The sequence below is a fragment of the Rhinatrema bivittatum genome, chromosome 4, assembly GCF_901001135.1.
Source record: "Rhinatrema bivittatum chromosome 4, aRhiBiv1.1, whole genome shotgun sequence".
Lineage (NCBI taxonomy): Eukaryota > Metazoa > Chordata > Amphibia > Gymnophiona > Rhinatrematidae > Rhinatrema > Rhinatrema bivittatum.
In genome coordinates this window covers 433,701,304-433,823,199 of record NC_042618.1, presented here as the reverse complement: position 1 = coordinate 433,823,199, position 121,896 = coordinate 433,701,304, and the positions used below count along the sequence as shown (strand labels likewise).

General features: G+C 43.5%; 1 protein-coding gene across 2 annotated transcripts; it reads left to right on the top strand.

The window, feature by feature from the left end:
* The first annotated feature begins 17,499 nt into the window (after window positions 1–17,499).
* NT5DC3 (5'-nucleotidase domain containing 3) lies at window positions 17,500–117,250 on the top strand. Of its 2 annotated transcripts, none has more exons than XM_029601499.1 (14): window positions 17,500–17,521; window positions 37,067–37,251; window positions 43,002–43,076; window positions 45,467–45,522; window positions 57,747–57,837; window positions 60,563–60,700; window positions 63,362–63,422; window positions 68,811–68,913; window positions 78,789–78,890; window positions 85,146–85,227; window positions 85,662–85,748; window positions 93,446–93,586; window positions 103,252–103,316; window positions 115,834–117,250. In XM_029601499.1, exons 1-14 carry the CDS (start codon window positions 17,515–17,517, stop codon window positions 116,093–116,095), a joined length of 1,455 nt encoding a protein of 484 aa, XP_029457359.1. In that variant the 5' UTR covers window positions 17,500–17,514; the 3' UTR covers window positions 116,096–117,250. The 2 variants fall into 2 exon arrangements, with proteins under 2 accessions (XP_029457359.1, XP_029457358.1); XM_029601498.1 differs by lacking the exon at window positions 17,500–17,521 and adding an exon at window positions 20,204–20,991.
* The last annotated feature ends 4,646 nt before the right edge of the window (window positions 117,251–121,896 follow it).

Genomic DNA, 121,896 nt, shown 5'->3' with positions numbered 1-121,896 from the left:
TGATTTGAAATGCCTTATGTGCCTATCTGGAAACAAGGCTTGGACCAGAGGCAAGGGTAAGGCCTAGGAAAGCATACAGGAGACTGGACAGGATAAGGCAATACAAGGACAGGACTAGACAAGGAATGGACAAGGCCAGGACTAGACAGGCAACAAGAAACAAGAAAGCCAAACAGCACAAGGCTAGCTAGGCGAACCTAGGAGGCCCAAAGGCTGCAAGGTAGGACAGGAAAGCCCAAGAGGGCACTGAGATTGGCAGGTGCACCTGAAAGGCCACAGAGCAAGGCCTGAAAGAGCCCAAAGCAAAGCTGGAAGGCCTGGAAGATCCCAGATCAAGGCAGATAGGTCTGGAATGCCACAAAGCAAGGCAGGAGACTAAGGTAGACCTCTGCTGGCAGGGAAGCTGCTTTGTTCTGGCCTAGAACCTCTGGGATTCCATGGACCCCTGCTTAGTCATAGAACTGCAGTACAGTTGAAGATCTTATTGGAATCAGCAAATTCTAAGTTTTCCCTTGTGCTGAGTATGAGGTAGTGAAGGGGAAAGTGCGTGCGCATGTGTGTGTGTGTGTGTTTGTGTTTGAGAGTCTGTATGTGGTCAGTGTGTTCTGGGTGTGGGAGTGGGAGTGTATGTGGGATGAGTTTGTCTTAGATGGTAGTGCTGTGGATAGGAAGGGGGAAGGGGGCTCTGTTCTGGAAAGGCAGGTAATAGATGCTTCCCAGAAAGGCCTCAGCCGTTTCTGGGAAGCAGTGAGCTGTTCCTAGTTTTGACGTGGTTTGGAAGTGGTTGTTAATTGATCAGAAGAGGCAGTAGATGATACTGCTGAAAAAGCTGGGATTGATGCATGTGAAAGTATGATCGTTTATAAATGAAAAAACTCAGGGACACTGAAAAGGGTTGGACCACTACAATCCTTTTCTTAATTTGTCACCGTTCCAGGTTAGTCTGGTAAATTCTAGTGGACATCATTTTGGAAGCTACTCAGCCTGATCCATGTCATATGCCGAGCTACAATTGAAGCTGAGGAGCATGTGAAGATCATACAAGAGACTAAATGCTCAGTATTTATTTATTTATTTAAGAGCTTTTATATACCGATGTTCATGTACTGGTACATATCACGTCTGTTTACATAAAACCAAAGTTGGAAATTACATCGAACAATCGAACATTATATCAAACAAGAGGATACAAATAACAGGTCTAACATCATGAGAACTTATAGATAACGCTGAGAACTTAGAGTTAGAGCTGAAGACGATTTAGGATTAAAATAAAAATTATTATTACAAATAATAAATAAATAAATAAATAAATAACAATCAACAAAGTCGGAAATACAACCGACTTAATAAACATGGGTGTAGATTGAAGTAAAGTGGAGCTAAACAGGAGAATTAAGGGCTACGGCGTCATAGTTCTAACGTGATGGGGTATGAAATGAGTGAATCAAAACCCTAGGGAGAGACCTTTAAGTGAAGGCTTTTGTAAAACGCCAAGTTTTTAGCTTCTTTCTGAATGTTCAACTACAGGTTTCTAGACGAAGGTCCGTGGGGAGGGCGTTCCATAGAGTAGGGCTAGCAGTTGAGAAAGCTCGTTTCTTAAGAAGTGACTTGGCTGGAGGTGCATATAAAGTGCCTAAGTAGCTGGATCTGATAGGTCTTAGTGATGCGTGGGGACAAAGTGGGTCGCTTAGATCTAGCGAAGTTTGGGAATGAATGGTCTTGTGGGTTATGGTTAGTACTTTAAAAATGATTCTATGTTTAATAGGGAGCCAGTGAAGGTTTTTTAGAATAGGTGTGATGTGTTCACCTCTCCTAGAGTTAGTTAGAATCCTGGCAGCCGAGTTCTGCAACATTTGTAGTGGTTTAGTTGTGATAGCTGGTAGGCCAATTAGTAGAGAGTTGCAATAATTGATTTTTGAGAATAGAATTGTTTGGAGGACTGTTCTAAAGTCCTGAAAATGGAGGAGAGGTTTCAGCTTTTTCAATACGTGTAGTTTGTGAAAGCATTCTTTCGTTGTGTTTTTGACAAATTGTTTGAGATTCAGCTTATTGTCGATGGTGATGCCAAGGTCTCTGAGATGTGTGGGTGGGATCCAAGATGGTGTGATTAGATTGCTGGCGGCCTGAAAGTTGTCATCGAAATTGATCAGCATAAGTTCTGTTTTTGAAGTATTGAGAACTAAGTTGAGGCTAGTGAGAAGGGAGTTTATGGACTGTAGACACTTGTTCCAGAAGTTGATGGTGTTGGATAAAGATTCAGTGATTGGCAGCAGAATCTGGACGTCATCGGCATATATAAAATGAGTGATCTTTAGGCTTGAGAGCAGATGACAAAGGGGGAGAAGGTAGATGTTAAACAGGGTTGGGGAGAGGGAGGATCCTTGAGGGACTCCGAGAGTGGACTTCACTGGGTGAGAATCCTTGTTGCTTATTCTAACCTTGTATGTCCTGTTGGTAAGGAATGATATGAACCATTCGAGGGCTGATCCAGAGATGCCAATGTCTGAGAGCCGGGTGATGAGGATCGAGTGCTTTACGGTGTCAAATGCTGCAGATATATCTAGAAGAGCCAGGAGGTAGGGGGTCTTTTTCTACAGTCTGGAGAGGACTCTGTCTGTCAGTGAGATTAAGAGTGATTCCGTACTGAGGGATTTGTGGAATCCGAATTGGGTTGTTGTGAGAATCTTGTGGTCTTCAAGGAATTCTGACAACTGCTTATTAACTATTCTCTCCATGATTTTGGCAATAAACGGTAAGTTAGCGATGGGGCGAAAATTGGCTGGGTCTGCTGGGTTCAAGTTGGGTTTTTTGAGGAGAGGTTTGAGGGTGGCTATTTTTAGCGTGTCTGGTACTTCTCCTTGGGTTAACGAACGGTTGATGATCTCTGCTAAGGGCTTCGCAATGATGTTTGGGATGGCGAGTAGAAATTTGGATGGAATGGCATCTATCGGATGATTAGATGGTTTCATCTTTTTGAGAATAGATTCAATTTCGAGTGAGGAAGTGAGTTCAAAGGATTCTAGGTTAGCTTTCTGGCTGGAGGAGGGAGTGAAGAATCTATATAGTAGAATCTATATAGGTAGAAATCCCATGTGTGTTGGATAAGAGTATAGTGATAGGAGTATACTACCATCCACCTGGACAAAATGATCAGACAGATGATGAAATGCTAAGAGAAATCAGGGAAACTAACCAATTTGGCAGTGCAATAATAATAATGAGAGATTTCAATTACCCCAATATTCACTGGGTAAATGTAACATCAGGACTTGCTAGAGACATAAAGTCCCTGGATGAAATAAATGACTGCTTCATGGAGCAATTGGTTCGGCCCCAGGAATGACTTCAGTGCCACAATCATAGAGATGGTGTGGAGACAAAATCTTAGCCTTTTTCTTAGAAAAGATGTCTTGATAGTCCATTTAGTGCATGGGCAGACCAGGAAGTAGAGTAGCCACAGTTGTGGGACAAGGAGATTCTAGAAGTTATTGCACTCATGGCTCCATCAGGCGAACTGAAGGGTGGCCCAGTCGAATTGCAGTTGATGCCGCTGGAGCCATGGTAGTACCAAGATAATGGGATGGATGACCCTGGAGTCATATGCAGACTCCAGATGTAGAAGACAGGTGCATAAGGTCATGGGTAGCGTGGTCAGAGAAATGTGACCTGGAAGAGGGTGTCCATAGAGAAGATTATTAATGGTGTGGTCATCCTGACTGGGGGAATTAAGAGTTGCTTGATCAGTTCCTTCAAAAAAAAGTTTTCTCCAGAGCCAAAGTCCACAAAAACCTCCTTAGTGAAATGTGTGGAACCCAGTTCCAGGGTAACAGGAATCAGGAGTTGGTGATCTGGAATGGTGAGGCCTAGGGTCATCTCACCCTTGAGAAAGTGTTGGAACAGGCGAATACCTTCCATCAGGCTCTGTTGATGCTAGAATTAGTGCAAAAGCTAGAAAGACAACCCACCAAGGCTCCCTGGCATAGCAGTGAGAATGCAGGGCCCCAATAATGGTACTTAGAGCAGGACATCTCTAGTTCTGTACTCTGTTTCAATTGTGGAAGGAGATGTCATTTGGCCACAGATTGTCGATACCAAGGATGCGAAGCCATTGATGTCAAGCAGATAACACAACCTTCATTAGAGACTAAAATGCACTAACAAGGGAGAACCTTCAAAGTAGGGATGATCATGGAATCAGAAGAGGAATCTATCCACCTTAATAGTAACAGTCCAGACACTTTTTCCTTTTGCTCACTTTGTGCCAAGAATGGATATGAGGAAGAGTGTTGCTCCCATGATAAAGAAAAATACAAAGAACCCTTTATTAGGGATGTGCAGAGGGACGCCATAAGTTGCATTTGGGATTCGTATTCGTCGGGGGGCAGATACGTTGCATTCGGTAAGGGGGACCCCCGATACGTTCATGCGTTAATTCTTATTCGTTTCCCGGCTAAAATTGAACTAACTTCAACCCCCCACCCTCCTGACCTCCCAAGACTTACCAAAACTCCCTGGTGGTCCAGCGGGGGAGCCATCTCCTGCACTCACACCCTCAGCTGCCGGTATTCAAAATGGCGCTGATAGCCTTTGACCTTACAGTGTCATAGGGGCTACCGGTGCCATTGGTCGGCCCCTGTCACATGGTAGGAGCAATGGATGGCCGGTGCCATCTTGTGGTGCCGGCCACGTGACCCTTGGGCTGAGGTGGGGTTGACGCAATCCATAGGAGAGGGCCTACGAGTCCCTACTGTCAGCAGGTGGAGTGGGCTGAAGCTAGAGGCCGCTGGAGCTTCAACTATACCAGCCCTTGTTCTTGGGTTGAGCCTTTGGGTGCTGGGGCTGGCAGGAATTAGGTGGGCCTCGAGGTTAGCAAGAGATGAGTAGCTGTACAGCCCAGAGAAAGCAGTCAGTAGATGGCATAGTTCTGTCCTGGACTGGATTTGGTATGAGGGCTCAGGTGCCAAAGGAACAATAGGGAACTGAAGGCACCCGAGGAAAGGAAGGCCTATGCCTTGAGAGTCCGCTTCCAGAGGATAGGCGAGGAGAGGCGTCACTGACAGGCTGGATTCTGAGCCAGCTGTGAATGGTAGTTGTGGCAAGCAATGAAGAACTCTGGACGAAGAAGAGTCTGTAGCGTAGTTGTGCAAAGCGAGGGTCAGGGTACTGAGAAGGCAGGTATAGACAGTCCAAGCAATAGTCACGATATGGAGCAGGCAAACGTGGTCAGGCAAGGCAGTGGTCAGGGCGTAGAGAAGGCAGGCGTGGTCAGGCAATGCAGAGGTCCGGGGCTGGAGAGAAGTGGAAGAGTAGTCAGGCATAGCGGAGGTCCGGGGCTGGAGAGAAGCTGAAGAGTAGTCAGGCGTAGCGAAGGTCAAGTCCAGGGAATCAGTCCAACACATAGATGAACAGGAACTAGGAGAACAGGAACCGGGAACCACAGGAAGACAGGAACACACAATGAGACAATCCAAGGAATAGCAATGAGTATGAGGAGTACGAGGAGACCTGTTGCAAAGGCAACGCTATGGAGCGAGGCCTGAGCTTTTATACGCTGAAGAGACTGACGTCAGCATCCAGATCTGCGGCCAGGTTCCCACCGCAGGCCCTTTAAAAGAATCACTGTTGCACACGCGCCTAGGAAGGGGTGTGGCGCTGGTGGCGGCGTCTCTCTGTGGACCATGTGGAGAGGCCCGACGAGCAGGGACATCCTGGTCGGCAACACTGGGCAACATGGCAGGACCGGAGGCACTGGAAGGAACCCGAGGTCGGAGCTGGCGGCCCACTGCCGCCAGCGAAGAGGAGCCAGCCGCTGGAGTCCATCTGAAGAGGTGAGAGGGCCTCTGGGCTGCCGCGGATGGCATGCGTAACACTGAGAGCATGCTCCTACTGTGTGGCAGAAGACCATGCTGTTGAAAATTGCCTGTGGCTTGAGTATCTAGAATGGAAGCACAAGTTGCTATTAATGAAGCTTTGCAAGGGGAAGTGCAGTTGAACAAAGGAAGGGAACGATGAATCCTTTGTAGGAACTGTTGAAATAAAAGCGGAGCAAGTCCTGCAGGCGTGCTCCCATTGAGGTGTGAGAGAGAACATTGTCAAGGACTGCCCTAACTTGAGAATGAAGAGTGAAAGCAAGTGGGTGCATACTTTTTTGAAGATGCAAAACTGTAATTTGGTGACTATTCCATGTGGGGGACTTTCAGACTTTGTGATCTCAATTGAGTTGAATGAGATTCCCACCCAAGCCCTGGTGGATTCAGGATGCGGAAATACTCTCATCTGTAAAGACCTAGCTTAGAGTGGGTATATCGATTATAGGAAGAAGGCAACACTCACCTGCATACATGGCGACGAACAACAGAACCCAATCAGTCAGGACTTACTGATGACCTTGGCGGAGTAAGCCTATATAGAAGTGGGTATACTTCCTAAGCTTCTTACTGTGTGGTTCTGAAATGAGATTATCCAAGTTTTCAGACTCTATGGGGCCAGCTCATGGTTAGCTGGGCCAGCCCACATTGAATAGAAACATCTTCTCTGAAAGCCTCTATATGGGATGCTGCGAAGGTATGCAGCATAGAGTCATCGACATCCAGACAGCACCTGAGAAGAAAATCTGTGAGGTCTCAGTATCTAAAGATTGCCAGAAAATTTACTGTTTTAACTATGCATGGTGACATGTATCAGAGGGAATTGGGGTGTTTCAAGAACCCTTAGCTAAATCCCCAAAAAGAATCAGAGAGGGTAACCCTAGAAAATTTCAACAAGCCCCACTTGAAGTTACTTCCCTTGAGATGGGCAGGAGGCATATACAGATGGGGAAAGGAAAAGTACCCTCTGGCTTAGAGGACTCCATACCGATCCTAATCTCTGTAGTGAAGAGAAATGGTCAGTCCCAGTTTAGGATAGGAAAAGAATATAGGACATATACTTTAATTTTTCAGGAGTTAATCTGGGTATTGGCAGACGATTGACTTGTCTGAGGGGGAGAGTATGTGAAGGAGTGTATGTTACACCCTCCTTAAAAGCCTGGGATGAAGAATTTAGCCTGGTCCACCTTAAGCCATAGACAGGAAAGGAGTTCCACTCTGAGGGCATACTCCTTAGAAAGGGCTAAGAAGCTAGGCCCAGGGAGAACAAGGAGCCTAGGGAAGGCCAGTACCTCTGTATTTTGTTTGAGAACTGCAAGCTAAGGTAAACAGTTACTTGTGTTACATTTTTTTAGTGATTAATAAAAACACTAATGAGAAAATAGCCAGAGTCCTGCCTTCGTCTGTTCTCTGGCCTGCTATCGACCACTCACGGTACCACAGCCTCTTTCTACTGATTCTGCCAGGTTGACAATGATCTTCTCTTGCTGAGAGAACCACAAAGATAAAACTACTGTTTTTCAAATGGAGGGGAAGGAAGGTGGAAAAACATCCTTTCTAAAGAAAGCTCAAAACAGAACAATCTTCTCTCTCAAAAAAAAAGGTTCTCTCTTGTCCCAAAAAAACTAGGGTCTAGGAGTTTCTAGAGGAAAACAGCAACATAACAAAAACACTCTTCCCTCTGACTTCCAGCAAAAAAACCCCCAAACTCTACAAATCCACTAAGAGTCTGTCTGATCTACACATAGGAGGCAACCATTGCAGCAACCTCACTTGGGGATGCTGAGGCAGAGATCAGTGTTTGCCAGCAACCAGTGTGCCATCAGACCTGAGGAGGGGTGCCACAGAAAAGTCACCACTGCCTAATGCTCAGATCCAGGCCAGCACCTGGGCTCTCATGACCTCACAACGACAAGGTGTTGCGATCCTGCCCGCGAGGAGCGCGGGCAGGCTCTTACCTCACGCGGCCAGTCGGGCCGCTGTCCCTGTTTTCTTCGCGGCAGGCCTGTTGCTGCCGCCGGGTTCCTTCCTGGCTGCTTCCAGCCCTGCGCGGCAGGGTCGGGCCACCGGGAGCTCCTTCGGGCGGCTGGGCCAGCTGCCACCGCTCCGGTGTTCGACGCGCTGCAGGCTTCCCGGGGTCCTCTGCCGGCAGGGAGGGCGTCCCTGCTGGTGCCTGCTTCAGCCCGGGTCCTTGGTCGGCAGGGAGGCCGTCCCTGCCGGTGCCTGCACTCTCTTCGGTTCCCTGCAGCCAGCCTCTGACTCCGCTTCAGCTCACAGCCTGCCTCCGACTCCGGTTAGCTTCTGACTCCGCTTCAGCCTGCAGCCAGCCTCAGTCTCCGGTCTGCTTCCAACTCCGCTTCAGCTCGCTGCCTGCCTCAGTCTCCGGTTTGCTTCTTACTCCGCTTCAACCTGCAGCCAGCTTACCTTCTGCCTTTCTGCTTCAGTCTTCCCGGCTGGGAGCCGCTAGCAGCCTGCCACCTTTCCACCTTCAGAGCAGCCCTGCTCCGCGCCCTGCCTGACTCCCTTGGATTGTCCACGTGGTCGGGAGGACGTCGTCAGCTTCCAGCCTGTCTCTTCAGCTTCTTAGGGCGCGGGCGCACGCCCCTCTACTCCTCTTCAAGGGCCAGCTAGGTGTGGCCCCCTGCTGGCTCCTCCCAGGGCGTTGTCTTCATCAGCCCTTCTAAAGGGCCCAGCTTCCAGTCTAACGCCTTCGCAAGGAGTTGGTCACTCCTGGGAGCCTCGTCCCAGGAGCTGCCTTGAGTTCCAGCCTTCTGCAAGGTCCAGTGTTCCTTGTTCTCTGTTGGACCTCCTCGTCTCGTCTGATGTTTACTCACTGTTCCAGTCCTGATGTCTGCTTGATTTTCCAGCCCTGATGATTGCCTGTTCCTGTTTCTGCCCTTGGCTTGTCTTCCAATCCAATCCTGTGTTCCAATCCAGTTGATGCCTCTGTCTTGCTTCAGGCTGCCGGTGAGCAGCATACTTCGCTTCAGGCTGCCGGTGCGCAGCAATCCTTGCTTCAGGCTGCCGGTGTGCAGCAATCCCTGCTATAGACTGTCTGGTATACAGCAACCCTTGCTTCAAGCTGCCGGTGAGCAGCATACTTCGCTTCAGGCTGCCGGTGTGCAGCATACTCTGCTTCAGGCTGCCGGTGCGCAGCAAACCCTGCTATAGACTGCCTGTACTGCAGCTACCTGCCTTACCCTGTTCCTGAACCTCCTGAAAGCTAGCACCTTGTTCCTGTCTCTCAAGATGTCCTGGTGCCTCGCGGCAAGCCATGTCGTGGTCCGTGACCAGCCCCGTGGGCGGGCTGTGTAGGGCGCTTCGTGATGCAAGCCATGCATCTCGTTCCTGAATCTGTGAGAAAGCCTTACCCTATTACTGAAGGCAACCTCTGTAGTGGTCCGTGACCAGCCCCGCGGGCGGGCTGTGTAGGGCGCTCCCTGTTGCCAGTCTCGTACCTCGCCCTTGAGTCTCTTGTATGCATCATACCTCGTTCCTGACTCCACGTCTACATATCCAGTACCCTGCTTCTGAGTCTACGTCAGCTCGTCCAGTACCTTGTCTCTGAGTCCACGTCTACACGTCCAGCACCTTGCTTCTGAGTCTACGTCAGCTCGTCCAGTACCTTGTCTCTGAGTCCACGTCTACACGTCCAGCACCTTGCTCCTGAGTCTACGTCAGCTCGTCCAGTACCTTGTCTCTGAGTCCACGTCTACACGCCCAGTACCTTGCTCCTGAGTCTACGTCAGCTCGTCCAGCACCTTGTCTTTGAGTCCACGTCTCCACTTCCAGTACCTGTGCCTGTGTCTTGTCTGCATCCATGTTCCAGTCCTCGCTGTCCTGGCCTCCATCCGGCCTGCCGCTTCATGCCGTACCCTGCGGCAGGTCCAAAAGGGCTGGGAACGGTCGGAGGACTGTTCACAAGACCAACATAGCGTTGTTGGGTCTTCTGAAGCGTGCAGGTCCGGAGGAGGGCCTGTCTTCCAGTCTTCACTCCAGGTTGCTTCCGTCCAGCCCATGCTTGGGCATGCCACGCCTCCCGCGGCACCTCTTCAGACTCTCTGGCGTTGAGCCGCGGCCCAAGGGCACACACCTCTCCCAGGAGTGGGATCACTCTCCGAGCGGTCCGTAACACAAGGGTCACCTGCGGTGGCTCTTAAGCATGTAGGAACTGCTTTATGAGAATATGCGCATGGCTCCTCTTCTTCCTAGCTACGCCATTAGCCCTGGAATGTGGTAATTAATGAGCAGCATGCAAGGTATGGATAGCCCAGCCCTGTTTTGTGCAGCATACACAGTGCAAACAGTACCTCCTAATCTTCCCCTCCTGAGCTGCATTTCAGCCTCTCTCTTATCCCCAGGCTGAGTGAAATAGGGAGAGAATGCACTGAGCACTGGATGTGACTCATTCTGAGCATTGGCAGCAGCAGCAGATATGGAGCAGCACTAGCAGCCATATGTGGCAACTAATGTAAACGACCAATCTGGCTGCCCACATCACACCAACTTCTTCCTTCCCCTGTACTTTTATATAGTAAAGAGGGAATTAGCCCATTTTGATGAATTCATATGCGTCTCCATCCCTTTTCTTCTTTTGTTTTAAAATTTAAAAGAGAGACTGGAGGGACTTTCAATACTTCCCTAGCTCTTCTTTTGACTAGATGAGTCCTCTCCATGCCCACATTGCCTATGCCATGGAAGATGGTGTGCTGGGAAAGCAAGCAGAGAATAAAATCCACACTCAATATGGAATAATGACTGAGAAGAATATATCTGTAAGAATGTATAAACCACAAATTTGCTGTCCCGGTGCAGCCTTTGGGGCGAAACACGGTGTCCGTGTCAGGGGACATTTTTAAACTACATTACATCATTTTGAAGGGAGTTTATCCCAGGACAAGCAGGATGCTAGTCCTCACATATGGGTGACGTCACTGAACGGAGCCCAGGCGGGAAAACTTTCTGTCAAAGTTTCTAGAAACTTTTGACTGGCCCAGTGAGGCCACTGAGCATGCCCAGCATGCTATGATATTCTCTGCCACAGGTGTCTCTCTTCAGTCTTCGTTTTTCCGCGCTGCAGTTAGCAACGCGGGTCCGGAGCCGTTGAGTGTTTTTCTCAACTATTTACTCGACTTAATAGTCTTGAGTTTGATATTATCTGTCACAGAAAATCTCTCGGGGTTTATTCTTGCCGGCCGGTAAGTAACCCAGTTAAAAATTTTCTGATTCGGGGACTAAAAGATTCTCCTCAGTCGAATCGACAGCCGTCGATTTCACAATGTCCACAGGGTTCAAAAAATGCCCTGTTTGTACAAGAAAAATGTCTCTTACAGACCCACACACCGAATGTGTGATGTGTCTGGGAGATAAACATGATGTTCATAACTGTTCACAATGCGCGGAGATGACGCCAAAAACCCGAAAAACCAGGCTCGAAAAAATGGAGCATTTATTCAGCCTGCAACTTATACCTTCTCCATCACAGTCATCGAAGTCGTCTCTGGCTGGAGCGACTAAGCGCATAGTCCTTAAAAAACCTTGCCCGGGACCGTCGGGGGATCATTCATCCCCTTCTTCGTCCTCGACGTCGACAAAATCGACAGAAAAATCGAAGTCGAAACATCGACACCGGCATCGAAGCCCCTCGTTGTCCGACCCGGCTTCCCAGGAACCCTCGACAGCGAAGCGGCCTAGACATCAGGAAACGTCGGAGTTTTCAACGCCTCGGCCTACCTCGACTCCATTGCCGGCACCAGATCCAACACAAGGTACATCTCAGGAACTTGTGATTCAGCCTACGCCACCGCCCTCAACCGCTCTGAGCTCAACGGTTGCGCGGCCGGAATTGTCAGATTTAATCCGACAAGCGATTTCACAGGCTTTGAAGGAACAACTTGCAGTACCGACTTCATTGTCGATGCCGATGATTTCTACATCGATGCTGGCAAACTTGCCGATGCCGGTGGTAACACCGATGCCGGGGTCATTCTTGACTCCGATGGTACAGAGGGATTCGACGTCGACACCAAAGATCATTACGTCATCGACGTCGATATATGCTCAAATCCCATCTTTTTCATCGATACCGATGACATCGATGGTACCGCCGTCGACAGTATCGACGCCGGGAGGACCACCCTCGACAACGACATCGAGACCACCTATCATTTCCTCGATGACAACAGTCCCAGATGATAGTGACCCGCAGGAGTTAGCATTTTTTCAACGCCTTTTACAAAAATATCAAAAAGTCATCGACATAACTCCTCAGAAAACCATAGAAAACATTCCTCCAATAATTTCCATCGATGATCCTTTACCTGGACCATCAGGTGTTTCCACTAATTTAAGAAAAACCCCAAGAAGTCCCTATCAGGAACCGGATGAAGAAGATTCTTGGGACGATCAAAGATCAAACACCTCTTCTGAGGAGTTCATGTCCGAACCCTCACCTCCTGAAGTAAGGAAAAGATCCCCACCAGAGGACTTATCCTTTTCCAGTTTTGTCCAAGATATGGCAGATACAATACCATTCAAGCTTTCATCAGAAGAGGATTCAAGGCAACATACCCTAGAGGTGCTACAGTTTGTGGACCCACCAAAACAGGTTCTGGCAATCCCTATCCACGAAGTTCTGTTGGACCTACAACAACGAGTATGGGAACACCCATGCACGGTTCCAGCAGTTAACAAACGTGTAGACACTATCTACCTAGTGCAGCAAGCACCAGGCTTTCAAAAGGCACAGTTACCACATCAATCTGTGGTAGTAGAATCTGCCCAGAAAAAATCTAAAAGGGTATGTCCACATTCTTCAGCTCCTCCAGGGAAGGATCATCACTTTCTAGACTCCCTGGGCAGAAAAGTGTACCAAGGTGCACTTCTATCCTCCAGAATCTCTGCCTATCAACTGTATATGACACAGTATCAAAGGGATCTCTGGAAGCAAATGGAACACTTTACAAATTCTCTCCCAGAACAATTCCAAGAATCTGCACAAACCATCATTGCCAAGGGCCTGGAGGCTGGGAAACATGAGGTAAGGGCTGCTTATGACAATTTTGACACAGCCTCAAGAACAGCAGCAGCTGGCATTACAGCACGAAGATGGGCCTGGTTGAAAGCATCAGATCTCAGACCTGAAGTGCAAGACAAGCTTGTAGATCTGCCATGCCGTGGAGATAATTTGTTTGGGGAAAAAGTACAGGATGCTGTCCAACAACTTAAGGATCACACGGAGACCTTAAGACAGCTGTCACAATTACCACAAGAACCAACAACTCAGGCCCCTAGACATTTTCCTCGTCGAGAACCTAGACGACCATACTACAGACCAAGAAGGTACTACAATCAACCTACCAGGGCTAGACCTTCTAGGCCTACCCAGCGCTCTCAGGCCAGGCAACCAAGAACAATTCGTACCCAGCCTCCTCCACAGACTGGTCCAGCTACGGGTTTTTGAACAACAATCCAGAGAACAGGCCCTCCCTCCTAAACCCCAAACAACACATACCAGTGGGAGGAAGAATTTCCTATTTCCACTCAAATTGGGAAAAGATAACAACAGACCAATGGGTACTTTCCATTGTAGCTCAAGGTTACAAACTAAATTTTCTCTCAATTCCTCCAGAATTCCCACCAACTTCCTACCCACAACAAAATTCCCAAATAATTCAATTACAAATAGAATTATCCACCCTCCTGACAGCCAGGGCCATTCAACCAGTGCCCAGGTCTCAGCAGGGCAGAGGATTCTACTCCAGATATTTCCTCATTCCAAAGAAAACTGGATGCCTACGTCCCATCCTCGACCTCAGAAATCTCAACAAATTTCTAAAGAAAGAAAAGTTCAGGATGGTTTCCCTAGGCACAATGCTCCCACTTCTTCAAGCAGGAGATTGGCTCTGTTCTCTGGATCTTCAAGATGCGTACGCCCATATACCAATATACCCTCCTCATCGCAAGTATCTGCGCTTCATGGTGGGCCTTCAACATTACCAATACAGAGTACTGCCATTCGGACTAGCTTCTGCTCCCAGAGTCTTCACCAAATGTCTGGCAGTAATAACAGCACACCTACACAAAGAAGGTGTACATGTTTTCCCATATCTGGACGATTGGCTCATCAGAAGCCAATCTCAAAAAGGAGCAATACAGTCTCTCAACCAAACTATTGCTCTACTGCACTCCATGGGATTTCTCATCAACTATCCAAAATCACATCTAACTTCAAACCATCTCCTACAATTCATAGGAGCGGATTTGAACACCAACCTCTCAAAGGCATTTCTACCAGAAGATCGAGCAAACACACTGTCTCTACTGGCAAGCTCGATTCACTCCAAGAAACAAACAACAGCTCATCAGTTTCTAACTTTGCTAGGCCACATGGCCTCTACAGTTCACGTCACACCCATGGCACGTCTAGCCATGAGGGTAACTCAATGGACTTTAAGGTCACAATGGATCCAAGCCATTCAACCGCTTTATTCTCCAATTCAAGTAACCCACCAACTATGTTCTTCTCTACTGTGGTGGGTGAACAAGGACAATTTGTGCAAGGGCCTACCCTTTCAACAACCAGTTCCACAAATAACTCTGACTACAGATGCATCCACCTTGGGTTGGGGAGCTCACATAGGGAATCTCCAAACACAAGGAACATGGACAAAGCTCGAAGCAACATTTCAAATCAATTTCCTGGAACTTCGAGCTATACGTTATGCTCTGCATGCCTTCAAAGGACTGCCTTACAAACAAGACTGTGCTGATCCAAACAGACAACACAGTAGCCATGTGGTACATCAACAAACAAGGAGGGACAGGCTCGTACCTCCTTTGTCAAGAGGCAGCTCAGATATGGGGTTGGGCCTTGAACAACTCCATGTTTCTCAAGGCCACTTACCTAGCAGGCATTCACAATGTAGTGGCGGACAGACTCAGTCGTCAATTCCAACCACACGAATGGTCCCTGGATCCCACAATAGTGACCAGAATATTTCAACGTTGGGGACAACCAACAGTAGACCTCTTTGCATCACATCTGAATCACAAAGTGGACCATTACTGTTACCTATACAACCTGAACAAGGGGCCATCCAAGGACGCATTTGCTCGCCCTTGGAACTCAGGCCTGTTATATGCGTATCCTCCGATACCACTCATAACCAAAACTCTAGTGAAGCTTCAACAGGACAAGGGGACCATGATTCTCATAGCCCCATATTGGCCTCGACAAGTATGGTTTCCCACACTTCTAGACCTCTCAGTCAAGGATCCCATTCGCCTGGGAGTAGCTCCCACTCTCATAACTCAGGATCAGGGTCGGTTGCGACATCCCAACCTTCAATCCCTATCACTGACAGCTTGGATGTTGAAAGCTTGATTTTACAACCACTCAATCTTTCATCTAACATATCCCAAATTCTTATAGCTTCACGTAAACCTTCCACAAGAAAGAACTATTCTTCCAAATGGAAGAGATACACTTTGTGGTGCAAGCAAAACGACATCAATCCTTTCACTTGCCCTACAAAATCTTTACTAAACTACTTGTACCACCTTTCAGAATCAGGTCTACAAACTTCTTCTGAAAGAGTACATTTAAGTGCAATTTCAGCTTACCATAATCAGGTAGCAGATGCACCTATCTCTACACAACCTCTTGTCAGCAGGTTTATGAGAGGTCTAATTCACCTAAAACCACCAATTAGACACCCAGTCACACAATGGGATCTAAATTTGGTTTTAACTAGACTCATGCGTTCTCCTTTTGAACCCATTGATTCCAGTGACCTGAAATTTCTTACATGGAAAACTATCTTCCTCATAGCCATTACATCAGCTAGAAGAGTCAGTGAGTTACAAGCACTTGTCACATATGAACCCTACACTAAGTTCTTACATGACAGAGTGGTTCGCCGTACTCATCCTAAATTCCTCCCTAAGGTAGTTACGGAATTCCACTTAAACCAATCTATAGTTTTACCCACATTCTTTCCAAGGCCTCACTCTCACCAAGGAGAAAGAGCCTTACACACCTTAGATTGCAAGCGTACTCTGTCTTTCTACTTAAACCGCACTGCAGTCCACAGGAAATCCAATCAACTCTTTGTTTCCTATGACCCCAACAAACCAGGTAAAGCAGTGGGTAAACATACTCTATCCAATTGGCTAGCAGATTGTATACAGTTTTGTTACGAACAAGCAGGCCTTCCTCTCCAAGGGCGAGTAAAAGCACATGCAGTAAGAGCAATGTCAACTTCAGTTGCACACTATCGTTCAGTGCCAATACTTGACATATGTAAAGCAGCAACATGGAGTTCACTTCACACTTTTGCAGCTCATTACTGTTTGGACAAGCAAGGAAGACAAGATTCAGCTTATGGACAATCTGTCTTAAAGAACTTGTTTCCAGTTTAAACCCAACTCCTTCTACAACCAAACTGCTGTGATCTTCGGCTGACTCATTCAACAACAACATTCCACTACACAATGACTCAGCCTCTAGCTTGCTAATCACCCATATGTGAGGACTAGCATCCTGCTTGTCCTGGGATAAAGCAAAATTTCTTACCTTGTAATAGGTGTTATCCTAGGGACAGCAGGATGTAGTCCTCACAGAACCCACCCGCCACCCCGCGGAGTTGGGCCTTCTAATTTTATTATTCTTTTTTGCTAATGCTTTTGCTACATACTAGACTGAAGAGAGACACCTGTGGCAGAGAATATCATAGCATGCTGGGCATGCTCAGTGGCCTCACTGGGCCAGTCAAACGTTTCTAGAAACTTTGACAGAAAGTTTTCCCGCCTGGGCTCCGTTCAGTGACGTCACCCATATGTGAGGACTACATCCTGCTGTCCTGGGATAACACCTATTACAAGGTAAGCAATTTTGCTGTGCCTTAAATAAAGATGCCAAACAATATGAACTTTTAAGGACGATTATTTTTTTACACTATTTTTTCATCTATGGAAGATGGTGTGCCACACATTTTTGTTAATGTAGGTGTGCCTTGGACTTGAAAAGGTTGGGAAATAGTGGTACAACTGGAATGTTCTTTTCTCTTTCCCTGTATGCAGGGCCTTTCTTACAAGGCCACACCTTAATAGGAATACTAATGGGGCCTAAACTTGGAAGATGGAAATGGGAAAGATGGAAAACTATTGGAACCGATGGTGTTGGCAGTAACAGCAGAAGCCTGTTTGTGAGCCAATGCATGCTGACAGAACATATAATGGCATGGCCCTGCCTCCCATTTGTACAGGCTTCCTGTTTGTGAAGGTAACCTGTGTGGAAGGGAAGGCTATTGTGTAGTCTGTTTCTCACAGGACAAGCAGGATGGTATTCCTCACATATGGGTGACATCACAGGATGGAGCCCTGTACGGAAAACTTTTCTGTCAAAGTTTCTACAAAGCTTTGACTGATACTGGCACACTGAGTGCACTGAGCATGCCCAGCCTGCAATTATCCCTGTGAGCCACAGGTGTCTCCCTCAGTCTTCTTTTTTCCGCTCTGCAGTAAGCATAGCGGTTAGGAGATGTGTGAGAAATTCTAACACTTTTTCCGTACTGAAAGTCTTAAACTTTTACTTCACAAACACTTTTCCCTTCACAGGTCTCCCTTCACGTACATTTATTTGATGCTCGGTGAGTACTATGCTCTGTTTTTTCGGTCGGTTCCTGTCACCTCCCTGGCCTTCCAACTGACTGCGGCCTTCCCTCTCCCTATGTTTTCAGTTAGCCACACATAGCCTGTGAGTGTCCCTCTGTGACACTCTGCCTGGTTATTAGTGCTAGTGGGACAGGGACTTCCACAGTTTCCGTTGCCACCAGGGCCACATCGGGAGAGCAGTGAAGGTGAGGAGCCTGCTCGCGGGGAACACCCGCGGGCAGGATTCATAACAGTGTGCTACTGACCTGTAGGGAAAAGCAGGAGGAGAGTTGCTGGAGATGGTAAGTTTAAGGTGGCTTTTAAAGTTAATTTTTCTTGATTGTCATTTTAATTATTGGATATTATATGATAACTGCTGTTTTAAATACTTTATTGGTGTTTGGAGAATTTTAAATAATTTTTATGAGTTTTTAATTAGTATAGTTTTACAATTATGAGTTTTTAATTAGTATAGTTTTTCAAATATTTTTTTTTATTTCTTGAGGAATGTATAAATAGAAATGGCCAAAGAAAAAGTGGACCAGAAACAGCAAGAAACCACACTGTATGTGGTGCAACAATGGAAAACCAAAAACATTAGTTTTATTTATTTATTTATTTAAAATTTTTATATACTGGCATTCATGTTACAAACACATCATGCCGGTTTACATATAACAGGGGTGTACAATGAACAATTGAGTAACCTATTGGTGTGGAAGGAAGCAGTTACAAATAACAAGGTAATAGAACTGGGAGAAGAGAAGAAATGGAGCGTATAACATTAGATGAAGGTATTTACATTAGCATTTACATTAGCATTAGCATTTATGGTTTCTTTATTCTGTATTTGGTCAGGGCCTGTCTGTGTTCTGCATGTATGATCCAGGTAAGGGTGTTCTGCAAGCTTGTCGTTTCTATGTAGGGATCTATAGCAGCTTGGCTTGTTCTTTTTTCCCAATAGGAGATGTATTGGTGTTTAGGGCCTGGTTTAATATTTGTACTGTTGCCATTTCAAATTTTTGTTGTTACTGTTTGAGTGTGTTCCATAATACAGGTGCAACTTTTACAGATTAGTTTGTATGCATTATTGTAGATTCTGGGAGTATGTTAGGTGCTATATTTCTCTTTCCATTTCTCCAGGTTCACACTGCATGCAGAGTGGCTTTTTTTGTTTTCTATTCCAGTTTCTGTCTCTGTATTTGTAATATGTGGTTTTTCTGCATTTGGTGAAGGTTGGTTTTGAGTTTGTGACCAAGGTGAAGAATTTTACTAGCATGTAGGCATTTGTATCAGACTTATTTGTTGTGTTTTCTCTATAGGATGTGCATTGGTAGTGAACTGCTGTCTTTTTGTAAGTAGGGCTATTGCGCCTGGTAGTAGAGGGAGTTTGTGTTGCTGTTACTGAGATGACACTAGAATATCTTTTTTGTATGGCAAGTTGTTCAGGGACTGTCCTAGTTCTGCTCTGTTGGGGGTCGGGGGGGAGGTTCCTATTGATGTAGAGTGTAAGTTTAAATTTATCCCCATGACAGTAATGTTTTCAGTGTGTCACGCTTATGAGAACCATTTGTCAGGTGTGTTCCAACAGAAAAAATGTTGAGTTCACTTGCTGACTTCTAGCTGTGTTTAGGAGTGGGTACTGGCAGGAATAGTCGGATACCAATGGCCCTACCTGGGTACAACTGCCCTTCCTAGTCCTGTTATTGGCTGGGACTCCCAGCTTCTTCATTGGGGTGTTTTCCCCCACCCCCAGCATGGGTTTCCCTCTCCAGGTGCAGGGACTTCTCCTCTAAAGAGTCGCAGCCACCCTCTTACAGAGCTTCAGGCTCTCCTATCCCTAACAAACATTGACAGTTCCTATTTCTAAATACACAATAAACTAACAATACACGTTTATAACTTTTCTGATTACATTCACAGTTTCTTGTCTTTTGGAGATCCAAATTAAAAAGCATTTAGCTGGCTAACTCAGAAGTAATCTAGCTAAATGAAGATTTGAGCATTTATCTGGCTAAATTCAGCCAGATAAGTTAGGGACATTCCAGGGGTGCAAGATGTAACTGTGAGGAGTTGAGTTAGTCAGTTAAGTTATCCATCTAATTCTGAGTTAGCTGGATAAGTCTGGTTAGGCCAAAGAAATGTCCTAAAGTTAATTGGATAAAGTTACCTGGCTACATTTAAGATATCTGGCTATATTCAATAGTGCGGCTGTAGTATTGATTATACTTCTAAAGTTAGCAGAATAAGTTCATCCCGCTTCCTTTGCTATCCAGAGACTGAATGTGGACTTCTTAGTTTCTCTCTGTCTTAGTGAGGTATTGGCCACACCCCTCCCAGCAGACCCTCCTCTCTTCCCATTGGCTGTATCCCCTGTCATGTATCTACATTCACCCATGGGGAGGTATAGGAGTTGTGCTTTGTGTTTACAGCGTGGGAAGTAACCGGAAGTAGGGTAGGATGGAACCGCACAGCTGCAGCGTGGCTGCAAAGTCGCAGGGGCATGTATGTTCCTGCCTGGAATTACAGTAAAATAGATGCAATAAACCCTCTGTGTTGTGGGGCAAGAATGAACTTCGGTGCGAGTGGGGGAGAAGGAGTGATGTCCATATGGGATGGGGCCGGGGAAAGAAGAAGACTAGAGAGAGGGAGGTCCATGTGGGGGTGGGAGAAAGAATTGAGCTCTGAGCGGAGGTTCATATGGTGGGAGGGATGAACAAGGTCCCAAATTACATGCTTTATTACGTTAGTAAAATATAAATTATTTTCCTGACTCCTTAGTTATAAAACACCGTGGAGCTGCTCAGTTCTATTATCAAGGGAGTTCCCGGCCTTGCTTTTTAAATGCTGACGTAACGCCTACGGCATCAGGAAGTGATTTCAACCACTGGAGTTCTGGCAAAAAGCAATGCATTCGTCCACACTTGGAAGAGAGAAGCTTTACTCTGAGCCTTTCTCAGTAGCGAGCTCCAGTAGCCGGAGACTCGACAGGCTCAAGCGCGACCTATCCCGGGTGCAAGATTCCAGGCTCACGCGCCAATCCAGAGCCAGCTAGCTCGAGGTGCCAAGCTCAGGCGCGCGCGCCTCCAGTGCCCGCCGCGAGGTGCCTGGCTCGCGTCCGCGCTCGCTGACGGTCAGGCAGGCAGGGACTTTACCGCTACTATGTCGCTGCCTGTGCCTCCCATTTCTAACAGCTTCGTGAAACTGAAGGCTGCAGCAACGGTAGTTTGGGGAAAATCGCTGCTCGCTTGCCGCCGGGCGCACGGAGTGGACAGGGGCAAGAGGGGATGTCTCGCCCTCCATCCGGGGGTATTCCAGCATTGCCGGTGGCCGCGTGGAGTTGCTGCCGGTCCTGCTCCCTGCTGGTGCAATGTCAATGCAGTGGCTTATTCTACGTCGTCAGACTCGAAAAATATGAAAGATTATCTATGGACACATTATAAAGAGGCGAAGAGAGTGACTAATGGTGAGAGATTTGTTTAAGACTGATGTACTCCGCAGTAGTATATTGCTCTGAGGCTGACACTGAGCACATTGAGACTTACTATTGTGTACACTTTTAGTAGGGCCTCAATTCTGTCGAGTTCCCCAGACAAAGCTGAATGAATACATAGAGACGGCCTCCCTGTTGGGTTTTTTTTTTTTCAAGTTGCAAAAAATTATCTTCAGGCTAGCTGGGAGATAGTTGGTTCTGTTCTTGGAGATTTACCGTTGTACATACATTTTTAGTTCACTTAAAATTTCTAGACTAAAAATCCACTACTTCAGTGTACAAGGATAAAAGATCTGGATTGGTAAAGCTATTTCGTTTTAATATTGCGTTTTGGAATAGAAGTTTTACTATCTGCCTCCACTAAGTACTCGGCTGAAATTGTCAATATATAGCTGACCAGTTCACCTACTAGGATTCAAATGCTGTTTGCTTGTCAGTATTGCTGACATGGGGTTACAGATATGTCTGGAGTCTCTTTTCTCAGTGTCAGTCAGACTGTTGCCATAGTGTTACTTTGACGTCCATCTATTGGCACTGACCTAATAAAACATGAGTAAAAATGTACTAAATTGTAGCACACGTTTTCTTTACTCATTTACTGAAAAATAAGTTAACTCCTAATGCTGTAAGCTAATGGTATGTAAATGCATCAGGAATTGTGTGCTAATGCAATAATGTGTGCACACATGCATAAAAATATGCACTCAGTCTTATTAAATTGGCCCAATATGAGTAACTCACATAAAACATGATTTGGAGCCATAAAACTGAAAAAGTGCACTAGACATGTAAAATAATTTCAGCTGGGAGATGTTAGAGAATGGGTGAGGGGGTTATTGGGTGACTGGGTGGATGAGTCCTAGGTTAGAGTCCTCCTGGCTCAGGGGTCCCAGACTTGGGTACCTCAGTGCTTAGCTCACTTTTCAGGCTTGGACTCCAGGATCAGAGATGGAATAAAAGTTAACTCCTGTTTCTGGGGCTAGTGTTGGTCTATGGTGGTGTGCCAGCATGGCCCTGAACTTGGGATTCCCAGGTGCAGTGGTCTTCCTAGGAGTTCTGAGTTCAGAACCCCTGCACATAGGAACTTCATCTGAGACCGTGCTGGCACAGCATCATAGACTAAGTAGCCACTATAAATGTGAGTTAACTTTACTCCATCTCTGACCCAGGAGTTAAATTTCTGTTTTGTTTCTTTTTTTTAAAGATGACTTGAGGGCTTTAAGGCATGTGTTGGGGCTAATACCTTCATTAATCTGGAATTTACTTACAGGTGTGCTAAACTGTGCTAAAATCCTTATTAAATCATGAGTAAAACCTTTTTGTTTTTTTATGTGCACAAAAATGAGAGAAAATGTGTGCTAGGCCTAATATACCTTATTGCATTGGCCTCTGTATCAGACCAATACAGTAAAAATCGCGGGAGAGCGGGCACTCCGTGTTGAGCGACTGCTGTCCTGACGCGCACCCAGCCATCGCTCCTGGGCATGCGATTTTTTTTTTTTTTTAATTTAAATGAGGGGTCGCGCTAATGAGGCGCTAGGGACAATAACACATCCCTAGTGCATTCCTATACCGTGAATGCCGGTATAGAAAAAAATACAAATACAAATAAATAAATAAAATAAATAAATAAATAGTGCCTACTTATTAGCGAAGAGGTGGTTGTCAGCGGGTCCCGACAACCGACGCTCTATTTTACCAGAGTCAGTTTCCAAACCTAAGGGTTAGGAAAACAGACACCGGTAAAATTCATCATCCGTTTTTCTAACCTGCTGACTCGTAGGCAGATTTAAAAATTGTTTTTTTATTATTATTTATTTAAATTTTTGGTTCCTCCAGTTTAATATCGCTAGTATATTAAGTTGGAGGGTGTACAAAAAAAGCAGCATTTTGCATATGATGAGCTCTATTAGTTTTTGGGGGGTTGGTGGTGCGTTTTCGATACGCTATTACCCCTTACAGTATAAGGAGTAATAGACGTGCGTCAAAACATGCAGCCAATCACATGGTAAATGGTGTGCTCAGGCGAGTGCACTGTACTGTATCGGCCTGTATGTCTTAGTGAATGAGAAGTAAAGACATAATCAGGCCGATACAGTACAGTGTGCTCTGGTGGAGGGCACTGTTAACCCGCATTTGGACGCGTGTTTTCCCCTTATTCAGTAAGGGGTAATAGCGCATCAAAAACGTGCGTCCAACCCCCCCCCCCCCCCCCCCCCCGAGACTAATAGCGCCCGCAACATGCAAATGCATGTTGATGGCCCTATTAGTCATTCCCGCACGATACAGTAAGTAAAATGTGCAGCCAAGCCGCACATAAGAACATAAGAAAATGCCATACTGGGTCAGACCAAGGATCCATCAAGCCCAGCATCCTGGTTCCAACAGTGGCCAATCCAGGCCATAAGAACCTGGCAAGTACCCAAAAACTAAGTCTATTCCATGTAACCCTTGCTAATGGCAGTGGCTATTCTCTAAGGGGTAGATTTTCAAATAGCGCGAATTGGCCTACTTTTGCTGGCGCATCAGGCTCAAGCAAAAGTAAGCTGGATTTTAGTAGATACGCGTGGAGCCGCGCGTATCTGCTAAAAACCTGGATCGGCGCGCACAAGGCTATTGATTTTGTATAGCCGGCGCGCGCCGAGCCGCGCAGCCTACCCCCATTCCCTCCGAGGCCGCTCCGAAATCGGAGCGGCCCTCGGAGGGAACTTCCTTTTGCCCTCCCCTCACCTTCCCCTACCTAACCCCACCCACCCGGCCCTGTCTAAGCCCCCTCCTTACCTTTGTCGGGGGATTTACGCCTCCCAGAGGGAGGCGTAAATCCCCGCGCACCAGCGGGCCTCTTGCGTGCCGGGACGCGACCTGGGGGCGGGTACGGAGGGCGTGGCCATGCCCCCAGACCCGCCCCCAAAACGCTGCCGACACGCCCCCTAAACGCCGCGACGACCGGGCCCACCCCCGACACGCCCCCCTCGGAGAACCCCGGGACTTACGCGAGTCCCGGGGCTCTGCGCGCGCCGGTAGGCCTATGTAAAATAGGCTCACCGGCGCGCAGGGCCCTGCTCACCTAAATCTGCCCGGATTTGGGCGGATTTAGGCGAGCAGGGCTCTGAAAATCCGCCCCTAAGTGAACTTAATAGCAGGTAATGGACTTCTCCTCCAAGAACTTATCCAATCCTTTTTTAAACACAGCTATACTAACTGCACTAACCACATTCTCTGGCAACAAATTCCAGAGTTTAATTGTGCGTTGAGTAAAAAAGAACTTTCTCCGATTAGTTTTAAATGTGCCCCATGCTAACTTCATGGAGTGCCCCCTAGTCTTTCTATTATCCGAAAGAGTAAATAACCGATTCACATTAACCGTTCTAGACCTCTCATGATTTTAAACACCTCTATCATATCCCCCCTCAGTCGTCTCTTCTCCAAGCTGAAAAGTCCTAACCTCTTTAGTCTTTCCTCATAGGGGAGTTGTTCCATTCCCCTTATCATTTTGGTAGCCCTTCTCTGTACCTTCTTGCGCCTACCCAAAAGCGTTAATTTCTGCTGGCGTCTGAGAAGTACACAGAAAAGCAGTAAAAACTGCTTTTCTGTGCACCCTCCGACTTACAGCAAAGCACTCTGTGCTTTGCTGTAAAAAAAATTTGTATTAGTTCCTTCAGTCGGCTGAGTCCAATGAGTATATTGTTTTGAAAAAGCCTGCTTATGCCCCATACTCCCCCTCTCAAACTTACAGCACACTGGCAACTTCTGAAAGGCTTTGAAACTCTCTGTTTATAAGCACATAGGCAATTTGAGACTTAGCTGGTGAAATGGAGTGCTAGCCAGTCCTGTTCTTTAACATGATTAATATCCTTAACATTTGGTTTCAGGTTTCTGAGATGCTGTCAGCTTTATATAATTTAATGAAGGTGATGATAATATAGTTTTATATAGTTAGTGTTCAGGGAAGGTAATTTAGTACGTGTATAGATTTTGAAATCCTTTGCCCAGCATGCTTCTCTTCTTGGTGTTCAATGCAACTGACTTTATAGGTGGTTGGAAGCAGAGAGACCTGGAGAATATTATGGCGTGATTTAATCTTGTACCCCAAATTAACCATTTTATATGTTAGCAACTTCGAAACATTTAGAGGTTCTAAAATGGGATTTATTTTTTCTGTATTACTATTGCCTGAATTTGGTAAATGTGTGTTAAATGTTTATTCCTCTCATAATGCACTTCTATATCCTGTCCATATACCAAAGACACTTGTTGCAAAGGATTTATGTTGTTTAAGGAAGTTACTGTTGAAAACTGGTTAGAAACAATGAGTGATTACAAATTAGACAGATGTAGGCGAGGCATAAAGAAGGGACCATATTGAGTACATTCAGTATTTATAATACACATAAGTGATTTTAGAATTCATGTTGTAAATGCCTTGGCTATATTTGTATATGATCCGAAAGTAAGTGGCATTTCCAACAATCATGTGAATGACAGCAGGGGGAGTACCTCAGGACTGTAAGTGACTTCTTAAGCTGGTGGTACACCAGACAATTTGCTGCTGCCTTGTGACTCAAAAACACATTAAGTTCATGCAAATTATTTTAAATAAGAGGGGGATAATGAGCTTGTAAGCTCATATCCTGCTAGCTTTAACACTCATTAACTTTCTCAAGGCCTTGTAGTTGTGAGAAAATTGACATCAGGGCAGCGTAGTGGTGGGGAAAAGACTAGTGTGTTAACCTGTTTGGCAATCCCTCCAAAACAAAAAAAGACCCATCTAGTTTTTTTTTTATTTCTCCCCTGCCTTCATGTTACAAAAAGCTTGCATAGACCCCAAAACCTCCCTTGCCTCCCAAAATAACAAGGCTGCCTAGAGTTCCTGGAAGCTTACCCTCCCTCCCCCAAATTCTCCCTGATTTCCCATATGCCTCTGCAGGCAGAAGGTGTGAAGTGCTTACCACCTCCTATCCTGTCCAATAATGTCAAAATCACAGTTGCTCCCATGCCACCTTGTGCTTTGTCCATATGCAGGTGAAGTAGGGATGAGCTGGCACCATTTTGACAGTGATGGGCAAGGCATCAGGAAGTAAGTACTCCTCCTCCTTAGCAGGGAAGTGGTGCAGTGTGGATTGAGGGGTGGAGGACCTTGTTACAGACAGCCCGAGTTTGGTTTATGAATTTCAGGGACCTAAGCAGAGTTGGGAAGAGAAATCAAAGTTAATGTATGCACATAGTACTCCCCTCCAGACAAAAAAAATGGCAGAAATAATTAAAAGAAAAAAAAATAATTGAATGCATTTTCTAAATGCTTTTGCTGCTCAGCTGTAGTTAAGAGCCTCATTTTCTCCAGCCTCTTTGGTGCATGGCACACACTGTTTAAGCTGGTAATGCCTATACATCACTGAGCATTACTCACCCTACTCCCTTGATGCATGTTGCCTGTGAGTTTGATATGCTCCAACAAGTCAGATGATACGGATATTGCTAGCAATAGTACAGAGTTGATAACTGGTAGTGGCAATCAGAAAGGTCTAGTTACAAACTAGTGGCTCTTTCACTGACCAGTTCATTTTAACCCTTAACATTTGTCTGGATATTCAGCCACAACATTAGCCAGTTAGATGAACCTGAATATCCAGCTTACATAACTTTATGTGGTTAGATTTCAGGAAGTTATTTGTGAGTCTGCAATTAGGAGGTTGATATTGCAAGCTGGTTGATACTGAGTACTGCACTAATTAGCAACATTTGAAAAGTCCTCCCCGGACATGCTGAGACATGGTCCCCCTTTTTTTTTGTTCAGCTACATCTATGTGGACAGTGATTTTGTGTGGACAGCTTTTAGCTAGATGGACAGAGGGAAGGGTATTTTTAACTGGTTTGATGTATGCAGTTAAAAATTCAAGTTTTAATTATGTATCCTTTGAATGTCAACCTCATTATGTATACTTGACGATTGGTTAACAAAATAAACTGTAAAGACCTAAATAAGAAGTAGAATGCAAGTTTTCAGATATCTATTTATCTCTCTGATTCCTTACTTCTCTGCACAAAAGTTGTTAGCTGGCAATCCTGTTGGAGAGTAACACTCATTCTCTCCATCCTCTTCCTAGGAATAGCTGTGCCTCTGTTTTGTGCAAACGTATTGTTAGAGGTAAAAGTAACTGAGACTGACTTGGGCACAAGAAAAGTGTTTGCATGGTAGTTGGCTGCTGAAGTTGGAAACTTTGTTACTTAGATGTGATGACTAACGAAAGTTGCTGATCAGTCAAGTATCGGCTCTCGGTCACATTTTTCTACTCTTCACACATCTTGATTTAGAAAATTTGGGTACACTGTATCTTAGGTCTCACTTTCTATTTTTTTTTAATAAACTTTCCCCCCATTTTCTTTAACATTCATATATATCAGCAGCAGTACAGTGTGTGTGTGTGTACTGCATTGTTACAAATGGAAACTTACAAGTGACCTCGCTTGAACAATGTATAATGATAAAAGATGACTTCTGGAAGCAGTAGAGAATCACATTTCATTAGGTAGTTTATCTATGAGTGGAGGAGTCGCCTAGTGGTTAGAGCAGCTTCTCTATGAACTAGAGAAGCCAGAGTTTAAATTCCACTGCCACTCCTTGTAATCTTGGGCAAGTCACTATGCCCTCCATTGTCGTAGGTACAAACTTAGGCCTGGATTTTCTAAGGTCGCAGACCTTAGAAAATCCGGCGGTAACGGGTGGTGAAGCAGGGGCGGGCCGGCTTTTGCACCCAATAGCGCCATCGTAAAAGGTGGTGCTATTGGGTGCGCTACTGGCAGTGATAAGGTGTCCTATCTTTTCGCCGTCAGCGAAGTCGTCGCGGAGTCTGCCCTGACGCCACCTGACTCCTCCCCTTCCGGTGCGGATGCCGTCCAGACTCCTCCCTGATTTAGCTATCACACGCGAAAAGGAACTTTTCGCGTGTGATCCCTTTAGAAAATGACTCCCTTAGTATCTGATTCACTTAAGGGTTTTTCCCCATAGACACAAAATGGGAGAAAATCTGGCCCATAGGTTGTAAGCTCTCTGGGGATAGGCAAGGTTTAGAGAATTAATAGAACATCTTCAACAAAGAGCATTTTAAACACAGTTACCCACTTGCTTTATCTACTAAGCATTTTTCCCTAGACACAATGGGAGAAAAGCCTTAGTCGGGCCCTATACTGGAATTCAGTCCTCTTCTTGCTGCAAAAAAGGCAGATAATACATAAAACAAGGGCAAGAGAGAGCATCCTTGTCTGATATCCTTTTTTTCTAAATTCTCATCTGTGTGCAGTAGCCTTCTAAAGATGTTTCATGCCATGTCTTTAAGCTATCACATCTGGAAAAGAATTTTCAAACTTCAGGTATTCAGGTCAGAAAAATGTAAAGCTTAACTCAATCAGCGAAAACTGTAATAGAGCAGCAAAGTGAAGACAGCCAATTGGGAAGTTTTGTATAGCTAATGTTGGATGGCTTCTAGCAAAATTCCAAGTAGCAGGGGGAGAGAGGAGATAGAATTATAGAATAGAAAGCAAAAGGCAAGTTTTTTGATTTAAAGACAAAGAGACATTATTTAAATTGAAGCAGAAAAATATGAAAGCGTTCACATATATAAATACCAGAAAGAAATGACACATTGCACTCTTTTATACAAAGTAACTATACATTTTTATACTTGAAGAATTTGGAAAAATAGTAAGTTAATCCATGGTTGGATTCCATATTCATTGTAAAGGAGAATGAGGCATACTCTTGGTACTGTGTGTAAATGTACAGTCCCGAGAGAGTTTGACCCTCTAGGATGGTCTGTAGTTTAGCTCAGTAAATGCTAGAAACTTGATTACATCCTAATCTAAACCACGAACAGAAAGATAATCCCATTGAATAAATAATTTGGACAAAGGATATATTTTGATGTTTATTCAACAAGTATCCTTTGTGTAAAAAAAAAAAAAAGTAACTGGTGGCATCTCCTTGAACAGCAATAACTTCAACTAAACTCAGGGCCAGATTTAAGATTATGGCACCCACAGCAAGAACACCAGGGGTGGAGGGTTTCTCTCCTGAAGTCAGAGAGCAGCAGTTCTTAAGCATCTTCTGAATTTGGTGCCTGAGGCACATGCCTAAATTGCCTATATCCAGCCCTGACTAAACATTTCCCGAGACCATTGTTGAGTCTTAGCTTGCCCCTGAAGAATCTTGGTCCATTCTTCCCTACAGAACTATCCCAACTGTGTGACATTTTGAAGAGTTTTCGCATGAACAGCTTCTGTCTGGTCTTGCCCCATTATTTCAGTAGGATTTAGGTGAGTAGTCTTACTCTGCCAATTCTACATTCAAATCTTCTTCAGCCATTCTGTAGTAATTTACTTGCACATTTAGGGTCATTGTCTTGTTGCATCATCCACTTTCAATTCAGCTTCAGCTCATGAATGGAATGCCTGATGTTTTCTGATTATAAAGTAGAATTTATGGTTCTAACAGGTCCTGAAGCACCAAACGTACCCCAGACCATGATATCGCCACCAACATGCTTGACAGTCAAGTCGCATTTCTTCTTTTGGAAGACAGAGTTTTGATTTTTGCCAAGCAACTTGTTGGGTTTTTTTTTTTTTTTTTGCAACTGAAAAGTTTAAATTTTTGATTCATCGATTCAGAGAAAACTATTCCAGAAGTCTTGGGTCATCCAGATGCTCTTTGGTGATCCTAAGGTGGGCAGCAGTGTTCTTTTTAGAGAGCAGTGGTTTCATTCTAGCCGTCCTTCCATGAAACACCATTCTCATTGGGTTTTTTCTTGATGCTTGAAGCATATAACTTTATATCAGCTGCAGATCTTTAGATGTTAGGCTGGGGTTCTTTAATACTTTCATGGATGATTTTCTGCTTTGCTGTTGGAGAGATCTTGGCAGAATGACCGCTCTTGGATAGTCATTGTAGTCTTTAGCTTTTTCCATTATCTGTCTGACAGTGGTTGGATGGAGTCCCTGTCCAGATAGATGAGCATCAACTATTCTTCTTCATAGGTCCTCTGAAATTTCATTTGATCATGGCATGAGTTTCCACTAGCTTTTATAATGGTCCTTTATACAGGACAGGATGCAAGGTGGTTAAGTTGTTACCCAATTGTTACCCGATTCTAATTAGCCAATTGTGCTAATGAAAGTAGAGGTTCACATTACTATTTCATACACACTGATTACAAATTAGACTTATTCTTACTTTGTATATTATAGTGTGTTAAGAAACAGAATTGATATAACCTTTTTTAAATTTTTTTATACGAAAAGACTGGTTTTAATTAACCAAAGCTATACTAATAAGAACTTATAATGCTCAGATTCCTTCATACCAATGTGCCTACTTCTTGCCTCTGTTCTTCCTTCTTTCAATCTTATTCCCAAATATCTATAATTTTATGCATACATTGGCTTGAATAAAAAGTGTCCACTTTTTCATTATGAACAGCTGCATTCACTGGCAAAAAATTGGGCCATATTGAAGCTCTGGTGTTCCTGCAAATATGTTGTCCTCAGAAGACTGGCAATTTAATTAAAAAAAAAAAAAAGACTAATCTACCAGTTAACAGGAAGGAAGTTTTCAGATAATTAATACCTTGGTTAGAAGCATGGTGGGTTGGAGGTAAAACACGTTTTTATTGTTGCAGAAAGTAACTAACATGACGCAGTAAGCCCTATGCTGAAATTCAGCACACAGGCTCTCAAGGCACAGGTTCAACTATTTTTTTTTAACTCCCAGTGCAGTAAGATAATGCTGGGCTAATGCATTGGGAGTTAAAATGTGGGTGCATGGAGTTCAGCCTGTGCTGAACACACACTTTAATCCTGGGGGGGAAGGGCTGAACTGAAGAGAGCATATCTTTTGTTGTGCTCCTAATTTATCTGGGTATCTGGCTGCAGTTAGACTTACAAAATAAACACACTGTTGAGCCGCTGCCACCTGTCTTCGCAGGTAGGAGAGGAAGCCCTAGTGGTAGATCCAGGAATAAAGTTTCTAGCGTAAAAAAAAAAAAAGTGCACTGCATTGGGAGGGAATGCTTAATGCTCTTATTTGCAAAGAAGTTCATTCGAGGACACTGAGCTGAGCGCACATTTTTAAATGCAGATTTAATGCTCGTAAAATTCCTTCCTGCATTGGGAATAATGTTTATCTGCTCAAAATATGCGTTAAAGTGTGGGTAAAACTGTGTTCAGCTGAACACACTTTATTGCATTGTCCTGTAAGAATGTTAAATTGTTAGGCCTGTTTTACCTTCCCCATCTCTTTACAGGGTAATGCATCTGCTGTCTTTCTTGAATGCTATAAACACAGTCTGAGCTAAAATGGACAATCGCAAAGCTGACTATTTAGTGTTCTTTCCAGTATGTATGGAATGTCTGACCATGAGGCCGATGTAATAAAACCTATGCTAAAATTGGAGTTAAATTTTAGCACGGGTTTTATATAATGCATGTGTTTAAAAACAGGGGTCCCTGCAGATGCAATAAAAAAAAAAAAAAGCACACTAAATTGTGAGCTAACTTGAAAAATGTGCACTAATGCAGAAACGTGCTTTGGATAGTGCTTTAAAAGAGAAGTAGGGAGGTAAGTGCTTGAAGTTGGAAGTAGTGTGACTAAAATGAAGACTGGGACTGGGCACCCTGACTTGGGTACAATCCTAAATGCAAGGCCATTTGGGCAAGGCATACCAAGTGAAATCAAAGAGTAGGCTGTCTAGGAAGAGCATCCTGCAGCCGAACCCTAAGTGCTGTGCATCCTTAATAGCTGTAGTTTGTCTGTTCTAGAGAATTTATCCTTTGCTGCTTTCTCTTGACATGCCTTGCCCAAGTTGGGATGCCCAGTGCCAGTCTTGCATGCAAGACCATTTTGGTCACACTACTTTCAACTTTAAACACTTCTTTGCTCATGTTTTAAAGCATTTTAATATACAGTGTGGATTATCAGGTTAACTCCTTGGCATGAGGTTGGGTAAAAGTTAAATTGCATTTTAGATATTCTATTGCTATGCACGTTTGTAGCATTCAGTTGTTTCTACCACACTCAGCACAGCGACAGAGTAACAGTGGCCAGTAAAAACGTGAGTTTACTCCACCTTAGATGAAAGAAGGCGTTTTATATTTCTGGTGCAGCTTCTCTTGGGCTTGCACCTTCAGCTGAATAGTGTGCACATTGGTGTTGTGCATTCCAACTTTGGTGTGCTATTCAGTTGTAGGTACCTTCCCCAGAGAGCTTACACATTTAACTGTAGGTTCCAGCCCCAAGGAACTTACACTGGAAAGTCCTTCCTGGGTCTGAGGTGGAGTACCACATTAACCACTAGAAATGTGAGTTTATGCCACCTCGGCCCCAGGAGTTAAATTTCCAATGTAAGCTGTCTGAGGCAGGTACTAGTCGCAGGATTTCTTTGTTTTCCTGAACAACTGGATAGCACACAGATGCATGTAGTGCTAAAGTGTGTACTTTTCAGCTGTTGGTGCCCATCCAGGCATCCTATTCTTCGTTCATCTAGCTGTAGGTGCCTTCCCTAGAGAACTTATTCTTTTATTTTACTTGCCGTTCCTTGTCAAATGGCCTTGAATGAGCGAATGTGCCCTCAAGTTGGGATGCACAGCACCAATCTTGTATGCAATGCCATTTTGGCAAGACATGGCTGGAAGATTAAAGCATAAGCTCTCGGGGCAGTCCCCTTCAGCTGAACAGTATGCATCTGATTTGGCATCCTGCTCAGTTGTAGGTGCCCACCCCAGAGAGCTTATGCTTTGATTTTACTTGCTATTCATTGCCAAAATGGCCTTGGATGCAAGAATGTTCCCTCTGGAATGAGGGCTTGCAGCTAGTTGAACAAAGTGTAAGCTCCATTTCCAGTTAAAACAGTACACCAAAATTGGGACGTACTGTGCCGGTGTTCTGTTCAGCTGTAGGTGCACCCCCTCCCCCCACCCCGGTTCTGAGAAGGTGTAAATGCTCATTTCTGGTGGTCAAAGTTACTCTGTTGCTGCATCCATTCTGATAGAAGCAGTTAAGACACTTCCACACTGGGCACAGCAATGATATAATATGGCCACCAGAAATGTGAGTTAAGCTTTACTCCTGCTCTGACCCAGGAGTTAAATTTCCCACATTAACGGGCCGATTCAGTAAAGCCCGCGGGAGAGTGGGCGACTCCCGGCGCGCGCATAGACCACTCTCCTGTGCGCACGATTCAGTATGCTAATTAGGCCCGGCGGTAAAACCAGGTAAAAGGCGCTAGGGACACTAGCGCGTCCCTAGTGCCTCCTTTTGGACTGGAGCGGCGGCTGTCAGCGGGTTTGACAGCCGATGCTCAATTTTGCTGGCATCTGTTCTCGAGCCCGTTGACAGCCATGGGCTCGGAAACCGGACGCCGGCAAAATTGAGCGTCCGGTTTTCGACCCGACAGCCGCTGGCCGACTTCAAATTTTTTTTTTTTTTTTTTTACTTTTGAAAAGTTTTGGGACCTCCGACTTAATATCGCCATGATATTAAGTCGGAGGGTGCACAGAAAAGCAGTTTTTACTGCTTTTCTGTGCACTTTCCCGGTGCCCAAAGAAATTAGCGCCTACCTTTGGGTAGGCGCTAATTTCTGAAAGCAAAATGTGCGGCTTGGCTGCACATTTTGTTTTCTGAATCGCGCAGGAATACCTAATAGGGCCATCAACATGCATTTGCATGTTGCGGGCGCTATTAAGTTCGGGGGATTGGACGCGCGTTTTCGGCCCCATGCTGATTAAGGGGTAAGGGAAAACGTGCGTCCAATGGCGGGTTAACTGTATCAGCCCGTAAGAAAATATGCTTTAAGCTGTCTTCCCTTTAACCCACCTTCCTGCATTGCTGGGAAATAGCTAATGCCACCTTTTAGATGGGATTTGCATGTACCCATGCTAATCCCAGTGCTGGTTTTATTCCTGTTTTATCATGCATTTTTTAGGTGTCAAACCCCCTGTTAAATATCAGTTAACCAGGAGTAAAAACCTGTGCTAACATTAGTGTGCCTTGTTACATCTGTCCCTATGTGAGCAGTTGAAAACCAATATGGACACGCATGATCCAGAGTATACATACTGTGGGATGCAGCAGGAGCTCCAGAAGGTCAGGATGTATCTTCAGCGCTGATTCAGACCTGAGAGTGTTGGGGTTAGCACAGAGCTGGGGTAGATATGAGCATTAGCATGAGGCCTAATCAATGAGACTTAGGTTAAGGATTGTCAGCCTATTCCCTGCTTTGTGCCAGGATGCAGAAAAGACTTCTGGATGGCATCATGAACTCGGTTGCACTTTCCCACAGAAGAAAGACACGCCAAGAGCTTCAAGGACATTCGGCGTTGGATATGGAGAATAAGTACCTGCAAAAAGATACCTCCTCCAGCTTGCTAAAGAGTTACATGACTAACTCAAGGACTTTGTATTCTCGAGCCAGAGAGATGGTGTCCCAAATATGCCTACAAAGTCATCTTGCCCTATTTCCTGAAGGAGATAAAGAGCAAAGCATGGTTCAAAGAATCTCTACTGCTGATTGGAAAGATAACAGGAAAAATCCAGACTGGGACACACAGCAGTCTGTGAAACAAAGGGCTATAACTTGGGTGGCCAACTGAGGTCCTTGAGAGCCACAAACAGGTCAAGTTTTCAGGATATCCATAATGAATATGCACATGAGAGATTTGCATGCTCTGCCTCTGTTGTATGTAGGGACCTTCATTTTCAGTTTTTATTCTTTATTTTTTCCCAAGAATTTGTCAGGGTTTATTATGACAAGAACAAAAATGGGGGGGGGGGGAAGGCTAATTTTTCCAGGTAAATATCTGAGTTTATTTTGGTGAACAGAAGCCATTAAGTAGATTCTCCCATCCGCCTCTCGGCAGCGTCCTCATTTCTGTCTCCGTCCCCTGCCTAGCATGTCCCTCTCTCTCCCCTCACTCCCTGCTGAGAATCTCCCTCTTTCCCCCCCCACCCCGCACTGCAACAACATTCGTCTTTACCGGTGGTGATTCCAGGCTTCTCTCTCCTTCAGCTCCTGTGCTTTGCAGCATTGCACTTCTGCTTTTGTGCAGAGCCAGAGAGCCCGCCGGGAATTGCTTCTGGTGGACAGGGCCTGCTTCAAACATGTTTGTGGCACCAGACAACAGGCTGCTTCGGGGGTGAGAAGGCGGGACTTGAAACGTGGCATGGGCGGCACTGGAGGGTGAGCGCTTTCACTGGTGGAGGGTGGGACTTGAAACACAGAATGCATTTTGGCCCACACTGGCTTCCAGCAGTTTCTGGAAGCCTTGAAACGCTGCATCTGCTCCTCTGGAGCAGCTTTTTAATCATTCTAAAATTAGGGTGAATATCGGTTGAAACTGATTGTCACCTTTGGGAAAAATCCAGGAATTTGAGCGAAAATCAGTTTAAACTGAAAACGAAGGACCCTATTTGTATGTAAATCTATGTTATGCAATTGTTCATTGTGGATATCCTGAAAACTTGGCCTGTTTCTGGCTCTTGAGGGACCGGAGTTGGCCACCCCTATCAGAGTACCCCTTTCCAATCTTGTTTATATATGCAGAGTGTGGTTTCTGCAGTTTGTGGAGCATATCTTGGGTTGCTCTTATGTTCTCGGGCCTTTGGAGTTTAATGTGCCGTACTTTTTTTAATGCACTATAACAGCTGCAGTATTTCTCTTCACCAACACCCAATGACTGTGTATTAAACCGTGTGAATTACAACACTGATGGCCAGCACCTTAAGCTTACTCAAACTTCACTGCAGTCACTGGAATCGGGTTTCTGAAACTCAGCTGTTTTTCAATTGGGGAGGAGTGGAGGGTTGGAATTAGGGAGCAGACAAAGGCTGCACGTTTTGATAACCCTGAATTTGTCTATTATTTGACAAGTACTGAGGCAGAAGGAGGTGACTCAATCTGAGTTTGCTATTTACTTTAATCGTTGCTATTTTTATACATCCTGCTTTTTCTGGGGGTTTGACTTGAAACGTCAGAAATTCAAGTTCTCTGCTGAAACTGTAAGAGATTCATGAAAACACTCTTGCACCAGATGTCCTAACCGGTCTTTTCCGTTTCATTTCCAAGGGAAAATAGTTGATGCCATATTCAGCAAATAAACGTTTCTGCTAACATTGCCCATGAGATAAGACATTGCCTGCCATTTTAGTGATGGGCAATTCTATATGGATTATAGAAATGTATTTGCAGTAGGGTGTAGTTAATACCCACAGGACAGAACAGAATTCTTGCTTCAAAGGGCTTATATATATACAATATATATCATTTTGTTTTCATTTTGTTAGTTTTAACGCAGGCTATAAGGACTTGCCCATGCTAATAAAAACAGTGGGTCAACCCTGAGAGGCTGATCCAGTTTCGGTTTTACTCCAATGAATCTGGGTCTGAAAGCCTGCCTTTCCTAGAGAAATTGTAACTACAGCTCGGTGGGTGGGTCAGAACCAGCACTGGATCAGCTTGTTAGAGTTGACTGGGTTAGGCGATAGTGACAGTTTGTGAGCTTTGTAGAAATGCTTGTCATGAACCACATATCAAGATGTGCTTTTTCCCGTTTGGTCCACCTCCTTTGGGCTCTCTGCATTTTGTGCATTTGTTTTAGACTAAAAGCTTTTAACTTTTAGTGCTCTTTGGTCATCTTCTGTTTGTGTACTTTGCCTTGTGACATCAGATTATGAGCAATGAAAAGAACTGCTTGGAGGTGTGGTGTAAGGACATAGGAAATGCCATACTGGCTTAGACCAAGGGTCCATCAAGCCCGGTATCCTGTTTCCAGCAGTGACCAATCCAGGTCACAAGTAACTGTCAGGATCCCAAATAGTCATGGACTCCATGCTGCTCCTTACAACATCCCTCTCCTCCCAAAATAATAAAAAAAAATAAAAATAGAAGCCTATTTAATTTTACTCATTATTTGGTAATGTTGTTCTTCTATCTGTTCTTATTACTCAGGTGTAAAATATTTATTCCAGTATTTTATCTAACATGCATCTGTTTTTTTAAATATGTAGAGCTGATCCCTTCCATTCTGAGCAACTCGCTGAATCCAGATGCCATTTTTTCTAATAATGAAATGAGCCTGTCAGATATCGAAATCTATGGCTTTGATTATGACTACACATTGGCCTTTTATTCCAAAGATCTTCACACTTTGATTTTTAACACTGCCCGGGATCTTCTCATCAATGAACATCGGGTAAACCTTTTTTTTTTTTTCCTTGAATTGATATATCTTCTGCTGCAAATGTTTTTGTGTAATAGGAGGAAATATAGTCTTGCAAACCCTTTTTTGAATTTAAAGCAATTTGGTGTGTGCAATACAGCAATAAACAATACATCACAAATGTAGTACAGCAACAGGCAGGGTCTGTCTGTCTCCGTCTGGGATAAATGGTAATCAAGAGATGCAAGATTGCCGAACTTTCTGAGTGTGTTCCCCCTTAAAAAGTTGTTAAATGTTACAATGCATTCTGCAGCACAGTATGTCTGCATATTGAGCTTTGGTCCGTGATGACTCATAGCGGCATGGAGTAGGTAATTTTCCATTAGCTGAAGTGTGGGGCTAAGGCTTTCAAAGCTGATGAACTTCTGTGTTCAGTTGAAGCAGATGGATTCCTTAAAAGTCTTTACTTTGAGAGAGAGTTTGTCTTTGATCTATTACATTGTCCAGAGTTTGAGGCAATGGAAAAAGAAAGGAATTTCTTATTTCAAAATGAGCCATGCAAATGGAAGTCTCTCTCTCTCTCTCTTTTTTTTTTTTTTTTTTGTTTAAAGAGTTTAAATAAAATATCTGTAGTCGTTTAGAACTGTGTGATGGCAACGTTATGATTGCAGCATAAATGAACCGATATTAGGAGGATCAGAGTTTGGCTATTGGGCAAAAAAAAATTCAGCAGCTTTTATTTAGCACTAGTATTTCATCTTAAATCTATGTATCAAAAATTATACTTTTTCCCATTTATAAATACAGCGGAGAAGTCCAGGATTGCTCACTTGTTGCTTCTTCTGTGTCTCAGCTTTCTTGTGGATTCTTTCCCCCTTTCTCTCATTTCCTCCATTGAGTTTTACTTTCTGTGCCTGTCCTCTCCACATCCTTTCTCTGCTGTCCGTTTTGTCCTGTTTGGCCCCTGTACTGTCTTGTCTCCTCCTCTGTCGTCTTATGATGTTCATATGAATTTGTCTTTTGGTGATGTCACTACCACACAAAAGGCTTCCGACTTCTGGTTGCTGTGGCTACCATAATGCTGAATTTCTTTCTCGCTTCCTTCCCTCAGTTGCCAATTGTTTATGGATACAGTTTTCTGAAATTACATGATTTATATTATGTACAATAACATAATTCATGTGGCCCATACTGACAAGGACCAGTTTTATAGGAGCATCACCTACCCATTTCTGTGTTACTAAGTTGACTGGTGCAAGCCTGTTGGCACATGTCTAATATGACAGACCCTGTTATGTGATTTATACACAAGTGCACATACGAGCTTTCCTCAAACAAGGGATGTGCAACACTTTGTGCTCCGTAGCTCCTTGCTTAACACCGGTTGTACCATAGCTGCCTGAAGAGTAACAGTAAGGAAACATGTGTTGGGGCAGGAAGTGAGGAAGCACTCTTCTCAGGATTAAACTACTGCCAGCAAGAAGATTTTTAAAAAATCTTACAAGTACAAGAACAGATACTTTTTTTTTTTTTTTTTTTAAGAGGATTTACTGCATGAAACCATCCCCTGGAAACAAGCATTCAGATTAGTACTGTGTTTTCCATATGGCAAATATTACAGTAACTTTCAGACTCTTCTAGTGTGGCGATGTTTTGGCTGGCATCTTCAGAGATTGCTTAGCACACATTCTTGAAGGTGCATTTTATACTGCATTTTCAGAGTTGTTGGGCAGACGGACGCAACCCCAAATAACTTTTCAGCTCAAAATGTTTTTTGTTTTTTTTTTAATTTTTTCAGAAACCTGATGCATGACAGCTAAAAGCTCTTTAGGGCCCAGTAAGCCCCCAATCACTGCATGTTAATGTCTTATTTCCTCTGGTGCTGATTGGGCAGTGCAAAGCAATGCTGGAAGGTGGGTCAGCCGTCTCTATGATGAAGAGTTGGACCACTTCCACAGACTGTCTGAAAAGTTAAATTTAGCTGAAATTTGAAGTTTACTAGATGGACTTTATCATATTTATCTACCATAATGTTCCCCATGTTTTCTGTATTTAGAACGGGGAGGCTGTCAGACTGTAGTACTTCTGTAAAGGGTTATTCCAAAATGTTTCTCTTAGCATTATTTGATTTTTTTTTTTCATTACTAGTCTGTAGGCACATTTGCTCAGTTACTGTGCACCACGTATCAGATGATTATTCTAGTTTCTTGTTTATTGCTGATAACATGGGGAAGGTTGCAACTGGTTTGCTCTGAGCAGAGAAGAAAGTTATTAAATCACTTTGACAACTGTAGTGTTTTGATCATTTTATTTGTTTTACAACTTGGATGTAGTCTGCAGTAAATATGTGGCAAGTTTAAGCATTATAAACATTTACATACTCTTCTGTTGCTGTCTAAAGGTTAACAGCTATATATAAGTGCAAACAAATATCCTTGCAGCAATGAACAGCAGAGGCCTGGAGCTCTGAGTAATATAGCAGTACTTTCACACTTTGATCCTTCTCTTTTCAGGATGATTAGATTTCTGATATCTGTTCCTCAGACCAGATTCTGCCTTTTCTTCTACCTTGTTACAGAAGCCTTATGAAATTCAGTTTTTAAAAATGAACATTTAAAAAAAAAAAAAAAAAAATCTGAGAGAGAAAACTCGGCTACTATAAGCAGTCTGCAGCGAACCCTGATTAGAAAGATGAGCAAACTTTTGGATGCATAAAATAAAAATCGCGCGCAATATGGAAATCACCTTGAGGTTTAGGTATCAGTGACCCTTCACCTTAGCGGCCTGATCTATAGTAAATGATGACAGGAAAAGGCCAAAATTATCCATCCAATCTGCCCAGCAGCGACCCATCCTCCCCAGGCAGGTGCACACACATTCCCACCTGGAACCTGATAGTCCGTCTCCCTTACCCCAAGTTCTTCGCCAAAACTCTGAAATTGTACTACTACTTTTTTTTGGTTGTAATTTTTGCTCTGTGCAGGTTACCTCCACCCTTCCTCCTGTTTAGGGTTGTACTTTTGCTCTGTGCATGCTACCCCAGTGCTTTATTACTATCCTCTGTGTTTATCCTATGCCTTTTTTTTTTTTTTTTTTAATTCTGTTACAGTTTTCTGTCTCCATCACCTCCACTGGGAGGACATTCCAGGCATCCACCACCTTTTGGTGGAAAAAACATTTCCTGATATTAGTCCTGAGTCTACCCGCTTTAGAGCTTCATATCTAGAACTTCCTTTTTGTTGGAAAAGGTTATTTTCTTGTGCATTATTAATACTTTTCACGTATTTAAACGTCCATATCATAGTCCCCTTGTCTCTTCTGTCCTCTGGGGTATATATATATATTTAGATCTGATGCAGAGCCCATACTATTTTGGTTCCATTTCTTTGGACTGTTTCTAGCTTCTCCCTTTTTTGTGACATGCCTCCAGAACTGAACCCAGTATTCTAGATGAGGTCTCGCCAATGACCTGTATGGTGGCATGATCACTTCCTGTTTTTTGTTTTGTTTTTTTTGGGGGGGGGGGGGGGCCTTTGAGCATTCTTTTGACCTTAGCCACTGCCTTGTCACACTATTTTGATTCCTTGAGATCCTCAGATATTTTCACACTTAGGTTATTCTCCTGATCCATGCACAATGGCTTCTCGCCCATTGTCTCATACAGCTCTTTTGCATTTGTTCACCCCAAATGTATGACACTGTATTTTTTGGCATTGAATCTTAACTGCCAAGCATTTACCATTCCTCTAATTTTCTTAATTGTATTTCTCATTTTAGCTATTCTCTCAGGGGTGTCCACTGTGGGTGCAGATCTTGGTGTCGTCCACAAAAAAGGCGAAACCTTTTTTTTTTCCTTAACATTTCTGCAATATCGCTCGCAAAATTAATGAATAGAACAGTCCCCAGGACAGATCCCTGAGGCCCACCATTAATCGCCATTCTCTCCTCAGAGTGAATTCATTTTACTACCACCATCTGTCTACGAGTTACTCAACCAGTTTGTAATCTAGCTGTCCCCCTTTTGGGGGGGGCAAGGCAGGTTTCTCAGTTTATTTATCACCCTTCAATGTGGTACCATATCAAAAGCTTTGAAATCTAAGTAAACCACACCCAGCGCATGTATTTGATCTAATTCTCTAGTTGCTAATTGAAGAAATCAATTAGTTTTGATATAATCTGCCTCTGGTAAAATAAATAAATAAATAAAAACAAAACATGCTGCCTTTAATCTTGCAACACACTGAATTGTAGATGGCTCACAATCCTTACCTTCAGGATAGGTCTTCATTTAGTATTCCACCACTGAGGTGTAAGACTAACTGACCTATAGTTTCTGACTTCTGCTCGGTTGCCTCTTTTATGAAGAGGAACTACATCTGCCCTTGTGCAGGCCCTTGGAACCACTCCCATCCCGGGTACCTCTCTTTTGGTTGTAACTAGGAGTTGCCTTTTATCAGTTCTTATATTCTGCTACCTTCACATTGGGGTAGATTTTCAAAGGGTTACGCGCGTAAGTCCCGGGGCTTTCCTGGGGGGCGTGCCGGGGGTGTGTCGCAGCCGGCGCGTTATAGGGGGTGTTCCGGGGGCGTGGCCATGGCCTCCAGACCAGCCCCCGGATCGGACCATGGCGGCTGGCCCGGCACGTGCAGGCGGGGGGTTTGGGGTAGGCAACAAAGGTAGGGGGGGGGGGTAGATAGGGCCGGGGGGGGGGGGGTTTAGGGAGGGGAGGTGCGGGGGGGTGGAAGGAAAGCTCCCTCAGAGGCCGGCTGTGCGGCTCGGCACGTGCCGGCTGCTGATTTTGGGCAGCCTTGCGTGCGCCAACCCCAGATTTTAACAGATACGCGCGTATCTATTTGAAATCCGGTGTACTTTTGTTTGCGCTTGGTGTGCGAACAAAAGTACCCGCGCGCGTACTTTTATAAAATCTACCCCATTATGTTCAGTGTTGAGCAGTTCTTTGTTATAATAAAAGGGGCAGCTGTGTTTCCATTCGTGATGAGGGGAGACACTGAGAACTTTGACACGGGAGTGTTACTGTGGTGGTTTCCAAAAAAAAACAAAAAACCCAAGGTAGCAATAACCCTGTTGTCTGCAGAATGGGGAATCTCTTGAAAATGTAAAGGAACATAGTCTCCATGGTATTCTCCTCATATTGCACCTCTATTTAGTGCTGTTTATATTGGTGTAAATATAAAAAAGACCAAAACAATGCATGGGTGAAGAGGGTTCATATATTCCTTCAAGCCTCAGCTCCGTAGAATTACTGAGCTCCCTAAATAGCTGAACATCTAGAGATGTTCAGCCACCTCATGTTTCCAAGCCTGGCGGATATTTGGTTCTGTCCTGTGCTAGTTTATGGCTCTGTGTGGTATTTTTGTGCACTTCCAGAATTTCAAGGGAAGAGAGCTCTGTGTCTGCAATATTAGATATCTGCCACGGATATCAACACATCACTCCAGTGTTTAGTTTTTTCCTGGGTTTTTGTCAATCCTTTTTTGTTTTTTCTCCCCAAAACTCCCTCTTCTCACATGAGCCCAACTTGTTGCCTTTGTGTGAATGTGAGTGCACTATTAATAATAGTCCTTCTAATTCATCTGGTAAGCAGCCAAATGAGAGTGAGCTTTCATTTGTATTAAGAACCTGGTATTAATAGGCCATCAGCTGTACCTTCATCAGAATAATTAAAAGTTTAGTAACAAAAATGCTGCTGTTTAGTGAGGTTCTCCATTTTATGTCTCATTATAGTTCATGTGTTAAATAAACATTCTTTTTTATGTCTTTAGTACCCTGAAGAGCTAAGGAATTATGAATACAGCTCCAATTTCGCAATACGTGGACTGCATTATGATGTCCATAGGGTAGGTTGCTTTGTTTTAATCCACAAGATCTGTACTTCATCTATGGTAGGAAACGTCTCTCTTGTGAATCAGAATTTTCCCATGTTAAGTACATAGGTGGATTCTTGTTCTTGAGGTTGGATGCACCACTGTCAGGCTTTTGTAAGTCTTTGTTTATAAATTAAAAGTTAAAGAAAGTTCTCTGGTACGACATTCAGGAGGAGCAAATTAAAACCAAGCTGAAGACAGCCCTGTGGAGTGCTCTTCTGTTTGGGCATCACTGCTACTTGAGCCTCCTAATTTATCATTGGTTAAGGTTTTATACGTGGGGGTTAGCATGATTTTTCAGAGTACCAAGCATTACTGCTGCTATTTATATCATCTACATGGCAAATTGAAGGGTTCGGTTCACTAGTCGCAAACTGCAAGATCATAAGCAATTTTTTTTTCTTTCAGCTGTCCCTTTTCTGCCAGCGTGTTCAAAGCTTTATCATTTGGGGCTAGTCTCAGCTGCAGAGTCTGTACTTCTCCCTCTTCCTCCCTGGCTTGTAGCCATTTCCCCACCCTGTCAGTGTAAAAATAACAGTAAAATAGCACTCGGAAGGGGGTGTACCCTGTTTGTCCAGAAGAGATCACAAGACCCTGTAGAAAACTTCCAATTGCCACAGGGTCATTTGCAAAGTACATTTTTTTTTTTTTTTTTAGCATCTGTATGTACAACAAGTGAGGCATTATTTATTTATTTGACAATTTTTCTGTACCGTCATTTGGGGTGCCATCACAACTGTTTACATTTCACATAAAAATATAAATAACAATCTTATCAATCAAACAATTATAAAATAATACTAAAATAGTAAAAATCATTTAAATACTAATATCCAAATACAACTTAAACTTATTCATAATAAGATAAAATCTCTAAAAAAAAGAAAATAAAAGATAATCCAATAAAATGACATTGTAATCCTAAAAACCTAGTAAAATGCCATTTATTTGCTCTTTGCTTCTCCTTCCATTTGTATAAAAGCCTGTATATATAACCATGTTTTCAGTTCCTTTTTAAATTGCTTATGATCCTATTGCAGTCTCAGCTTAGTTGGCTTTACATTCTAGACCTTTGGTCCGGCTAGTGAGATAGCCCTTTCCCTGACCTGTGTAAGACGTGCTGTTTTTATTGATGGGATTGGTAGTAAGCCTTTGTTTGCCTATCCTTGAGGAAAAACAGCCTCTCCTTCATCCCCTTCTAGGAGCGCTCTAGTAGTTAAAGAAGTGATCTGAGACCCAAGGTTCAAATCTCACCCCTCCCTCCCCACTCACCACAGCATTCTTTGTGATCTTTTATCTCCCATTCCCTCAGTTACCTATTTCAATTTTAACCTCTTATGGGAAGGTACTTATTGTACCTGAAAAATGTTATCAGCTGCTTTGATATAAAATTAGAAAGTTGGCTGCAGGTACTCATGTTTCCAAGTGTCAGTGTGGTGACGGGTCCAGAGTTTTCCAAAATTCTTTTGTGTATGAGAATTTTCTTTCCCTTTTCACCCTACCTTCTTCCTCTTAAATAGAGCAGTTGAGCTCCTGTTGATCTAACTATTCATTTGGTTTTGTATTTATTAGTTGCCAAATGCATATGTCCTGGGCAACTTACAAAATAGGAAAGTAATTGCTAGGAAACATGATTTATGCATTTATTCATTTATTTCAAGAGGCGTTTAAAGATTTTTATATAACTTAGTCTGTCATTTATTTTAGCTATCTTATTTCTGATATTTTTATTTTAGATATGTAATTTTAATCTATTGTCTTTATTTTACTTATTATGCTTGTATATTTGTAAACCACCCCAAACTTTGGAGGGCACGGTCAGCAAATTCTTTTAAATAAATCAATGATTGCCATTTGTTGTCATATTTTATAAGACCCATCTAGTCTGCCCAGTTTACTTCCAGGAGCATTCCATGGAGCCCAGTTCTCTGGCTTTCCTTTCACGTCTTCACAACTAGGGTTTCTTATGCTTTCTAGAATTCTGTTCCTATTTTTGTCTTTCACTGGTAGAAACTATTTTCCATTATTAATTCTGAATCTGTCCCCTTGGAGCCTCAACTCCTGAAAAGGCAAACCAGCCTCTAAGATTGACATGCAGTCCTTCCCTCTCTGGGTTGTGTGTGCTGCCTCAAAGCCCACCCCTTAATTGTGACATGCTTTACATTAAGGATATGCAAGTCTGGTCATCTTGTCTGTCCTCAGTTATACAACATGTTTCGTTTACCACTGTCTTTCTCTATAGATAAATGTGAAATAGTGTGATGTTGTATAAAGACAATTTATATTCCTTCTTCTAGAAATGTGGAATAGTTTATAATTGTACATAAAGTTATTGATATTCATGTTTTCCTGCTTTTCCTCAGGCATTATTAATGAAGATTGATGCATTTCATTACATTCAATTAGGAACAGTATACAGGTGGGTGAAAATACTGATTAGTCTATTTTAACAGAAATATAGTGGTTCAAATACCTTCTGGATTTTTTTGGGGGAGTTTGCTGGCCTGTATGAAAACTCGTGTGCTAACTTAGCAAAGGTAAGATATAGCAAAGTGGAGTGAAAAAACACACACTTAATACTCAATAAGAAAAAAACAAACCAGTGTGGGTTGAAGGGTTTATAAACTATGTACCATTCCAAAGCCACATAAATAAAGTCACTTAATACTGTTTATTGAAAGCTGCACTTATAGTAACACATCATAAAGAAGTTAGACCCCCATGCCGTTCTGTTATGTGTATGGCTTCTGAAGATTTCTCAAGTGGCAAAACACAGACCATATTGGGGGACTAATTTCAGATCCTCTACCAGACTTGCCTCAGCATACCTCTGCTCTAGAAGATCTTTGCTGCTTACATTTTTTGGATAAGTTGGCAAAGACTCTCCATTCGTGTCAGGCAGGAGAAAGATATGAGAGCAGGTATCTTCAGGCTGCTTCATTTTCTTGAATCTCCATGAGACTTTGTGTCCATTCCAGTGCACAGATTTCTCAAGGACCTGCAAATGTGCATGTGCAGACACTAATATGCCTTTCAGTGGCACAAAAGCTTGACCTAAAGTATAGGGTATAGGCCTTCCCACTCTGTGGTAGTGGAGTTGGCATTGACGCATGTAGTGGGAACTCATGATTACTCCACCATGCCTGCTGGGAAGGATCTAAAGGTGTCAGATACATTTGGGGGGGTAGGGGAAGTCTTCCAAGGATCCATACTTAATGCTCAGATCAGAGCTCATCAACTGTACATGGTGCAGTATTTACACAAATGCGTGCAAAAACTGAAGTTTTTGATGGAATTGTCAGACCCAGGACAGACTTGACTTCCATCAAGCAGTGGAAGACAGAGAGAAATATGAGATGCATCTAATCCACTCTACATACAAAGTTTTTGACATCAAGGCCAGGACTTTGGCTGCTTCCATAGGAGCTTGCAGGCTTGCATAGTTGTGCGTGAGTAGTCTTCATGAAGATGTGTACAACTGTCTGTTGGGATATACCTTGTGCAGGTTAAAGTTTGGTGACAGGGTGAAGGAACTGAAGCTCTGGTTAAGGAGCACTAATCCACACTACAGTCATTAGCATCAGTGGTGAGGGACCAGCCAACTCCAGCCCTATGGCCTTACTTTGCCTACAAGTATCAGTTCTTCGAAAGACTTACCTTCTATTCTTTCTCCCGCTCTTCAGCAGCATTTGCCCACTAGAGTTTGGCAGAGGGAGATCTATCACCCGAAGGTCCAGCAGCAATCATGGCCTAAACCTGGAACCGGATTTTATTTATTTATTAATTAATCTCTTACAGATACTTAAGTGATTTATAACCGACACACATGGTAAATAATTTCAGACAGCGTTGAAGCCTACCTCCTCCAGTGGAATGGAAGGATCCTGTCCTGTCTAGAATGGATCAGTGTCACCAAAGACCAGTGGGTCCTAAAAAAAAAAATAAATAAAAAATTGTGAGGTATGGTTGCATTTTGCGTTTTATCTTGCTCTCCTCCAACCGAACTGATTTTAATCTTAAGCTCAGACTCCTTTCAGTCTCTCTGGCTGCACCTTCAATAGAAGTTGATCAATTTTATGCCTTCACAGGAGTATGGCCAGCACGTCTGTTCTCTGTTTTCTAATCCTCAGAATATTTTCAGAGATTGAGGCCTATTCTGGATTTATGGAAGCTGAGAAGTAACGACTGAGGGGGGATATGATAGAAATCTACAAAATCATGAAAGGACTTGAACAAGTTAATGTAAATCAGTTATTTACTCTCTCAGATAATAGAAGGACCAGGGGGCACTCCATGAAGTTAGCAAGTGGCTCATTTAAAACAAATAGAAGAAAATTCTTTTTCACTCAGCACATAGTTAAGGTCTGGAATTAAATGCCAGAGGATATGGTTACAGCAGTTAGTGTAACTGGATTTAAAAAAGGTTTGGATAAGTTCCTAGAGGATAAATCCATAAACTGCTATGACTGTAATTAATAAGCAATAATAGCTTGTGATCTATCTAATGTTTGGGTACTTACCAGGTACTTGTGATTTGGATTGGCCACTCTTGGAAATAGGATATTGGGCTTGATGGACCCTTGGTCTGACCCAGTATGGCATATCTTATGATCTTATGTTCTAACAAATTGTTGGTTTGGAGGAGTTCAAAATGAACTCTCTCCAGACAATTCATTTTATTCAATCTGGCCTACTATATCTTCCAGGTTCACCGTGATTTTGTTCAGTTCATCTGAATCAACACCCTTGAAGATCTATAATTTCAAGTGGAAGAAGTTCTTGATATCTAGTGTGGGACCAACTAGTTTTGGATCCCTTCTATAGCCTGAGGGATGTGCTTCAATATCTGTTCTTCCTCTTGTTATCAGGCCTCAGACTTCTTCCTTTAAAGTGCATCTAAGTGCCATTGTGGTTTATCATGAGCAGACGTAAGGGACTCTGATCTCCCTCCGGCTGTTAATATCAGAGTTCATGATAGTATTGTGGCATTCCAAACTTCCGGTCAGTAAGCCTCCGGTGCCTTGGGACCTCAGCATAGTCTGTGCTCCACTCATGAAACCTTTTGTAGGCATGTATAGAGTTTAAAAAAATTCATTTGTTTGTTCATTTGTTTTGTAAGTCACATTTTTTATGCTCATTTCAAATTAAAAAAAATTTTTTTTGTTTTATTTGTTTACCATTATTGTCAATGGGGGAAGCAACACAGCCTATTTTGGGCTCCTAAATTGGGATTTTCTAATCATTTCTAAGGAAACTGGTGGATAAGCATCATCAGAAGTGGAAGGCATGCCAACATATCAAGACTATGCCACTGTAGCACCAGAAGTGGCATGAAGAACTCAAGGACCCTCATTGGGGCAAAATGGTACCAGCCATGGCAGGAGATCTCCAGGGCACCATAAAAGGAGAAAAGCAGTGGCAAGAGTAGTCTTATCATCCCAAGACTGCAAAAGCAGGGCAAAGAGTATCAATGGTGGTATGAACCCCTCAGGGCTGTAAAGAGGGGCAAAATACCATCAAGTGTGGTATAAAGAGCTTAAAGCACTATTAAGGGGGAACAAAGCACCAAAAGAGGCAGAAACCCTGCCTCCTTCCCCCAAGGTGGGGATAGGAGGTCAAGACAAGAAGACCTCAAAGTGTCATGAGAGGTGCAGAGCGGCCACCCAGAGTGGCAAGAGCACTCCAAGGCTCGAAATAAGGGGCAAAGGGCACCAACCAAATTGGTAGAAAGCCTTAAGCAGCAAGAAGCCAGGGGAAATCCCTGGAAGGAGGCCTGATGTAATTTCCATATGGCATCATTAGATGAAGGCGCTGGCAGTTCTGGCTTGGAGTTGGTCTTTACTGGAAGCTAAAATGCTACTGACTAGAGGCACCAAATGCTCTTTAACCACTGTTTAATATCCTATGATTCAGGAAATCCAGGACATGATTCTTCTTCTGAATCAGTTTATGCAAATACTGCTTCCATTACCTCAGAAGCAGTAACCATGAAAGACTCTGATCCTACTTCTGGGTGCTGCACTTCTTCGGTCCTTGCCTTTTGCGTGGTATAATGCATCAAAGACTAAATATCAGATGAGACCAATAATCGAAAGAACTGTTAGGGAACAGAGTTTGAAGAAAATATCCAAGAGGGCATGAAACAGTTAAAGATAACTGGATGGGTAAGGCCTGTATACAGCATTAGATGGCCATAGCAAGACCAAGTGTTGACGAGTAACATAAGGGAAGTAGATTTTGAAAGAACCAAGAAGACAGCTGGAGCAGAGGAAGAAGCAACTTAAGATATGAAGACTGTTACCACTGCTGCTCCAAGCCAATGCTGCTGGCAATTAAAAATAAATGGTAGGAGCAATGCAACAAGAAGAGTGACTTAAAACCCCTCCAGGTGCCACCTCAAAGGTTGAGATGGGAGAAAGAATAGCATCAAAAGCCCAAGGCAAAGCAGTACTAGGAGTGGCATGAAGGGCCTGAGAAGTTGTACAGCAAGAATGCAAAGCCAGTAGGTGGCCAGGGCGAGACCAAGAGTTGGCATGTATCATAGGGGGAAGAGGTTTTGGAAAGAACCAACAAGACAGCTGGAATAAAGGAGAAAGCACCCTAAGGTATTAAGAGGACTTTAGGCATGCTGTGGGGAGCCCCCACTGGGGGCTGTCTTTAGCATAGCATGGCTAATTCACCCAGCACCTAACCCAGGGGCGCCAGCATAGATGCGAGACCAGCCTCTGGCACAGATGTGGCAGCACTCTCATGTTTCTCCAGCTTTTGTGACTACTTTCTCTTTAGAGCATGGGATCACCCCACTTCCTAACCCAGGGGAGGCTGGGATGGCCCCCTTTTTCCATTCTCTGCTGCACAGAGGTCCTCTCTTCCACTGGAGAGCAGAGGGGTGGGCCCCATATGGTGCATGGCAACTAGCAGCAGTGTGGTTTGCTTGTCCCAGTCAGAGGCATGGCTATCTGATTCTACCAGTAGCATATTCTTCTGCCAAAAAGTAAAGATCGATTCATGCATGTGTTAAATACATATTTCTGGTACAGTGAAACTGTGAATGGCTCATTAAATAAATTATGACTCTGTTACTTGGTTAACTGATTTAATGAGCCAACCAGATACCATGGCTTCAGATGGGACAGCAAACACAGAAGCACCAAAACTCCAATGTTGGTACATCATAGGTATGGCAAGTAAGCATAGTAGCAGCATCACCCTAAGGTGGCAATCTACACCTATTTTGGTTTCCAGAGACAGAACATGAAAAGGGTGTCTGTTGCACCACTAACCTCTGCAGCATCATATAGGTGGAATTCTAAGGGATGCCAACATCTTGGATTGGATGCTTTTTGAGGCATTCTGAATTCTTCCTGCTCTTCAGAGAAGCTGACCCTCCCCTCCTAGTCCAGAGCATCCTTTGCCACTAGGAGCAGCAAGTATGCAAAGCAACGGATATACTTAAAGCTCCCATCATCTATTGCCTTTGTGTTTTCTGACTGTCTGTCTCAAAAAAACTTGCCTAAAGACTCCTGCCTCTCCAGTCTAGCTGCTAACCCTCCAGTATCTTTCTTATGGCTGATAGAATATTGGGCAAGATATGGTTGCTATCCATCACCTGGATATGCAGCAAAAACCATCTGCACTAAAATGCTTGGTCCCCACTAGAATTGCTGCCTGCCCCTGCCCCTGCCATGTCCCATATTCCCCTCTGCCAGCTGTGCCTACATGTGACTATGACCCTGGCTGTACATGGTGGTGATAATCTGCCTACTAAATGTAGTCCTGGAAGGGATTTTGTATCTGCTGCATGTATTGCGGCTAATACATGCAGCAGATACGTAGTCCATTTTCTTCACTACCTGCAGGGGCTGGTCATATAGGTCAATCATTATCCCGATGCTCCTTGTCACTACTTTAAATGCTGCCTGCCTCTTGCCCCAGGACAGTGATATGGAACACCACCCCATTTCCTCTGTGGTGGGTTGCCACTGACGACACATGGCAAGCAGCTGCTGATCTGCCACCTGGCTTGTAGAAGGGGCTGTAGGATCAGCTTGAGAAAAGTCTTCCCTTTTTCAACCCCTTTCCTCTGGTTTTTATTTGGAGTTCCAGAAGAGGTCCCCAGGGCTAGTATTCCATCCTCCCCTGATGTCAGTGCTAGCATGTGCTACAATCCAGTGTTTGTCAGATGCCCCACTTGCCTCTCTCCATTGATATCCTTACTGCATTGAATATACTAAGCAAAATATGGGCCCTCTTTCTCTTTAAAGCACTTCCAAACCAGAGATATTTTCCATGATCGCTATACCTTTTGAGGGCTAATGTGGCACTGGAGTTGAGGTTCAGGGTGGACCCTGAGGAAAATTGCCAAGGGCATCACTCTTGTTTTCTACCTGTGCTGTCTGCTCTTCGTGGGAGTGGCTCTCAACACCGTCAATATCATCTGTCGTCCCCATTACTTCTCTATAGGCTAAGTTGCTACTGACTAATCCACCTAAATTTTCTTCGGCTACTTTGTCTTCAAGTTCTGATTCAGAGAATCCAAGACAAGATTCTTCCTGGGAATCAGTTGGTGAAATACTACCTTCACTGTCTCAGAAGCAGTAAGCATAGAGATGTATGCTGCTAGTTTTGGACATTGTACTTCTTTTGCCCCTGCCCTGTTAATGCCAGCCTTGGATAGCTGCCTACCTTTTCCCTCTGCTCCAAAACAAGAGGGAGAGGGAACAGGCAGTGATGGCACATACTTTCCAAATTTCAATTTTCTGGTTCTAGCTGCCTTCCTCTCCTGCCATTCTGCAGCTAAAAAAGTATCTCTTCAAGTTAGGAACAGGACTGCCACCTTTCATTTTTTGATATCTGCTCCTATGCTGGGCTAACTCTGCAGCAAATCTACCTCTGCAAAGGCTGCTATTCCTTCCTTTCCCCTTTTCCTCTGTGACCTGATGGAATTTCAAATGCACTGCATCCCTGAGGGTTTGGATATTACAAAGGATTTTTTTTTTTTATTGAGACTGTACCCCTGCTCATAGTACCATTCATATGGAGAACTGTATCATTCTCACTCACTCTCACTCACTTCTACCTATACATTGTATCTGTGCTGAGTATACTCTGTGAACACGGCACTGAGTGCTAATTATCCACACAGAAAAAAATTGGTAAGTTAAACAGAACTAAAAAAGTAACCTTCTCTTCAGTTTGTCAGTGTGCTATCCTATCTCTCAGACAAGACAGTCAAAAGAAATCACTACCACTGCTACAATCTCCACGCTTGTATCCTGATCTCCCCCAGTGAGGAGAAGAATGCAGCAGTGCCACTCTCTGTACCTTTCTGGCGCAATGAATGAGACCAAAAAAGATCAGTAAGCTATGCACTTGTGCGTGTGAACACAGGTTATGGACCCCGTGCATGCAGAAAAACATAGTATGCACAAGAAATTCTGATGTTTGCATTATACTGGCTTGTAGCGAACAAATTTGAGCTTGGTTTCTAAAAAGATGTATGCTTAGAAATTTTTTTGCACTGAGTCTTTCAAATATTTGAGGGAACATTGCTCTGGTTTTATATTCGCCAAACCTGCAGATCTTTCAAAAGGGTGGTTCCATGCACTCACCTTAAGTTCCTTCCAAAATTGGTATCTGCATTCTACAGTAATGAAACTATTGCACTGCCTATTTTCTAAGACAGCATGTACACAGAGAACAGCACGTCACTTCTTCGACTGCAAGAGAGTACTAGTGTAGTACTTAACAAGGACTCATCCTTACTGTCAAGCATCTCAGCTGTTCGTGTCATTTATCCCAGTGAATTGGGACAGGCAGTTTAGTTTATTAATTTGCTATAGTGCTTTTTCCACAAACATCAAAGTGGCTTCAAAAGAATTCTAATTGGCTAGAGGACTGTATCATACACTGTTAAATGCTGGCTTTGTTATGCAAGCCATGGTATCTTCAGTGTCTCATCTCAGGGCCACGTCCATTGCAGACATATGCAAAGGTGCTACTTGGTCATTTGTTCATATATTCACATCCCACTGCTGTCTGATGGCATGTCTCAGAGACTATTTTGGACAAGCAGTTTTGCACAGTCTTTTCTCCATTGATGGGGTAGTCCTTTCTCCATTGATGGGGTTCAGGTTGCCTGTTTTCAGTAGCTGCTCTGCAATGCAACTCTCAGCTTGGGACTCTCCTTGCATAATAGCTGACTCATGCCTGCTTGTCCAAAGAGAAAACACATTTGCTTACCTGCAAACGGGGTTCTCTGTAGAAAGCAGGATGATTTAGTCATACTTAATACCTGCCCACCTCCCTGGAGAGTTTACTACCTTGTTAAAGTTGGAAAAGACTGAGGGGCTTACGAGGCAATGTGCATGCGTGGAAACTCTCTCTTATGCATGCTAAAAGTTTTACTGAGCTCTGAGAGCTAGGACCATGTAAGCGCTGTCACATTTATTTATTTGATTTATATTTCACTTTTCAGGCACTTCAAAGCAGATAACATTCAGATACTGTAGGTGTTTCCTAATCCCCAGAGGGCTTACAGTCTTGGACGGTAGCTTTCAAACCGACATGCACCCGCACCGAGATGTAACATTTTTTTTAAACAAATCCCCAGTTTATCCTGTTCAGGGATAGTTCTTCCAAACACCCTTAATTTAATAGCCTTCACACCCCCAAGTTAGCCCTGACTCTTAAAACCCTGCAAATCTGCCTACGTTTCTTTATTTTATAACTTACACCTCCTCCATAGCAGAAGTAAACTTGCGTGACAGGGTATCTGGGCACGCGCCCAGGCACGTAAATATTTACGTGCACATCTCTGGTTCATGCCCCAAAATGCCCATGCCCTGCCCAGACCACATCTGTGCCCACTCCTTTTTGAAAAATTTGGAGATGTACACGCTGCAGAGATATGCGTGCATTTACGTGGCTTTTAAAATCCGCTTGGTGCGTGCAAGCCCAACTTATTCGCACATCCCCTAATTAATGCACGTGTTGGGCTTTTAATGTTCACCTTTAAGGTTGTACCTGAGGCAATGGAGGGAAATGTAACTTGCCTAAGGTCACAAGAAACAGCAGTGGGATTTTGACCCTGCTTTCCCTGGTTTGTAGCCCGCTGCTCTAACAACTAGGTGGCTACTCCACGTCCTGCGCTTTATGGCTGCTGTTTACAGAGAACCCTGTTTACAGGTAAGCAAACTTGCTTTCTGCTGAAACTTGCGGACTTCCCCTCCCTTACCTTAGCTGATCTTATGTGTATATTTCTGATTCCCAGCTCCTTCTCTCTCTGCTAATGCAGTGGTTCTCAACCTTGTCCTGAAGGCATACCAAACAGATTTGGTTTTAGGGTATTTATGATGAATATACGTGAGAGAGATTTGCATCCATTAGAGACTCAGTGTATGCAAATCTCTTGTGCTTTTTATTACAGACATCCTGAAAATCAGACCGGTTAAATGCGCCTGCATTGTGTTTGTGGTATGCTTGGTGACCCTACTTGCAATGCCCTTAACAAATTGATTGTGATATTTCTTGCTGTACCATTTTCTGTTTCTCTCATTTAAATTGACCCATTTGATTCCAGTCCTTTCTATCAGTTTGGGGTGAATTTTCAAAGGGGTTATACACGTGAAGTCAGTATGTACATGCATTAGCATGTACACGAGTACAAGCTACTACTTTATAAACACAAAAATGTGAGCATTTTTGCTTTTGTACACACATTTACCAGCACTAAAAAGGAATGATCTAGAGGTGTTCCAGGGTGGGGATGAAAGTTGTGTGAGAGATGCTATTTTATAAGAGATGCGAGTACATTAGGTAACTTATTTGTGCAATCTTACACTTGCTAATTATCTTGCACAATTGATATCAGAGTCGTCAGTTGTCTGCTATTGGTTTGGTGGGAATTCTAGGTGAACTGGGGGCAGTTCAGGGTGAAGAATTAGGAGGTCCTCTGACCTAGAGCAAGACTGGGTGAACTGGTGGCAAATTAGTGATATCAGAGTTTTAAAATATACCAACTTGTGTGTGTAAATCAGGGTTTTACATGAGCACATAAAATATATATACATGTTTATAAAATAGGCAGAGAAAGTGTGTGAAACTTTCAGTGCAACCATACATGTGTGTTGGGGTAGATGTGCATATTTTATAATATGTGCGTACCTGATACATGCAGGCTATAAAACACTGTAGAAGATCTCCAAGTAGCCATATATGTGCGTATATAGGGCTGCATCCTCGTTGAGAAAATGTATAGAGCCCTGCAGACAAAGAAGTGTGTGTTCCTAGGTTATAGCTCACCTCTCACTTTTAGATCCACCACTTTGCACAAGTAGGGACCATGAAGTGGCTCTCTGGCCAATATAATTTCCTCTTGGTCTGATACTGACATCAGTGCTGTGGTGGTGGTGGTGCTGCTGTCTTTTTTTTTTGTCTGAGACTATTTTCCAGTCCCATTAAGTAAATGGAAATGGTATGAGAGGTATGTGACAAAAGAGAGGCCCAACAGGCTAGTTCGTGCCGTCATTGGGAGTAAATCCAGTTCAGGGTTAGAGGCCTCAGGGAGGCGAATATCTAGGTATGTGAAGAGCCATTTGCAGGCAGGAGCATAAGGGACCATGGTAAGAATAGGTGGGTTCTGCTTAATGTAATACATTTTTTACAGGCTTGTGCTAATAACTTTTTCAAAGTTTGAAAACACTGAATAGTGGCCGAATATCCTCTCTGTATGTAGATATTCATGAAAACCCAATATTCGGCTGCTTTTTGCCTCCTGCAGGCCAAAATAGCCAGGGTGGATTGATTACTCCTCCCTCCCCCCCCCCCCCCCCCCAAATTATTACATAGCACTTGAACGTAGAGATAGATGGGGAGAAGGCACGTGGCTAAAAATGCTCTAACTAGAAATAGATGGAAGGCTGCAGGGGTGGAGGAAGAGAATGAAAGCAAGGCTATGCCTTGAGAAACTATTTCAATAGCTGGCTTCCATTTCAGGCACTGCTCTCACCTACAAAGCAAAAACACCTTGGAAAAATTGCACCAGCATTGTTAGTTACATATGTATGATTTACAGCTGGAAAATGCAGCATGATTAAGGAACAGTAGAATCCTTTGTCTTCTATTCTGTGTTCCAGGATTAGCATCCAGAATAATGCAGTTAAACCCAATCCTGTCTTTTAGGGGGAGGCTCTCTTTTTTTTTTTTTTTTTAATTATTCGTAGAGGAAAATGCTTTGTTCTGAGAAGCCAGAAGCCAAACATGATCTTCAGAAACCATGAAGGACATTGCTGAGTGGAAAGAGACTAAGGACCATATGCACTAAGCTTTTTTTTTTTTTCTTCCTCTCCATAGACACAAAGGGCCTGAGTCAGTAGATCAGGCCTGAAATGGGAAAAACTCTTTACTGTGCCTAGCCGAGTGTGGTTTCCCCCCTCCCTCCCCCTAAAACAGGCTGAGAATGTATTATATTTCTGCCAGCTGGTAATTTGAAACTCTTACTCTATTCTCTGAGCATAGTGCTTCTTAAAATTCCCCTTGATGTCTGCTGCAGTCACTGAGCACCCCTGATTCAAGAAAATGAGCTAAGAATGTATTAGCAGTCATTTCAGCTCCCTCTGTAAAGAAAGTGACATGACCAGCGTGGTTTTTCTCCCCAAACCAGTGCACGGGTGTGTTTGATTCATAAAGTTTCAGACCTCTAAGGTGAGAGAGCGTTTCAGGAAGGGAAATCCTGAGAAACTGTTGCATCCAATTTAAGGATCCACTGCAGAAGCCTGGAAACAAATGACAGAATTTATAATACCAGACTAGTAAAGATCACTTTGTTTTCGCTTAATAGCCAAAAATGGCAAAAAAAAATAAATCTCATTTTTTTAAAACTTTAAAAAAAAAAAAAAAAAAAAATTACAGCTAGGCAAGGTAACCTGCATGGAGCATCAGTTACAATCATAAGCAGCTTGCTAGGCAGACTGGATGGACCATTTGGTCTTTTTCTGCCATCATTTCTGTGTCACTGTCTATCTCTCTTCTGGTTGCTTTGCTGCAAAGTTCATGGGCACTGTTTACCTGTGGACCTTGTATCAAATTTGAAAAGAAAAATACACGTACACTTTTCCCTTTTAAAAAAAGAGCCCCGGCTACAAAGTACCTGCAGACTTTTTGCATGTGCTCTTATTTTTTGTATAAATAAAAAATTTTCATGGAAAATAACACGCATAGATTTTGAAAATCTAATCTGCACATGTTCATTTTTCCAAACTCTCCCAAACCCCCCCCCCCCCCCCCCGAGCATCTCCCCAAATTGTGGCTAAAATCGTGCACATTATGGAACACTGCTTGTACTGTTAGGAGGAATCAGAGAGGGTGTTTTGCAGACGGCCAATTGATGTGGATACATTTTGCTATTTACCTGCATAAATGGCTTTAAAAATTGTTCCCCCACCCCCCCTGTGATTTCAGATGCGAGACTGCTGCACTCACCTGGGTGCGATGAACAGCGTGAGCTCCAGTATACTTAATGGCACATGAAGGAAAGCTCATAAGATTCTGTGTGTTTAGCATTCCTCGAGAATAATTGTGCATACATTGTGTCTGAAATCCCATATTTTGCTGTTCAATTGAAACTGATTCTTGCATTGCTAGAGGACTCCATGTTGTCCCAGATGAAGAAGTTATTGCCATGTATGAAGGATCCCATGTCCCTTTGGAACAAATGAGCGACTTTTATGGAAAGGTAAACAAAGTCCCTCCCCCCCCTTATTTATTTATTTTAAAAATATTTTTAGACTGGACAGTTCTCTCTTACTCCTTTTTTTCTGTGCATCTAGAAATGGAATCAGAACTGGTATCTGCTGCCATGGGCGACTATCTGGGGATATTCACCCCCCCCCCCCAAGTTACATGTTGGTTCAGTCATTGTAGAGATGTTCCTGAGCCCCAGGGACCATGCACCAGGGCTCCCTCCAGAACCCTGCAATCATGGGCCCTGAATCTGGTCACTAGGTGTTACCCTCGAACAATGACCAGGGTTTCTACCCCCTCCCCCTCCCCGGGGACTGTGACCACTGCTTCTGCAGCATCCCCAGCCCTTTCTGACCTGGGGACTGTCCGCATGGCAATGCAGAGCACTTGCCACCTAAGTAACCGAGCTGGTCTGATTTAGTTGTTCTGGTCATGAAAAATGACCATATTTGCAGCATACCAGAGTGACATTGCTGATGCTGTCTGGCAGTCCTCAAGTGAGGAGTTTTAGATAAGACTGGGCCTGGGAAGGGGATGTGGAGAAAAGGGAGTGGAGTTTTGGGAGGAGAAAGAAACCTGCAAAGTATTTTTTTAAGCAATCTAGTGGCCTCTTTCATTTGGATCAGCATTGCAGTTTGAGGAGGGAGGGTGAGTGCATGTGCAATTGCTGTATGAGGGGCTTAGAGTTATAGTGGTGGTGATGGATTAAAGCAAACTTAAGTCCACTCTTGGACAGGCAGAAAATCTGTATTCATAGGTCAATGAAAGGCCTCGTGAGCCTTCTATGCAAAAATATTGGATGCCTGAGGAACCTGTGCCATTGAGAGAGAAAATATCCTCTGCACGCAGAACAATTTTTGTTTGACGTTATCTATTTAGGTAGTGTTTTGGTAGCAAAGATGCGAGAGTCGTCAAAGGACAGCACTGAGAGGTCTCAGGTGTGAGAATTAATCTGTTTGCCACACCTATTTCCAGGCTTGAACTCTGGTTTTATGCCATGACCATTCTAATGGGAATGCTGGGAGGCTTTTCTAGTTCCACAAGCATTGGCATGGCCAAGTTTAGGGGCGCATTTTCAAAGAGTTATGCGCGTAACCCTGAGAATCCGCTCCTGCGCGCGCCGAGCCTATTTTGCAAAGGCCCGGCGATGCGCACAAGCCCCGGGATGCGCGTATATCCTGGGGCTTGAAAAAGGGGGAGGGGCGGGGGCGGGGCCGGAGCTTTCAAGCACAGTGGCCATTTGCCGCTGTGCCCGGGATCACGGGCCGGCTGTTGGTCAGCGTGTGTAACCTACGCCTGCCCAGAGGCAGGTGCAACTTAGAAGTTAAAGGTAAGGGGGGGTTTAGGTAGGGCTGGGGGATGGGTTAGGTAGGGGAAGGAAGGGGGTGGTGGTGGTGGTGGTGGTGGTGGTGGGGGGTTGGAAGGAAAGTTCCCTCCAAGGCCGCTCCGATTTCAGAGCGGCTTCGGAGGGAACGGAGGAAGGCTGTGAGGCTTGGTGCGTGCAACTTGCACAGTTGTGCACCCCCTTACACGCGCCGACCCTGGATTTTATAACATGCGCACGGCTGCGCGTGCATATTATAAAATCGGGTGTAGATTTGTGCACGCACAAATCTACGCCTCGCACAATTCTTAAAATTCAGCCCTTAGTGCTTAAGGGATGCAACCAAGCCTTGTTTTCAGAGTAACCAATTTATTCTACAAATTTAAGCTTATTATCGAACCGAAGGTGTGCAGCCATATCCGCAATGAGTGTTCATGGAGATGTTCTGAGAACGAGATCTATTTGATGTGTCTTGGAGGACTGGAGTTGGTTATCCCTACACCTAGGCTTGGGCACAGCATGGAAGATCAAGTGTGTGGCATACAAGACTAAAGAAAGTTGTGCTCGTGGAATCCTTCTGTCATTTCCCAGTGTGCTTCCATGCACCATGACTGACAAGGATGACTTTGCACTAGGAATAAGAGAAAATCGTGGCCAAGGCTTGTGGCTGAGACTCCATAGCTAAAGCAATTCCAATGCATTAAAAAAAAAAATTTTTTTAATCGTATCACTGGTTTGATTTGTCCTGTTTGGATCGTGTGTGGTGTGTCAGATATGATTTTTAAGCCATTTTTCTATGATTATCACTTGTCATTTTTGTTGATGATCTTGTGTACTTTTGGTGGGGGTGGGAGGAGGCAATTGTCAAGCTATCTGCCTCTGTGCAAAGTCCATAGGCTCTTTCTACCTGTGACCCTTGTGTCTGATTTTCAAAGGAGAAGTAGGTGTGCAACTCTTACTTTTTTTTTCTTTTTTGAAAATTGACATAAGTACAAAGTACCAGCAGACTTTTTTTTTTCCTTTCTTTCCCACCTTCATTTTCTCCGGGTAAAATTTATTCTAAGGAAAATAATGTGTGTAGAATGTAAAAATCCAATCTGTGCACTTTGTTTTCCCGATCCTGCCTAAAACATCCCCCAAGGAACTCTTCCCCTCCATTTGGCTAAAATGATGCGTGCTGTACAATCCCACGTGCACACTTTAACCAGATTGAGGGAGGGCATTTTACAGAAAATGAGTTTACCTGGTAAATGGGCCATCTTAAAATTGTCCTCTGAGTTGTTTAATTTTGCCCTAGAAGTGGGATTAGGATTTTGGATTGATTAGGGCCCTGGATTATTGTAGAAAATTCATGTGAATTTTTTCTTTAATTCGTGTTCCTGTGTCTGCGCAGAGCTCCCAGGGGAACACTATGAAGCAATTCATGGACATATTCTCATTGCCAGAGATGACTCTCCTGTCTTGTGTCAATGAGCATTTTCTGAAGAACAACATAGACTATGAGCCTGTGCACCTGTACAAAGATGTCAAGGTAACTGCTCTGGTTGACTCAGTGAGAACTTCACCCTTCCCACAAAGTAATTAAGACACAGGAAGTTATAAAAGAAAGTTAATAAGTTAAGGCTTCATGCTGCAAGATCCCTGGGCTACCTTTCTCAACTGCTCTGTACCCTGCCTGAATATTACTCCATCTTTGTGTCAAACGATCCTCATGCCCTGTAATACCTAGGAAACTAAGGTCTCTTTAGCCTGAAAGGCATATTCTTAATGACTTATTATTTATTTATTTATTTATTTATTTATTTAGGATTTTTATATACCGACATTCTCGATACAAATATCGAATCAGGTCGGTTTCCATAGAACAAAACTGTCGCGGTTAAGGCGTTACAATAAACAGATTTTCTGAACATAAGAACATAAGCATAAGTTACAATAAAAACATGTTACAATAAACAGATTTTCTGAACATAATAACATAAATATTCAACTCGTCTGAATATTGCTGACTAGGAACCCATAAGTCAAATGAACATGCTTATGTCACATTTTTGTTTAAAATAGTTGCAGCAGTTTTAGTGTAAGTAATCTAGAACAAGAACAGATAGTCTAAAGCAGTGGTTCTCAACCTTTTTTCCATCATGACACACCTGCCAGATGATGCTCACATGCATGATACATTGCACACTACATTTAATAGCTATGCTAAAAAAAAAAAAAATCCTAGATATTTTATTGTAGAAAAAGATGCAGGAGAAAGATAAAATATTCTTTAATTTCAATAAAATATCATTTCTTTTTTTCACAAAAATTATAATCTTTGCTTATTGCATCAGTGAGAAATCTGAGAATGATCTGCATTTGCAGCACACAGTTTTTCGATACAAACAAACTCTCATGATTTCACGGTCAACCTCGGGAAGTTCTGACTTCTTCTGGAGTTTATACAGAGAAGAGTGAGGAAATTTCCCCTTTCAACTCACTATACAAAAAATATATATTCAAATTCTGGTATCCCCTTAGTAACAGGACTTCAGAATTCCTTACCCTGCCAGACACTTTGTGAAATAACATGAAAACCTGCTAAAAAGACATTTATAAATTTTATATAGCATACCAGCCATACCATAAGAGCACTAACACCCAGGACTTGAACAGCAAAAACCATACCTATGAGAAAGCAAGACTGCAGATATAGAACACAATACTCTTACTATGGGAAAAACCAGACTGCTCTAGATTCCTACACAGAATCTGCATCCTAGTTAGCAGAATCGCTCACCTCTGTCAAACATGCAGACTGACCCTTATCTAATACAGAATAAAAGATCATAATGAAAAACAAGCATACAGAGGAAAAATGAAACTCCAAGAAGTCGGGAGGATCGTGGGAAGCCAGGGGCAGGATTCAGCATGCCTGCAACATTTCTGGCTGGGACTGGTGGTGGGACTGATTGCCAGGGTTGAAGGAAAAGCAGTAACAAGGAATTTTAAGTACCAGGCTCCTTACTCTGCACTCTCCTCAAGCAGCAAGCACATGTGGCTGTTTATAGAAAACAAAGGCTTGCTATATCAAATTTTTGCTGACACACTTTCCACCCCTTAGTGACCCGCCACTGGTCTAAAGATTGTGGGAGCAAGGCAGAGAAGTGCTGTCTTAACTAGAAAACCACATGCATTTTGTTCTAGGAGAAAGCTGGAAGCAAACACTTCCAGTGTAGCATACAAACTAGCTGCATTTCATAGCCTGTATCTTTTAATCACAACAAGCCGATACAGTAAGGACGCGGTAGAAAAAGTGCGGCAGTGCTGGGCGCCCGCTCGTTTGCCGCGCGCATAGTTCAGATCACATACCGCTCGATACAGTATTTAAATGGCATGCAAAGGCAAACTGCGTCCAAAGCGCGTCCATGAAGCACAATCCATTTTACTGTATAGAGTGCTATACAGCGCCTATACAGTATCCTGGATGCGCTGGTACCTGTCATTTCAAATGTCATTTCAAATGACATTTGAAACGACAGGTACCAGGAAGTGGATGGTTCTCCTATGCTTGGGTATCGGGGATTGCCGGTCCTCTCTCTCCCCCCCCCCCCCCCTCCCGAAGCAAGGCGCTGGGTGAAAATCGACTCGACACGTTATTAAAGCAAATAGAAATTGTAACAAAAGTAAACTTACTGCATGCTTCCAGCAGCCCCAGTCCTCTCTCCCCTCCTCTCGAGGCGCCCACCGCAGCTCCCCTGCCTCCCGGGGGCAGCTGGCGGCGAAAGCTGCTTCCAGCAGCCCCGCCGGCGAAGGTGCATGAACGCACGTCCAATTTGGGTGCTCAAGCAGCGATGGCGCATGAGCGCACGCCGTGACTTGAGCGCCCGGATGGATGTCCGAGGTCACATTGCAAATTCTGTATCCACACAGATAATGAAGAAAACAAAGTCAACAGTAACGAAACTCCCTAGAGCAATACTTACTAGAAAAAAAAACCCAAACGTTTGCCAGTAATGAACAGTCCTTTTTTCTGGTTTTGGGAATTTAGCTCCACATCAGTGTGCTAAATTGATGCAAGTTAGAGAAATGTTAAATATATTTGTAAAGATGAATATTGAAAATGTAGTTGAATGGAGGTCTATGTGTTCATACCTTGTTTTCTTTGACATTTTGTGCTTATAACTCATTCTGTATTTTTCCTGGCCAGGATGCGATCAGGGATGTGCACGTTAAAGGGATTATGTATAGAGCAATTGAGGCAGATATTGGTAAGTAGCTATGATGCTTCCATGGCAGAGCATAATGTTTCTGGGCTGTTCTTTTAATAAAATAAATAATATGAGGGTCCTCAATAGGCTAGTGACCCTACTGATCTTTTGTCCAAGAGGTTTGGGAGCGAATATGAAGCTTTCTGTCCTAATTCATAGAGCACTCTTTCATGGTAGTCTCGGAAGGATACATCAAGCTCCTTATGTAACTTGGCAGTTATGGTTTAGGTATAGATTCTACACTGTTTAGGGTGAGATGGAGGGAAATGTATCTGGAACAAATTTACTGGCCGATACAGAAAAACGCGCGGGAGAGCTGGCGAGCGGCCACTCTCCTGGGCGCACGATTCAGGAGGATGACCTATGCATATTAGGGCCAGCTGTGAAAGGAGGCACTAGGGACACTAGCACGTCCCTAGCGCCTCCTTTTTGACAGGCGCGGCGGCTGTCAGCGGGTTTGACAGCCGACACTCAAATTTTTACGGCATCGGTTCTCAAACCCGCTGACAGCCACAGGTTCGGAAAACGGACGCCTGCATAATTGAGCGTCCGTCTTCCGACCCGTGGGCCGATTTTTTAATTTTTTTTTTTTTAATTTTTACTTTTTTTTTTTTTTTTTTTAACTTTTGGGGCCTCCCTCCGTCTTAATATCGCTATGATATTAAGTCTGAGGGTGTACAGAAAAGCAGTTTTTTCTGCTTTTCTCTACACTTCCCTGGTGCCGGCCGAAATTAACGCCAGCCTTTGGGCAGGCGTAAAATGTGCGGCTTGGCTGCACATTTTACTTTCTGTATTGCGCGGGAATAACTAATAGGGCCATCAACATGCATTTGCATGTTGCGGGCGCTATTAGTTTCGGGGGGGTTGGATGCACGTTTTCGACGCGCTAGCTTTACCCCTTATACAGCCAAGCCGCACATTTTACTTTCAGAAATTAACGCACTGTTAGCCCAGGTTTGGACGCGCGTTTTCGACGCGCTATTACCTCTTACTGTATAAGGGGTAAAGCTAGCGCGTTGAAAACATGCGTCCAACCCCCCTGAAACTAATCTTGATGAATGATATTGATCCACATCTTGTAGGTCTTCCTCTGGGCTTTCTCCCTTTTACCCAGGGGTGGGTCTATCATGAGGGTGAGGCAGTGGCTTCAGGTGGCAGAATTTTGGAGCAGCAAAAATTGCCCCTCCAAAACACCCCTGCCACGGCCACCTCACCCTGTCTCCAAAGACAAGAGTAGCCCCCATTTCATTTTATCTTTTTTTTAATTACTGATCTATTTAACAGGTAATGCTTAGGCAGTATTGGCATGACATCCCACAAGGGATGGGAACCCCGCAGGCAGGATATTAAGATGGATGGATTCACCAAGGAAAGGTCGTGTCAGACGAATCTGATTGACTTCTTTGATTGGGTAACTAAGGAATTGGATCAGAGAAAAGTACTAGATGTGATCTACTTGGACTTCAGTAAAGCTTTTGATAAGGTCCCACATAGAAGACTCGTAAACAAAATGAGAAGTTTAGGACTGAGTGACAAGATGGTCGTGTGGATTACAAACAGGTTGTCGGATAGAAGACAGCGTGTGATGATCAATGGAAGCTACACAGAAGAAAAAACAGTGTTGAGTGGTGTGCCGCAGAGTTTGGTGTTAGGACCGGTATTATTTAATATCTTTGTGAGCGACATTGCTGAGGGAATAGAGGGTAAAGTCTGCCTATTTGCGGATTACATTAAGATTTGAAACAGAGTGGACACTCCAGAAGATGTGGACAGAATGAAAAGAAATTTAAGGAAACTCAGTGGCAGCTAAAGTTTAATGGCAAGAAGTGCAGAGTCATGCAGCTGGGGAGCAGTAACCCAAAGGAGCTATACAAGCTGGGGGGAGAAGGGCTAATGTGCATGGAGAAAGAGAGGGACCTAGGGGGGATAGTGTCTAGCGATCTGAAGATGAAAAATCAATGTGACAAAGCGATAGCCAAGGCCAGAAGAATGCTGGCCTGCATAGAAAGAGGAGTCTCCAGTAAGAAAAAGGAGGTGATAATTCCCCTTAGTGAGGCCTCACCTGGAGTACTGTGTACAGTTCTGGAGACTGTATCTCAAATGGGACAGAGAGAGGATGGAGGCAGTCCAGAGAAATGCAACCAGAATGGTGGTAGGTCTCCATCAAAAGTCTTATGAGGAGAGGTTGAAGGTCCTAAATATGTATATTCTGGAGGAGAGGAGGAAGGAAAGTAGGGTGTATGTATGCACTGTCTTTCTGACACCTCTTTGTGCTGTATTCCTGTATACCAGTGTTAGACAAAGAATGCAGAGGACTCTGACTACGTGCTGGAATGCAACCAGCCAACATCCTAGACCCATTTGCTGATTGGTCTAATACATTCTCAAATCAGATGTATTGCACTTATCTAAAAACACTCTGAATATGCTCTGATTGGTCAGTATGAAGGGTATATAAGAATGTATGTAAGAATTGGGTAACTGTGTGTCTTACAATTGTATAGACCTGTTACTCTCTGGAACAAACTATCTCCTCGTGCTTTGTTCCGGTCCCTGTCCCTATCCCTTTGTCTTTGTCTTTCCCTAATAAAGTCTCAAGTTACATACTGCTGCAGAGGCTTCTTTAGAATAAACAAGGGGAGACATGATACAGACCTTCAGATACTTAAAAGGCATAAAAGACACAATTTTAATAACAAACCTTTTCTGTTGGAAAGAAATAAGGAGAACTAGAAGTCACGAAATGAAGCTCCAGGAAGGATGTTTCAGATTGAATGTCAGAAAATATTTCTTCACGGAGAGGGTGGTAGATGCAAGGAATGCCCTACCGGAGGAAGTGGTGAGGACCAGGACAGCGAAGGAATTCAAAAGGGCATGGGATAAACACTGCGTATCCCTAGAGGCGAGAGAAGGAGAGAGGAGGAAAGAGGCACATTAGAGGCAGGATCCTTCATACAGTTAAAAAAAAAAAAAAAATCTGACAGCAGAAAACTAAGACATGGACTATATAGTCCGGGGGGAGGGGGGGCAGTCTGGGAAAAAAAAGCAAACACAAGGGTGATGTACCAATATAAATCAAATAGCACAAGAGTAAGTACAGGGATACAAATAATCAAGGGGGGGGGGGTGAATTACTGATGCGACACATATTACCCTGGGCCTTAACCAATTAACCAAACAAGTAATCTACAAGGCCCAGACCCTGACGGTCTGTGAATCATATAGGATGTGAGCTTGCTGGGCAGACGAGATTTGCAATTGTGTCCTTTTCTGCTGTCATTTTCTATGTTAACTGTGGCAGCGCAATTTTAGTGATGTGCCCTGGGGGTTCCCACCCACCGTGGAGAGAAGAAGAGACAAGCAGCGGCGGTCTTTATGGTTTTCCCATGGGGTCACTCATCCCCCATGGGAAAGAGGACAGATAGGCAGCAGCGGCAGTCTTGGTGTCTGCCCACAGGGTTCTCATCTCCTGCAGGCAGGAAGAAGTGAATGGCCTATCGAGGGATTGAATATCACCTGGTGGGCTGGTTGCACTAGGCACATGGTTTCCTATCAGCTCGTGCTCAGCTTTCCACTTGAGGCTAAAGTAAGAAGAGGAGCTCAAGGAAAGGGATCAGCAGAGCTGTAATGGAGCTCAACCCGCTATGGCCCATGGATAGGCCTGTGGGACAGCGAGGAGCCTACCCTTTGCAACAGGAACTGGGAGTATGAAGAAGGAATCGTCTGGAGTGAGGACTGGCTGCCAGAAGCTCCTCCCACCTCCTCCAGAAGTGAGCAAGGAAAACGAGGCCTAGAGAAAAGAGGACCTAGAGCATGTGTGTGAGAGAGAGCGTCTGCATTTGTATTTGAGAGTGCCTGCATGTGCATGAGAGAGCACTTGGCGAGTATGAGAGTATGCTTCCTACTGTGGAATTGGGGGAGGCCCACAGCCTCGCTTTAGCCCAGTAGTCTGGTCCAGTCAGTACACTTGGTCTACCATCCGGTGAGCCCCAGGGACACAGCTAGAGAGCAAACTTGCCTACTGGGAAGGGAAGCTTGGAGTGCAGGATACAAACTCCAAAAGAGAGAACCCCCACAGAAATAGTCCCAGTTTTCCAAAAGGAGTGAAAGGAACATAAACAAAGCAATACTCCTTTTTGTAATTGCCTGTCTAACACGAGTTCCATTCCACATTCAGATTCTACCTTTCACCCTGATGTTGTGCCAAACCTGCAGCTCTGTCCCTCGCTTGCAGGCGAAAGAAAAATTCCAGCATCTAATAATCGGAGAAAACAAAAAAAGCAAAGAGCCAAAAATACTGCTAGCCTTGCCCCTCATTCAAAGGGCATCTGAAAGAAAGCTCTGCCAAAAAATCAGTCCTCAAGGGATTCAGGCACAGTACCTTAGGCTGATATCCATGTCCACGGGCGCCCCTGAATCTGGCTCTTCCTCTTCCATGGGCTCCTCCTCCGGGATATCAGGTTGTGTTTTAGATTCCCCACTGGCAGGGTGTGGCCCTTCTGGCTCTGCAGATGTTTGGATTTTTCCTGCCATCTTTCTGGGGTGCATTCACTAGGCCTTGCCAGGTCCTGCTTTTCCTGTATTCAGAAAGTCCCTCCCTGCCGGTTCCTCTGGGCCTTGCCTAGCTCTGATAACCTGGGATGTAGTCTCTTCCCTACCCCTCCCTGTCCTAGGGGCTCTGCCTGGGCTGGGAGGCTTCTGCTTTTTCAAGGGAGGTACGGGATGTTTACTTGCCCCTCCCTTGCATGTGTAACACTGGATGATATAAAATATGTAATACCGAGAGAACGCAACAAGTTTCCTATGGGATGCTGATAAACAAACATTTAAACAAACCAGATGAGAGCGTGGAGTATGCAGATATCTTTCTCCATGATCTTGCCCATCTTCAGCCTTTTTACCAATTTGGTCATTCCTGGCCTGGTCACTTTGTGTCTCCCCCATGCATCCTGCGTGGCGACCTCATCTCTGTCACTCCCATGGCTTGTCCTTGTTCTGCTTTCTCACGCTGTATCGCTTTTCTCTGTAGACTAATACTGCTCTTATTACCAGTTTGCCCACCTTTTCTTTTAACCAAAAAAACAACTTCCATCCCTCAGGTAAAATCTTTAGCTATATATATGTGAAGGTCCTTTTCCTCAAGACTTCTTGCTATAAATACATTACATGAAATAGGGTTTAAAAGGATGACAAAGTCGGTAGTTTTGTATGTTGTTTGTTTTTAAAAATCTTAGATTTTGTTACTCATTTAAATTTGCTTGGTTACCGCATGTTTTATTCCAGTTATAACTGACCCGACTCGTTAATATGTGAGGTTTTTTTTGTTTTTTTACCCCACCGTTGGAAAGAAACACTGCATTTAAATTATTTTCAAATTTCTTTGCTTAGGTAAATATATCTGCTACGGCGAGCAGACCCAGGCTGTGCTGGCAAAGCTGGCAAGTCATGGCAAGAAGATGTTTCTGATCACAAACAGTCCCAGCACTTTTGTGTAAGTAGGCTGCCTGAACCTTGTGGTGCACCACTTGATTGACACCTCTAAAATGATTTAATATTGTTTGCCACAGTCGAGGTGCAATTTTTCTGGTTATTTGCATTGCAAAAAAACCCAAAACAAAACAGGAACAAGGCAACATTTGCCTCTGCCCCAAAGCCATTTGCCAGCAGGGAGAGAACAGTGTTCCTGCTGGCAGGTGGGACTAGGGGAGCCACTGCATCTTCTGTCACAGGCCTACTGTGTCCCGCTGGGGCCGCTTGAAGGGAAGGGATGTTGTAGCCTTTGGCCTGGACTGCTTGGGGTAGGAGCTGGATTGACCCCTTGGGGGGGGGGGGGGGAGTATAAGAGTAAGAAGAGAAATTGTGGAAGGGGTTGAGAAACTCATGAAGGGCTATGAGCTGGAGAGAGAGAGTCATAGAGGAAGAGAAACAAGAGGATTATGGAGGGAAGGGCAAGAGGGAGGGGATTGTGAAAAAAGATGATGGGGCAGAGAAGAATGGGTGTTAGTGGTAAACAGTGGAGTGCCTCAGGGATCTCTTCTTGGACTGGTGCTTTTTAAGATATTTATAAATGATCTGGAAAAGGGTGCGACGAGTGAGGTGATCAAATTTGTGGATGACACAAAATTATGCAGAGTAGTTAAATCTCAAGCGGATTGCGAGAAATTGCAGGAGGACCTTGTGAGTCTGGAAGATTGGGCTTCCAAATGGCAGATGAAATTTAGTGTGGACAAGTGCAAAATGATGCATATGGGGGAGAAATAACCCCTGCTGTAGTTACACAATGTCAGGTTCTATCTTAGGAGTTACCACCCAGGAAAGAGATCTAGGCATCGGCTCAGTGTGCTGTGGTGATCAAAAAAGCAAACAATGTTAGGGATTATTAGGAAGGGAATGGCGAATAAAATGGTGGATGTCATAATGCCTCTGTATCGCTCCATGGTGAGATTGCAGTTTGAGTACTGTGTGCAGTTCTGGTTGCCGCATCTTAAAAAAAGATATAGTTGTGATGGAGAAAGTGCAGAGAAGAGTGACCAAAATGATAAAGGGGATGGAACAGCTCCCCTATGAGGAAAGGCTAAAGAAGTTAGGGCTGTTCAGCTTGTAAAAGAGACGGCTGAGGGGGGATATGATAGAGGTCTTTAAGATCATGAGAGGCCTTGAACAAGTTAATGTAAATTGATCTGAGACAATAGGAGGACTTAGGGGGCACTCCATGAAATTAGCAAGTAGCACATTTAAGACTAATTGGAGAAAATTCTTTTTCACTCAGCATATAGTTAAGCTCTGGAATTCATTGCCAGAGGAGGAGGTTACAGCAGTTAAGTATAACTGGGTTTAAAAAAGGTTTGAATAAGCTCCTAGAGGAAAAATCCATAAACTGCTATTAATTAATAAGCAATAGTAGCTTGAGATTTGACTAATGTTTGGGTACTTGCCAGGTACTTGTGACTTGGATTGGCCACTGTTGGAAACAGGATACTGGGCTTGATGGACCCTTGGTCTGACCCACCATGGCATGTTCTTATGTAGTGAAGAGAGAGGGACAGAAAGAGAGGAGTCCATTTTGGAGAGGATGGGTGAGAAAAAGAGCAGGTTGTGGATGGAAGACAGGAGGAAGGCAGTTAGAGGAGAGAGTAAGGTAAAGGGAGGGTGAGGTTATAGGAGAGTAAAAAAAATAGTTCCTAAAGAGAAGAAATGGAAAGCCGAAAAAGAGACAGCCCTGGGATGAAGAGGCAGAGAATAAAATTCAAATTTGAAAGATTAGAAAAAAAATCTTTAATCCATCACATTATAATCTTTTAAAATGTTACATAATTCTGCTAAGATTGCTAGACAAAATTTTCTTGTGTAGCAGTCATTTCTACACAAAAAATGTATCATAAAATAGTTCTTGACCACAGCATATGCATTCGTTGTCTTGCTTGGAACGTAGAGCAGATTTTATTTTGAAACACACAGCCAGATGTGTTAAAGGTGCTATGTTGACATGAAGTGTGTGCAGTGCAGAAAGTGATGTGGGAGGTTTGTGCGTGCCAGGGAAAAATTCACCTGATAGATTCACTTGAACATTGTATTGCAGCCAACACGTGGAAGCGTATTGGAAAATATATTCACTTCAAAGCTCTGTTTAGCCTGGTCGAACATTTTTGGTAGTGGAAGAGTCATTTTGAAAACAGAGCTTTTTATAGTTTCTCAAGTTCTGCTTGTTCTTCTGCTTTGTATGTGCATTTACGGCACCGTATGATTTATCAAGAAGGTACTAAAGCACAGTCCTCTATATTGTATCAAATTAAAAAAAACTGTCCATGGGGACCAATCAACCAATTAGGAAATCTTTAGCTATAAATTTCAACAAAACTTTAGAAACATTTTTACAAAAATAATGGATCACACATAAACCCTGACAGGGTGCCCTTAATCCATTCTTATTAATAATGTATTTCTATACATGTAGGGCAAATAAAACCTACCACAATCATCCATCCATCCATACACATCACAGCATAATATTTAAAAAATCACATGTATATTTGCAACAAAACACAACTAACAAAACAAAGTGGAAAATTTAAGTGTATCAGCTCCTTCAGGGAGATTTTTTTTTTATATATACACTTGAGACAGAAATCCATTTATTTATATACACGCCATTGTCTTCGGAATCTGTTGTGCTGTCGATAGGCACCCGTCAAGAGGTTTTTTGGTTTTCAACAAGATGTCCCACCAGGCTGAGCGAATGCCACTTTTAATTTGAGCCAATGGAATCCTTAATCTTCGTTGAGAGACCAACAAAGGGAAAGGATCGAACACCTTCCAAGGCTGTTTTATGAAGTGCTGCCACCCTGCAGCTGTTCGCTCATTGTCTCTCACATAGTTTTCCAATCCGTTTAGATTGTTTTCAGTCCCACAGGCAACGCAAATGTTTTCCATAAGGCACTGCTTCAATGTGTCTCAACCTGCTAGACCATCTGTTAAGCCCAAATTCCATCTTGCTTCACAAAGCTGTAAAACCAAAAGCAGAAGAAAACTAGTAGGTGCCGACAAAGTGGCACCAAGACAGTGTTTCTCAAGCCAGTCCTGGAGTACCCTTTAACCAGTTAGCTTTCATTGTGGATATCCTGAAACTCAATCTGACATAATTTGTATGCAGATTTATCTCATGCATCTTCGTTGTGGATATCTTGAAACATAGAAACATAGAAATGACGGCAGAAGAAGACCAAATGGCCCATCCAGTCTGCCCAGCAAGCTTCACACATTTTTTCTCTCATACTTATCTGTTTCTCTTAGCTCTTGGTTCTATTTCCCTTCCACCCCCACCTTTAATGTACAGAGCAGTGATGGAGCTGCATCCAAGTGAAATATCTAGCTTGATTCGTTAGGGGTAGTAGCCGCCGCAATAAGCAAGCTACACCCATGCTTATTTGTTTTACCCAGACTATGTTATACAGCCCTTATTGGTTGTTTTTCTTCTCCCCTGCCGTTGAAGCAGGGAGCTATGCTGGATATGCGTGAAGTATCAGTCTTCTCCCATGCTGTTGAAGCAGAGAGCCATGCTGGATGTGCATCGAAAGTGAAGTATCAGGCACATTTGGTTTGGGGTAGTAACCGCCGTAACAAGCCAGCTACTCCCCGCTTTGTGAGTGCGAACCCTCTTTTCTTCTCCCCTGCCGTTGAAGCAGAGAGCTCTGCTGGATGTGTGAAGTATCAGTTTTTCTTCTCCCCTGCCGTTGAATCAGAGAACTATGCTGTATGGGGCGGATTTTCAGAGCCCTGCTCGCGTAAATCCGCCCAAAACCGGGCGGATTTACGCGAGCAGGGCCCTGCGCGCCGGGAAGCCTATTTTACATAGGCCTCCCGGCGCGCGCAGAGCCCCGGGACTCGCGTACGTCCCGGGGTTCTCGGAGGGGGGCGTGTCGGGGGGCGGGGCCGGAGCGCACGGCGTTGCGGGGGCGTGTCGGCAGCGTTTTGGGGGCGGGTACGGGGCGTGGCTACGGCCCGGGGGCGTGGCCACGCCCTCCGTACCCGCCCCCAGGTCGCGGCCCGGCGCGCAGCAGGCCCGCTGGCGCGCGGGGATTTACGTCTCCCTCCGGGAGGCGTAAATCCCCCGACAAAGGTAAGGGGGGGGTGTAGACAGGGCCGGGTGGGTGGGTTAGGTAGGGGAAGGGAGGGTAAGGTGAGGGGAGGGCAAAGGAAAGTTCCCTCCGAGGCCGCTCCGATTTCGGAGCGGCCTTGGAGGGAACGGGGGGAGGCAGCGCGGCTCGGCGCGCGCAGGCTATACAAAATCGATAGCCTTGCGCGCGCCGATCCAGGATTTTAGTGGATACGCGCGGCTCCGCGCGTATCTACTAAAATCCAGCGTACTTTTGCTTGAGTCTGATGCGCAAGCAAAAGTAGGCTGATCGCGCTTCTTTTAAAATCTACCCCTAAATGCATTGAAAGTGAAGTATCAGGCTTTTTTGATTTGGGGTAGTAACCGCCGTAACAAGCCAGCTACTCCCCTCTTTGTGAATGCAAATCCTTTTTTCCACATTTCCTCTTGTTGTTGAAGCTTAGAGCGATGTTGGAGTCACAGTAAGCATGTGTATGTTTATTTAATAAGGGTATTGACTCCAGGCAGTAGCCATCATTCTGGCGAGTCACCCACTCTTCATTGGCAGCATCTTGACTTTATGGATCCACAGTGTTTATCCCACGCCCCTTTGAAGTCCTTCACAGTTCTGGTCTTCACCACATCCTCCGGAAGGGCATTCCAGGCATCCACCACCCTCTCCGTGAAGAAATACTTCCTGACATTGGTTCTGAATCTTCCTCCCTGGAGCTTCAAATCGTGAACCCTGGTTCTGCTGATTTTTTTCCTATGGAAAAGGTTTGTCGTTGTCTTTTGATCATTAACACCTTTCAAGTATCTGAAAGTCTGTATCATATCACCTCTGCTCCTCCTTTCCTCCAGGGTGTACATATTTAGATTCTTCAATCTCTCCTCGTACGTCATCCGATGAAGATCCTCCACCTTCCTGGTCGCCCTTCTCTGTACCGCCTCCATCTTGTCTTTGTCTTTTTGAAGATACGGTCTCTGAACACAGTACTCCAGGTGAGGCCTCACCAAGGACCTGTACAAGGGAATAATCACTTCCCTTTTCTTACTCGATATTCCTCTCTCTATGCAGCCCAACATTCTTCTGGCTTTAGCTATCGCCTTGTCGCATTGTTTCGCCGACTTCAGATCATTAGACACCATCACCCCAAGGTCCCTCTCCTGCTCCGTGCACATCAGCCTTTCCCCCCCCATCGAATACAGTTCATTCGGATTTCCACTCCCCATATGCATGACTTTGCACTTCTTGGCATTGAATCTCAGCTGCCATATCTTCGACCACTCTTCCAGTTTCCTTAGATCCCGTCTCATTCTCTCCACTCCTTCCGGCGTGTCCACTCTGTTGCAGATCTTAGTGTCATCCGCAAAAAGACAAACCTTACCTTCTATCCCGTCCGCAATGTCGCTCACAAAGATATTGAACAGGACCGGTCCCAACACCGATCCTTGCGGTACACCACTTAAAACCGCTCTCTCTTCAGAGAAGGTTCCATTTACCATCACACATTGTCTTCTGTCCGTCAACCAATTTGCAATCCAGGTCACCACCTCGGCACTCACTCCCAAGCTTCTCGTTTTATTCACCAGTCTCCTGTGCGGAACCGTATCAAAAGCTTTGCTGAAATCCAAGTATATGATATCGAGCACTCTTCCTCGATCCAATTCCTTGGTTACCCAGTCAAAAAAGTCAATCAGATTTGTCTGACGGGATCTTCCTCTGGTGAATCCATGCTGCCTCTGGTCCATCAATTCTCCCGACTGTAGATAGTTCACTATTCTCTCTTTCAACAGTGACTCCATTACTTTTCCCACCACTGAAGTGAGGCTAACCGGTCTGTAGTTACCAGCCTCCTCTCTGTTCAAGCTCTTGTGAAGCGGGACCACCACCGCTCTTCTCCAATCACTCGGCACCACTCCCGTTTCTAGGGATCTATTGAACAGGTCGCACAGTGGTCCCGCCAGCACATCTCTGAGCTCCCTCAGTATCCTTGGATGAATCCCATCAGGCCCCATGGCTTTGTCCACTTTCAGATTCTTTAGCTCTTCCCATACATTATCTATTGTAAATGGATTTTCCTCTGTTCCGCTTCCCTCCAGTTTCTTGTTGTATAGAGATGGTCCTTCTCCAGGGTCTTCTTTAGTGAACACAGAGCTGAAGTATTCGTTTAATATTTCTGCCATTTCTTCGTCTCTCTCCACATATTGATCATTTTCATCTTTCAATTTCACTATACCACTTTGGACTTTTCTCTTTTCGCTGATGTATCTGAAAAATGTTTTGTCACCATATTTTATCTCCTTGGCAATCCTCTCTTCCGCTTGACTTTTTGCCAACTTGATTAATTTCTTAGTCTCCCTCAGTTGAATCAGATATTCTTCTTTGTGCTCCTCCCTTTGGGATCTTTTGTATTTCTTGTATGCAGTTCTTTTAGCTTTAATTTTGTCAGCCACCTCCTTTGAGAACCAGATAGGTTTCATTTTTCTTTTGCTTTTCTTTACATTTCTAACATATAGAGCAGTTGCCTTGGCGATTGCTCCTTTTAGATTGGTCCACTGTTGATCCACATCTCTCTCATTTTCCCATCCATTTAGTTCTTCCTCTAGGTACTTCCCCATTTCCTCAAAGTCTGTGTTTTTGAACTGTAAAACTCTGGTCTTTGTGCTTCTTTTCCATATTCTTTTAGTGATATTAAACCATACCGTTTGATGATCACTGGTGCTGAGGTGGGCACCCACCTTGACATCAGAGACGATATCTCCATTATTGAGCACTAAGTCGAGAATAGTTCCTTCTCTTGTGGGTTCCAATACCATTTGTTTGAACAAAGATACTTGCATGGCATCCACTATTGCTCTGCTGTTTTTAGATTGAAAACCAGATGGCCTACGGCAGGGGTGACCAACTCCAGTCTTCAAGAGCCACAGAATGAATATGCATGAGATACACTTGCATACAATGGAGGTAGTGCATGCAACTATATCTCATGCATATTCATTATGGATATTCTAAAATCTAGGTCTGTTTGTGGCTCATAAGAACCAGAGTTGGTCACCCCTGGGCTAGGGGTTACTCCAGGACTGGCTTGGGAAACAATGATTTTGTTAGTTTCATCTGCTGTGCAGCCTCCCGTCCACCAGAGGTCCTCAGAGAGCACCACTCAAGCTGTGCAAGCTACTGCCTCGCTGATCACCTGCTACATCAGCCCCAGGCCTAATTAACCCAGCCTGTCCAGTCCCTCGGTGCCTCTTCATTGAGTCACCTTGGCTCCTTTACCTGGCCACCTCTTCCTTGCTATTCTACCTTGACTTGTGGCCTATTTAGGCCTTCTACCTTGCCTTGTGGCCTACCCAGGCCTTCTGCCTTGCTCTGTGGCCTACCTTGGCTTCCTGCATTGCTCAGTGGCCTTCTGGGCCTACCTGTCCTGCCTTGTGACTGATGGGCCTACAAGGGTTACCTTGCCTGGTCTGTTTGGCTTTCCTGTTTTCTGTTGCATGTCCTGTCCTTGTCCATTCCTTGTCCTGTTCAGTCCTTTGTCTGTTTCCCAGGCCTTGCTCTTGTCCTTGGTTCAAGCCCTGCCTGAATCCAGTCCATGCCCACCCTCAGTACTAGTCTTGCATGCAGCCCTGTCTTTATCCAGCCTCTGCCTGTCCTCAGTACCCACCTTGCATTCAACCCTGCCCCTATCCAGCCCCTGCCTGTCCTCAGTACCAGCCCTACTGCCCGTGCCTGACTCCAGCTCCCAGCCTCTTCAGAGCTCCCAGTACATGCCTGCTTCAGCGATGATGATCTGCACAAGGCAAATCCTATTGTGCCCAAGAACCTAAGGGCTCAACCTGTGGGGGAGGGGGCTGGTTAGGCAGATCTCCATTCCTGCTCTGCAGTCTTGTACCCCTTCTGTGGTGGTGCTCCCTGATTCCAGCCTGCCAGACCGTGACAGATTTATCAGATGCCCTGCTTCCCAGACTCACTCGCTCCTTCACTATCTGAGACAACATTGGTATTTTTGTGTTTCTGGTTTGGGATTGTTTCATTTGATTTGTCATATGTTTGTCAGACTTTGTAAGTATGGAATTGTCATTCTGTAAGTTAGTTTTGTTTGTGCATTTATAATTAACTGTTAGATTTTTCTTGGATTGTATAAAATACCCCAAGATTCTGTTGCATGTGTGTACTTGGAAGGGCAAGAAAGCGATTTTAATTGTACTTGTTTTTATTCTTCAGAATGAGTTCAGACTACCAGATGTATCATCGGATATCCAAATTTCAATAGCAATTAAACGATCCCCTGACACAGACTGTGTTGGGAGGGACTGAACATCAAGAATTTTATAAAAGGAGTCAAATGTCCTTAGTTTCAAATGGGTATAGCTGTTAATGGCACAAGATGTATTTTGAAAGAGCAGAATCATCAAATTACACCCAATAATTAGAACTAATAAGGATTAAAAAATCTTCTGCTCTCCCTACCTTGATCTTCTGATTTCTGGTCACCCTGAGATTATCGTGGATTGGGGGAGGTAGGGCCGCACAAATGTTATCTTCTCTCACACACGCACACACACACGCACATGCACAATAACACATTCATTCTCTCACACACTCCCGCTCTCTAACATACATAGGCGCTCTCTCCCTCACAGGTACATTAGGGCTATATGTGTGTGTACGTACCTGTAAGAGCCTGTGTGTGATGCATAGGCTCACAGGCACACAAACACAGGCTCTGAAAGACATCGGCTCAAGCTCACACACGTACACACATGGCCTTCTGTTGTCATTGGACCATGGTAGGAAAAGCTCCACTACGGCCCCATGGGCCTTTTGATGTCTTTGGGCCGTGGTGGGATGAGCTCCACCATGGCCTACTGACCTTCTTGCTTCGCAGTGGGTGGGAGTGGAAGTTGTGCGCAGGTGCAAGCATAACAGAAAACCTGGGACTCTCACTTTCAGCCACCGGCAGGTTGAGCACTGGTGGCCTGCAGCGTGTGTCTCCTTTCACCGCTGGCGGGTTCAGCGCCATTGGCCAGCAGCTTCTCTCTTGCTGCCCCCTGGATGTACTGCCCCATGCAACTGCACAGTATGCACCCGGTCGCACCGGGCCTGGTTGTAGACTGTTATGCAAGTGAAATAAAGCCTTCTGCTATTATGTATAATCTGATTTAGACAAGTAGAAGAATTATAGGAGGTGGGCCGAGTGATTTGGTTACCTTGGAAGAGAAGGAAATCCAAATAGTTCCTCTTTAAAATCAAGGGAATGAATATCCTTCTTGTTTCACTGGACCTAAACACTGTTTTTTGCTAAAAGAAAATAAACCATTGCAAGCATATTGAATTGATAGTTCTCTTGCAGTTTCAGGGAGGGGATTACAGAAAAAAAGTCCCTTCAAGCTTTAAAGCCTCAAATCATGCAGTTGTTCCCCGAGCTTGGAATCTATTCTGTGATCGGTTATCCTCCAGATATTAAGTACTTTCCCTATAGACACACAATGGGAGAAACCCCTTTAGTACAGTCCAGGAGAGCAGCCTATGAAAAGCAATAATTGGCAAAATTGCTATTGGGGATTTGCTTATTTGTACTGTAAGTAAAAGCAGGTTTTAGTAGTAGTTATCAAAGAAATGTTTGTACGTGAGTATGAAAATATAAATTCTCTAGCATCCAAGTTAAGTGAAATATTTGTTTCAAGAGCGGTTTATTTGCAGTTATGTGTTTGATGGAGTGCTCCAGAGATTAACATTGCAGTGCCCCATGCCACTTGTTTTCCTGCAGGGACAAAGGCATGAACTTTATTGTCGGGAAAGATTGGCGAGACCTTTTTGACGCTGTTATTGTGCAGGCGGACAAGCCTAATTTCTTCAATGACAAGCGAAGGTAAGCATCCTCCTCTTTGGTTATTTTTAGAGACCGTCGTCCTTGTGGATGGCAGAATTACAGGGTTAGGTTCATCTGTGAGTTCAGGGGACTTGCTCACGATATACAGCATTGATGTGTAGAGTTGGGCTGAGATTAAATACGTTTTAACACTGATCTCATTTTGGCTTTGTTGGAGGAAAGCGTGTAGAGGGCAAAGCATGTGAAGGAATAGAGGAGTGGGATAGCACCTGTTTGAGACAATAGTACAACCACATATTTTAGAAATATTTCATTTAGCACAGAGAAAAATTTAAGGATTCCTTTTTAGGGATGTGAATAGTTTTTTGACTATTTAAAAAAATCGTCCGATATTTTTTAAATCGTCAAAAATCGTTAGAGTGCGTGATACAATAGAAATTCCCCCGATTTATCGTGAAAAATCGTTAATGGATTAGTGTCCACTAATGGGAGTTATTTGGGGGGAGGGCGGGAAAACCGGCACACCAAAACAACCCCTAAACCCACCCCGACACTTTTATCGGCTGGGGCGCAGCCGATAAACAAAACCGCGATCGGGCCCGATGGAAAAAAACCCACATGTGAACTGGAATCCGAACCGATTCCGGTTCTGATTCACATCTCTATTCCTTTTTTTCCCCTTGATTGATTTTTTTTTTTTTTTTTTAAATGATCAAGCTGAAATAAAGGGCATTGATATTCTTAAAGCTTCCTTATAGTATCCACATCCATAGAAACATAGGCCATATGGTCTTAAATTTTGCAGTCATGTTTTTATCTAGTCTGCCCATTGGTGCAACTGCTCAGGTCTATAATCCCAAATAAACAGCTTGGGTGTAAAAAAAAAAAAATTGGGAATGTTTACATGCTGTGATCATTGGAAGCGTGTGCTAGAGGGGTGGCTTAGTGGCAGAACATGCACTGCCATGCTGAGGAGCTGGGCTCAGTTCCTGGATCAGATTTTCCAATGTCTGGGATGACTGTAGATACTGCAGAGACAATGTTCGCAGCCCTAGGGTGTTGGCTTGAGGGTGGTGGGGAAGGACAATGGCGATATCTTGTGGCTGGATTTAGTTCTCCATGATTGCATGTTCCCCAGCCAAGGCCTGGAGTTGCAATGACTGCACTGAAGTAAGTTGTGGGAGGGGAGAAATCACTGGGTAGTTGTATATGAAAGCTGATAGCACAGTAGCCTAACAGAGGTTATTTCCAATTGAGCTGGAAGCTCAAAAGAGCAGGAGGAAATGGCCAACATCCCTCTCCTGTCTTCCCTCCTTCCAAAAAAAAATAAAAATATGGCCACAACAATACCCTGTATATTCAAAGAATGAATACAGCATAGAGAGCTAGATAGCAATATGGAGAGAAGTCCATGATAAAGGCATGAACCTTATGTTTCAGGAATTATAACAAAATTATGTAAGAAACTAGTCTAAAGACATTTTGATTGGGTGACTAGAGAACTGGATCAAGGAAGTGCGCTTGATGTGATCTACTTGGATTTCAGCAAAGCTTTTGATACGGTTCCACAATGGAAGCTTGTGAGTAAAATGAGAAGCTTGGGAGTGAGTGCTAAGGTGGTGGAGTGGATTACAAACTGGTTGTCTGATAGGAGACAGAGTGTAATGGTAAATGGAACCTACTCGGAAGAGAAAACCATGTTAAGTGGAGTGCCACAGAGTTCGGTTTTGGGACCAGTTCTGTTCAGTATCTTTGTGAGTAGGGATAGAAGGTAAAATTTGTTTATTTGCAGGTGATAAAATCTGCAATAGACACACCTGAAGGAGTAGACAGAATAAAAAGATTTAAGAAAGCTGGAAGAGTATTTGAAGACTTGGAAGCTGGGATTCATTGCCAAGAAGTACAGTCATGCATCTGGGATGTGGTAATCCAAAACAGCTGTATGTGATATGGGGGGGGGGGAGAAGAGAGAAGACTGATCCAAAAGAGGGATCTTGGGGTGATAGTGTCTGGAGATCTGAAGATGGCAAAGCAATGTGACAAGGTGATAGCTAAAACCAGAAGAATGCTGGGCTGCATAGAGAGAGGAATAACCAGTAAGAAAATGGAGGTGATAATGCCCTTGTACAGGTCCTTGGTGAGGCCTCACTTGGAGTACTGCGTTCAGTATTGGTGCCCATATCTCAAAAAGGATAAAGTCAGAATAGAGGTGGTCCAAACAAAAGCGAGGGGTCAGCATTGGAAGGCGTATGAGGAGAAGCTGAACGATCTGAATATGTAAATCCTGGAAGAGAGGAGGTTTTAATAATGCACAATCGACAAACTTTTTCCATTGGAAAGAAATCTGTAGAACTAGGGGTCACAAAATGAAACTCCAGGGAGGATGACTCGGAGCCAATGTCAGGAAATATTTCTTCATGGAGAGGGTGATGACTGCCTGGAATGCCCTTCCGGAGGAAGTTTGACAAAGTCCCTCATGAGAGGCTTCTATGAAAACTAAAAGTCATGTAATAGGAGGCGATGTCCTTTTGTGGATTACAAGCTGGTTAAAAGACAGGAAACAGAGAGTAGGATTAAATGGTCAATTTTCTCAGTGGAAAAGGGTAAACAGTGGAGTGCCTCAGGGATCTGTACTTGGACCGGTGCTTTTCAATATATATATAAATTATCTGGAAAGGAATACGACGAGTGAGGTTATAAAATCTGCAGATGATACAAAATTATTCAGAGTAGTTAAATCACAAGCAGACTGTGATACATTGCAGGAGGACCTTGCAAGACTTGAAGATTGGGCATCCAAATGGCAGGTGAAATTTAATGTGGACAAGTGCAAGGTGTTGCATATAGGGAAAAATAACCGTTGCTGTAGTTACACGATGTTAGGTTCCATATTAGGAGCTACCACCCAGGAAAAAGATCTAGGCATCATAGTGGATAATACTTTAAAATTGTCAGCTCAGTGTGCTGCAGCAGTCAAAAAAGCAAATAGAATGTTAGGAATTATTAGGAAGGGAATGGTTAATAGAACGGAAAATGTCATAATGCCTCTATATCGCTCCATGGTGAGACCACACCTTGAATACTGTGTACAATTCTGGTCGCCGCATCTCAAAAAAGATATAGTTGCGATGGAGAAGGTACAGAGAAGGGCAACCAAAATGATAAAGGGGATGGAACAGCTTCCCTATGAGGAAAGGCTGAAGAGGTTAGGGCTGTTCAGCTTGCAGAAGAGACGGCTGAGGGGGGGATATGATAGAGGTCTTTAAGATCATGAGAGGTCTTGAATGAGTAGATGTGACTCGGTTATTTTCACTTTCGAATAATAGAAGGACTAGGGGGCATTCCATGAAGTTAGCAAGTAGCACATTTAAGACTAATCGGAGAAAATTCTTTTTCACTCAACGCACAATAAAGCTCTGGAATTTGTTGCCAGAGGATATGGTTAGTGCAGTTAGTGTAGCTGGGTTCAAAAAGGTTTGGATAAGTTCTTGGAGGAGAAGTCCATTAATGGCTATTAATCAAGTTTACTTAGGGAATAGCCACTGCTATTAATTGCATCAGTAGCATGGGATCTTCTTAGTGTTTGGGTAATTGCCAGGTTCTTGTGGCCTGGTTTTGGCCTCTGTTGGAAACAGGATGCTGGGCTTGATGGACCCTTGGTCTGACCCAGCATGGCAATTTCTTATGTTAAGTGGTGAAGACGAAAACAGTGATGGAATTCAAAGGGGCATGGGATAAGCACTGTGGATCCCTAAAGGCTAGAGGATGGGAATGAAGAAAAGAATGTATGGGGGTAACTTGCTGGTGTGGCAGCTGCTACCCTTAACCAATAAACCTTTATGCTGTTGATACAACTCCATCATGGCTCTCTGCTTCAACGGCAGGGAGAAAAGGAGAATTAGATTTGAACAGCAACCAACGAGGTTCCTGACTTTTACGGTCTGGGGAAACAAATAAGCATGGAGTAACTTGCTGATGCGGTGGTTACTACCCTTAAACAATAAGCCGGATTCTTTTGATGCAACTCCAACATTGCTCTGTACTTCAACGGCAAAGGGTAATGGGGAATTAGATTAAAACAGCAACCAACGAGGACTCTGACCTTTATGGTCTGGGAAACTGATAAGCATGAGGGTAACCTGCAGGTCGCAGCAGATACTACCATAAGCTTGGTGGACAGACTGAATGGACCATCTGACCCTTTTCTGCCCTCATTTCTATGATTCTATGTAAAAAAAAAAAATGACAGGAGAAAACAGTGCTGATTCATGTACAGTCACTCCCCTAACTTCACCCTGCCCCTGGAATGCCCCTTTCTTCACTTGTGATTGGTTAGCATGTATATTCGCCTTACCTTTATTTATTTATTTTTTTATCATCTACTGTTACCATATTTTGTTTTTCTCTTATTGCCATTTTCTATTCGTAAAGCTGTTTTGGTTCCTCTCTTTTAAATAAACAACCATAAAAAAACAAAACAAAACAGGAATAAAACTATAATAAAAAGAACATGTAGAAATTTTGTTTGTTTAAAGATCTAGGGCTCTATTTTTGCTTTCAATTGCCTAAAAATCAGAAAGCTTAATTTTTCAAAAAATACTCGGTGCCTTGATTTAGGAGGATTTTCAGCTGAGCTAAGGCACCTACATTTAGACCCACTATTCATTCACTTAGATTTAGGAGTCTAATGACGTTTCTTCCTATAGACACAGAATGGGAGGAATGTAGTAAGGTAAGGAGCCTTTTTGCTTCCAATTTCACGCCCAGTAGCACCACCTTTTACAATGGCGCTATTGGGTGCGAAAGCCGGCAGCAATCGCACTGCAGAGGTGCGATTGTTACCTGCTTTCGCAGGCCCTCCCCCCGCTTCGCACCCCCACCCCCCTGTACCGTGCGATTCACGCCGCCGTGGTAGGTTAGAAAATCTAGGCCTAAGTTAGGTACCTAATGCTGAATATCAGTGCTAAGTACATTTTTTTCCTCCTCTCCTAACTCCGTCCCCATTACCACCCACTTTTTAGGGGCGTAAATTTAGGTACTCAACCATAGTTAAATTTTTGAAGGGTCTGATTTAGATTCCTATCTCCGTTTTTGAAAATTAACCCCAAAGCTGTAAACGTTTGAGCTTTATAAGAATGCATTTCCCATAGTCTGCATTTTGTGATCACGGGAGAAAAATGTGACTTTGTCTCTCAGCTCTGCTGGGGCAGTAAACCTTAAAGGGAATGAAGGACATTGATGGGAGAGTCAGGTATAAATTAGTAGGCCATGCAGGAAGCAGTACTTATTGCAAGGGGTAGGCAACTCCAGTCCTGGAATTCAACAGACAAGTCTGGTTTTCAGGATATCCACAATGAATATTCATGAGACTTATTTGCATACAATGGAGGCAGTACATGCAAATCTACTTCGTGCATATTAGGAGTTGCCGATCCCTGTCTTATTGTGTAAGAATGATACTGCTTGGGTGGAAGGATAGAAACATGAGTGCAATGAATCGAGCAGTTTTCAAAACCTAAACTTGTGAGAAATAACAATTTTACATACGGTAATAAGTTACCTTCCTCAAGACACATTCCTAATTATAAAATTTAGTTTTTTGATTTCCCTGAGGTTTTTTTTAAAATAATTTTTTTAAAATAATGACGGAAAACATACCACCAGCCACAGTAGAACTAAACTACTGTGCTGTTCAGCCAATGAAGAACTTGGTATGTGTGCATCTTAAGTCTGCCACTAGGTGTCACTGTTGTGCAATGGCTGAGGCTCCGCCCTCCCCCTCCATCCCAGGAGACTGAACACTGTCTCTGCAGCTTCTAACCCAATGGTCAGAAGTCCAATTGATGTAGAAATCAAACCAGATCTTCCATTTATTTTTATTATATTTTTTTAACATAATTTCATCAGTTTCCTTATCAATATAGAAACACAGAATGTGATGGCAGATAGAGGCTATATAGGCCAGGAATTCTATTGATTCATGCCTCCTGCTCTGCTTTGTAGTCTCTTCTCCCTTGGAGATCCCCTATGCTTGTCCTGTGCCTTCTTGAATTCCAAAGCTGTTCCATGATTCCACTGTCCCTTCTGTAAAGAAATGGGTTTTTTTTAGATTACTCCTGAGTATATCTCCTATGGTCCTCAGCTAGTAATCACTGTTAGATACGTTATAAAGTAAAAAAAGGGTATGTAGCTATAATCAGTGAACTTCTGATGTTTTCCATAATTTGCCCTATTCGTATTCTTTCCTCTGTGACATTCTTGTCACTTAGTTTTCTTCAATTTATGCTGTTTCAGACCTTTTCGGAAAGTGAATGAAAGAGGTGTTCTGCTGTGGGACAAAATCCATAGACTAGATAAAGGGCAGATTTATAAACAGGTATGCTTTTTTCAAATTTTATAAATATCTATGTTCAAGGCAACAAGTCTATGGCATATATTTTAATTTAGCAATTGGAGTGACCATGCCATGAAAGCACAAGTTGTGAAAATTGTGTGTTGGTTTCTAATACTACCACTCCCTGTGTGACCTTCAACTCCTTTCATTCTACCTGTACTAAGAGTTTGATAATGAGTGCTTTGAGGTAGCAAGAGTATAACCACGTGAATTATCTTGCACAGTGCAGTGTACACTGATGGTACTACAGATATGCACAGAAAAATGCAAACAAGATAATTATAGCACACAACAAACTGTAATGCTATTTTTGGTAAAATTTTGAGTTATTCTAGTCACTTTGATAATGTTTTCCAGTTTTGTGTTAACCTGAAAATTTGAGTTACTTGCACATATTTTATCTTCAACCTCTGCAGGGTAATTTGTTTGAATTTCTGAAGCTTACTGGCTGGCGGGGATCCAAAGTTTTGTATTTTGGTGATCACATCTACAGTGATCTAGCGGTAAATATTCCTTAGGTTTAATATTTCCATCTTCTGCCTTTCAGTTTTGCATCAGTTTTGGCCTGAATAAAGATGTTTTCCTTATCGTCTCTCCAGATGATTCCAGTACAAATTAGTTTAGCCACCCTGCCAGCAGATGGAGACTGAGAAGATTCTGATTTGCTGATGCTGCCTCCTATAGGGTACAGTGACACCTGCAGCTCTTCGGTATTTCTCTGTTTCAGCAGATGAGTGGTACTGAATCCTGCAGTATGGAGTTTGGAGACAACGTGCTCCCAGGCATTTTCACCTTTGGTGTTATGTATTGTTGAATAGGGACAAGCAGAGGGAGTGGTGGCCCTTCCTTGGCTCGGTCCTGGGCACAGGATGGGAAGAGAGAGCCAATGGTGCTGGTTCTCTTCTTTCCTCCTGTGGCAGAGTGGAGTTTGGCTCCTGGTTCCCCGCAGCTGGCACCCATCCTTCTCCTCTCAGGAAAGTATATTTGGGACTTTTTCATTAAAGGTTTAAAAAAAAGAGAGAGGATTTATGTCTCGTGCTTGCAGCTTTGTTTTTGGGACTAGGTAAGGATCTGTGAGTCTGCTCTCGACGGGGCTTGTTCCTCGGGTGGGGGGGCTGTGACAACTAGGATCACAGTATTTCAGGTTTTAGTGGGCCAGCATTATGGCAGCTCCCATGGAGCATGAGAAGTGCTGTAGCAGTTTCAGGGGTCACTGTGGCAGTGGGTGTGTGCCATGATCATTTAGAGGCTCGATCATCGAGGTCAGGGACTGCAGCTGGTGAGTCTTCCAGGCTGGGATCAGCATTGGGAGATGGAACAGTGGGGCCCAGAGCGTCATTGTTTAATGGGCCTGAATGCTGTGCGCTTGCAGGAAATGAACAGGCAGCACAGCCAGCGGGCCATTTTAACTTCAGCAGCAGCCAGAGATGAATTGTTAAATCCTTTGGTTCTCTGTCCAGTGGGGGAAGAGAGCAAGGGCACTGATTTGTTTTGGGGTGCTTCTGCTTTGTCCTCTGGTCTTTCTTATTAATGCATGAGGCTTTTTGCCTATGGAGGGAAAATCCTCTGGTGAAAGTAGTACTGTTGTTAAGCAGTAGTAATGGTACACTAATTTTTTTTTTTTTATATTGATGATGTGTATGTGAAATTTGAGTTTCTCTGTAAACTCTGTACCGTTTATGTACATTATTTTTGTAAACAGCTGCGATTTCCCTTGAGTAGGTGGTATAGAACTATTTTAAAATAAATATCTGTACTCTGCTCTTTGGAGATATGGAGCCTTTAGATCACAGTGGGGCTAAGAAGCTCAGGTTGGAGCAGGGGGCAGAGTTGGATAAAGCTTTAGTGTTTTCTGAAATAGAGCCCTTGGGTGATCTTCCTGATGGGCATAGTGATCCAGGATGGGGGTAGGGGACCATTGGACAAAAGGGAACTTCCCCCGGCAGAAGGGTCTGACCCCTGTGTTGTCAGATTGTTCAGATGAGAGGAGCTACCCACTTTACTATCCCAAGCTTTCACAGAGCTAGTATCAACAGACGACTCTGCAGCTGGAGGTAGAAGGAGAGGATCCTGTTTCAGAGGGTCTTTGTGGTCTGGCTAGAATCTTCCTTTTCCAGAGAACAGCAAGAGCTCTAGTTAATAGGGAATGGGACTCAACAGAGGCTGATCTTCGTGTGGGTGGGGCTATGGCTATGTTGTATCCACTGCCAGTGGAAGACCTGGTTATTCAAGTATCCTAAGTTTTCCGCTATTACAAAGACTTTACTATTCCAGTGGAAGACAGTGCATCATAGAAGGATGCCCTGGTTAGAAGGATGGAAATGGTTCTGAAGCAATGTTTTGAAATGGCTGCCCTGGCTCTTCAGGCTGCGAGATGTAGTAGCTTCATATTTCGAGATTACGTGTATTGGGTCCAGCAAATCACAGTGAGTGAGTATGCAGGAAGTGTTTCTCTGTATGAGGCAGAATGATTGGAATCTGAGATGGCCTTTGTGGCAGGTCTTATATGATCTAATTTGTACTTTGGCTAGAGGCATGGTGTCTTCGGTAGCTGCTAGAAAATTATTGTGGTTGTGTAACTGGTTGGCAGATGCTTCTTCTAAAATGATGCTGAGCAAACTTCCCTTCAAAAGGAAATTTCTGTTTGGGGAGTTGGAAAGATTGGTTAGGCATTGCAGGTGCAATACGTCCTTAAAATTGCCAGAGGACAAGCCTAAAGGTTCCCCAAAAGTGGGTTTTGGTAGGCCCAAATGTAGGGAAACAAGGCATTATAGGCCAGGCAAAACAAGTTCTTCCTACAAGGTCTGCAGTGGTTCTAAGCTAGAGTCCTTTTGTTCCAGTAAGAGATCCTATGGGGATAACTGCACTTTGGGTACAGGAGGTTCCAAGAGTTCCCAATGAAATGTGGGGGACACGTTCTCCTGCTCCCCCAGTAGGAGGGCATCTGGCAAGATTTGTAAGGGTAATGGTTCTGTATTATGTCCAAACAATGGGTCCTGTCAATGATAAGAGATGGCTACATGCCTTACAATCCGGTCTACTTTGGAGAGACTGCTGAACTGGAGGCGGTAATCTGGTTCCAGAGGAGGAAAAGGGATCAAGTGAGATATTCCATTTAATTTGTAGTCCCAAAGAAAGAAGGCATGTTCAAATCTATTCTGAATCTCAAACGGGTGAACAAGGCTTTAAGGGTTCCATGTTTTTGGATGGAAATTGTTTGCTCCATAATGGTGTCACTGCGGAGAGGAGCATTTCTGACATTATTGGACCTTTCCAAAGCATATTTACATATTCTGATAACTTTGATTTGTGATTCTAGGTAACAGTTCAGTTTTCTGCATTGCCTTTGAACTAGTGATGGCAGCAAGAACCTTTTCCAAGGTAATGGTGGTAATTACAGCTCTGCACAAGGAAGGGATGATGGTTCATCTGTACCTGGATGACTGGCTGAGAAGAGCAAAGTCAAAGGAGGAAGGTGCAAGATCAACCTTCAGAGCGATCCAGGTGTTACAGGGTATGGGATGGGTGACACACTTTTCCAAAAGCAGATTGGAAATCTCTCAGTTCATTGAATATTTAGAGGCAAGATTCAGTTCTCTGAAAGTCAGCGTGTTCTTAACGATGGATGGAATCAGCAAATTCACAGCACAGGTCTGGAATCTGCTGAAGTGGCATGCTCCCAGGGTCTGGGATTATCTGCAGGTTTTGAGCTCCATGGTGGCTGCCACAGATCCAGTTCCACGGGTGAGATATAACATGTGCCCATTGCAGAGGTCTCTGCTGATACATTGGAATGCTCAATCGCAGGATTTTAAGGTGAGGTTGGAGTTACTCCTGGATGCAAGAAGTCGTCTCTTGTGGTGGCTGTCACCTCAAAATCTGAGCAGGTGAGTACTTCGGATCCCTGGCTTGGGTAGTGGTAATGACAGATGCAAGCTTCAAGGGTTAGGGAGCTCTTTGCCAAGGGAGGTCAGCAGAGGGAGGTGTCATGGTCCATCATTCATTAGGAAATGAGAACCTTAAGGAAGGCCTCACAATCAATTGTTTCCTTAGTCCAAGGTTAATCTGCGAGAGTATTCTTTGACAATGTAGTGGTAGTGGCACAAGAAGTTGGCTAGTGAATCTAGAGGCCAGACAGCTATTCAGATGGGCAGAAAGGCATCTTCAGGCTCTCTCAGTCACTCACATGGGGGGGGGGGAGGGGGGGAGAGAGCATTCAGGTGACCTAATCGGAGTTAGCAGATGTAGCTTTCAACCTGATTGTTTGATGTTTGGGACCTCATGGTAATGGGAAAGAACTCCAAAGTGGCACAATCCTTTAATCAACAGAAGGAAGCCACTTCTGTGGGAGTGGATGCATTATTGCGTCCATGGCATTTCAAGGTATTCTTTATATATTTCCCCGTGGCCCATAATCTGTCAAGTCATTCAAAAAAATAGAAGGGCGTTGGGGGGAGTGTGATTCTTGTGGCTCTGGATTGACCAAGAAGCTGTGGAATGCAGATTCTTGATGACTCCAGTTGGAAGACCTACTGAAATTGGATCATATCCCAGATATTATTCATCAGGGTTCTGGAGAATCTGGATCCCTTTTGTCTCAAGGCTACTCTGTTGCATATGAGTCTGGAAAATATTTGAGATTTGGTGTGCAAAGGCAAGAATTTCTCCCTTTAAAGTTGTAATTCTGGAGATCTTCTCCTTCTTATAAAATGGTCTTCAAAAAGATTTGGCTGTGATTTCCCTGAATGTGCAGGTAACCATGATAGCCTGTTATAGGGAAAAATTCAAGGTTGAGACTATAGTGGCTCATCCAGATGTTTCTCGTTTTTTTTTATGAGGAGCGAAACACCTCCATCCTCCGCTTTAACACGTTATTCCACAATGGGATTTGAATTTGGTCCTACAGGCATTGTGTGCAGCATCATTTGAACCAATTAGAGATGCAACTATTAAAGATCTAACATTGATAGTGGTATTTTTATTAGCTAAGTGTTTGACGCAGCATATTTTGGAGTTACAGGCACTTTACAGTAGGGAAATGTATCTATGCTTTACTGAAGAGTTGTCCATATGGCCAGTCCAGTCATTTCTTACAAAGGTGGTCTCTTCATCTTACTGAACCAGTCGGTAGACCTTCTGATCTTAAGTGTTATTTATCCAGTGAGACTAGAGCTTTGTATGCTTTGGATGTAAAGCAGGCATTGCTCAGATATTTGACTGAGGCAAATTCATTCAGGAAATCAGACCATTTGTTGGGTCGGAAGAATGGAAATGCGGCTTCTAAGTCTACAATTGCCAGATGGCTTAAAGAGGCTATTGGTTCAGTTTAGATTTCTAGTGGCTAGAGCCCATTCTATCAGGAGTCCTGTAGTTTAATGGGATGAATGTGATTCAGTTTCATTTGCAGAGATTTGTAGGATTGCTACTTGGTTGACCTTACATACTCTCTCTAGATATTATGGTTGGATATGCAAGCTAAGGAGACAGCCTTCTTTGGGAACAGAGTATTGAGAGCAGGCTTGTCTGGTTCATAAGAACATAAGAAAATGCCATATTGGGTCATACCAAGGGTCCATCAAGTCCAGCATCCTGTTTCCAACAGTGGCCAGACCAGTCTACAAGAACCTGGCAAGTACCCAAACACTAAGAACCCATGCTACTGATGCCAGTAGTAGCAGAGGCCATTCCCTAAGTCAACTTGTTTAATAGCAGTTAATGGACTTCTCCTCCAAGAACTTATCTAAACCATTTTTAAACCCAGCTACACTAACTGCACTAACCACATCCTCTGGCAACAAATTCCAGAGCTTAATTGTACATTGAGTGAAAAATAATTTTCTCTGATTAGTTTTAAATGCGCCACATGCTAACTTCATGGAGTGCCCACTAGTCCTTCTATTATCCGAAAGTGTAAATAACTGATTTACATCTACCCGTTCTAGATCACTTATGATTTTAAAGACCTCTATCCTATCCCCCTTCAGCAGTCTCTTCTCCAAGCTGAACAGCCCTAACCTCTTTAGCCTTTTCTCATAGGGGAGCTGATCCATCCCCGTTATCATTTTGGTTGCCCGTCTCTGTACCTTCTCCAGTGCAACTAGATCTTTTTTGAGATGTGGTGACCAGAACTGTACACAGTACTTTTCTATCTGAAGGTAGTTTAGGTATGTTCCAGGTATACTGGACTAGTCTGGAGAGAAGATAAGGAAGGAAAAGTTTAAATCTACTAATTTTCTTTCCTTGAATCTTTCCAGACCAATCCAGGATTCCACCTAGTGTTTGCCATCACTCTGCTCTATTTGCATGGATTCATTTAGATGTTTGTGTTTGACTAAGGTAAGGGTCCAAGTTTTTATTTCCTCTGCTCATGGGGGGTGAGTTTAATGTGTTGCTTTTATACAGTTATACTGAAGTGCTGCTGTCTTCACTGTACCCTATAGGGAATAGCATTAGCAAATCAGAATCTTTTCTGTCTCCATCTGCTGAAAGGCGGGGGGTGCTAAAGCTAGACATACTGGATTGGTCTGGAAAGAAAATTAGCAGGTAAGAAACCTGCTAATTTTTCCTTTCCTTCTATGCCTTCAGCCTTTTTCCAAGTATCTGAAATGGTCCATTTTTGCTCTTTAAATCACCTCCTCTTACCATTGATGGTGTTGGTTGCTAAGAGCGTGTATCCAGTGCTTAGTCAAATATTTTTAAGAATGATGGCTCAGTGATAAGTTGACTATGCCAGATTTTTTTTATTTTATGTGCTATAAAAAAAAAAGTTTTTTTTTTTTTTTGTATGTTCTCACTCATAGGTCTGGAAAGATCCTTTTGGACTATTTATAAATAAATACATAAAACAGTCCAATAGGACCTTCCCAGATTTATCTGTATGTGTGCTTATGTAAATATATGCATATGCAAATAAATAGTTTGTATTCTCCCTGGTGTGCTGAGGGGAAGCTTAAAAAAATTTGAAATGAAAAGGTAAATGCAGTAACAGTATGAGATTATAATTTAAATTATAGAAAATATCATTGTTAGCATATCTATCTTTTCATTCAGAAGAGTTGAAATGAAGAGACAAATTACTTTCCTTCATGATACAAAATATTCAAAGAAAAACATTTTTTCTCTGTGTTTATTGTAGCATTTCAAAAGCGCACATAACAAAATAAAAATCCTCACTCCATACCAATTGTGTAAGCTGCTTCTCTACTTAGCAGGAAGAATTTGATCCAGATCAGTTCCTAAGTACAGAACCTCTCACGTTACTGGATCAGATTGTTCTGTGTTGACTGTCACCCACGCACACACTGCCTCTACTAATCGTGTCATATTTCAAGAAAGTAAATATTTGTGACTGGGTCCCGAATGTGACTTCTTTCAGGAGTATGTGGAAGTTGCAGGAGAATAGGTTAAGGAATTTGGAAACTTGGAAGGTAACTTTCTAGCAGTCCATACAGGCTGTTTGCAACTTTTCCCATGAACTTTAATCTGAATATTCAAATCAGATTTATGTGCACAAATGTGCCTTGAAAATTTGTGAGTAACTAGGGCTAACATGGCACAAAGATACACCCGCTCAGGAGCAAGTGTGACTTTGTGCTTATATATTTATGCACATACTTTGACAGTTGAAAGTATAAATGTGAGTCCTGTCCCTGCTCCAACTCTGCCTCTCCCCGCCCGCGGATCACCTCTTTGCAGTGCACATAAAAATGAAATTACTTTTCCGTGTACTTTCACACGAACAACCTTCTGGGATTTATACATAGAAATCCTTTTGAAAATTACCCCCTTAATAATATGATGGTATATATATTACCCCCTTAATGATATGTTGGTGTGTGTGTGTGCGCGCGCACACACACACACACACACATATACATTTTTTAAAATAAATAAATGGTGGGGTTTTGTTTTTTTTAAAATGTTGCACAGTACCTGAGCTTTACAGCTTTCTTCTGCATGTACAATGAAATGGCATTCTGGGCTTGGTCATGCTACTGACTGAGGTCACAAGGAGCAAGAATTCCAATGTCAGAACTGGAAGATTTCTTGTTTAGTCAAGCGTGTGCACTTATTTATTGAGGAAATAATTATATTTATTGCAGCAGTGATACTGGAGAATGGTAACTAAGGACATGAAACTCTGATTACATTTGCATCTTGCCTTTATTTTATTTTATTTTTTTTTAATGCTGGCACACAGGACCTGACTTTAAAACATGGCTGGCGAACCGGTGCAATTATTCCAGAGTTAAGATCAGAGATTAAAATCATGAACACAGAACAGTACATTCAAACCATGACCTGGCTGCAAGGTTTGACTGGATTACTGGAACGTATGCAGGTTTGTGAAAAAAAACAAAACCCTATTGAGCTTTCTTCTCTGCCAAGAATTTCAGTTTATTTTTTGTAAATTGATGGTATCACAAATGTTTCTTTCTAATTCCACTGTGGTTCTAGTGGATTTAAGATTTATAAGTCAATTATTACTAAATGGATTGCATTTTTATTAATAAATAAGTAGATTGGCTGACCCCCATCTGGGTTTGTTTTGCTTAGGAGTTTGCTGACTGAGCAAAGAAGGTGGAAGGAATATGGCCTTGATACTTTCGAGAAAAGACCATTGTATTAACACATCCTAGCATGCAGCTAAAGGAAATAAATCAAACATTTTCTTTTTCCTTTGCTGCATTACATATCTGGGTTAACACAATGGTAATCTATATACGTAACGTTTGTTTCTTTCTCTGATACCGCTTTCAGTGTTGTATAAAAGCGATTAACAATGGAATTAGAATTTCATTTTTGTCTAGGAAAAGGAACTAACATCTTGCTCATATGATTTTTTTTTTTTTTTTTTTTGCTGGAGTGAAGGATATTTCATTATTAGCTGAAGAAAATCTGATTAGACTTTCAACTTTCTAATTGTATTTTCTGATTTATTGGCATGTGAATTTATGCTTCAGATTTGGAAAGTCTGAGACTGCATACACATTGGAACATACCAAACAAAATAGAGCCCTGGTTTTGAAATGCGTATGCTGTTTGAATCTGCCACATATTATAAAAACCAGAAACTTTTCTAGGGTTAGCAGAAAATATTTGTTTGCATTGTTAATGAGCTATTTTAAGTTATCTTTAAAACCTGCCTACTTATGGTCAAAGAGAGAGATTCCTCCAACCTCTCCCAGGGAGCTAGAAATACTCATTTCTGATTGCTGCCTTGGTACTGTGTGTTTCATTCTTGACTAGTTTTTGTTTTAAAACCTGTAAAGTGCATTATCATGTAGCCCTAAAGAGGGGCAATAATCGGAGTGATGCAGGCACGCCCATGTTTACCTATGTAAAATCTGATTATTGTCCCTTCTCTTCCCAGTGCAGATAAAAGTGGGCAGAATCTGGCTGGGAAATTCCATGCAAAGATTGATTGTGTTCTCACTGTGAACTTTTACACCTGTTTCAATACATAGTAACATAGCAAATGATGGCAGATAAAATGGCCCAACAAGTCTGCCCAGCAAAGTGTTTAGGGTCGTAACTGCCGCTTCGTGCAGCCCACCTCCTGTTTAGGGTTACTCCTCCACTGCCTTTTCAGGATTGTAACCACTATTTTGTGCAGGTTACCACTCGTGTACCTCTGTGCTTCATTTTCATCCTCTTGCTGCTAGGGTCCTCTGTGTTTATCCCACGGCATGATACAAAACTTACGAATGTGGGTACTTTGTACCCCTGTTCCATGCAGCGATCAAATTTTCAAAGAGAAACTCTCTGAGGAGTTTTCCTTTGAAAATGAGCTTGCAATCCTATGGATACAAAAGTGTAGTCTCCATGAGGAGTTTCACTGGCTGGAAAGGACGAGGAAACACTTTGGGCCCTAGGTATTAAGCATTTTCCCACATAGACACAAAATAGGAGACCTCTTTGTATTATTGGGAGGGAGGGGTGCACTCATTCCACTTCTTGCATTTTCTTATATAGACTGTTTGTGGGTGAAAACTCGATTTCTTGCAGCTTTATCCAATTACTATGTGGTCCCTGTCCTCTGTTGTACCCCACCTATTAAATCACCTTATCTTATCTCTGGTTCTCCCCAAACACTTACCTCTGGTCTTTCTCTCTTTTACAGTGCTGTGTATAAAAATGAATGGTGGTGGTAATTGCAGTAGTATTAGTAGGCAGGGAACTGCAGAAATAGGGACTTTGCAGAGAAGTTTAGTTCTTTTGCATTTGATTTGCCTTTCCTAGTATGCTCAAGGCAGATTACAGTTTCAGAGAAGTCCAGCCAGTTGCCTTAACTGGACTGCAGTGCAGAACTGACAGCAGTCGTCTCTTCAGGGACTTCAGGAATCATGGGTTAAGCAAATGTCAAGCGATTCCCCTGACAGCGGAGTCCCTTGCAATATAAAGCTCTGTGTATAAGACCGTAGATTAAATACACCACTAAGGATGTGCAAAAAGTCACTCTCCTTGTCTAACATTGTAGCAAGAAATTAAAAAGAAGTTTTGTGTCCAGTTTCAAGGCAACCTCCAGTCCCTGTAAACACTAATCTGCTCGGCTTTTCAGGCTGTCTGTAATGAATATGCATGGATAGGTTTGTATGCACACTGCTTCATTTGTATGCAAAGCTAACTCTTGCATATTCATTAGGAATTTCTTGAAATCCTGAGTGGATTGGTGTCCATGGGGACTGGAGCTTGCCTACTCTTGTGCAAGGTCCTTTATGCAAACAATTAAAATCCTGTGAAAAGGTGAAGACTCCATAGTAGAAATCACTCCAGCTTCAGGTAGACTTCAGTGCAGCTATAATTAATGCATTCCTAGAGAAACCCCTGAGTGATTAGCAGATGAAGCATGGCTTTATGGAGAACAGGGCTGGCATGACCTACTGTGCAAACTTCGCACTTGCATAGGGCAGCATCTCCAAGGAGGGGAGGGTGACATCTCCCAGCTGAGCCCGCCCATAGAGTTTAAGTAGTGCAGAACCTGGCTTATTCTCTTCACTGCCTACTGCATCCTTCCTTGACTGTCAGGAGTGTCGCTTAGAGTATCAACGTCTTGTGCTGTGAGGGGCCAGACTCAAGGTATGAGGCACAAGATCTATGGGAATCATGAGGTAAGTACCATGAGACAGCACAGGAAGTTAAGCACCACTTCTGAGGGGAGGATTGGGAGGAGGCCAAGCTGCACTGGGGATTACAGGACAGAGAAGATCAGGGGGAACTGGGGAGGGGATGTGTGAAAGCTGTTTTTTTTTTTTTTGGTGGGGGAGGGGGAAGAGATGTGTGAAGAGCTTTCAGGGGAAGGAGGTGAATGCAGAGAGAATTTTCCAGGGATGGGAGGTAGATATGAGGAGAGCTTTCCAAGGTTGGGAGGGGCGTGTGAGAAGAACTTTCTGGGGGAGGTCAAGGGTAGGGGATGTGGTGAGAGCATTCTAGAGATTAAGGAGAGCGGAGATTGAACCTGAAATGGGGGGCAGAAAGAGAGAGAGAGAGCATGGGGATTAAGGAGAGGAGAAATGGATTGAGAAGGAGTGAGAGAGAGGGAGAGAAGATTGAGGATGAGTGGGCAGGAGCCAGGGAAAACAAGGGATCGAGGGAGGGAGACGGTACCCTGGCTAGGAAGGAATGTGAGGGAGAGAGAAATGAAGGGGGGATGTGAGGGAGAGAGGAATGAGGATGGTTTATTAGATAGAGGGAGATGGAGAAAGGAACTATGGTGTGGAAGGGGATGGGGGGCTGATAAGAGAGAGGACTCTGGATTTAGATGAATGGGGATTGGAGGGGGATATCCAGGAATGGAAGAGACCTAATGGAAAAGAGGAGAGAGGAGGAGGAATAGGGAAAGACAAGCAGGCAGGAAAAATCTAAAGAGGACACGAGGAGGAAGCAGGAGATGAGAACAAAAAGCGGAGGAAGAGAAAGTATTAAAATATCCACTTTGAAGGAGAAAAACAGAAAAGGGAGAGAACTTAAAACAGATAAGAGAGACAGAGTGAGAACAAAAAAGGAACAGAGAACAGAGCATTAAAAAAAAAAATATGCTGAGCAGAAAATTTTAACCAGAGATAGCAAAGATTGGAAACGATTTTATCTGATAGATAATTATTAATAATATCAGTTTTAAAAATATCCTGGATCCAATTCACAGTCTGACCTGGACACGTCTCTCGCACAGAATTTAAATGTTGATCAAAAAACTGGGTGACTTGTGCCTGATTTTCTGGTGCATAGTAATTCTCTTATCCTCCAGGATATACCCTAAGGCACTTGTTCTGGGTTTGCAAGAGTGTGGCTTTTAAGTATTTTTGGAAAGTAGATTGTTACAAATTTTTCCTGAGGACAGTCAATACAATCCCCAAATGAACTACTTGGTCACTACTGGCACTAATGTGAACAAATGTCCCAGATTTGCTCACCAGATATCTGGCAACCTTACTCTAACTCCAGTGCAATTTTAAACCGTGAATAAGGAGAACCCCCTGAAGATTTCCATTAGAGTCTGGGCGGGGGAGGGAAGAACAGCATGGTGGCTGTTTGCACAGGGCAGCAAATCAGGAGGAGAGATCACTTTTGGAGGGTGGGTTTAGGTGTGTTGGAGGAGGAGGAGTTGTGAGAGTTGAAGAGCAATTATACTTTGAAGGGAGGAGAGTAGGAGTGAGTGGACACTGCATTCTCTATGATCTAGCCTACACTGTAAGGGACAAGACTGCCCTGTTCTGTTTTTCCTGTCAGCTGAACTCATCATTGCCTTTCACTTTTGTTCCCATGAAGCTTCATCGCTGGCCCGTTTCTTCTCCCTCTGAAGCTTAGTTTCTAGAATTAGTTTAGTTTCTTTTTTTTGATAATCCGCTTTTTCATCAGTCAGTCAATCAAGGCAGTTTACATATCAAAAACATTAACGTATTAAATTCCTTTATTCATCTCCGATTATAGCAAGGCCGAATTCTAGGGCCTCTCTGCTGCATCAGTATCCTTAAATCGTATCTAAGCCAGAGTGGTAGAAATACTACATAGCTCAACTGGTATAGGTTCTTCCTTATTGTGCACAGTGGGGAATACTTTTACTGTTTGTTTCTTTTTTTTTTTCCCCCCAAAATAATTTTTATTAACAGGAAGACGTTACACACACTTGGGATAACAATAACATATGCAAACCGAAAACAGCATATAATATAATATAATAAATAAATATAAGCGGTGCACATAATTGATCGATCCAACAACTGAACCCACTGTAAGCGTATTCCTGGTTTTTCTTTTTTTATTCCCTCCATCCAATCCTGGCCCCCCCTCCCCCGCAGAACTAACTCCAAAGCATCCTCATGCATACCACATACAGACTTCCCATCACCCCCCCCCCTCGGAACCTCAGTTAAGACAATATGAGCTTATATTCGGTGTTACTGAGCTCAGTTTGCAGAGCAGGAGGAAACAGGGCATAACATGCATTCCAGCAAGCACTATATATCTTGAACGGCTTTCTCTTGCCAGAGCGGAAGTCCATATATTCCATCTGTAATAGAGGCCATCCTGCCAAAACACGCGTCAATTGAAGGCTGCGCCAAGGGATCGGTCCAGATAGCCAATATGGTGCGGCACGCCATCATAACCGCTAGGCATTCAAACATTGCTCTGGAACGCGTACCAGGAACCTGATCAGTCTGTTAGTGAGCCAGTAAAAGGTGACCCGCATGAGAAATGACATTACCAGTACTTTTATTAATCACGTCAAGAACTGACTTCCAAAAAAGCTCCATGCATGGGCACGCCAATAAGCAATGGTATAAGTTGCCCTCAGCAGTGCTACACCGGCTACAAAAGGAGACTGGGTAAGCTTCATATGAAACTGGCGAACATCATCACAGTAAATATTATGAAGAATTTTGAATTGGACCTTCCATAGCCCCACATCAGGCAGCAACTGGTAAAGAGCCGTAAAGCAGCTCTTCAGGTAGTTTGGGGCCACCGGTGAGTCCAACAAGGCAGCCCAGCGGGTCATAAGATGCTGCAATCGTCCTGGCTGGCCAAGTGATTGACCTAGTGTTTTCCAACCAGTAATCGTATTATGGAGGCAGGCAGTGTCAAAAACCTTGGTAGCAAACGTAGTTTCCGCTGTCAAGTCCTCTACAGACCATGCAAGGGATTGGATATAACGAGGGGCTTGCAGGTACGCATAAAAGTACTTAGTAGGCAGCTGAAACGTGCAGGACAGAGGAGCAAAATCTTGGATGACGTGGGAGTCCGGTTCTAACAAATGAAATCTGTATACCACCCCATTATCTGCCCAAGCCTGAAAGACAGCCCTGCTGTCCCACCCCGGCACAAAACTTGCATTCCCCAGAAAGGGCAAAAAAAAAGGGAATCTATGCCCCGCAAGCCCCATTGTCTCCGCAACCAGCGCCAGGCTCGGATACAAGGTTGTAACAATATTCTGGGGTAGGACAAAGTACTCCGCAGCCCCGGGCACAGCTGAATAATACTTAAAGGGGAGTTAGGTTGAGACATCTTATTTAACATCCCTGGTGCACAATAGCAGTAGGTCCCCGTAATCCCCTCACCCACAAACCGCAACTGACATGCCACATTATAAAGCCTGAAATCCGGCAAATTAAGCCCTCCCTGCTCCCTGGGACGTTCCAAGACTGAATAAGCCAACCAAGCCCGTTTCCCCCTCCACAAGAACTTTTGTATACTAGTGTGCAATTGTCAAAGATCCCCAGCTATCAACCAACAGGGAATCATGTGCAGCAGATAAAGAAGCCGTGGTACCAGCACCATTTTGATAAGGGCACTCCTACCAAGTAGGGAAAGTGGCAATGGGGTCCAGAGCTGCAGATGTGCCCGAAGCTGAAGGAGACATGAGGCAATATTCAGCTCATAAAGCCGTACCAGCTGCCGGGTACCCATACGCCCAGATACTTGATGTTGTCAGGAGCCCACTGAAAAGGAAAGGGGCCGTCCCAAGACCAGGCAGGTGAGCATTTAGGGCCAAAGCCTCTGACTTTCCATAATTGATTTTCAGCCCCACCACCAGTTGAAACTGATCAAAAAGGTGAATAATAGTAGGCACACTAGTGTGAGGTCGTCCCACAAACAAAAGGATGTCCTCAGCAAATAAAGCGGTCTTCAAAGGGTGGCCATCTACACTAATCCCAGTGAATCCCGGATCGCCTCGCAGCCGGATAGCCAGGGGTTCTAAGGCCATCACAAAGAGCAGTGGGGAAAGGGGACATCCCTGCTGGACTCCACAGTCTAAAGGAAAAGGGTCGGTAGGCTCCCCATTAAGCAGAATAGAGGTGCTAGGGTTACGATAAAGAGCCTTCACCCATTGGAGATAGGCCCCTGAGAAGCCATAACATTGCAGAGCCCAGAACATGTATTCCCAGGATAAGGAATCAAAGGCCTCTTCCTCATCCAAACTCAAAACTAAAGCCTCCGCTGTCGATTGATAGCTTAAGACCGCCAGCAATAGTCGTACATTACAGACCCCCTGCCGCCCCTTGACAATCCCCGTCTGATCATTATGGATAAGAAGGGGCAAAATTCCATTTAACCGGGCCGCCAGGACAGCTGCCAGGATTTTTACATCTACGGTTTAGTAAGGGAAATGGGTCTATAGGAACCCATGTCCAAGGGGTCGTATCCTGGTTTTGGGAGGATGACCATGACCAGACCGGTTGGAGGCCTCAGCAATGCGGTCAGTGAGCAAAAGATCAGCATAGTATTTCTGCATCGGGGACAGAACTGTGAATTTCAGTATCTTGTAAAACTCGGAGCCTAGCCCATCTTGGCCCGCTGCCTTCCCCAATTTAAGCTTGTGGATGACAGCGCGGATTTCACCCTCAGTGACAGGGCTGTTCAATGCAGTAACCTGATCTACAGTTAACGAGGGCCACGAGATCCCTTGAAAAAGGGATTCAGCGACATTGGCGTCCATAGGCTTAGTGGCATATAGAGACTTATAATATTCCCTGAATCTACGCGCAATGTCTGTGGGTGTACTCAAATGGACCCCCTGGCTATTTCGTATCCCCGTTACAGATGCCCGCTGGCCTCTAGGCCTATTAAGGTGGGTCATCATTCTACCGGCTCTGTTCCCTTGTTTATATAAGTGGTACCGATAGTATCGGAGCGATTTAGACGCCCTTTGGTGGAGTAAGCCGTTGAGAGCAGCCCTAGCCCTATCAGCCACCGCCTTTGACTTCCCGGTCTAGGAGGTCATATGTTGTTGCTGAGCATGTTTAAGAACAGTAGTTAACCTCAAAATTTCAGCGTTGCATTTTTTGTTTGCTCTGGCCACGTACGCTATTATTGCACCTCGCATCACAACCTTACCGGCCTCCCACACGGTCGCTGTGCTCATATCTGGGGTTGCATTATGTTTTAGGTATTCCAGTCAGTGATTTTGTAAATAAGTATGGAATACTTTGTCCCGATATAGATCTGGACGCATGCGCCAGGCGAATGGAGGGCGAGCCCTGGAGCCACATTGTATTATTACCGTCACAGGGGCATGATCAGAGATTAGAAATAGTATTAATACTGGCCTCCGTCACCGTCGGGGAAACAGCGATCCGAAACCAGCAAGTAATCCAACCGGGAATAAGACTGGTGGGGGTTGGAAAAAAAATCGTAAAGTCAGAGTCTCCGGGATGCAATAACCGCCAAATGTCCATTAATTGCAGTTCATCACATAAGAGATTGATGCCTTTACTCCTGTCCTGATTTTGCACAGGCTTGGGGGGGGGGGGGGGGGGGTCTGATGTCTAGCTGCTTGTTTGCGACTATGTTAAAGTCCTCCCCCCAACTACTAGGCGATAGTCAGGGAACTCAGCCAGCCGACTCACCAAGGAAGCAAAACATAGGAGAGAATATACATTTGGAGCATAAATATTACACAGTACCATTTTCTGATCATGTAATGTACCTACAGCAATCACATATCTTCCCTCTGGGTCTTGGTATGTTTGCGCCAGCTGAAATGGTAAATTTTTATGGAGGAGAATGGCGACCCCACGCTGCCTCGAACTAAAAGAGGAGTAGTAGCAGCATTGACTCACCCAGTCTCTCTGTAATTTAGCGTGTTCCTTATCTGTAAGGTTAGTTTCCTGCAGGAATACCACCTGGGCCTGCATGCGCCGGCTGGCAAGCGTAACTTGTGTGCGCCGGCTGGCTGCCGGCATGCGGTCTCCCGGCATGGCCGCCGTGCCGGGGGCCTCAATCCCGCCCCTGGACCGGCGCCCCACGCGCGCCCCGGGGCTTGCACACGTCACCGGGGTTACGCGCGTAACCCTTTGAAAATCTGCCCCTAAGAGTTTTTCCAATAGACACAAAATGGGAGAAAAGCCTTAATGAATCTAGCCCATAGTCCAAATCAAAATGGGATTAGACAGGTTCCTGCAGATATTAGCCCGGCAGATTGGAGAAAGCCAGCATTTATTTCTGGGAGTGAGATACAAAAAATAGATAACTATTGTGGATCTGATGAATATTTGGGACGCAGACTGGTCACTATCTGAGGCAGGACGCTGGGCTCGATAGACCTTGGTCTTAACCCAGCATATTTTAATTCTTATGCCTCTGCTGGTGCCAGGGTTGCTGCCAATGGTGCAGCCCACTTTCCCAGCAATGCAGCCTGCCTTGGCATCACTTACTCTCTCCTCTTTATATTACTGGTTCTCATTTCAGATGTGGCCCAAAGCCACAGCATGACTGTATGTTTGCTCCCTACAGCGCAACTGTACATGTGCATTTATGTTGAAGACAGACAAAAACTGCCTGTTATAATATATAATACTGACATCTTGTGACCACTGCTGGTACTACAGTTTCTCTGGTTTCCCAGTCAGGAACCAAGTATTATACTAAATAGAAAACACAGTTAAGATTAACAAGGCTGTGATAAGGGACCACCAAGGTTTACATTCAGTTGTCATAGGTATTTGTAAAGTATATATGTAAATGTTAATCTTACAGCTATTTATATTTGTATTTATTTTTACACTTTAGGTTTACAGGGATGCAGAATCACAAATGGTTTTGCAGGAGTGGATAAAGGAAAGAAAGGAAATGAGGTAGGAATGAAAATGCTACGAACCTCGACAATGTATTCCAAATGCATTTGCTTTGCATCCCCTAAAACATCTCATCTGACACAGCTGGTTCAGAAACAGTGCATCACAGGGCAAGTACTGCAGCGTATTTAGGGGAAACTTTGCATAGTTTGCCTACTTGCAAGATATGAACGCACACACTTTTATACGCATGAACCTACTTTGCAGCTCATTTTTTTTACATTTCCCTTTGAAAATTGCCTCCATGGTACTCATGCACAAAGTGCCCATATACAGGTGCAAATCTGCTGTTTCCACAGGCTGTGGATCGGAGACAATATATAGTGAACATCCATTTGAAAATTCAAATGTACACACACCGTTTACTTCCCTCATCTAAACACATCCCTGGGAACACCTCTTTTTTTTTTTTAAATTATTTAACAGACATTATAAAACATACATCCCTACAATTGCAAATAAAATTGGTTCAGGGAGCAAATGCATGGCTATCTTTTCCTACATAATAATGTAAATATCTGTCCTCTTCACATCCTACCAATTCAAGTACAAATTGATCCACATAAATCCAGTATCTTCCCCATGCCTTCGTATTCAGCAGCACATTGTTAGTTTGTCATTAAAATGATTTTGTGTACTTATTTATGCCAATGTGTCATCAATGGTGGGGACTTCCATAAAATAAGGTAACTATTATGAACCCTGCTGCATGTATTAACTGGCTTCAAGGCTTGCACTGGCATGCGTCTAAATTAGTGCATCCCAAGATTGGTAGAAATCTCACTTTCTTTCCCAAAATTCTCTGCCTGAGAAATCCTTTACCCACATACAGACCCATCATATATGTAGATAAGACCCCTCCTTTGTACAATTTCTCCAACATTGCCTAGAGAAAAAGAGAGATTCTAGCGAAGGACATCTATATGTCCTATGTAATACTCCTCTCTATGACTAATATATTGATATTTCATGTGCTGCCTTCCATATTCCTTTCCAGTTTTCTTCCAACTCCATTCCTAGATCCTCATTCCATTGTGTTATTAAAGGCAAAGGGGGTTTCTCTTTTCTCATTAGATGTTGTGATGGTCTTCTACAATGAAGATATATAATCTTGCATTCTTCCTTGTTCTGCATTAAAATTAGTTCCACTCTTGAGGGCAATTTACTAACCCAGTCACTCTCTCCATTCATGCCAATGCTTCTCTAATCTTCGCATTCAGCCTGGGATTCATCACTCAGCCCAAACTCTTTTCAGAGTCTCAAATGGAGCTCATGCTCCTCCATCCCACAATTGATCCAAGAATCCAGCTCTCCACCAGCCACTTACCTCTGCATTGCATGCATGTCCAGATATATCCAGGTGGTTTTCAGTAAGGAGATTGGTGAAGGCGATCTGCTCAGAAGCTTGTATAATGAGCACCACGTGTTAACTGTATGGGTTGTCATAGGGCAAGATCTGAGCACTCTCCTGACCTGTAAAGACAAATTGAGAGGTAACAGAAGTGAGAATAAATCCACCCCCGCATCTGTCCAGCCTCCAGAGATAGCCATGCTAGTGAACACTCTGCTCAGCCATACTTTCACACATGCCAGTCTGGATGCCTGCGATATCGAAGTAGATTCGGAAGTGCCATGCCCCATCTTGGCTTTGATCTCCAGACAGTACCCAATATGACTCTTGGTTCTTGTCTTCTCAAATAAATCTAGGTATTCTTCCATTGAGGTTAGCAAAGAATATTGTTGGCAGTGTATGGGGATACATGCTGAGAGGTAAATTAACCTAGCAGAATATTCATCTTTAACACCCCAATTCTTCTTGCCCAAGACACACAGATATCATTCCATTTCTTAAGTTCCCTTGGTATTTTACTGACCATAAGAGCATAATTAGTCCAGTACAAGTCTAACCTTTCCCTTGGAACATATATGCCCAGATGCTTAAATCCTCTGCTGGCTACTTTAAAATGTGACATACATTTCAGCAGCCTCCCATCTTCCTGATTTCCTGTTGTGAACATCTCAGACTTCTGAAAGTTTACTTTATATCCTGGCATCCTTCTGTACTCTTCCAGTACCTCCAGGAGACGGGGGTGGGGGACGACACCTTGGGATCAGGAACAATAGGACATCATCCACATATAGGGATATTTTATGAACCCTCCCATCAAATTTGGAACCCTGATATCACTGGGTCCATCTGAACTACTTGAGCCAAGATTTCTATAGCAAGATCAAATAATAAAGACATCTCTGTTGGGTGCCCCTTAGGACTGGGAAAAAATCTGACAATGGTCCATTACTTAAAAATCTGGCCTGTGAATGCATTACATTGCTCTTATCTATTCTATAAACTTACTATCAAGGCCGCACTTATTTAAGACCGCAAACAAAAAAGGCCATTGAAGCCTGTCAAAGACCTCCATGACTAATTTAGCTTTCTGTCCTACTGTTTCCTTTTTTCCTAGCTAGAGAAAGGATATTGATCCCTTTCTAGTATAAGCCATGGATGATGTGCCCTTTATAAAACCAGTTTAATCTTCATTAACTAAGATCTGTCTTTATCCTTTCAAGCTGCATCTGCAAGATCTTAGCTAGGATCTTAACATCTGTGTTCAAGATTAATATAGGATTGTATGATCATGATCTAAGCCATCTCTTCACTTTTTGTGTATTAATACACCTGTTAATCTGTAATTCATCCCATATTCCCAATAGATACAAGGCTGGTAGAAATCTCACTTTCTTTCCCAAACATTTTCCAGACTAATTTTCCACTCTGCCTGAGAAATCCTTGACCCACATATACAGGCCCAACATACATGTAGATAAGACCCCCCTCCTTTCTACAGTGTCTTCAACATTGCCTAGAGAAAAAACAGAGAGATTCTAGCAAGGAACAAAGGACATCTAGATGTCCTATGTAATAGTGGAGTTATTGTACAAACTATTACCACATTTTGATATTTCACGCACTGCCCTCCATATTCCTTTCCAGTTGTCTTCCAGCTCCATTCCTAGGTCTTCATTCCATTGTGTTATCGAAGGCAAAAGGGGTTCCCTTTTCTCATTAGATATCATGATGACCTCTGAAGGGGCCTGTTAATCCATATGGGCATTTGGGATGATCCCTGAGATGCTACAGAGCATTTGTGTGGGTTCTAATTCCATTTTGTAAAAATCTAAGTGGAAGTCTTCTGATCCCGGGCTCTTACCATTAGGAAGGCTTTTTATAGCTCTTTGCATCTCTTAGAATGTGATTGGTTCAGCTAATTTTTGGTTTTGCTCCTCTGTTATTTTAATGAGTCTAATCTTGCCCAGATACTCATTTGTATCTTCTGATGCACTCCTATCCTTGCCCAAGTAAAGTTCTCAAAAGGACATAAAAGTTTAATGTATTTCCATGAGCTTATGAGATACATGCCCCCTTCTTGTGTGAATGTCCATGGTCACATTGCCTTGTCTCCCTTAACATTTTGGCTAATGTGGACCCAGCTTTTTCTGTGCTCAGAGAACTTTTGGTGTAAGTATCGGAAGGATTCTTCATTGTGATCTGTCTGGAGACTTTCCAGTTCATTCCTGCTTTCCCATAGTTTCCTCCATATCCTTTCCAAACAGCTAGACCTTTGATTGTTCTCTAAAGCCATGATGTTCCTCTGCAGGATTTTTCTCTCTCTAATGTAGCTTGTATGGTTTATAATCTTTCCCCTCTACAGTTTTTAATGTCTCCCATAACACTGGATTATACACGTCAACTGAATGTACTTTGAGGACTTCCCTAACTACATTAGTGATCATTTTGGAGAACTCTATTTTTCCAAACACACAGGTTCAGTCTCCATATTCTTTGTGACGATAACGTCGAGTGACATCAGGACTGGATTATTGTCACATATGTTTATGACACAGTAGTATTGTCTAACAGCCCTCTTTTCCTTGCCAACATTTCAGAACAAAGAAAAAGTTAATACGACTCTACAAATTATCCACCCATGAGAGAAAGATACAGTTCCTGCTAGGGGGTTGCTGTACTCTCCATGCGTCTTCTAGCTGGAGGCTTCCCACCAGAAGCCTTTCTCTCTGCCCAGCTGTCAGTTGTGTTTGTGACGATTCATTCTCTGTTTGGGGTCTTGGGGTCTAAGGCCCTAAGCATTCATTGCAATCCCTTCCTGCCACAGTGGGATGAGATGAAAATTCAGCCAGCACTTTAGCCAATTGTCTATTGAAAAGAAACGCCATTCCGATCCTTATTTGGGTCATACTCCTTTGCCAACACCAGTTCATTTTCATATAACAGATCTCCCTTCTCAATCATTTTTTACTTTGGCTGCTGTCCGGGGGAAGCATTTTATCTGCTAGTATGCATCCCCCTCTGCTTTTGAAACTGTGCACATTGCCCACCCACTTCCTCTTCAGTTTCTCGTGCTTTTTATTAGTAAGGCGAGTTTCCTGCAGCATTGCCTTTTGTCCTTTCAGGTATTTGACTGGTTTCCTTTTTATGGGGATGCTATACCACAAACACTAAAGAAGACCAGGTCAGCCATTATCAAATGGCTGTCTGCATCTTGAATTCCCCTTCCATAATGTCATATACATTGTTGAATTCTCTCTGCCTTTGCTTTGTTGTCTGTATTTTCCAAACTTGTCATAACCACCCCTTCTTTCCCAGCTTGAACGTATACCCACCCATCTCTGTCCACAATGCAGGCTCATCATCCCTCTCCTGCATCTTGTCCTCTTCAGTTCTAGGACAGCCAGCAGCTCACAACTGTGCACAGTTCCCCCTACAGCTAAGAATTCTGTCTGGCTGGGATTAAATCCGGGACCCACCCTCTGCTTCATTTTGCTTTCCTGAAGTGAAAAGAAACCTCCCCTTCCCTTCTCATTCCTCCCTTACACCTTTTCATTATCCCAATTTTCCCTCTCTTCTCTCCTTTAGAAGGTTTTTAATTCTACACTTTCTGAAACGCTTATCAATTTCATTGGCTTCATTGCTCCACCACACCCCACTCCTCCTGCTCATTCCCCTTTAAAATACAACACAAAGTATAATACTTGTTAGCATGCAGATCCGCCCCCGCCCCCCCCCCCCCCCCCCGCTCCCCTTCCCTGGAACACAGCTCCCTCGTACCTTGCACTGGTAGATTTCTTTTCTGTGTCAGCCCAAAACTCCAATCATGCTCTCTCTCTCCCTAGTCACTCGGTGCTTCATTCCGACAGACGTCATCACACTCCTGTTAGCATCTGGTAACTTGCATGTAACGCAAGAGTGGGAAACAAGTCCTTTTGTCTCTCCTAATTCCCCTGCAAGCAAATCTGCCAAACATTCATACCACCATCCACCAGCTCATATTTCCCCCTCCCCTCCATCTCTTCCTCCCACCCCAGTACTATCATCGAGTAAAAATAAAACTTGTACAGCTGGATGCTTCTTTCCAATCCATAACTCCTCTTTGCTTTTCCATGCCTGACCGCACGTCATTATAATGTCCACTTCCCAACTGTCCCTGCTGGTCAGATCAGAGTCCATCACCTCATCTTCATTCCGCCCACCCAAATCTTAGACTGCATCCTTTGCTGACTTGAACATTGTAGTCTTCCTGGCATGTGACACTCTTAGTCTGGTGGGATATAGTACCGCATAGTGCAGACCACGCAGCCCCATCTGCTACCTCACATCCCCAAAACTTGCAATCTGTTGAAAAATGAAAACGCGTATCACTTGGAACGCCAGTTCCAGTTTTTTTCCTGGTGGCCTTCACCACTCTCGCTTTGCCAGTGTAATTATGGAACCTTCTGATTTAGCATTCTCTGTCTGCTTTAGAGTGAGAGCCCTGTGCACTCTTCTCACTTTGTGCCGCCTCCTGGGGTTTGTAATTCCAAACGCCTTGTGACTGCTATGATGTGAAGAATGAAACTCAGCGACTCCCACAATCCAAATATTATTGCAGCAGCTGTGATTTTCTAAGTTATCTTCTCTTGCTTTTCCATCAGAAGTTTGTTAGATCTCTCTAGCCTCTCTGTGCTTTTTTGCTGCACTCCAGTGAGGGAGATCTCAATCTCTTCCAGCCTTGTGATAACCTCTCCAGTGACAGACACAAGTTATGCTACCTTGTCCATGACAATCTCTAGCTTTACATCCAGATTGCTGGGTATTTATTCAGCACTTCTTTAGTTACATCCATCATATCTGCTGGAATCTCCAGTTCTCCTGGACTCTCATCCTCCACCAAGACCACTTTTTCCGCAGCAGTGTTTCTTTTTGATCACTTCAGTTTCGCTCTTTGGTCATCCCATGTCATTGGGAAAGATAGTTTAGCAATTTCGTTGGCCATTTTCAGCTGGTTTTTTTTTTTATATCTCGCTGCTTATTCAGGGAAATGGGAACTACTTCAATATGCTGCTTCTCCATCACGTGACCTCTTCCCTCAGAACACCTCTTTTTTTCTTAATCTGGAAAAAATATATGCATTAAGTGACAAATACTTTTAGCCCCTCTGAGGGGACCAGTTTTCACCCAGAGGGGCAGTCACCCCCAGATCTCACTCTTCTTTCCTGTTTAAAAAGAATTTAAACCCCCAATACTGTACCTGTCCCTTGGATTTTTGCAGCCTAAATGCATAACTGAATTTTTAGTATTAAATCTTACCTGCCAAACACTAAGACCCTTCCTTAAGATTTACTAGATTCCTCCTCATATTATCCACACCTTCCTTGCCGTCTATCCTTTTGCAGATTTTGGTATCATTGTAAAAAAAAAAAAAAAAAAGCCAACCCTTTCCTGACAATCCTTCCACAATATTTCTGATTAAAATATTGAAAAAAAACTGGTCCAAGGTCCAAGCTCTAAGGCCCTCACAATTAATGCCCCCATCCTCATGAACTCAATTTACTACTACCTTTTATCATCTCCCATAGCGGGCCTCTTTCCTATAATTTACTTCCAAAGAAATCAGTTGCCCTTATAATATCTCCTTTTAGTTTTGCACAAGGGAAGTCTTGCCTCACAAATCTGCTACATTTTTTTTTGAAGGGGTTAACAAACATGTTGATAAAGGTGAACCGGTAGATGTAGTGTATTTGGATTTTCAGAAGGCATTTGACAAAGTCCCTCATGAGAGGCTTCTAAGAAAACTAAAAAGTCATGGGATAGGAGGCAATGTTCCTTTCGTGGTTAAAAGACAAGAAACAGTAGGGATTAATGGTCAGTTTTCTCAGTTGAAAAGGGATCACCACTGACGGTGCTTTTTTAATATATTTATAAATGGAAAGGGGAATGACGAGTGATATGATCAAATTTGGAGATTCTGTTACCAGTTGACAGAACCGTTCTCAATGCAAAGAATCCAGGATTTCCCTGCTTCTTGAAGACACCACAGCTGGGATATCCCAACCAACATTAAGTAGGTTGAAATCCCCTTGCAATAGTTCTTTCCCCTTTTCATAGCAATTTTGTGAATATCCTCCATTAAATCTCTTATCTATTTTCTCTCTCTGTGATGGAGGTCTCTGTATTACCCCAGTATAAACAGATGTTCCATTCCCTCTTTCCAGATTAACTCACAGTGCTGCCTTCTTCCCTCATAAGCCCTGCAATTCTGTTGCCAATCTACTTTCCTTCCTTCCTTCCTTCCTTACCTGGTCCTTGCTGAATAGATTGTAGCCCAGTATAACTGTATCCCAGTCATGGTTTTCCATGTACATTTCCATGACAGCCACTACATCTAAGCCAGCTTTGCCTGTGACTGCCTATAGATCTGGGACTTTATTTCCCATACTATGAGCATTAGTGTACATAGCTTTCCAGATGTTGCCATTTTTTCCTATTTTATACAATTATTTAATATTTTACTTACCATAGGTTTTGCTCACCCATTCCCCATCAATCCTAATTTAAAGCCCTCCTCAGTAGGTTTGCTAGTCTGTGTTGGAAGATGCTATGCCCCTTCTTCGACATGCGGACCCCAATTCTGCTCAGCAGTACTTGAAATATCTTTCCATGGTCCAGGAATTTGAAATGCTTTCATCGACACCATCTTCACTACCATTCATTAATCTCCAGAATGAGTTTCCCTGCCTGGGCCTTTATCCTTGACTAGGGGGGTTGAGGAAAATACCACCTGTGCACCTACCTGCTCTACCCCCTCTCCCAGAGCCATGAAGTCAATTTCAATATTATCTGTGTGGTACCTAGCAGAATCATTTGTGCCTACATAGATGAGAAGCATAGGATGATACTTGGTAGGTTTCAGGATTTTTGGAAATCTCTCCATAATGTCTTGAGTTTGGCACCTGGCAGACAGCATTATCTACCGGGACAACAAGTCTGGTCAGCATTACCCATTTCGTCTCTCATAAGAACATAAAAAGTTGCCATACTGGGTCAGACTGAGTCCATCAAGCCCAGCATCTTGTTTCCAGCAACAGCCAATCCAGATGCAAGTACCTGGCAAATACCCAAACATGAAATAGATCCCATGCTACTAATGCCGGTAATAAGCACTGGCTATTCTTTAAGTCAACTTGGACTTCTCCTCCAGAAACTTGTCCATACCTTTTTTTTCAATGCAGCTATATCCTCAGGCAATGAATTCCAGAGCTTAATTGTCTTCTGATTTGTTTTAAATGTGTTACTTGCTAGTAGAGATGTGATTCGGATGAACCTTTTGGTTCAGCCTTCATTATCGACCCACTGCGGGAAATTTCGTTTTCCCACGGTTTGGGCCGATTTTTTTTTCGGCTGCCCTGAAAAAAACCAAAGAAACCCCAAACCCACCCCAACCCTTCAAATTCAATTAACTACACCCCCCCTCCCGACCCTCCCCCCCCCCCAAAAAAAAACTTGCCGAAAGACCCTGGTGGTCCAGCGGGGGTCCCGGGAGCGATCTCCTGCTTGCGGGCCATCGGCTGCCAGTTATCAAAATGATGCCGGTGGCTCTTTGCCCTTACCATGTGACAGGGGCTACCGGTGCCATTGGACGGCCTCTGTCACATGGTAGGAGCAATGGACGGCCGGCGCCATCTTTATTTATTTATTTATTTATTTATTTTATTTATTTAGGTTTTTTATATACCGGCATTCATGAACAAGTCACATCATGCTGGTTTACATAGTAACAGGGGTGCATAGAACAGTAGAACTAAACTTGTGCAGGGGGAAGCAGTTACAAAAAACAGGGGTAAGATAACTGGGAGAGAGAAAAAAAGGAACGGTGGGGCGTAAAGATTTGTACAGGGATAATTACTTAATAACTTAATAACAATAATCTTAAAAAATGGTGCTGCCCCTTTTCAGATCATTCATAAATATATTAAAAAGCACCAGTCTCAGTACTGATCCCTGAGGCACTCCACTGTTTACTATTCTCCACTGAGAAACTGACCATTTAATCCTGCTCTCTTTCCTATCTTTTAACCAGTTTGCAATCCACAAAAGTACATTGTCTCCTATCCCATGACTTTTTAATTTTCTTAGAAGCCTCTCATTGGGAGATTGTCAAAGGCCTTCTGAAAATGCAAATATACTAATTTAGTAACTCACCTTTAGCCACATGTTTATTAACCCCTTCAAAAAATGTAGCAGATTTGTGATGCAAGACGTTTCTTGGGTAAATGCATGCTGGCTGTGTCCCATTAAATCATGTCTGTCTATATGTTTTGTGATTTTGTCCTTAAGAATAGTTTCTACTATTTTTTCCTGGCACTGAAGTCAGGCTCATCAGTCTATAATTTCCCATATCACCCCTGGAGTCCTTTCTAAATATTGGGGTACATTGGTTATCCTCCAGTCTTCAGGTACAATGGACAATTTTAATGATAGGTTTCAAATTACTAGTAGTAGATCTGAAATTTCATTTTTGAGTTCTTTCAGAACCCTGGGGTGTATACCATCTGGTCCAGGTGATTTGCTACTCTTCAGTTTGTCAATCTGGCCTATTACATCTTCTAGGTTCACCATGATTTGGTTCAGTTCATCTTAATCATCATCCTTGAAAACAATTTCCGGAATGTGTATCTCCCCAACATCCTCATTAATAAACAGTGAAGCAAAGAATTCATGTAGTCTTTCCACAATGGCCATATCTTTCCTAAATGCCCTTTTAACCTCTCAATCATTTAATGGTCTAGCTGACTCCCTCACAGGCTTCCTACTTCGGATATATTTTAAAAAGTTTTTTTTTTAAGTTTTTACCTCTATGGCCAGCTTCTTTTCAAATTCTCTCATAGCCTGTCTTATTAATGTTTTACGTTTAACTTGCCAGTGCTTATGCTTTTTCCTGTTTTCTTCTAATGAATCTTCCAATTTTTGAAAGAAGTTCTTTTATTTATTTATTTATTTATTTATTTATTTATTAACTTTTATTTACCGACATTCGTGAAGCACATCATGCCGGTTTACAAAGAACTCAGGTGGGAGATACAATGAAACAATATAACAATATAGTATAATATAACGATAAAACAATAAAACATTATAACAAAGTGAACAAATAAAACAGTACAGAAAAAATGAAGCCATGGGAGCCAAATTGAGGGGGGGGGGGAAAGGGGGGGAGGGGAGGGGGAGGGGGGGCAAGGGGTAGGAGGGGAAGGGGAAAGCATAGTTAGAAGGAGGTAAGGGGAGAATACAAAAAGAATAGGGTGAGACTATGTACAGGAGAACTGTATAGGTGTCATTTAACTACGTAGAATTATGGAGACATCGAAAGTTGGGGAAGGCGGTAAAACTGGGAAATAGTTACTTCAGAGGGTGTAAAAAAGGGGGGGTGGAGGGGGGGGAAATAAGGGAAGGGTGGCGGCCCGGGTGACGCGGAGAAACGAAAGGGTGGACAGGGGGGCAGGGAGGAGAAAGGGATAAGACAGGCGGGAGGAGGGTGAGAGGTGGCCGGGCCGAGCGGAAACTGAAAGGGGGGGGGGGGGCAGGGGGGGGCTAGGGGGAGAAATTACGTTTGGTTTGCGTCATGGTTTGCGTCAGGGTAGGCCTGTCGGAAAAGCCATGTCTTGACTCCTTTCTTGAAGTTGTGAAAGGATGTCTCTTGGCGTAGGGGGGTGGGGAGGGAGTTCCAGAGGGTAGGGCCAGCGACTGAGAAGGCTCTCCCTCTGGTGTGAGCTGAATGAGCTGTTTTGAGGGATGGGGTGTGGAGGGTGCCTGTATGGGTAGTTCTTGTGGGGCGATCGGAGGAGCGGTAATGAGGCATTTCATCGAGCCAGGTGTGATTGTGTTTATGTAGGGAGTTGTGAAGGATGGTGAGGGTTTTGTATTGTGAGCGGAAGGAGATGGGCAACCAATTTTTGGCTAAAATAGCCTCTCTTGCTTCAGCTTTTAACCATGCTGGCAGTCATTTGCCCTTCCTTCCACCTTTTTTAATGCATGAAATACATCTGACTTCTAAGATGGTATTTTTAAACAATGTTCACACCTGTTGTACATTCTTACCCTTTGCAGCTGCACCTTTCAGTTTTTGTTCTGTTTTTTTTATTTTATCAAAGTTTCCTTTTGAAAGTTTAGTGCAAGAGCTGTAGATTTACTTATTGTTTCCCTTCTAGTCAGTAAGTCAAATTTGAACTGTTATGATCACTATTGCCAAGTAGCCCCATCAGAATGTCATTGGGATTTTACATTTTGAGAAGTTTTGTACTGAGGGAAGTGTTTCCTGATTCTGCAGTCTAAAGACAAGTAGCAGCAAAGCACTGAACACTCACCTGGAGCTCAGCCCTTCCAGAATTTTGCCTGACCAAACCCTCCTCTCCTTATTCTGCCATGCCATTTCATACTCTGTGTCATGGAAAATGTTCATATTTAATTTCCATTTGTGCATAGATGATTACTTTGTGTAAAAAAAAAAATGCTAGGATTGGCTTGATGGATGGGCTTTGCACAGACATGTGGGAGAGCTGGGTTCAATTCCCAAGCCGAGCTTTCACTCGGCCCCTTGGCAGGAGGGGCAGTGGGATGGAAAGAGGTAAGACCAGACTAACATACAACTCCACCACCGAGCAGCCACACCTGGGACGCATGCACTAAACGTTCAGAAGTCCATTACCTGCTATTAAGTTCACTTAGAGAATAGCCACTGCCATTAGCAATGGTAACATGGAATAGACTTAGCTTTTGGGTACTTGCCAGGTTCTTATGGCCTGGATTGGCCACTGTTGGAAACAGGATGCTGGGCTTGATGAACCCTTGGTCTGACCCAGTATGACATTTTCTTATGTTCTTATGGGAATCCAGAAGCTGCATCAGTCTGTGGTCCCTGATGGAAAACTGTTGCAAAAATGCCTGGTGCTGGGTGGGAGTGCGGAGAAGGCTAACAATTAGGGAGACTCCTTCCTGGGTGGTTGTGAATAAAAGCGGCATGGCACTGTTGCCCAGCAGAGGCCTGCTCTTATTGAGCTGGAAGCCCAAAGGAGCAGGAGCTATAACTGCATTCCCCCCCCCCCCCCCCAGCTCCCCCACAAAATAATTTGCTGTCAGCTTGGAATGAAAAAGTAGTTTAATTTTTGTTTTTCTGTTTCTCAGAGATTTGACCAGAAACATCTTCAACAGCCAGTTCGGGAGTATATTCAGGACAGATCACAATGCCACCTATTTTCTGAGGCGTCTGTCACGGTTTGCTGACATTTACATGGCGTCACTGAGCTGTCTTCTGAACTATGACCCACATCACACGTTTTATCCAAGAAGAACTCCGTTGCAGCACGAGGTTCCTGTCTGGTCAGACCAGCTGTCCACCGGTACATTCGGAATCCCATTTTTACAGGAAAGGGCTCAGGTTAAATAAATTGCCAGGTTCTGTGTTTGTTTGGATTTTTTTTTTAATTGGTCTTTTAAACAAAAAGCTTTTAAGTGTCCCAGAAATACATGGACTTGAAGAATATTACCAGCAGATCAATGCCATTGTTAGTAAGCAGTTAATACTGTATTTTAGTATTTTTATTCACGTAGCCATTACTTATTTCCAGCCTTGGGTTGCACTTGTGTTGGTTTAAGCAGTAAGACCCAATGACCAGCTTTTTGCTTGTGATGTACTAACGTCTATGATCAGGATCACGTTGCCCTCATCCACTCGGCAACAGCATTTATTCTTAAGCACTACTTGAGTAAGCCTTATGCCCTTTTATGAAATGGGTTTATGAGACTGATATGAAGAAGAAATAAAATTTATTTTTATTATTGTAGGGTTTTAAAAAGGTTCCCTTATACAGTGGACAGCATGATTGATTTTTGTTTTTTTTTAACAGTGACTTTGGTATTCAATCTTGTGGTTTTGGACTTCTAGGGAGTCCAAGTTTATTTTATTTGACTTCCTCTATTTCATGTATTGATGTGCAAATAGTGTCAGAGGTGAGATGTGCACATTATTATTATTATTATTATTTTTTTAACTGTGGGATTCATAATTTTTGGCAGCCCATGTCGTCATCCTTTTGGTACAAACAGCCCTGGATCTTCCATTGCTGTAAATGCATTTTTGTGCTAATTTATCTTTGTAAGAAAAGATTTGCGCACGCATGTTAAGAGTTGATATGTTTTGCTGTGGGCCAGTATGTACTGAATATATTGTATAATGTGTGTGTGCGCAGTGGTTGAACACTAATGTGCTTGAACAGAACCATTCATTAATGGAAGTGTGGTACTTCTAGTGCCTTTTTTAAAATTATTTTAAGTGATTCTTTAAAATTCAAGACACCAGTGTAACTTTTAACACATTACAAGGATCAACCACCAATTGAAATCAGCACTGAATAGTTGGGCATGGCATTCTGTTGCTGCTTTTTCATTTTTTTTAAATTTACAGGATATCACTCCAGCCACTATAATATGATGATGGATTTATTGTACTTACCAAGCAGTTAAATTATGCTACAGTGTTTGTATGTTGAAAGTGAGTCTTTACTAAAAGGCTGTGATTAAAAAGTTGGAAGTGTAAAATATTTATAATTTTGAAGAATATGATATTTTAGTGAGAGTTCTCTGGATGGTTGGGTATGTTTATAGAAATATTGGTGTAAAGTAAAGAGAGTTGTCATGTGTGGCATTTTAGCTGTGTCAAGCAGTGGAGTCCATGCTTCAGCTTCATACACCCTCAAATGTAACCTTAGCATCGGCAAAGCTAGAACTCAACTACTGGCAGCCTATGGCCTTGACCAGAGTCAGGCAGAAGCAGTTCTGTTAAATCCGCGCACCCCAGTAACCACAAGCACAGAAACATAAGAGAATCTCATCAGCTGTAGGTTTCTTTTGGGTTGGCTATGGGTTAAGGATAAGTTTTGCATTATATCAACAGCTGCATAGAATTAAGCAGAGAATTGCTGACAACTATTTTCATTATTTGCAGGAGACTCCATCAGCAAGGATACACTAAAGCTGATTTGTGTTTTTCCCCTTTTATGCAGTAAGCCATGTGTAAAAATGGGCGTCCAAACTGAGCACTTTTTTTTTTAACGTACGTAGCCCCATCTCCTGGGTGCCTGATTTAATATCAGTCCAATACAGAACCGTACGCTCGGCTGAGCGCACCATTAGCCCCTGTTTGGACGCGCATTTTGGATGCTCTATTATTACCCCTTATACAGTAAGGGGTAATAGCCCGTGGAAAACGCGTGGCCAACCCCCCTGAAACTAATAGCACTCATCACATGCAAATGCACGTTGATAAGCCTATTAGGTATTCACCCACAATACCAAAGGCAGGAGTTAATTTCAGACAGCACCGGGCAAGTGTACAGAAAAGCAGAAAAAACTGCTTTTCTGTACACCCTCTGACTTAATATCATAGCGATATTAAGTCGGAGGCCCCCCCCCAAAACAAATCTGCCCGTGGGTTGGAAGACGGATGCTCAATTTTTGCCGGTGTCCGTGTTCCGAACCCATGGCTGTCAGCGGGTTTGACAACCGGCGCCGGTAAAATTAAGCGTCGGCTGTCAAACCCCCCAAACTAAATGTTCTTTTGTTTTTACAGCCTCACTTTGGAGGTCTGGGAAACTAAAATAAAAACAAAAACCTAAAGCTTTTAAACTGTGATGTAAGTAAAGGCCTGTGCTCTCTCTGTTGCTTGTATTTTAGTATGACACAATGCTTTTTACATTACAGGTTGCTGGTGTAAAACATCACTGTAGGTAGGGGTTGGGCAGACACATGCACTATTAGAAAACGTGTACCCCTGTACTCAAGTGAAGGGCTGTAGCAGAGCCTTCACCATGGGAGTGGTTATGGGATTTTTTATTTGCTGCAAAATCCATGCAATATTTATGTAGTCTGCTTAGTCAGGTGACTGCCTGCCTGAGATATAACATGGCCTATTAACTTGTGATTCAAGTGTCCTTTGAAAAAATTGCTTTATTTAGCTGTGCAATAAACTTGTACGTTCTGCCTGTCCTCTCTCACTGTGACTGGCAATGTGAGACGCAGCAGTCCTGACTGAGTGACTTTACTTCGTTCCACCCTGTCCCTTAATTCCAAATCTGCCGACGCTGTAGGCCTGAGGTGGTGAACAAAAAACATCCATAAGAATATCTCCTAAAACAAAATGAGCCTTCTAAACCATAAATGCCAGGATCATCTGATTGCACTATTGTAAACAAATTCAGCAGCCTATGCTCATTAAGAATAAGCCTGATGTAGCAGGTCAAGTTTTTAACAACCTTTGTACAAAAACCGTCACATCTTCCATGCGTAGCTGGAAAGCAAGAGAATTCTAAATCTCAGGAGCAGCTTCCCCCCAGGCATGTTCTCTTGTTTGGGGAGCTGGCCCTGTCTCACGGTAGGGACTTCTAATAAGTCTCTCTGGGAAGAGCACAGAGCCCCTGTAGCTTACATATGTGCAACAGCGCATTCACCCACAGACATAAATCGAATGCTAACATTTGCTTCAGTGACCAGATGTGGTGATACTTCCACTAAGGATGGTCAGGAGCTGTCTTGGGACCAGCAGAAACAGGCTGGAGCAGATGGGGGTCCTCTTTTAATCAGCTCTTCATATAGCACAGTTTGAAACACTGACTGTGATACGTAGAGGGCACTGGCAGACCTCAATCTATGTGCGCTACTATTACTGCTCTACTCCACTTTATTATATTTGCTCCTCAAACTATATACATTTATACAAACGCTAGTAGAGATACCGATTCTCCTCCTGAGTCAGAGGATTCCCCAAGAGTCCCCATTATAGTCAAGAATATGACATTTTTCTTTAATCGATTAAAGCCTTTGAGTATGCAGGGCCGTAAGAAGGCGTGCCTCCCTTCCCATCTGGCACAGAGGGGCTGTGGAACAGTCTTACCTTGGGCACAAGAAGCAAATCTGGACTCAACTAGCCTTGGATATTATTTTATCTAATGTTCAAATGCATTTTTACATCGCACCGAGGTTTGGAAAGACAGACAACCTGACAGTAATGAGAACAAGTTTACCCATTAGCCCGTCCTCTTCTCCTTGGAACAGATTTATTTTACAACCATTTTAATGGTTGTAAAAAATATTTAGAGTTTTGTTTTTTTTTTTTTTTTTAATGTTTGTATGTTGCTTGTTCTCTAGCGGTTGATCAATATATTTTTGAGGCCCCTGAAGAAGGTCGCGAAACACAAGCAGTGTCTGGCCATGTACCTTGGAACCAGCCTTGTGTGTCCGTTGAAGCACCGCAACTTTTGAGATAAGAGCGTTTTTCCTGTTTCTCTAATACAGTATATTAAAGTGATGACATTGTAAGAAATTGAAAACGTGGAACACTATGATTATGTTTAAAGGTGGTAAATCACTTTGGTGATGCATACATAGCATCCCTTTCAATAAGTGAATGCAGTTTGGTGTTCCAAATGGCATAAAAATAGCACCTATATATATATGAGCTGTTTCACTTTTCTGATATATTTATGAAGTTTCCGAAGTGTGTGGTTTTTTCAGTATATTGAGATATCACATATACCATACAAATATTTCAGTTTTTGAAGTTTTCATTGTAAAACTGCATTCGGCACATAGTGTATTCCAGCCAGCCAGGATCCCAGGAGCCCCTGGATTCACAATTAAACAATTTACAGAGTAATAGTTAAGATTATATACTTATACTGCATTTTTTGCCACATGGAACCCTGTATTTCTGTTCCAATTACTAAAAAACCCCCCAAACAAATAGATTGTGTGTTTTATAGTATATATGTTATATGGGATGGGGTAATATGTTTGACTTCCATGGCCTGAGGAAGGGATTTGAATAGTTCTACAAGTTTGCATCTTTAAACATCTTTTAACATTAGAAAGGCATCCTCTGTTTCGAACCATGCTGTTGTTTTTCATGAGCCTTCATTTGCAACTTACCTGCATTTGGTTTCCTCTTATTTTATAACCTCTACCTGGCCCTAGCTATCGCAGTGACATTACCGGGCTAGGCGCCACCTACCAAAATATCTCTATCGCAGCTGCCTCCTCACCTTGCCTTCAAAGTTGAACAGCTGGTCTCGCGGCAGCAGGAGAATGACGTCTGGATAAACGCGACGACCTGTGAGAGATGGCTGAGAAAAAGGCCTAGGCCCTATTGTCGTACATATGTATTCCTGTGCGTGTGTGGGTGGGTGACTGCCTGCCTGGGTAGATGGGTGATTGCTTGTGTGTGTGTGTGTGTTGGAGGGGGTTGAGAGCTGTGTGGGTGTGGGAGACCTTGTGTGTGTGTCAGTGGGAGGGTGAGAGCCTGTATGTGGGTATGTGTAACTGCTTGGGTGTGGGTGGATGTAGGAATGGATGCTGTCCTGGGGTCTGTCTGTGTGAGAATGGGTGCCTGCCTGGGGTGTGTGTATTAAAATGAATTGTTGCCTGGCTTGGGGGTCTGTGAGTGTGTGTGTGTGTGTGTGAGAGAAAGAGAATGAATGTGTGCATGCCTGGGAGGTTGGCGGGGGGGGGGGGGGGGCAGTGTGTGAGAATGAATGGGAGCTTGCCGAGGTGTGTGAGTGTGAGTGAGGGAGCCAGTGAGAGTGAAAATGTGTGTGTGTGTGTATGAGAGAATCTGGCAGAGTAAGAGCTTGTGTGGTGGGGATAGGGAGAGAGAGAGGGTCTTAGAGCCTGTGAGTGTGTCAGTGTCTGTGAGAGGTTGTGGGTGTGTATGTGTTTGAGAAAATGGATATGCAAGTATGTGTGATAGAGGATAACGTTTGTGTGCCCCCTCAAGCCACAACAATTTTAGGGTGACTAGAAATCAAAAGATATCAGATATGGAGTGTGGGGAATTATTTTTATTCTTATTAGATGTAACTAGTGAATGTTATTTGATGTCTTGTTTTGGAATATTGTTTGGGTTTGGGGTTTTTTTTTTTTTTTTTTAGAACATTAAAAATGTTTTTTGATGTTTAGTTATTTTGAAATATTTATTCTTTCTATTAGTATAGTTGTACTATTATGATGTTATATTTCTTGATTTTATTATTGTTTTATGAGGAATGATGGTGTTTCTATTTTTTCATTATTGCACTGCATACAGGTCTGGCTTCATGCAGTTTCCAGTTCAGTTTTTGACTGCATATTTCTGTGTTCCACATGTTGATCACAGGGATGTATTCTGCTGCATGTAATTTCTGTGTAGAGATACAGCAG

Bases quoted from the DNA above. Each gene is read 5' to 3' on its own strand.
- NT5DC3 (XM_029601498.1), top strand. From the start codon at position 20,688: ATGTCGCTGCCTGTGCCTCCCATTTCTAACAGCTTCGTGAAACTGAAG. The intron at 57,838-60,562 runs GTAAACAAAGTC...GTGTCTGCGCAG, and splicing joins TGAGCGACTTTTATGGAAAG to AGCTCCCAGGGGAACACTAT. The intron at 60,701-63,361 runs GTAACTGCTCTG...TTTCCTGGCCAG, and splicing joins ACCTGTACAAAGATGTCAAG to GATGCGATCAGGGATGTGCA.